Source organism: Cynocephalus volans, chromosome 9 (genome assembly GCF_027409185.1).
Source record: "Cynocephalus volans isolate mCynVol1 chromosome 9, mCynVol1.pri, whole genome shotgun sequence".
NCBI classification, from domain to species: Eukaryota; Metazoa; Chordata; class Mammalia; order Dermoptera; family Cynocephalidae; genus Cynocephalus; species Cynocephalus volans.
In genome coordinates, this window is record NC_084468.1 from 92,868,692 (window position 1) to 93,012,870 (window position 144,179).

Below are 144,179 nucleotides of genomic sequence, written 5' to 3' on the forward strand. Positions count from 1 at the left end.
ATCGGTGTCAATTCCTCTTTGAATGTTTGGTAAAATTCTGCTGTGAATCCATCTGGTCCTGGGCTTTTCTTTGTTGGGAGCCTTCTGATAACAGCTTCAATCTCCTTTATTGTTATTGGTCTGTTCAAATTTTCTACGTCTTCACGGTTCAGTTTTGGGAGCTTGTGTGTGTCCAGAAATTTATCCATTTCCTCCAGATTTTCAAATTTGTTGGCGTATAGTTGTTTATAGTAGTCTCGAATGATTCCTTGTATTTCAGATGAATCAGTTGTAATATCGCCTTTTTCATTTCTAATTTTTGTTATTTGAGTCTTCTCTCTTCTTTTTTTTGTTAGCCATGCTAATGGTTTGTCAATTTTATTTATCTTTTCAAAAAACCAACTTTTTGATTCGTTGATCTTTTGAATTGTTTTTTGGTTTTCAATTTCATTCAGTTCTGCTCTGATCTTAATGATTTCTTTCCATCTGCTAACTTTAGGATTGGATTGTTCTTGTTTTTCTAGTTCTTTAAGGTGAAGTGTTAGGTTGTTCACTTGCCATCTTTCCATTCTTCTGAAGTGAGCATTTAATGCAATAAATTTTCCCCTCAATACTGCTTTTGCAGTATCCCACAGGTTTTGGTATGACGTATCATTGTTTTCATTAGTTTCAATAAACTTTTTGATTTCCTGCTTGATTTCTTCTTGGACCCATATGTCATTAAGTAGAATGCTGTTTAATTTCCATGTGTTTGTATAGTTTCCAGAGTTTTGTTTGTTATTAATTTCTAGTTTTAATCCATTGTGGTCTGAGAAGATACATGGGATAATTCCAATTTTTTTGAATTTATTGAGACTTGATTTGTGACCTAATATGTGATCTATCCTGGAGAATGATCCATGTGCTGATGAGAAGAATGAATATTCTGAGGTTGTTGGGTGGAATGTTCTGTAGATATCTGCCAATTCCAATTGGTCTAGAGTCTTGTTTAGAACTTGTGTTTCTCTACTGATTCTTTGCCTAGATGATCTGTCTAATATTGACAGTGGAGTGTTCACGTTCCCTGCTATCATGGTATTAGTGTCTATTTCCTTCTTTAGGTCTAATAGAGTTTGTTTTATAAATCTGGCTGCTCCAACATTGGGTGCGTACATATTTATGATTGTTATGTCTTCTTGATGGATCAGTCCTTTTATCATTAAGTAGTGTCCCTCATTGTCTCTTTTTATGGTTTTTAGTTTAAAGTCTATTTTGTCAGATATAAGAATAGCCACTCCAGCTCGTTTTTCTTTTCTGTTTGCATGGTAAATCTTTTTCCATCCTTTCACTCTTAGTCTGTGTGAATCTTTATGGGTGAGGTGGGTCTCTTGTAGGCAGCATATAGTTGGGTCCTGCTTTTTGATCCAGTCAGCCAGTCTGTGTCTTTTAATTGGGGAATTTAAGCCTTTAACATTAAGAGTTGTTATTGAAAGGTGTTGATTTATTCCTAGCATTTTATTGGTTGTTTGGTTGTCTTAGGTGTCTTTTGTTCCTTGCTTTCTGATTTACTGTTTGGTTTCTTTGTTTGTTGGTTCCTTAGGTTGTAGATAGTGTTTTTGTTAGCTTGTTTTCTCTTCATGAATGCCATTTTTATTGTACTAGCGGGTTTAGATTTTTCTTAGGTTTTTATGGCAGTGGTAGTTATTTTTCAGGAACCAAACCCAGTACTCCCTTGAGGATTTCTTGTAAGGGTGGTCTTGTGGTAGTGAACTCCCGCAGTTTTTGTTTGTCTGAGAAATATACTATTTGCCCCTCATTTCGGAAGGATAGCCTTGCAGGGTAGAGTATTCTTGGCTGGCAATCTTTGTCTTTTAGTATTTTGAAAATATCATCCCATTCCTTTCTAGCTTTTAGGGTTTGTGATGAAAAGTCTGATGTTAACCTGATTGGGGCTCCCTTATAGGTGATTTGACGCTTCTCTCTTGCAGCTTTTAAGATTCTCTCTTTGTCTCTGAGTTTTGCCAATTTGACTATGACATGTCTTGGAGAAGGCCTTTTTGGGTTGAATACGTTTGGAGATCGTTGAGCTTCCTGGATCTGAAGATCTGTGATTTTTCCTATACCTGGGAAGTTTTCTGCCACTATTTTGTTGAATATGTTTTCAATGGAATCTCCATTTTCCTCCCCTTCTGGAATACCCATGACTCGGATATTTGAGCGCTTGAGGTTGTCTGATATCTCTCTCAGATTTTCTTCCATGTCCTTGATTCTTTTTTCTTTCTTTTTGTCTGCTTGTGTTATTTCAAACAGCCCATCTTCAAGTTCAGAGGTTCTCTCTTCAACTTCGACAAGCCTGCTGGTTAAACTCTCCGTTGTGTTTTTTATTTCGCTGAATAACTTCTTCAGTTCAGCAAGTTCTGCTACATTTTTTTTCAGGACATTGATTTCCTTGTATATTTCCTCTTTCAGATCCTGTATACTTTTCCTCATTTCATCATGATGTCTAGCTGAGTTTTCTTGTATCTCATTCAGTTTCCTTAGAATTATCACTCGAAATTCCTTGTCAGTTATTTCAAGGGCTTCTTGTTCTATAGGATCTAGAGTATGAGATTTATTAACTTTTGGTGGTGTACTTTCTTGATTTTTTGTATTTCTGGTGTCTTTTTTTTGGTATTTATTCATTGTGGCAGGGGGTTTCATAGTCCACCGGTTTGAGACTAATGACTAACTAGGATGTTGCTGTGGTTGCCAATTTGGTATGGCTCCCACTGTGACTGCTCAGTTGGCCTCTAGTGTCTTGTGTGTGTGGTTGCCTCGGGTCTTGGGCTTCTCCGGGGATCCACCTTTCTGGTCAGCTTGTACTGTGCTGGGCTGGTGGATCACGTACCACAGGGTGTGTGATCTCTGTTGAGCTTTCACTTTCTGTACAGGACTTCTCCCCGTTCCATGTGCTCTGGCCCAGGCTGTTAGATCGTGCAGTGGCGACCCCACCGGGTGTGTGGTTTCTGTCGAGTCTCCGCCTCCCTGGCCGCACGTCTCCCCCCTCTGTGCGCACTGTGCTGGGCTGGGGCGTGTCTGCTGCACTCCTCCTCTATCAGCTGGGCCTTCAAGACCCTGCTCAGCACCGCCTCGCCCAGGAAGTCTACCAGGTTTCTGCTAGGCACAGACGACCGGTCTCTCTGGGTGCCTTTGTAGCACTGTGTAGATCTTTCTCGGGTCTTGTTCACCTTTGTATCCCCCCGGTATAAACCGAGTCTAGTGCCCGCCTGCAGCCTGCTCTCCGGCAGGTTCAAGCGGACCTGGGAACTCTCCTACCACACTATTCCCAACCAGAAATTCGTTAGGCTTTTTTCCAAACTGGTGGTCACAGAGATGGTATCTGCCTCCCAGTAACAGGAGGTTTACCGGGGCCGGAGTCCAGGGTGTGGTGGAGTGACAGTCGGCCCGCCCGTACTTCCTAGTCCTCCCAACACTGGTCGGGATGCCCCACACCCCCAGCCCCGCCAGAGAACCGCGGAGGGAGTGGGAGAGGAGGCCGGCCCGCAGGGTCCGGAAAGCCCCGCGCCAGGCCAAGCAAATGCGCTCAGTGATGGCCGAGCAGGGCAGAGCTGCCCGCACCTGGGAAAATGGAGGCAGCACCGGGGCAGTGAGTGGCCTGGTGGTGCAGGCGGGAGCCGCGTGGGCATCCACCCCCCGAACAGAGCTGTGCCAGGGATCACTCACAGTGCTGTGCCAGGTCGGGCACTCGCTCTGTCTCTGGTTTGTTGCCTTCCGTGTTCTCGGCGCTGCTGCCTCGGGCTGTTCAGTCGCGGCGCCGCTTGGGCGCTCCCAGGAATCTTCTTTTTTTTTTTTTTTTCGTGACCGGCACTCAGCCAGTGAGTGCATCGGTCAGTCCTATATAGGATCCGAACCCGCGGCGGGAGCGTCGCCGCGCTCTCAGCGCAGCACTCTACCAAGTGCGCCACGGGCTCGGCCCCCAGGAATCTTCTTTAATGCCGGCCTGAAACCTCGAATCCTGAATAGGGCAGCTGGCCGCCTTCAGTGCGGCCCCAGCCTCCGGGATCCTGGCTGCATCCACAGCAGCCCTGGCGCCGTGTTCCCTGTTTCAAGACTTGCTTTTGCAGCTAAGAATCAGTTCTTTTCCTGCTCCACACTTCAAAGCTGTTGCCTGTAAATGAGGCAGCCTCTCCTGCCGGGGGCAAAGTGGCGTTGAGCCCCCACGACCGGCCAGCAGCAGCAGTCCTCCCTTAAGAGATGGCCAGAGGAAGGTCCACAAGTTTCCTGGCTGCCTGAGGCCCAGTGGCCACCTTTTCCACCTCAGCTACTCCGCGCCAGCCGCCGCAGCCGCCGCCATCTTGAAACTCTGGAAACGATGATCAAGAGAAGCATCTTGAAGTCACCAGGATGAAGATGGTACGAAGGGAGAAAGAGGTCCCAGGAAAACCCCTGAGGAGCCCCAACATGCTATGCAAATGTTAGGCAAACAAAATTCTCTTAAAATGGTTTAAAGACAGCTACTTTGTCCATGTAGTTAAATATACTACAGGACTAAATATACGACTTGAAAAGATGCCTTGACAGCTGTGATCTAGAGAGCCTCTACTCTGTAGCATTTTAAAAGGTGCTTAAAAATGCATAATTTTTTTTTTATGTTAAAGAGACTTTTGCTCTATTCACTATTTACCCATTTACCCTTTTGAAGCCAATGAGAATTTAGGGGTTAATTTAAGAAATGCATATTTTGCCATAATTTTTCCTGGAATATATTGTTTTATTTATGAATTTACATTCAAAAGCGTGAGTCCACCTAGAAGAATTTTTTCCCAATAGTTTTTGTAGAAGGTGCAAAGCCATAAATTAATAGTAAGTACACTCTAGAGAAATATCATAATCATGCAGGAGATTTCCATGTTATATTACTTGTATTTCTTTGGACAACTCTTGCAAAATTTGTCTTTGTGAGAAAGATTAACAGACATATATGGATAAATCCTCCTTTTGGGATAGCATGGGATTAGGATCAGTTCTTTCATTAAGACATTTTCTTTCTCTCTTTGGGAAGTAAAATAATATATTGAGTTCACACTCACAATGATTTATTATCCTCTTATAAGGTTATGGAAGTTAAGAGAAGCTGCGAATTATTGAGAAAGTTTAGAAAAAGTTAGTAAAAACTGTGAATCTGATATCAGTATAATGTGAGCATATTCTTCAGAAAAAGGAGATATCAGGGAGGAATCCGATTTAAGATATTCCAGCCACTCAAAGACACTGCTAAAGTTTAGCATTTAGTGAACCTTTATAATGTCTTGCATTCCTGGTTAGGTTTTAATCTAATCCTCCAGTGCCAGTTTTTTTTTTTTTTTTTTTTTTTTTAATTTTTTTTAAAAAGATGACCGGTAAGGGATCTTAACCTTTGACTTGGTGTTGTCAGCACCACGCTCACCCAGAGAGCAACCGGCCATCCGTATATGGGATCCGAACCCGTGGCCTTGGTGTTATCAGCACCACACTCTCCCGAGTGAGCCATGGGCCGACTCTCCAGTGCCAGTTTTTAAAACGGAAAGTCAAAAAGACTTAACTTTTATGAGCACCCTGAGACCTATGCTCTTACTTTAATTTTCAGGGATCTAGGAAAAAAGGTAAGGTGATTACATGTGGAATATATAAGACAAAAATGGATCTTTTTTTTGTTGTTGTTCTGCCTTCTAATACATGCAGCTATTCTTGTCTCATTAACTACTCCCCAGTGATACAGGTGTCAGGTAATTTTAGACACTAGATGTTTCTGGACCTAATCCTTACCAGTTCACTTGTTTCCTGCCCCAACTCGGTTCATAACCCCTCACTTGACTCTACAACCACCCATAAAACATAAGCCATATGATTGTTGCAAAAGAGGTTTCTGCCTTTGTCTTATAAGAAAATGTGTTAAAGCAAGTGTAGTAGGATATGATTATTTGAGGTTTTATCAAGCATGTTTGTAATTCTCTGTTCTTATTTTTATTTACACTTCTTAACATTTCTCTCATACAGTCATAAGTATTCATCTCAGGTGAGATACATGGGGCAAAAAGCAGAAAAAAAGAAAAAAAGAAAAGGCCTTTTAAGATACCCAACCTTAAGTTTTGAATTGCAAAAGTTTAGGTGCTAAGGGACTCAGGATATATAAAATCTATAATGTTGTAAAATAAAAGGTTCTTTATCATTTAACTGAAAAACACTCCTAGGACAAGACAGGAGAACTGGGAAGAATAAACTATTTCATGCTGACAGATCCTATCAAAAGAATTCTGCTATATTCCAGGGGAAGGAGAAAGGTATCGAAAATCCTCAGACAATTTGGAATATCTCAGAGCAAAAGGATCCTATGTGACCAACTTTTCCATGCCACCCCAAGTAGAGCCTTGGAGAATGGAAATCCTGTGGATGGTGTCTGGGCAGATTTTCCTGAGTTAGCCTCACAAATATTACTGAGGTTCAGAGCTCACGGGAGCAGCAGAATATTTCCCATGTGGCAAGAATGGCCAACAGATATCTGAGTAAATCTGTGATGGAAACAAAGATGGGAATGAGCACTCCTTGACAGATGAGATGACAATATGTGTATTTGATATCACCAACGATCAGCTATATGACTTCTCAAATCCACACTTTGATATTATGAACACAAATTTACATGTAACTGCAGGGGGAGGGTGATAAAGACTGATCATTAGGTCTCCAGAATTTGGTAAAATGGAATGCAAAAGAAAAATTAATTTCAGTTATATAAAAAGTGTTAATTTATTCATTTATTTTACACTTGGATTTATGGATTGAACTTTGTATCCATTTTTTCTTCTCCCCCACTCCCCCTCAATTCTACCTGTCAGTTCAGAGAAAGGTAATAGTTACTAGGTTTTTGCCAGTAGTGTACTGGTGAATGTTTAACAATTAGATCTGCAGAAAAACAAAAAGCCCATAATTTTAATGTTTGACAATATCCATGGAATGATTTCAAGCTACCGTAATAATGTAAGATGTAGGTAGTAGATGTAGATGTAGATACAGATGCAGATGGATGTAGGTATGGACAATTGGATGGATGGGTGATGGGTGGGTGAGTAGACGCATGGATGGATAGTTGGATATAGATGTGGATACTTGAATGGATGGATGAATGAAAAGGTGGATAGATCAACATAAGGAAGGAGAAGTATTCAGATGGATGGATATTTGGGTGGCTGAATGGTTAAAGTAAGAATCACTAGACACTGTTCTTAAACAACCAGTGACCTGGTTAATTTTAAGCAACCATCACTGAACATGAAAATGGGAAGGAGATGCATAAAATCATCTCTTACAAGTTCATACCAGCTAGCTCCAACCCATCATTGGCTATTGTACATATGTACATGAAGGAAATATATTTCTTTCTCAATGATTTGCAGGTCCTAATGCAGAGTTCTGCTAGCTTCGCTGATGGGTGTAGACTACTTCTAAAGCAAAGGAAGATTTCAGTCTAGAAAGTTAGTTTCGACAAGCCCAATATTCTTGCATGTTGGTGCATCTTAGTCATACTGTGTTCCTTGTTTGGAGGATAAAATTTATTCTCCTTCATGCTTGTTGCTCAGAAACATATTCAATAATAGCATTACATCGGCAGATTGCAGGCAAAAAGGGTGAAAGAGTTTAACTCTGACAGTGTCTGTATCTGCAGTCAACATAACTGGAACATGCATAGAAATCACAAAGGTCAGGGTAAAAGTACGAAAAATGGGAGCAGCTCGAGAAGAAGATATTAATGCATATCTAGTCCATAAAATAAAAATGGTATAGTTTTATTCTAAAATTTAAAGGTCTGCGCTTACCTAGAGTTTATATTCATTAGACTGTCTAATTACAACCTATTGACAATATAATATAGTTGGGCTTTACTTTAATATGCTTCTTGCATACTTACTTTTTGCCACTTTTTTACATTTTCGATTTGTTTTATATGTATTACTTAAGTAATTATCATAACAATATATGAGACAGGATCTATTGTTACTACCCCCATGTTATAGATGAAGAAACTGATATTTAGAGAGGTCAAGTAACTTGCCCAAAGGTCATACCTTTCTTTATCTCTCTGATGAATGATAGGAACAACTCTTCAATGACAGAAACAGTGCTGTTTATACAATTTGCTTTGGAAGACAGTTTTATAGAATAAGCTCTTGTTCATCACTTGCTGGTACTGTTTGGTGATCAATAAATACTTGTTGGGTAAATAACATAGTCCATTGCATTATTTATTCTGGCATTGCCCACTGAATTATTTGAAACAATTGTAACAGTTTATTGTCTTTCTACTACTTTACTTGCTGGTTGATAAGGTTTGGATGTTGAACCCCCAAAACTCATGAGGAAATCCAATTCCCAGTGTGGCAGTGTAGGGAGCTGTTTGAGTCATGGGGCAGATCCCTAATGAATAGATTAATACCCTCCCTGGGGTGGGGGAAGTCAGTGAATTCTCACTCTGTTAGTTCCCACGAGAGCTGGTTGTTTAAAGGACCCTGGCACCTCCACTCTCTCTCTCTCTTGCTTCCTCTTGCCACTTGATCTGCTTGTACCCACTGGCTGCCTGTCGCTTTCTGCCATGAGTAGAAGCAGCCTGAGATGCAGCTGTCCCAGAATCGTAAGCCAAATAAACCTCTGTTCTTTATAAATTGCCCAGTCTCAGGTATTCTGTTACAGCAACACAAAACAGACTAATGCAATGGTCCATAGAACAGTAGCAGTTTTATCAATGTTTATGAAAATTCAACAATCGAATTGTATCTTCAGTACTTGCAGTGTAAATTTAAAATAAAACCAAACAGATAAAAACAAATTTATTAAAAAAAAATCTTTCTTTATAAGAGAATTCTATGGATTATTCATAGAAATGTGTTTTTTAATTAATATAATTTTTTGATCAGTATTACTGGATGAAAGCATGTGGCAGTATGAAGATGTTAAAACTGAATGAAGTTAGAAAAGGCAAATGGAATCTTATAGTTTGCTACTGCCAGTGTGCTTAGAAATCCCAAAATACCATATTAAAATACACATTTCATCATTATCAATTTTTCTGACTTCTGTAAAGTCACAGCATTAGCAATTCATTTTTTTCCCCTACAAAGTTGATGCCATTGGAGAAAACACTAAACATTAAGGGGTAAAGAATTAATTTTATACCTTTTATATGATTTATAAATGGAATTATGTATGGGTTAGGCAAACAGAAGGGACTTCCATGCCCAATCCATAGTGATCCATTCACGATGACTTCATGTATCATAGCAAGCTCATGGAGCCTACCACCAGCTTGATGGACACTTTGATTTTAGAATATAGTCACGGGAAGCCAGGAGTTATGCTGCCATATCCAAATTGTGTCCCCAAGTATATTACCGTGCCTCCCTTTCCTTACACACTGATGCAAAACCAGTTAGAAATTTCTCCATAGTTTCCTTCTAGTTGATCTCCTAAAATAAAGCATATTATAAGTTTATTTACTTTTAATTGAAAAATAATTGATTAAACATATTCATGGCATATGGAGTTGAATATCAATACCTATGTACAATGTATGATGAACAAATGAAGATAATTATCAAGTTTTTCACTTAAAATAATTTTCTCCAAGCTCATCCATGTTGCTGCAAATGGCAGAATTTCATTCTTTTTTTTATGGCCAAGTACTTTGCCATTGTGCCATATATACCACATTTTCCTTAGCCTGTCATCTGTCAATGGGCATTTAGGTTGATTCCATATCTTGGCTATTGCAAATAGAGCTATGGTCAACATGGGAGTGTATGTATCACTTCAACATGATGAGTTCCATTCCTTTGGGTATATATCCAGTCATGGGATTGCTGGATGGTATGGTAGTTCTATCTGTAGTTGTTTGAAGAAACTCCTTACTGTTTTTCATAATGACTATATTAATTTACAGTCCCACCAACAGTGTAGAAGGGTTCCCCTTTCTCCACATCCTTGCTAGCATTTGCTGTTCTCTGTCTTTTTTAAAAATAGCCAGTCTAACCTAGATGAGATGACATCTCAATGTGGTTTTGATTTGCACTTCCCTGATGATTATTGACGTTGAGCATTTTTTCATGTACACGTTAGACATTTGTATGTCTTCTTTTGAGAAATGTTTATTCAACTCCTTTGCCTATTTTTTAATCAGACTATTTCTTTTTAAACTGTTAAGTTGTTTGAGTTCCTTGTATATCCTGGATATTCATCCCTTGTCAAACGTATAGTTTGCAAATATTTTCTCCCATTGTGTAAGTTGTTCTTTCACTCTGTTGATTATTTCCTTTGCTGTGTAAAAGCTTTTTAGTTTGATATAATCCCATTTGTTTATTTTTTCTTTTGTTGACTGTGCATTTGGGGTCTTATTCATAAAGTCTTTGTCCAGTCCTACTTCCTGAAGTGTTTCCCCTAGGTTTTCTTCCTGGAGTTTTATAGTTTCAGGTCTTACAATTAAGTCTTTAATCTACTTTGAGTTGATTTTGGTATATGGTGAGAGGTATAGATCTAGTTTCATTCTTCTACACGTGGATACTCAGTTTCCCTAGCACCATTTACCAAAGAGGCAGTCCTTTTCCCAATGTATGTTCTTGGTGCCCCTGTCAAAGATCAGTTGGCTTTAAGTATCTGGGTTGATTTCTGAGTTCTCTGTTCCGTTCCATTGGTCCATATGTCTGTTTTTATGATAGTACCATGCTGTTTTTGTTACTATATCTTTGTACTGTAATTTGAAGTCAGGTGGTATAATGCCTCTGTATTAATCTGTTTTGGGTTGCTGTAACAGAAATACCTGAGACTGGGTGATTTATAAAGACAAGAGGTTTATTTGGCTTATGATTCTGGGACAGTTGCATCTGGCACAGGCCTCAGGTGGCTTCTACTCATGGCAGAAAAGTGGCAGGCAGCCGGTGGGTACAAGGCAAGAGGAAGCAAGAGAGAGAGAGAGAGAGAGAGAGAGAGAGATGAGGTGCCAAGTCCTATAAACAACCAGCTGTCATGGGAACTAATAGAGTGAGAACTCACTCATTATTCCCCCCACGTAGGGAGAGCACTAATCCATTCATGAGGGTTCAGGCCCCATGATTCTATCAGTTTCCAACACTGCCACATTGGGGATCAAATTTCCACATGAGTTTTGGAGGGGAAAACACATCCAAACTCCATCAGCCTCTGTTTTTTGTTTGTTTGTTTTTGTTTTGTTTTTTGCTTAGGATTGCTTGGCTATTTGGGGTCTTTTGTTGTTCCACCTGAATGTTAAGATTGTTTTTTCTATTTCTGTAAAGAATGTCATTGTCATTTATCCACTCTAATAGTTTTTTGGTAGAGGTTATAGGTTTTTCTTCTTCAGTCTCATTGCTGGTTATTATTCTTTTCAGGTTTTCTGTTTCTTCTTGGTCTAGTCTTGGAGATTTTTATGGGTCCAGAAATTTATATCCTCTAGATTTTCAAGTTTTTTGTTGTATAGTTGTTTATAATAATCTCTAATGATTCTTTTATTTCTGTGGTATGAGTTGTAGTGGCTCCTTTTTCATTTCTGATTTTTGTTATTTGGGTTTTCTCTCTTCTTAGTTAGTCTGACAAATGGTTTTTCTATTTTTTTTTTTATCTTCTCAAAAAACCAACATTTTGTTTTGTCAATATTTTTTCTATTATTCTTCTGATCTCTATTTCATTTAGTTCTGCTCTGATCTTAATCATTAATTTCCATCTACTAATTTTGGGATTGGATTTTTCTTTTTTTTCTAGTTCTTTGAGAAATAACGTTAGGTTGTTTATTTGAAGTCTTTCTGTTCTTTGATGTCAGCACTTTATCTTCCCTGTTAGTACTGCTTTTGCAATATCCCACAGGTTTTGGTAAGTTGTGCTTGTATTTTAGTTTGTTTCAAGGAATTTCTTAATTTCCTGCTTTATTCTTCTGTGAGCATGTTATTTAATTTCCTTGAATTTGTAGAGTTTCCACTTTTTCAAATAAGGAGTACATGTCTGTCAAGTCCTTTTGATCTAAAGTGCTTTTTAAATTCATTATTTCTCTGCTAATCTTTTATCTCGATGAGCTGTCCAATAATCAGAGTAGTGTGTTAAAGTCCTTAACTATTATTGTGTTGGGGTGGATCTTTTCCCTTAGATCAAATAATAATTGCTTTATATATCTGCATATTCCAGTGTTGGGTGCATATATATTTATGATTGTTATATCTTCTTGCTGCTTTGATCCTTTTATCATTGCATAATATCCTTTCTCTCTTTTTGTAGTTCTTGGTTTGAAGTCTATTTTATCTGATATAAGTATAACAGATAAGTAACTTCTGCTTGTTTTTGGTTTCCATATGTGTGGAATGTCTTTTTCTATCTCTTCACTATTAGTCTATGTCTGTCTTTGTTGGTGAAGTGAGTTTCTTGCAGGCAGCATATAGTTGGGTCTACTTTTTAAATACATTCAGCTTCTCTACATTTTTTAAGTGAGGAATTTAATCCATTTATATTCAAAGTTGTTATTGAAAGGTACTTGCTTATTCTTGCCATTTATTATTTTTTAATGGTTGTTTTATATTTCTTTTGTTCCTTCCTTTCCCTTTCGCTGTTGAGCTTTTTTTTTTTTTTTTGTAGTGATAGGATACATTTTCTTTCTCTTTCTAATTTGCATATCTCTTCTACTAGCAGTTTTTATTCTTTCTTGTGTATTTATGGTGACAAATGTTTCTCTTTTGATACCAGATGTAGGACTCTATTGAGGATTTGTTGAAGGGCCAGTCTTGTGGTGGTGAATTCCCACAGTTTTTGTTTGTCTGGGAAAGATACTATTTCTCTTTCATTTCTGAAGGAAAGCTTTGCTGGGCATAGTATTCTTGGTTGGTAGCTTTTTTCTTTTAGCACTGTGAATATGTCATTTTACTCTCTCCTGGCCTGTATGGTTTAATTTGAGAAGTCTGCTGTTAGCCTGATAGAGACTCCTTTGTAGGTGATTTAATGCTTATCTCTTGCTGTTTTTAGAATGTGTTCTCTGTCTTTGACTTTTGATAATTTGACTATAATGTGTCTCAGGGAGGTCCTTTTTGGATTGAATCTCTTTGGGGATCTTTGAGCCTCTTGGATCTGCAAGACTGTATCTCTCTCTATAGTTGGGAAATTTTCAGCTATTATTTCATTATATATGAATTCAATACCTTTTCCTTTCTCTTCTTCTTTCAGTATACCCATAGTATGGATGTTTGTATACTTATCAGAGAGATCTCATATGTTTTCTTCATTTTTAAAAATTCTCTCTTTTTTTGTCCAGCTGTGTGAATTCTAAAAGCCTGTCTTATAGTTCAGAAATTCTTTTTTCTACTTATTCTAGCCTGTTGCTATTGGTTGTATTTTTCATTTTGTTGAATGAATTTTTCATTCCAGGATTTCTGCTTGACTTTTAAAAATTATTTCCATCTCTTGGTTGAATTTCTCATCTTTTCAATTTTCTTTTTGACTTCATTGTGATTTCATCCATCATTTTGAGTTTCCTTAATATTACCATTTGGGATTTCTCTTTAGGTAATTCATCAACTGCTATTGTTTGAAGTATGGTTTTGGAGACTTGTAGTCTTCTTTTGGGGGAGTCATGTTTCCCGAGTTTTTCATGTTTCTCATATTTCAGTGTTGGTGTCTGGGCATCTAGTGGTGTATTAGCTCCTTTTAAATCTAGAACTGGCTTTTGAAGGGAGAGATTACTGTATAAATGTTCTATATTGACAGTTGGGTTGGACATTTTACGTTTTGATCTGGGTGACTCCTGCAGTGCAGCCCTTGTGTGACTTTTTCCACTGTATTCCATTTAGAGTTGTCTGTGTGTGCATCTCTGGCCTAGACAGTGGGGCCCTCAGCAGTTTCTTATTGGGGTGGGTTTCTTGTTTGGATGGTTGACCCTCTGTCAGCGAGTAAGCAGGTTTATACTGTTGCAGCAGGTCCTGGCAGCTCTGTAGAGGGCCACTGGCTCAATTGTTGAGCCTGGAGCAAGCTTTCATGAATGCCGCAGGGGTCAGTGGCTTTCTAGAGGCATGCTGAAAGGAAGCAAAGTTGCTATCCAATCAGCTGTTGGTTCAGGAGTAGGTATACACAGCTGCAGCAGGGCCTGACAGCTCTGTACGTGGCTGCCTGATCAGCTCTTGAACCTGATGCAATCCTGCACAGGTGCAGGAAAGGCCAGCAGTTCTGCAGAGGCCTGCCTTGGGGCATCAGAGGCCCTGCCCAGTCTGCTGTAGGTCTGGGAGCAGATACACACTGTCATAGCAAATCCTGGTAGTTCTGCAGAGGGCCACTGGCTCAGATGTTGAGACTGGAGCAAGCCTGCATGAATGCTAGAAGATCCTGCAGCTCTCTAGAGCTGTGTAGGGCTGTGGGGGGAGAAGAACCTCAGGGTTGGCTTTTGTTTGGACTCAGCAGGTCCACAGGGTTGTGCAGGGCTGGTGCATGCAGATGTGGGGAACAACTGCTTACTGGTGTCTTCCCCACCGAGCTGGCGGGCCTGTCTACCCCACGGGATAGGAATGTTGCATGGGCTCAGATGCCAGGGTCTTGGTCCCTCTGTCTGGTCCTGGTCTAGGCTCCAGGATGCTAGGGCTGTGATCCTGCCTGTACCCATGCAAACATATGGAGGGTCACATGGGGAAGTGGGACTACCATCAGGCTAGTTGTGTGTCATCTGGGCATTTGTGGGTCTGGTTCCTGTGGGCCATGCAATGTAGGCTGCAAATGTGGGTAGCTGCCACACAGTGGTGGCTTTTCTACTCATCAAGTCTGCCTACTTGTCTAGGAGAGATGGGGTGCTGTGTGGGTTCAGGTTTTGGCATCTCATCTGTCCTAGGCTCTGGGCAGCCTGGGCCATGTTCCTGATGGTGCCTGTGTGAGTGCAGTAGAATGCAGGCAGGACCTCCAGACAAAAGGAGTCAGACTCACTGGGTTCAGGTCAGAGCAACACTCTTGCCGTGGTCTTGGCTCCCAGATGGTGCTGTGTCTCAGGTGCTCAAGGAAGGAGGGATTTTAACCTCCTTGGTCTTCCACTATACTACTGTGCATCTACACTAACTCCTGGCTACTCTCTTGCTGGGCATGGGTCCTGAGAATACTGGGGACTCCCTTGTGGTGGGGATCACTGGTGTTTGTGGTGGCAGTGGCAACAGCTGGTGTCTTTTCCAGTCTACCTTCTCTCTGTCTGATTCTGGGCTGGTCCCTGCAGTGTGGCAGAAGCTGGATGTCCTGCTCTGCATTCTGTGGTGCAGGGCCCTTTCTCCACACTTTACAAGGATCTCATCACAGTCCTGGTGCTCTGCAGTGTATTTCCTAAGTTGTTCCAGTCAAAATATATATTTTTTTGTCTGTTGTTTTTGTCTCTTTTTATGGGGGTGGGGGACTAGCACCAGACCTCTCTAGTCAGCCATCTTGGGGGAAAAAAAGCATATTATAAATTTAAAGCTAGACTCACAATCTTAAAAACATAAAATGGAGTCAAAATGTGAATAATATCAAAACAGTTTCTAGTTATTGGATTTCTTGTTATTTCACGGTTCACTGTCTCTGACAAAACAGCACTCTCTTCCTTTCCTCTTCCACCCTTTTCCCTTTCCACCGTGCAACTGAAGATTAAGAAAGGATGTCAAGTATGATACATTATTTCAGTTTTGACCTGGAACTTTCCATGATCTTTGCCAGTAAGCTCAGTCCTGTTAACAAACCATCTTCACTCTATTTCAAATATCAGTAATAGAAGTTTTGGATTCAGCATGTTATTAACTACTGGATGCTATTTGCAGAAAACTTTATATTTGTGCTGACATGTCTTGTCATCTGGGTGAAAGCCAATGCTATCCTAATGACAAAATTGTTAGGGAAATAAACATATAAAAGACTAATTCAAACAATGGCATAAATGGCTTTTTAATTATTTTCAAATGGGAAAGAAACCATCAGGATGTTAAATGGTTGAAATGGAAGTTATTCAACACCATCAATAATTTATTTCATGGAGTGACTGATGCCAAGGTGACTGGATCGTGAAGCTTTAACCTCCTCACCCCGTCTTTCAGGGAGTCTTGTCAACACAGCATCATTCATATTGGTTTTATGACCTAACAAAATATGTGGAAAAAGGCTTTCTTAAGTCATCCTGGCAGTAAATAACAGTACAATTTTCTAATTTTATGGTAAATTCTTATTTTCCAAGTTGGTTTGAAAGGTTGACTATCCCTTCGAATTTGAATTGAGAGAGAGGAGTGCCTCAAGAAGTAGGCTCTCAAGCCACTCTTTCAGGGAAATACTCCTGTAGGAGTTATCCTCAATAAGAAAGTAGCAGCAGTTCATGAATCTACTAACGGAAGGAAGTCAGAAAGACCAAAAACAGGAATCCATACTCTTTTGTTTTCTCTACTAGTCAGATAACAGCATCTTGTGCATGTGTATGCATGATGCTTTATCATTTAAAAACCAGTTTACCTGCACACTGATAAATTAAATATTCACAATAAGTTATGTAGGCGTTAATCGTTCTAATTTCTCAGGTGAGGAAAATGAAACTCACAAAATCTGTGAGTTTTCAAGGTCACCAAATTAAAATTAGCAAAACTGGGATGCAAATTTTTGTTCTCTGATACAAAATTAAGTCTCTTTCTACTACCTTTGGGCTTCCTTAATTGCCTGTATGGTCACGTATACTAGGAGCTTAGTGGAGACATGTCGATCATTTTGGCTGTCCAGCTGATGTAGATGAATAATTACCTGATCAATTACATACCGAAATTGAGCTCAATCACAAAATAGTAAACATAAAAACTTAAGCAAAAAAATAATTATCTAGTTTTCTTGCCATAGTTACTGCCAATATTGGGATATATACTATGCTGGATATTTATTTTCTGTTAGTTTGGTGATACATGAGGTACTATGAAAAATTAGGGAGATGTATGAAGGGAAGAATGTGGTTCATTGTTCTTTCCTGGACCAAAAAGAATTTTGAAGTCTAAGGGTCTATTTAACTGAAGATGAAACTAATAAAGGCCAAGTGAATAACTTAAACCAAGATATGATTAATCCAATTATAATGATTCAATCATAATTGGAAATCCTGTCTTCTATTTCTTTCACAATATTCTATTCTCTATTCAGAGGAGTTAGTGGAAATATTTTATTTCCATAATGTTCCATTTCCTGAATTGGATGAAGATAGCCACATTTGGTATAACTTGGTATTTGGAGCTGTCAAATGTTATGTATCTGTAGGAGCTCCTTTACCTGCCGATAATCCTGCACTGACTGGGCCAATTGTCACACTAGGGCTGGGTCTGGAGCTCATAGACCCCTGAAGCCTGTTGTCCAGACTGGGACACAAACGTGTCCCACACCAGGCTGGGCTGCCAGACCTCTCACGTGTCAGGCTGGGTCGCCAGACCCTGCACACCCAGGTCTATGAGCTAGGTAGCCAGCCAAAAGGTTCTTGGAAGCCATAGGTCTGAGAGCATGGCCGTGTGAGCGGACACCCGAGGCAGACGCCAGCCAAGGTGGTGGTGCTGTCCGTGTGCACCAACTCCACCCACAAACAACTTATTGACAGAGAATGTGCCGCACCAACCCCAGCCAGACCCGAGGCGAGGGGCCCCAATTATACCATTCTATTTTCCCAACAGTATCCAAAAAAAGTTTCCATAAAAAAAAAAGAGTTCATATTCCCCTTTTAAAACTCATGTGTATACTAAGGAAAACAGAACCCCTATATTTTATTTTTTACATATATTTATCAAGATATTCCTTAATGAGAAATATTTAATATATCAGAGTTTTAAAAGCTTTTATGTTGTCTGTGCACTAAGGTTTTATCTTTCCAAACCTAATATTTTAAGTTCACAATACTAAAACATTAGATTTAAGTTGACCCTATACTTGGGCTCACCACACACTCTCTTTCCCTTTATTCTTGCTGTTGGAAAACATGGTGGTTTCTTTCCCATGTGAGTTCTTTTTTGAAAGGCCATTAAAATGAGGGAAGCTGAAAAAATTTTATAAAGTGTTCATATATTTTTTAAAAATTAAATAGCTTTATTGAAGCACAATTGACTTATTTATATTGCGCACATTTAAAGTGCACAACATGATAAATTTTGACAGCTATAAACCATAAATCCATCACTGCAGTCATACTAATGAATATGAAGATACTTCAAAAAACTTGTAGAAAAATAGAATTAAAAGATAATGCAAATCCTTTCATAAACTTTTTGAAGTACCCCCAAAAGTTTTCATGGGCCCCTTTGTATTTCCTTCCTTCTGCTCTTTTTCACCACACCTTCATCTTCTGGGATGTCTAATGTCCGTAACTACAGAACAGTTTGCATTTCTTGAAGTTGATATGAATAAAATTATAAAGCATGAAAACTCTTTTGTTTTTGCTTCACTCAATGCAATATAGATACTCATCTGTTATTTGTGCATAAATAGTTCAGTTATTAAGTGAGTTTAGCAAAGTTGCAGGATACAAGATCAGCATGTAAAGAACAATTGTATCTGTACATATCAACAGCAGACAAACATTTCTGAGTAGTACTTCACCATGTGATATACCACAATGTGTTCTTCCATTCATATGCTGATGAATATTTACATTTCTTTTAATTTTAAGCTATGAAACAACTCTCAACAAACTTTAAAGAATTCACATCATAAAATGTATGTTCTCATGTCACAGTGGAATTAAACTAGAAGTCAATAATACAAATATATCTGAAAATTTTCTATATATTTGGGAAATAAATAACAATTAACAATATGTTTGAAACAAAAATAAAAGATAAATTAGAAATTATTTTGAACTGAATAAAAATGAAAGCACACATGAAAATCTGTGGTTGTAGTTAGAGCAATATTTAGAGGATATCAAAGCCCTATAAACCTCTATTAGCAACAAAAAAGTCTCAAATCAGTGATCGCCAATTTCAACCATTAAAAACTAGAATAAAGGGAAGAAAAAGAAGGAGGAGGAGGAGGAGGAAGAGGATGAGAAGAAGAAGAAGAAATGAAACCCAAAGGATAGAGAAAAAAGGGAAACAAGAAAGAGCAGAATAAAAATCAGTGAAATAGAAAACAGAAACATATAGAAAATGATTGAAACTGAAAGCTGGTTCTTTGAGAAATCAATAACATTTATAAACTTCTAGCCAGACTAAACAGGAAAAAAAATGTGGTCACACATTACCAATATCAGGACTGAGAAAGGAAAGATCACTGGAGGTTCTACAGATATTACAGGGATAACAAAAGATTATTATAAATAAATTTATATCTATAACTTCAATTTAGATGAGATGGAAACGTTTCCTGAAACATGTAAACTAATAAAGTTGCCTAAAGAAAAAAAAAAGATAACTCGAATAATCTGATCTGTAGTAAAGAAATTGGATTTATAGCTAAAACCCTTCCCATAAAGAAAACTCGAGGCTAGATGGTTTTACTGGGTATTCTACCAAATATATAAGGAAGAACCAATTCTACACAGAATAAAAAAGAAAAACCATATGATTATCTCAATAGACACTGAAAAAGCATTTAATGAAAATCCAACATCCATTTTTAACAAAAAAAAACTTTCAGCGGACTAGGAATAACATGGAATTTTCTAAGCCTAATAATGTCCATCTATGAAAATACTAGAGCTAGCTTTCTCCCTAAGATCAGGAACACAGCGAAAACGATTGTTTTCACCACTTCTACACAACATTGTACTGGCAGTTCTAGTGTGCAAAGGCACATAAAGGACTTAGAATCAAAGGTGGGAAATGAGGAACTTGATTAGATACCAAGGGTGGGGGGATTCTTGCTAAACTGACTTAGCAGGATTCTTGCTAAACCTGGTTTGGTAAATTAAGCACAGAGCTCAAGGATGTGGCATTGTTGAAAGGAGGGCTCAGAGGAGCTTGACTAAAGATTGGCCAAGTAGAAAGTCTGTCAGTGTCAAAGACAATGAAAAAAATAAACTGTAACTAGATTTTAATGAAATAAGTAAATCTGTTTTTATGAGAGGAAGATATGATTATCTCTATATAAAATGTTACAAAATCTTTTTTAAAAAGCTGCTAGAATTAATAAGTGAGTTTAGCAAGTTGCAAACTGGCTTATTGCAAGATCAGTATGCAAATAATTGTATTTACATATAATAGCAGCAAACAATCAGAAATTGAAACTACATAAAAAGTCCCATTTACAATGGCATAAAAATATTAAAAACTTAAGGATAAATCTGAAAAAAAAGTCTAAAAACCTGTACTCTAATATCTATGAAACACTGTGGAAAAAAGTTAAAGAAGACCATAGAAAATAGGGGGATATATTATGTTCATGGATTGGAAGACTCAATATATTAACAAATCAATTTTCCCCAAATTAAAATATAGATTCAGAACAATCCCAACTAAAATTTCAGCAGGTTTTATTCTTTATTTTTGATAGTAATTAATGTGCTGATTCTAAATTTCATATGGAATGTAAACTAGGATATCCAAAAAACTTTGGAAGAGCACAGGTTCAGAGGATTTCAAAGATACGTGTAAAAAAAGAATGTGGTGTTGACATCACGATAGAAAAATAGAGCAATGGAGTGGAACAGAAAGCCTCAAAATAGACATACAATAGTTTTTCAGCAAAAGTGTAAAGGAAATTTAATAGAGACACTATAGATTTTTCAATGAATGATACTGGAATAATTATATACGCATATATTTTTTTAAAAGTTTCAATCTATATGTTGCATCGTATACAAAAATGAACTCAATTGATTATAGACCTAAATGTGATTGATTATAAAACTACTAGAAGAAAACACAGGAAAAAAAAAAAAAAAACTCTTTGTGGTCTCAGTTAGGCAATGATTTATTTTTTAGTTTTTAGTAGCTTTATTAAGACATATTTCACATATCATACAATTTGCCCATTTAAAGTGGACAATCCAATGGGTTTTACTAGGATATGTGCAACCATAACCACAGTCAATTTTAGAACATTTTTTATCACCAATAAAAGAAACCACCTGCCCTTTAGCCATCACCCCATCCCCCCACTCATAAGCAACTGCTGATCCACTTATTGTATCTATGGATTTCCATATTCTGAACATTTTACATAAATGGAATCATATAATATGTGGTATTCTGTAACAGTTTTTTTCCCACTTAGTACGGTATTTTCCAGGTTCTTGCATGTTGCAACATGTATCAGTACTTTATTTCTTTTTATAACCAAACAATATTCCACTGTGTAGACATACCATATTTTGTTAATTCATTCATCAATTCATGGAAATTTGAGTTGTTTTCACCTTTTGGCTATTATAACTAGTGCTGTTAAAAACATTTGTGTCATTTTTGTGTGGATATATGTTTTCATTTTTACTAGGTTTATATCTAGGAGTAGAATTGCTGGATAATATAGTAAATTGATGTTTATTTGTTTGAGGAAATGCTAGACTGTTTTCCAAAGTGACGGTACCACTTTACTTTCCCATAGGCAATGATTTCTTTCTTTTAAAATTAAAAAAAAATTAAATTGTAATTTTTTTAATTGTCATGTAATAATTGTACATATTTATAGGGTATAGTGTGATATTTTCATATATGTATACAATGCATGATGCTCAAATGAAGATAATTAGCATATCCATCACCACAAACATTGATCATGTCTTTGTGTTGAGAACATTCCTCTCTTCTAGCCATTTGAAAATAAACAGTAAATTAATTATAGACACCTAGCACTATTATAGAACAGTAGAACTCATTCTTCCTATCTAACTCTCTATTTTTATTCATTAACCAACCTCTCCTTATCTTTCTCTCTCCTTCCTAGCCTCTAGTAAGCACAATTCCAGCAACCACTCTCTACATTTATGAGCTCAACTTTTTTATCTTCCATATATGAGTGAGGACACGTTGTAATCATCTTTCTATGCCAGACTTATTTCACTTAACATAATGCCTTCTAGGCTTATCCATATTGCTGCACATGAGAAGATTTCAATTTTTTTTTTTTCTGGCTGAGTAATATTCCATTTTGTAAATATGCCACATTTTCTTAGATTCAACTCCGAAAGCCTTTTACATATAGAAAGTTGGACCTATTAAAAATTAAGAACTTCTGCTCTTTCAAACACACTGCTAAGAAAATTGGAAGAAAAGCTACATTGTAAGAGGATACTTGAAAATCACATATCTGATAAAAAACTTGTGTTGAAATATATAATGAACTATCAAAACTCAGCAATAAGAAAAAAAGGCTAATTTAAAAATAAACTTATGATTTGAACACACAGTTCACCAAAGACGACATATGAATGGCATATCAATATGTAAAAAGATATGAAACATTAGTAGTCATTCAGGAAGGGAAAACTAAAAATCACAGCAAGATAGCACTACACACCAACTAGAATGTTTAAAATTAAAAGGATCAATCATACAAAGTGTCTTGCTATGCTCATGCTGCCATAACAAAAATCATAGACTGGGTGACAGAAAACAGAAATTTATTCTCTTATAGTTGAAGAAGTTTCCTCTATTCTTATATTGCTGAGAGTTCTTATCACAAGCTGTGTTGGATTTTGTCACATGCTTTTTCTGGCATAAAAAGGATATTAATTGATATGGTTGTGTGATTTTTATTCTTTAGTCTGTTGACATCACAGATTACATTATTTGACTTTCAAATGTTGAGCCAATTTTGAATATTTGGAATAAATCCCACTCGGTTATGGTATGTAATTCTTTGTATACATTCTAGAGTTCAATTTGCTAATAATGTTGTGGAGGATTTTTGCATGGATATTCATGAGAGATATCGGTTTATAATTTTCTTGTAATGTCTTTATCTAATTTTAGTATTAGAGTAATGCTGGCCTCATAGATTAAATTAGGAAGTAATCTTTCTTTTTCTATCTTCTGGAAGAGATAAAACAGAATTGGTATAATTTCTTCCTTAAATATTAGATAGAATTTACCAGTAAACCCATCTAGGCTTGGTGCTTTCTGGTTTTGTATTTAATTTCAATGATTCAATTTCTTTAGTATGTAAGCCTATTCAGGTAATCTATTTCTTCTTGTGTGGTTCTTGGCAAATTATGTCTTTCAAGGAATCAGTCCATTTTATCTAGGTTTTCATATTTGTGGTCATAGAATTTATAATATTCCTTTACTATCCTTTTAATGTCTATGGGACCTCTAGGGATGTCCCCTCTTTCACTTCTGATATTACTAATTTGTGTCTTCTTTTTTTCTTCTTAGTTAGCCTGGGTAGTGTCTTATTGATTTGACTGACCTTTCAAAGAACCAGCGTTTGGTTTCTCTATCATTTTTGTTGATTTTCTCTATTAACTTCCTAGCTTCAATTTCATTGACTCCTGCTCTAATTTTTTATTAGTTCTTTCTTTTGGCTTATTTGGAATTAATTTGCTCTATTTCTAGTTTCCAAATGTGAGAACTTAGATGTTTAATTTTATATCTTATTTCTTTTCTTGTCTGTGTTAGTCCATTTTTGTGTTGCTATAACAGAATACCTGAAACTGGGTAATTTATAAGAAAAGAGGTTTATTTGGCTTATGATTTTGGGACAGCTGCATCTGGCGCAGGCCTCAGGCTTCTTCTACTCATAGGGGAAAGCAGCAGGCAGTCGGCAGGGACCAGCAGATCACATGGTGAGAGGAAGCAAGAGAGGGGGAGGTGGCAGGGTCTTTTTAAACAACTTGCTCTTGTGGGGACTAATAAAGTGAGAACTCACTCATTAACTACTACTACTTGGGAGAGCATTAATCCATTCACGAGAAATGCACCCCCATGACTGAAACAGCTCCCAACACTGCCACATTGGGGATCAGATTTCCACATGAGTTTTGGGGTGGAGAACACATTCAAACTCTATTATCATGTATGCATTTAATGCTATACATTTCTCTCTAAGCACTACTTTTGCTGCATCCCGTATATTTTGATAATTTCCATTTTCATTTTCATTTAGTTCAAACTATTTTTTACTTTCTCTTTAGAATTTTTTTGGCCTGTGGTTCCTTTAAGTGTGTTGTCTCATCTCCAAGTTTTTTTGGATTTTCCAACCATCTTTCTGATATTGATTTCTAGTTTAATTCCAGCACCATTTATTGAAGAGGCTGTCCTTTATCCAATGTATGTTCTTGGAATGTTTGTCAATTTCAGTTGGCTATAAATATGTAGTTTTATTTCTGGATTCTCTTTTCTGTTCCTTTGGTTCATATGTCTGTTTTTATGACAGTACCATGTTGTTTTGATTACTACAGTTTTGTAGTATATTTTGAAATTAGAAAGTATAATGCCTCCAGCTTTGTTCTTATTGCTTATTATTCACATAGAGTCACATAAGACACTGAACAACCAAAGCAATCAGGCTTTGGTTGTTCAGTGTCTTATGTGACTCTATGTGAATTTTAGGATTTTTTTTTCCATTTTTGTGAAGAATGTCATTGGTATTTCAAGAAAAATTGCATTAAATCTGTAAGTCACTTTGGTAGTTCAGCCATTTTCACATTATTCTTCCAACCAATGAACATGGAATGTCTTCCCATATTTTTGTGTCCTTTTTAATTTCTTTTATTAGTGTATTGTAATTTTCATTGTAAAGGTCTTTCACCTACTTGGTTAAATTTATTCCTAGGTATTTTATTTTATTTTTGGTGGATATTGTAAAAGGGATTGATTTTTTGATTTTTGTTTCAGCTAGTTTACTATTGGTGTATAGAAAGGGTACTGATTTTTGTATGTTGATATTTTGTATCCCACAACTTAACTGAATTTATCTGTTCTAAGAGGTTTTTTTTTTTTTTTTTTGGTGGAGTCTTCAGGTTTCTCTATATATGAGATCATGTCATCTGCAAAAAGGGACAATTTGACTTTTTCTTTTTCCATTTGGATGTCCTTTATTTCTTTCTCTTGCCTAATTGCTCTGGCTAAAACCTCCAAGACTATGTTAAATAGGAGTGGTGAAAGTGGACATTCTTGTTCTGTTCCTCTAAGAAGAACTTTTCCCTATTCAGTATACTGTTAGCTGTGGGTTTGTCATATATGGCTTTTTATTGTGTTGAGATATGTTCATTCTATACCTAATTTGTTTATAGTTTTTATCATGAAGGGATGTTGAATTTTATCAAATGCTTTTCTGAGTCTTTTAAATGAATATATGTTTTTTGCACTTCATTTTGTTAATGTGGTGTATCACATTTATTTATTTGCATATATTGAACTATCCTTGCATCTAAGGGATAAATCCCACTTGATCATGGTGTACACTCTTTTTTGACATGCTGTTGAATTTGGTTTTCTAACATTTTTTGGAGAATTTTTGCATCAAGGCTATTGGCCTGTAGTTTTTTTTGTGTGTATGTTTTCTTATCTGATTTTGGTATTAGAATGATGCTGGACTCACAGAATGAATGTGGCAGAATACCCTCTGCTTTGATTTTTTGGTATAGTTTGAGAAGAATTTGTAGTAATTCTTTTTTTTGAAAGTTTGGTAGAATACAGCAGTAAAGTCATCTGGTCCTGGGCTTTTTTCTGTTGGGAGATTCTTGATAACTGATTCAATCTCATACTTGTTTTCGGTCTGTTAAGGTTTGCTACTTCTTGTAGTCTCAGTTTCTGTAGGTTGTATGTATCCACAAATATATGTTTTCTCCAGGTTTTCTCATTTCTTGGAATATAGTTTTTTCATAATATTCTCTAATGATACTTTGTATTTCTATGGTATCAGTTGTCATACTCAGTTTTTCATTTCTGATTTTCTTTTTTTAGGTCATCTTTTTTTTTTTCCCTAGTTAGTGTAGCTAATGATTTGTCACTTTTGATTTCTTGCTTAATTTCTTCTGTGACCCATTAGTCACATTGTTTAATTTCTGTGTATTTGTAGTTTCCAAAGATCCACTTTTTATTGATTTCTAGTTTTATTCCATTGTGGTATAAAGAATGCTTGATATGATTTAAATTTCCTTTAAATTCATTGAGACTTGATTTGTGGCCTAACGTGAGTTATCTACTGATGAATAATTCATGTGCTGCTGAGTTCTTGAATGAAATATTCTGTAGATGTTTGTCAAGACCACTTGGTCTATAGTGCAGTTTAAATCCAATGCTAGTAATATTTTCTACATTTTTGCATGCCTGACAACTTTTTTACTCAATTTAAAATGTAAATTTTACCTTCCAGATCCTGGACATTTTTGTATTTCTGTAAATATTTTGTAGTCTTATTCTGGAACACAGTAAATTTTGTCCTTTCTAGTCTTATACTTAAGTTTTATTAAGTGGGAACAGAGCAGCATTTAGTATAGGGCTAATTTTTCCTCTGTATTCAGGCAAACCATTTTGAGTACTCTACCCAATGCCTTGATAATTCTAAGGTTTTCCATCCTAATATTGAAATAGCAACTTTTGTAGTCCCTTGAGAGTACTGGGGGTTGTCCAGTCTAATCTTTTAGAACATGCATATGCTAATCAGCACACACCTGAATACTCAATTTCCAGAGTTCTGTATGTAACTCTTTCCCGCCTGGTCCTCTGCCCTGTCAACCATAGGTGTCTTGGCCTCCCTGAACTTCTAGCTCCATCTCCTCCACTCAGAGGACTGCTGTTTCCATATGAGTTTCTCCATGGCATTTCAGTCTGGAAATACTTTCTGGTAACTTGCTTGAATAATTGTATGACTCATCCGATTCTTTTCTAATCTCTCAGGGATAATGTCCAGTTTCTAAATAATTGTTGTTTTATATTTTTTCTGTTTTTTAGTTGTTTCAGGAAGAAGGATAAATTCAGTCACTGTTCCTCCAATATGGACTCCCCCCGAAAGTCTTCCTTATTTACTTTTAACAAAAGAAAAAGCAAAAATCTTTTAATCAGATCGATTAGCTTTTACCCAATTTGTGGGACATTGTAAGTGACACATTATGAGGGAGAAGTAGACTTTAGATGAAACTATAACAGTGAACCAAGAAATCAATCCTTCCAGTCCGATACCAAGAAAGAGAGCAAATAAAAAACTGTGTCATTAATTATCTGTATGTCTGAAGGCAAACAGACCATACATATTTATTTATTTATTTCTCAGTTAACACCACTTAATTAACACCAATTAATTTCCTATGAATAAATATTTTAAGGTAACCTTAAATATCCTTTTTGCTATTCTAGGCATTTGTGAGCATATTGATTGGCTCCCAGATTAGGTATAAATAAGCCTAGTATTCAAGAATTAAAAAGGAAAAATATGGGAGGACAAAACCAAACTGAATTTTGAGAAATAATTAATATTTTTAGCAAGTGTGGATCATTTTGAGACCTCATTGCCAATTTTGTTTTGAAGTCAGTTACCAATGAGATGACTCCTACATGACAACGAGTAGTTGTATTTTGAGAAGGGACTTGATTGGGGGTGGGTGGGAAGCATGTGTTTGTTAAGCAAAAGATAATGTAATAAGAAAACCTCCAAATGCCAACTTAGAGTATAATTTAAATTTTAAAAATGGAAGTTTATAATAAAAGGTTGGAGATATAAGCATTTATAAATAGAGTAAAAAAGCACACGTTTTCTTTTAAAAGTCATACTACAGGCATTTTGCTAAAAATATCACATCTGTCTTACAGAAATTACAACAGAAAAACAACAGGATTTCCCAAATCATTTCAAAATAAACACTGTACCAACCTAATGGAAAAACATCTGTGCTGTTTAGCTTATTGCACCAGTTTGTCATGACAGTTTATAGATAAGTTATGCACTTTCTTTTCTTAGATTTATTATTGGAAACTTTTACTTACAAATCTGTGGTTCAAGACAGGATATGTGTTTTGATTGATTATTCAGAAAATAAGTGATAGACCAAATGTTCAAACCATAGAAACATTGGAAGATAAAGCAATGGCTGAAAAAATAAACTCTACTTTGGAAGAACTTAGAGAAGTAGTAATGATTACACCTCTAAATCTTGCACTTGTTTACCAAAGTTGAGACAAAAATTTTAGTCAAACTAGCATGTAGAGTGGGATGAGAATTCCCTTTAAAAAGCAAATGAGTGAACAGTAGACAGCATAACAATTGAGAAAATTTGATGCTCAACCCCGCAAAATAAAAGATTTATTCCAGAAGAAGTATCTACCAGAAAAACAATTCAAGAAGGTAGAAATACATTATGATTATAAGGACAATGAGTTTAGAGTTCCTAGTGACCTGATGTAACTATTGAAAATAAACATACATCGACAAACATACATTGACAAAACTATTATAGCCGACTCCAGGATTCCTCTTAAGAGTTCTGTCTTAGCTTGAGTAGGTGTGGAAAGTGAGATCTTTAGGGTATGGGGGGTAGAGACAAGGAACAAATGCATGGGCCATCCTCATACAACAACAAACATGCATGCAAACAAATAGGAATTTAGTAATTAGAGGATGGTAGAAATGAGAGAAAGGAAAAAGTAAGAGATAACTGGGTAACATGGTGGAATACTGGAATTTATGTTGGGGAAAAGGCCTCTAGAAAATTTTAAGTATAGGAAAGTCTACTATGTATGGGTTTTTCTGCTTTTAAGAGCTGTGATGTAGACTTCTTCACCATTACTCTATTTTCACTGAAATCTGTCACACATATGCTTGTGAAAATTAAATTTTAGAAAAATGATAAAAAACAGGATCTGTGTTCTTTGTCTGAGGCTAAATGGTGAAATCCATCTCTAATAAGAAAACCATCTATAGACACCAGAACTAAACCAGAATCAGACATCACTAGGAAAAATATATATTAATGCCTCTTAAATTAGTTTATGACTCCAGATTAAGAGGGATGCAGGGATCTTTGCTTATTAGAAGGAGATTTAATCTATTTTATTTGAATTTCAAAGAGCTCCAATGCATTTCATTGAATTGAAATCCCATCTCTCCTTCTTATTAACTGTATGATCTTAGACAATTCACATACTCTGATATTCCAGTTACTTATCCATTAAAATGCAGGTGATACACTTATTACAAAAGCTTATTGCAAGAATTAAATGTTAACAAAGTGAAAGTTTATTGCACATACTAAGCGTTCAATGCATATTAGATGGAAATGGAAGTTGAACAAGGAAAAGGCTAAGAATGGTATTTGAAAAAGCAATATATCATTCTTAAAACAAATTCATGAGGACCTACTATGTCCCAGGTACTGTTCTAGAAATTGAGGAGCATAGCATTAACCAAAACAGGCAAAGTCCTTCTTTCATGGTGATTACATTACAGAAACTCAATGAGAAGAAACATTTTTGACCATCTACCACTACAGAAATGCTACGAAGTAGCATAAAACAGAGACAAAAATCAAATGAATAAAGCATAAAATATAGTTTCTTTCCCTATACTACACTTTGCATATGAATCTTAAGCAAGTTATTCTCTGTGCATCAGTTTTTCCACATGAATGTTGTTAATAATCCTTCTGAAAGTGAAAAATAAAAATAAAGTGCTCCAGTCAGAGATGACTTAAAAAGGCAAAGATCATTTTGATGTGAAGAAAATATAGGCAAAATAATATGTTGAAGAAGGAGATTTGAATGAATTGAAACACAGTAATTAGGTAAAGAGTTTGAAAATAAGATAAGAGAATTGAAAATATTTAGGTAAGGTTAAAAGGAAGTAGTAGATATACAATTGTTATTGGATTAAACTGGAAGCAGAGTTAAATGTGTGAACAGTGCAGTGGAAAATACTTATGTAAAATATTGAACATATAAGATGTTTAACATAATATTCAGGAGAATTAAAATTGTTTCTGTTTTTATTCTTTAATGTATATCCTAATATTAAACAAATAATTTTCATAACTTTTCTTCCAAATCATAGTGGGTGAAAATATACTGAAATAGTCCCAAGTGACTTTTTGATTATGGTGAAATAATTGGATCAAGGTAAACCACTTGCAGAGGACAAATGTAGAATATGGTAAACAAACAAGGCAAAACAAGCAATAGTTGAAAGGTATTACATTACAACTGAGGCAACCAAGACTTGAAGTACCGGGATTTCAGAAAGAAACAAACTGCATTGAGGTGATTTTTACACTTCTAACCACTTTTCCCTTCTGGGCTACTTGCCAATTCTTAGTGGTGAGCATGGAGAGCCACACAAAAATGTGGTATAGATTTTGTGTTTGGCTTACTGGTCTGAGGAGAAATCAACTGGAGTTTAGGGATACCAAGAAAATAAAAAATCAATGAGTAAGATCCCAAAGAAAAGAGAACTTCAGGGTAGTAACCCCCTAATTCTACATATAATCTTTTTTTGAAGAAGTTGTTGACTCTTGAAATGTACAAATTCATGAAGAAAAATGAATAAGAAAGAAGTTGGTGAGAAGCTTAAATCTAAACAGATATCAGACAGTTTTAAAAACTCTTGGAAAACAAAAAATGGAGCTTAGGGCTTGTCCAAAAGGAAAGACTATCATAAATAATGCAGGCTTTCAGTTAATACTCCTGAAATAACTAAACTCTAGGAGTAAAGACAAACAGATATAGGCACACCCCAACTAGATCAAGACAATTTGTCTTTATCTGCCCATCAAGAGAAAATCAGCACTACTCAGAACTTCTACAATGTTTCATACACCATGTGCAGTATTTAATAAAAATTTACCAGACATGCCAGGAAATAGGTTCAAATGACTAAAAACTTAAAAAAAAACACACAAAAAACAGACACTAGACGTAGAACTACATATGATCCAGAATTTGAAGTTATGAGATATAGACCTAAAAATAACTATGATTTATGCCACAGAATCATTAGAAAACTAGAATTCATAAAAATGAAGAAATCTGAGAACTGAAAAGAACAATGCCAAACTTAAGAATTTGATAATTGGACTTAATAGCATAACAGACATAGCAGAAGAGAGTATTGATGAACTGGAAAGTATATTAGCAATAAACATCCAGAAGATGTCTAACTAAATGTACCCAGCTCTCAAGTACAAAACAACAAGGGGATATTCACACATTGGGTGGTGTGTCTGGGATAAAATACTGGAAGTCAGCAAAGGATGAGGAATACCCCTGAGGTTTTGGAACTCAAGATGGCAGTATAGAAAGACAAGCGAAGCACCCAACTAAGATTGTCTCAGAGCCAGGAGAGACACCCTGCTGCAGGAAAAAGTTAGGCAAGGGGAATTCCCAATAGTCCTTGCTCTTGCCACAGATGCCTGCAATCCAAACTTCAAGGGAGCTTGGCATCCTTTGAAGGCTGTGAGCTCAGTGTGGGGAACTTCTTATAACCTAAGCAACCGCATTAATCCAGATAGGAAGTCCACGCTGAATCCCCCCATGCCCCAGTCTCAGGCTGCCACAGGACATTGCCGTTTTGGGATTGGAGTCAACACCAGAGCGCATTTTGCCCAGGGACCCAATAGCTCCAGCATTTCTACATCCCTAAGGCCCCCTCATCACACCACGACTTTGGCACCTGATCCCACACAGCATCCTGTACCTAGGAACAGGCAATCCAGTGCAGTGCAGAGGCAAAAGGAGCCACTGCTCACACTTTCTGGAGCTTGAGAGCCTACTGATCAGGGCCTTTTGCCATGACTAGCAGCCCTGCTGTCTTCAGTGGAGACCTATGCCCTCTCCTAGGGGGACTGAGTCCTACCTGTAGCTCCAGTGAGCCTGCTTTCAAATAAAAAACCTAATGCTGTACCTCAAGAGCTAGATAAGCAAGAAAAAAAATAAGAGAGAGAGAGAAGACCTAGAAAACAAAAATCAGAAGTGGAAAAGGAGACATTAAAAATGATATTGCAGAAATACAAAGAATCATTAGAAACTGTTATGAACAACTATTTACTGACAAATTGGAAAATCTGGAAGACATGGATAATTTTCTGGACACATGCTACCCACCAAGACTGAACCAAGAAGAAATAGAAAATTTGAACAGATCCATAATGAACAACAAGATAGAATCAGTAATCAGCAGTCTCCCAACAAAGAAAACCCCGGGACTGATGGCTCCATTGCTGAATTCTACCAAAGTTTTCAAGAATAATTAAAGCCAATTTTTCACAAACTACTCCAAAAAACTGAAACAGAGGGTACCCACAAAACTCATTTTATGAGGCCAGAATTGCCTTGATACCAGTCTCAGACAAGGAAACAACAACAAAAAAGACTATAGACCTATATCCCAGATGAAAATACATGCAAAAATTCTCAACAGAATACTAGCAAACTGAATTCAATAGCATATCAATAAGATTGTACATCATGGTCAAGTGGAATTTATCTCAGGGATATAAGGATTTGATACACCACAGCAACAAAATGAAGGACAAAATCCATATGCTCATCTCAATAGATGCAGAAAAAAGCACTTAATAAAATTTAACTTCCCTTCATGATAAAGACTCTCAACGAATTAGAAATCTTAAAGTATCTCAACACAATAAAAGTCATATATGAAAAATCTACAGCTAACATCATCCTGAATGGGGAAAAGTTGACAGTTTTTCCTCTAAGAACAGGAACAAGACGAGGATGCCCACTCTCGCCACTCCTGTTTAACATAGTCCTGGAAGTTCTAGCAGAGCAATTAGGCAAGAGAAAGAAATAAAAGAAGTCAAATTGGAAAGAAAGAAGTCAAATTGTCTCTGTTTTCAGATAACATGGTCTTAAACATAGAAAAACCTAAACACACCACCAAAAGACTTGAGAGCTTATAAATGAATTCAGAAAAGTTGCAGGATAGAAAATCAATATACAAAAATCAGTAGTGTTTTTATACACAAACAATAAACTGGCCGAAAAAGAAATCAAGAAAACAAGCCAATTTACAATAGCTATTAAAGAAAAATAAAATATCTAGGAGTAACTTTAACCAAGGAAGTGAAAGATCTCTACAATAAAAGCTAAAAACACTGATGAAAGAAACTAAAGATGACATAAAAAGTGGAAAGACATCCCATGATCATAGATTGGAAGAATTATTGTTGTGAAAATGTCCATACTACCTAAAACAATCCACAGATTCAATGCAATCTCTATCAGAATACCAATGAAATTCTTTACAGAAATTGAATAAACAATCCTAACATCTGTATGGAACAAAAAAAGATCCCAAATAGCAAAAGGAAAAAAATAAATCTAACATCAAAATATACTACAAAACTATAGTAACTGAAACACCATGGTACTGGTATAAAAACAGACACATTGACCAATGAAACAGAGTAGAAAATTCAGAAATAAATCTACTTGTTTACAGCCAACTGATCTTTGGATAAGGCATTGAGAACATACATTGGGAAAAATACCATCTCTTCAATAAATGGTGCTGGAAAAACATATGTAGAAGAATAAAACGACCTCTATCTCTTACTATATACAAAATCAAATAAAAATGGATTAAAGACTTGAATATAAGACCTGAAACTATAAAACTCTTAGAAAAAAACACAGGGGAAATGCTTCAGGACAAAGGAGTGGGCAAAGACATTCTGAGTAAGACCTCAAAAGCACAATAGGAAAAATAAGCAAATGGGGTTATATCAAACTAAAAAGTGAAAATAAACAAATGGGGTGAGATCAAACTATAAAGCTTCTGCACAGCAAAGGAAACAATTAACAAAGGTAAAAGACAGCCTACACAATGGGAGAAAATATTTGCAAACTATGATTCTGACAAGGGATTAATATCTAGAATATACAAGGAACTCAAACAACTCAGTAGTAAAAAGACAAATAATCCAATTTAATAAATGGGCAAAGGAGCTGAATAGACATTTCTCAAATGGCCAGCAGGTATATGAAAAAATGCTCAACATCATAAATCATCAGAGAAATGCAAATCAAAACCACAATGAGATATCATCTCACCCCAGTTAGACTGGCTATTATCAAAAGCACAGGAAATAACATTTGCTGATGAGGATACAGAGAAAAGGGAACATAAATTGTTGGTGGAATTGTAAATTGGTACAGCCATTACAGAAAATGGTATGGAGGTTTCTCAAACAACTATAGATAAAACATCCATATGACCCAGCAGTCCCACTACTGGATATATACCCAAAAGAATTAAAATCACAATGTCGAAGGGATACCTACACCTGCGTGTTTATTGCAGCTCTATTCACAATAGCCAAGATATGGGACCAACCTAAATGTCCATTAACAGATGATTGGATAAAGAAAACGTGGTATATATGCACAACAAAATACTACTCAGCCATAAAAAGGAATGAAATTTTGCCATGTGCAGCAGCATGAATGAGCTTGGAGAAAATTATGTTAAGTGAAATAAGCCAGACATAGACAGAGAAATATTGCATGTTCTCACTCACATGTGGGAGCTTAAAGTAAGTAAGTAAATAAATAAATAATAACAGTAAGAATAAGTTGAACTTTTACAAGATTAATAAACGTGGAAAGGGGAGGGGGAAGGTAGTTAGTGAGAGATTGGTTAATGGAAAAAAATATTACAGCGAGAGAGATTCTATAAGGAAATAATTTCTATTGGTGTACAGTTGAGCTAGGCATCTGTAATTAACAGTAATATACTGCATGTTACCAAATGGCTAGAAGAGAGGTAATGAAATATCCACACCACAAAGAAATGATTAAGTTTTGCAATGATGAATATGCTAATTATCCTGATTCACTCATCACACATTGTATACATGTATTGAAATATAATTCTGTACTCCATAAATTGTATGATCAATACATTTCAATTAAAAAATAATTAAAAAATAAATTTATACTATGAAAGAAAAAGAAATAAAAAGCAAAAAAAATTTTTTTAAATCCAGATGAAGATAAAAAGGGTAAAAAAAAAAAAAGAATGTAAAATATAGAAAAGAGACATATTGGGCATAATGAAAATGTTCAGCATTTATGTGATTCAACTATCAGAAGAGGAGGAAAAAAATATGGGGCAGAATCAATATTTAAAGAGATACAGGCCAATAATTTTTGAAAACTTATGAAAGACACTGTCACAAATTTTAGAATGTCTATGAGCACCAAATGGAAGAAATACAAAAAGTACCACAGAGTCACATCATGGTACAGATGCTGAAAACCAAATTCTAAAAGAAAATCTTAAAATCGGCTAGAGAAAAATGCACATATTGCTTTCAAAGGAGGAACAATAATACTTTTCAACAGAAATAATAAAAACTATAAGACAAGTTGTTTTTTTAATTGAAAAAAACCAATTGCCAACTTATATTTCTATATCTTATTACCAGATTTTTCCATTAAAAGGAATACTAAAGTGGATTATTTAGGCAAGGACAATGGATGAAAGCACAAAAATTTAGGGAGAAGAAAAGATCATGGAAAAGAGTAAATATATGTTAAGTATAAATGAACAATACTAATGAAATGATAGCGTAAGGGATGTTTAACATATACACCAAATTAAAATTCACATCGACAGGAGAGGAAAGGTAAATAAAGTGTTACAATGTTCTCAAACCACTTGACAAAGGGTGAAAAGACGGATTTAATGTAGATGTAAAAAATCAGAAATAAATGTTTAAATCACTAGGGGAACCAATAGAAAATAGAATAATGTATTTCTACAAAGAAATAAATGGGGCAAATGTGTGATAAAAATACTTGATTTATCTGTAAGACTCCATGGAAATAAAAGACAGGGAAAGAAAAACAGAGGAGAGAAATTGAAAACAAAGAGGAAAATAAATTTAAACATAAATATCTTAGTAATTACATTCAGTGTAAATGGGTTTAATATTCCAATTGAAAGATTTATAATAAAGTAAAATCAAACTGTAAGATGCTTTCAAAATTCATGTTTAAATATCAGGATGCAAAAGTTTGAAAAGAATTGAAAATATATGCCACATAAAAAAAAAAAACAGCTGTAGTTATACTAATATAAAAACTCAATAGTTACAGTAGTCATTTAACCAGGAAGAAACAATGATTCTAATGTGTATACATTTAGTAATGAAGTCTCAAAGCATAAAAAATAAATAGTGTCACAAGTAAAAGGAGGAATAGAAAAATACAGTTTTACACAAATGTTCAACCAGCCGGTCTCAGTAACTGATAGTACAAGGAAACAAATATCAGTATAGATGCAGAAGATTTGAATAACACAACTTGACCTAATTGACATAGAGCATTGACAATAGAGCATGCATACAACATTAGCAAAATACACATTCTTTCCAAGGGCACATGAAACATTTACCAAAACAAAACATGCTGGTTTATAAAAAAATGTCTCAAACAATTTCAAAGGATTGAAATTCTAAAGAGTGTTTTCACTTGCCTGATAGAATTAAGCTAGAAATAAATAAAAGGTTTAACTAGAGAACCCAGGAATGTTCGGATATTAAACAATATCCTTTTAAATTGCCACAGATTGAAAAATATCAAGGTAGTAGTGAGAAAATACCTTGGTCTAAGCAGTAATGATGAAAATATGATATATCAAAAATTGTGCAATGTAGTGGAAATTATAGGCTTAAGTGCACATAGCAGAAGTTGAAAACTACTGAAAAATCAATTATATATAAGCCTATACCTCAATAAAAAAAGAAAAAAGAAAATTAAAGATAAAGAAAATAGAAGGAAGAAAATAATAAGGATAAAATCAGAAGCTCATGAAATAGAAAACAAATACAGAGAAGGCAAGGCACACCTCAGGAGCTCTATCTAGTTGTACATGTCCCCACTTGCTTGTGTCTGCCCAAACCAGGCACCAGAGAAGTAAGTAAAGAAGGCCTGGTGAAGTCCCTGCCTCCCCCGCTACCTGATGGCATCTGCATGAGAAGCTGGAGCGAGAACTGTCCAGCTAAGCTCAGTCAATTACCAGATTCATCAGGAAAGGAAATGATTGCTATTGTTTTAAGTCACTGCTTTTCAGTGATTCGTATATAGCAATATATAATCAGAGCAGACTGGAAGTGTTAATACTGTTTAGATGTAAATTTTCCCCAAACTGATCCATAGATTCAGTGCAATCCCAGTAAAATCCCTGCAAGGTATTTTGTGAAAAATTGTTAAGGTGATTCTAAAACTTATGTGGATAAACAAAAAGTCAAGATTTTCAAGTCAAAACAATCTTTAAAATGAAGAACAAAAGTTGGAAATTCGAATTACTAGATATCAAGATTTATTTTAAAGCTATTTAAGACTGTGGTATTGGAGCAATGATAAATATATAGACCAATAGAACAGGGGGTACAGAAACAGACCTATACACACACCTGATTTAGAACCAAAGTGCTGTAGCAATGTCAGCCTTGGTCACATGCTTCTCAACATGCATTGACATATGAACAGTAAAAAAATAGAGTTTCAAACAGCTAATACAGGAAAATATCATCATGACTTTAGAGGATAGGCAAGGATTTCTTAAATACTATAGAAGACAATGAAGGAAAGTGATACGTTGAAGTTCATCAAAGTTACCAACATTTTTTCATCAAAAGACACTATTAAGAGCATAAAAAACAAGGCATGGAGTTAAGAAGATATATACTTATATTTGACAGACTCATTTCCTTTATGTAGATAAATTTTTCTACAAATCAATAGGAAAACAGACAATTTAACTTAAAAATAAGCATAAAATCTAAATAGACATCTCAGAAAAATACATATACAAAATATATATGCAAAAAGTTACTCAGCATCATTATTCATAAAGGAAATACAAATTAAAAAACACTGTGACATAACACTACAAGTCCACCAGAGTGGTGAAAATTTTTAAAATTGAATATTCCCAGTGTTGACAATAATGTGGAGCATCAAGAAATTTCATACACTGCTTTAAAAACTTGAGAAAATATGTCCTACAGCGTCTGTTCAGGTGAACTCACATGTGCTCTGTGACCCACCAAATTTACTCCTAGATGTATACTCAGTAGAAATGATTACATCTTTGCACCAACATTCAAGAAGTTTTTTAGGCAGCATGACTCAAAGTGGCCCAATACTAGGAATTACTCCATCATCCATTAAAACTAGAATTGGTAATTAAACTATGGTGTATTCATGCAGTGGAATACAATATCATGTTGAAAAACAGTGAATTTCTGGATCCGTAACAACAAAGATAAATCTCATCAATAATATTTAACACGAAAATTCAGATGTAAAATTTCTTATCTTGGTGGTGGTGGTAATGACCTGGGATGACTTCTGTTAATGTTACATATTTTGATCCGGATGTAGTTACACAGTCGTGACTGCTTTGTAAAAATTTGTATAGGTGTACATTTGAGATTTGTGTGCTTTAGAGTATGTATCTAACGCTTCAACAAAAAAATGTAAAATCTGAAAAATACAGTTCTGAGACTTGCTGAAGAAGTACTTTGGGAAGTAAATTTTACATTTTTTAAGCGGGATAGTGAAAAAATCTTTCATATCTAGTTCTTACAGGGAAGAACATTTTTGTATATTCTGTTGATATTTTTGCTACTTAAGAGACCATTTTGAGAAATCATGGAAATTTATAGTTTAGTAAATCATAAATCATATAAATAAGTCTATTTCAGTTTCATGATGGCAAAATAAATCAAATCTCATATTTGAGAAAGTCAGAGATATCTCAAGGGAAGCAGTAATTACTAAATGGTGGCTTCACAAATTAACACGTTTCCCAACATACCTCCTTTATATCCAAGAGGAAAACTATTCACCTTGGATTTCTTTTTGTCCCACTAGCATAACTGGATTGTAATTAAAGACCCATTGGTTTTCTGGTCCTTCCTAGAATAATTTCTAGAAATAAATCTGTATGTGGTAGCCAAGTACTATGATTGCAGTTACTTTAAGCATTGAGTTCCGTCCAGATAGAATTTACTAAGATTTCTTAAATTTAAATTACGAAAGGGAGGAACCAATGTCCTAGATTCAGAATCTTATAGAAAATTATAAGCTTTAAATTAAGAACAAAAATCTTTCATGCTCCTCAATCTGTGTAGTTATCAGAGTTCCAACTGTGAAACGCTGCTTTAAAAAAACTTTATCTTCCAAACTATGTAGAATAATTTTTGATGTCTGGTTTAACAGAAGTTTCTACTTACCCAGAAAAATGTTCAAAATCAAATTTCCTTTGAAAAACAATGACTTAAAATAGAAGGAAGAGAAAGAAGCCAGTCTGAAAAGGCTACATACTGTATGATTCCAATTATATGACATTCTGAACAAGGCCAAACTATACAGACAGTGCAAAGGTCAGTGGTCGCTAGTGGTCAGGGAGAGAGAAGGACGAACAGGCAGAGCACAGAGGATTTTTAGGGCAGTGAAACCGCTCTGTATCCACTACAATGTTGGATACATGTCATTATGTATTTGTACAAACCCACAGAATGTGCAACACCAAGATTGAATCCTTATGTAAACTAGGGCCTTTGGATGATAATGATGTGTCAGTGCAGGTTCATTAGTTGTAATAAATGCACCACCCTGGTATGGGATGTTGATAACAGGGGAGGTTATGCCTGTGTGGGGCCAAGGAACATGGGGGAAATCTCTGGACTTCCCACTCAGTTTTGCTATGAACCTAAAATTGCTCTAAAAAAATGAAATCTTTTTGAAAAATAGGAGGAAGAATTTTCATTGCTTCTAAAATTGGGGGGAAAAGGTGTTAGAAGTTTTATGATACTAATGGCCACTGAAGTTATTCCATTCTTGGTCAAAATAGCAGGTACAACTTATTGTAATCGGAGTAAATTTAATTTGATTCAGAGTGATTTAATTTGAATGTGGATAGTCACTTTCTTATTAGAATTTCCGCAATTTAAAATAATGATAATACCTGAGGAAGTAGTTTTAAATATGCTGACTTTGTTAATTCCTACTTTAGAATGAGCTCCTGATTAAATTCATTTAGCTTCAGAACTGTGAGTTTTCTATAATCCCCATGTTATCTCCTAACTTTTGCTTCAAAGCCACATTTTTCAGTGATCTTTAACCTGGAATTCAAGGGAAAATAACCCTCATATGAAATTTTAAATGCAAGCAGAAGTTAGAAAATGATCTTTTAGCTCACTATGATATTTTCTTTATGGATGGTAAACAAGAGGAAGACATAACTCTCTCTAATGAGCTAGTTAACTGATGGAAATTACGATATCCACTGGAGTCAACAAAAAATGTTTTAATTACTCTATAGGAATTTCTTTATGATATAAACATGAATTTTTCAAGATGCCATCATTTAAAATGCTGGTGCTATGGTCTGATTATTTCATTTCAGTTGTTAATTTTAGAAACAAATTACATAAAAATGATTTTAATATGTGCATCTTTGATTTTCAAAGATGAAGATAAAAATTATTCTTCACTCAGTAAATGTGTTTTGTAAAGTTATGTAAGTACAGTGTGGGTGTGTATGTACGGGTACATGTATATAGGGGGAGGAAATTGGAGGTAGAGAGGAACTGGATTCTTACTCTGCAACTGCTTTTTCCACAATTTGGAAGAACTCTTCACTAAACTGAAGCCTAGTGCTGCAATTTCTTCCCTGTGTGTGTGGTCTTCTAGTTTTTTTGCTAGTTATTTTGTTCTTTTTCAAGGGCTACTTCCTCTCTCTGGCTGCTTAAATTCGATCAATGTCAATTACTTAATAGTGAGAATATTTGACCGATGATGCCCAATTTTCATAGAAGTGTGACATTAGTCTGTTGACAAAAGTCTCCAGTGATATCTTATGTCTAACACAGAATTTCTTCAAATTGACATAGCAATTTTTCTGTTTCTCTTGAATGGCATTTAATTCACTTATTTTAAATTATAACTATTTGTTTACTTGTCTTATTTCTCCTTATATACTAGAAACTTCTAGAGGGAAGGATTTATACCAGAAGTGATACTAAAAATGCCAAGAAGGCAGTGTTTCTGCCTAATTCATCTTTGTACCCTCCAGTAGCTGATCCAGTGCTCAGCACATATTGATGAACACATGTCTGAATATATGTTCTCAATTCAGAGGAGACAGTGGTTCAAATGTTCATTTGTAAGTTGGTTTTTAGAAATCCAATTATTAGATTTCCAGGCTGGCTTATGAAAGTCTGATTTGCCCATTGTCTGAAATACTTCTGATTACAATGATAAGAAGTAAAAACCATACCACTGTAAAAGTAATGATGAAAGCATGGAAAAATAAAATTGAACAAGAAAATGTATTTCTTTTTAGGCAGCTGTATTTGAGAAATTTTACATCTAATCTGTGAAAAATAAAAAGTGAATGAGACTTTTGAAAATTCATTTTTTAAAAATGAGAGAGATGTTTCAGAAAGAATTTTCAATGAAGTCTTTTTATTATCTACTTAAGATAACTTTAAGTAGTAATAATATATTACCTACACTGTTTCTCTGGCCCTTTCTGCGTGAGAGTGAAATCCATCCTTATTTTAAAGGTTCTAGCATAAATACAGGACAATCTCAATACCACCCTACCTTAGGTGGGGTAGACAAAAAGAGGCTTGTCTATTTTTAAGCTCTGTGAATAGGACCCGGGCACACTTCTGGCAATTGAGAGATAAACATTTTTAGACCAGAGACACTTGAAAAATTACAACTATTTCTTTCTCATTTGGAGAAGTGAAAGATAGGCTTCCACTTTGGTATTTCTGTGGAGTTGATCTGAAAGAAAGTAGTCATTATACAAGCAGTGTTTTAAGGCAGCATATTGACACTTGGTTTGTCTATGGTATCCTTCAAAATTTCTTAAAAGAAAACCAATGATTAACAGAACCTCATCAATATTAAAGCTTTTGCTCATCAAAACTTCCCCTTACAAAAATGAGTAGACAAGTTAACAGACTAGTAGAAAATATTTAAAATATATGTATCTGAAAAATATTTGTAACCAGATTATGTAAAGAATTTACAACACTCAATGATAATAAAGACAATTCAATTAAAAATTATGCAGAGTGAAATATACATAATGTAAGGATGATGAAAATAACATTCAACCTCATTACTCATCAGGGAAATGAAAATGAAAACCTTAAGGAGATACCTCTTCACAATCACAGAATGCTAAAATTAAAGAAGTGTCAAGAATACCAAATTTTGGCAAGGATGAGAGCAACTCATATTCCCAGACATTGCTGATTAGAGTGTAAAGTGGTACAACTACTTTGTATAGCTGTTTGTTATTTATAAGTTAAATACAGTGACCAATTCCTGTAATACTGCAACTCCATTCTCAGGCATTCCTCTCTCAGGCATCCACTCACCACTCTTACACAGAGAAATGAAACATACGTCTAAGGGAGAAAGTTTTATTCTAATAGCCAAAATCTGGAAACAACAAAAACATCTATCACTAGTAGAATAGATTAAAGGAGAATAGTATATTTGTACGTTTGAATACTACTGAGCAATGAAATGAATGAAAAAAAAAATGAAAGACTAGACAAACAACATGAATAAATCTCAAAAATGTTATGCCGAGTAAAGGAATCCAGGCACAAAAGTGAACATACATTTATGTGGAGCTTGAAAATAGGCACAACTAATCTATAGTGATAGAAATCTGAACAGCAGTCACCATGAGATTGACTGAGATGGGCCTGAGGGAATGGTCTGAGGTGATGCAAATGATTTTTGTAAATCTTGTTTGAGGTGTAAGTTAATAGGTATATGTGTTTCTCAAAACTCATGGAACTATACTTATAATTTGTGCATGTCATTGTAGGTAATTGTTACCTCAATTAACAACAGCAAAAACATTTTGAACTATGGATAAAATTAAAAGCACTATTACATACCATTTAAATTATGTTTAGAAATGATATTTAATCTAAAAAGTGCAAAACATTATTTATTTATTAATGTTTATTTTCCTATCTTCAAAGAAGGCATGTAGACAGAAAGGAAACTGATTTTTTTCCTAGAAACCTATCAGCATAGATTATTTTGCAAGCTGGGAATATATGTATAAGGTTCATTTATATGTAAATTTAATTTGTCAACTCCTATTAATTAAAAAGAATCAAGTTTGCAATAGATACAGAAATATTGCACAGATGCTAATTTTTAAAAAATATTTTAGAAATTTTAGTAAATTATAACTGAGGCCAATATATAATTAAATAAGCATAGTTATGGCAAATAATACATTTAATTTAAAGAATTTTTTTCTTAAATGGTATGTATGAAAATTTTTTCTTTTTTGAGATTTTTCGAGTGGACTTTTTAAAATGTTGTTTTGTACTTTTAATGAGTTTTCTCATTATGAAAGAATTATCAATAAAAGTATTTTTGGATGTCTGTGAGCAAATTTAGGAATAATATATTTTTCTGGAGGCGAGTGGTTGAAAGTATACATCTTTCTTTGGATTAGCTGGCCAATGTTTATATATAGAGAGAGAGAGTAAGGAAAACACTGCATACATATTAGGAGGTTAGTTATTCTTTGCATAACTTTTGCCAGCTCCACAGATGTGGCTGAGTTGATGACAGTATTTCCAGGCTAAGCTTCTGGAATGCAGGTGAGAGCCAATGAAAGTGAGATCATGTTTCTGAGGTATTCTGTAGCTTATTTAGAACCCAAACTTCATGTTAATAATAAACTTTAAAATTACTTTATAGATAGGAACTTATGGGAGAGCTAAACGATTTACAAGTTTGGCAATGATTGATGTTTAGTTGTTTTTCTTTCAAGTTCCATCCAGTAAATATGCAAAGATGAGTAAGATACGATATGCTCACTTAGGACATTTGTAAGCTAGTGGGGAGACTTTGGGTAGGGGAAGAATCTATTGGCTATCCATTATATGTCAGACACTGGGAATACAAAGATGTAACAACAGCAAATGATATATTTTCTGTTTTCAAGGGCTCACATATTGAATGGAGAGGCACTTGTCTGACAGATGTAATAATAGAGTACAAAAAGTGTTATAAAAGAAATTAGCACAAGAGTGCACGTAAGCAAGAAATCTAACCTAGATTTTTGGGCATGGGTTATATGGAAATCTTAGAGAGATATAACATACAACACGAGTTCTGAAAAAAATGAAATGCATAAGAGTCCAGGAGAGAGAAAAGGGGGTAGAGATATTTTAAGCAGAGCAAAAGCATCATGGTAAAATCATGAAGACATAAAAGGAGACTAGAGTATGGTTAAGAAGTGGCAAGGAGTTTCATTGTGGCTGGAATGTAGAGTATTTGGAAGAAATGTAAAGAGATTGAGGCCAGCAGCTAGTATGGGGACATGAAAGGTATTGCATGTCCTGCTACGAAGCCTTGATTTTATCCCTTAGGAAGCATAGAGCCAGCTGAAGTCTTTAAGCAGAGGAGGGATATAATGAAATATGATTTTTAGGATGGTAGTGTGGAGAATGAACTTGAGTAGAGAAAGATTGATGCCAGGATATGCAGTTAGGAATCCATGGAGATAGTCCAAGAAAGATATGATGAGATCCTTGATGAAGATAACAACAGAAGGAATGGAGAAGAGGGAGTTGTTCTGAATTACTAATGGGTAGAATCAATGAAAGGTCATGATTAATTGGGTGTGGCTGGTAAGGGAGATGGATAAGTCAAAGATGGTTCCTTGTCAGTCCTGGGTGACTAGATGCACAGTGATACCACTAAATAAGTAAGGGAATGCTCAGATGAGAAGAAAAATAGATTTTAGTAGAGGAAATCTATTTTCAGTTTGAGGTACCATAATAGATGTTCTACAGATGGTTATTCAAAGTATTTTTAATTAACAAACTGACATAGAGATCATCCTCTAATGTTTCTTGCTCTTCCTATTGCTGCATCCTAAAGAGTGTTTTAATCATTGTCATTAAAAGGTTGCAAGGGGCCCAAGAGAAGATTGCAAAACCTCCCCAATAAGTGCGAAGTTTATGGGAAAAATGTGTAACTATCTGAACATTCAGGCAAATCACTCTTTTGCAGGCTTTTTATGATTTCCAATTCCTTATAGACTATAGACCCTTTTATTTGAACTTTTTTAAAAAAAAAAATATTTACTGTTGCTTTTCTTTCATTCCTCTCCAGGTTTTCTTATCCTTCTTTAGTTTCTGGACCTCAAATTGCATGTAGAACTCTAAGAAGTGCCTGGCCAGTGCCTAGTGGGACAATTACTTCACGGTTCTTGCATGTTACTTCTTGTTAGCATATTCCTCTATCATGATGGTTTTAAAAATAATCACAGTGAGCCACTGACTCATGTTCAGTTCGTGATTTGTGATGGCACCTCCTAGCCTCTGTGGCAAATCTATCCTTCTCCATCCTGAATTTACGTCAGGTATTTGTTCTTCTCTCCTGACTGCCTTCTGCCAAGTATTTGTTGTTATTTCAATTTGTCAAGATCATTTTGGGTTTCAATTTTGTCTTCAAAGGAGCTAGACATCCTTCTAAATTTTGTGTGTTAATCCAGTTCCAAAATGTAGTAAGTATGATTTCCAAGCTGATCCAAGTCACCAATAAACAGATTAAACAGATGGGGTGCATATGCCAGCGGCTAGAGCCAGACTTTAAGGGCAGAGCGGGTCATTCTCCTGTGGCACCTCAGGAAAGTGACTTTGCTCATTGTTTTCTTGTCACATACCAAAGAATGAGAAAAAGGAATCAGACATAGTCAAATGCTGTAAAAACAAAATAAACAGAATGCTTGTCACACTATGGTATTCAAAAACATTAGTTTCCTTCCCTTTTGTACTCTGAATAAATAAGCAAGTATTATTTAATCCCTTCTAAAAAGAAACAGGTCTTCTTATGTCATAAGTTAAAATAGCTGGAATAAATACCTGAGTTTATAGATTGTCAGAATATAATTCATCTTAATCTAGAAGTAAACTTACACTGCTGGAAAGAAGACCATGTTTCTCATTCTATAGGCAAGCCAACAATCAGGAAAATTATGATATAGATAAAGTCATAGAAATATTGTATGATCACGCATTAGAGCACGTATCCTTTCTGCTAAAAAAATCCCCCAACTATTTGAAGTATTTCTAAGTGGCCTTCAAAATCATCATTCTAAATATATATGTGTTTCTATGAGGTAGGTAAACGATCACTCACATAATTGACCATTATTAAATTCTTTGGAATTTGGATAATTTCTAATTTCCCACAATAATAAGAACAATTGTGCAATAAGCATTTTTGAAAGAGCTAGGAGGTTATGAGTCCAAAAATAAGTTATTATATTAAATAAAAGACAGATTTATTCTTTTTAACAACAAATTCACTAGTCATGCTTTCCTATACATAAGAATTAAAATATAAACTGAAATGCTTCGGATAAACATTTTGTAATTAAATACTATGTTTTTCCACAAAATCTTCTAAGAGTAGATAATAAACCATTCATTCAACAATTATTTATTGAGCACATAGTATGTCCTAGGCACTCTGCAAAGTGTCAAGGACACACATTTGAGTAAGAAATAATGATTATTTTTGAGGTGCATACAGTCTTGTGGAGGGATGTGTGTGGTACACAGAATATAAAAAGGAATAAGACAGTCTTGTGGAGGGATGTGTGTGGTGCACAGAATATAAAAAGGAATAAGACAGGCATAGTTTTTGCCTTCATGGAGCTTATTATGATATGCAGGAATATGACAAGTAAACAAATAGTTATGATATATGAGAAGGAGGAGGTGTGCAAGGCCCTGTTCTTGCTTCTGTAAGACTAGTTCTACTTTTAACTGTTTTAGAGGTAAAATATTGACATTTTGTTTGAGATTTCATTTAAAAGCCCATATGTACTTACACTGCTCTTCTGCTTAAATATAAGTTTGAGAACTAGTATATTGTACTATGTTCTCTCTTTATACTTACGTAATAGTTAAAATTGAATTTAAATATGAAAAAGCCTGAAAATATTTTTCAGTGTTGGCGGTGATCCCAATCTTGAACAGATTTGCCGATGCAGTATTTTGAGTTTTATTTCTCTCTTATTTTCACATTTGTATTTCAGTCATTCAAAGGAAGCAAAGCTTGTTAAAATTGTTGCTATATGGCTTCCACATGGTGGTAGTGCACTGACAGTTGTGCCTGGGCTAAGGTCCCAGCAACCTGATTGTAGATGTAACCTTGGCATCACCCTAAGATTTGTCTCAGTAACATCTCTTAGGCGTGGTACACACGGCAGTGCCAGTGCTTGAGTGCACTCTAAATCCTGGGCTGATTTCTCAGCTACTCTCCACACTTGAGCTCCAAAACATGAGACAACTCAATTAATTATTTTCATTATGTAACTCCACATCAAAAATATTAAGCAGTTCATTTACTGAAGTTTTCTCGTTATCTTTTACCTCATTTAAAGACCTAAATATTTAAATCCAGACTTTAAATCTAAAGTTTAAATTCCTAGTCCCTCACTCTCAGATAAATCAATAATATAGTTAATTGACTAGTTAACTCCTTAATAGATTTTGAAAACAATTTATTTCTTCTCTTCATTTAATATCATGATTTCTACCCTTTCAATTTCCCCATTTAAAGCCAGTAATTACTTTGTATTAAGGATGAAATTATTCATCTTCCTTTGTAGAAGAGATTTATTGATTTATGTCAACTTATTTTGAAACATGTACGAAATAAATCAAACAATGAATGTTCTACTCAGGGTCCTGCCTCAGTCACTGGGAGCAGCTTGCAGGCCTGGAATTATTCCTGCTGGTTGCAGTCGGGAGAGGGGTGGCTCAGAAGGGCATCTTCTTATGAATCATTATTCCAAACTCATAACACTGTCATTGATAGGAAGCTTCATAGCTTCAAAAAGCTTTCAAACTGTTAATTGGTTAGTCACATCTTCAGCCTCAAGGGCTCTGAGTAATTTAAAGCTTTGTTTTTCTTTTGTAGTTTGTGGTATTCATTATAGCACTATTTATTTTGAGCTCCTGATCTTGGTTTTATTTGGTTATGTTTCTCTTGGATGTGTTTCTAGTTATTTTTCTCTTTCCTAATTTTGCTAAGATGCCCAAGGCGCTTGGGACTAGGCAGCCTATAAATTAATATAAAAATGAACTACATTTGCATTCTTTGTCATCTGCAAGAATGCCATTTGGAATCATCTCTTGGAATATGAATCTCCCAAATACTCACCACAGTGGAATTCAGGTGCAAAGTAAACATAGCATTTCTAGTATCAGCATCCTTTTAGTTAGGAGGAAGTAGGGAATTTTTATGCCTATTATTATTGCAAACAGATTGTTCACTGTATACTATTTGAAATAAAGAGTGAGTGACAAGAATCTATATTATAATTAGCCTAGTAAATTGCACATCCGTAAGGTTGTGAAACCACAGCCAAAACAGAAATGAAACTTTCACAATGCTAAAAAGTGATTCAAGTGGCAATAGTTGGTTTTCTACTGTCAAATTCACCAAGATCTTTCTCTTGCTAGTTCTCACCTGCACAAACATCATGAGAAAATGTTTGGTGGCTGTTTGGCGAGTGAAGTGGCTACTGAAACAAAAACAAAAACAAAACACAACTCCCACTTTGACACCGCAAATGACATTTTTAGAGCTAATTAGTTGTATAGAGTTGACCAGATGGCCTCTGGATCTCTCATTTGGGCCGTAGCGAGCCCTCTGAATCCTTCCTGCCTGCACTGTGGATCTGGCTGTAGCTGCGTTTTCACATCTGCTGTGTTCACACACATGATCTATTCAACAAATAGCTTGTCCTGTGTCTGGGCCTGGATTTTAAATGTGTGTGTTAACTCAAGGAGGCCTTGTTCCAGCTGGCAATGGTGGGTGGATTGCCAAATGCAGAATTCCATTTGAACTGGGACTAACATGATCTGAAGCACATTTATGTTGGTGCAGGAAGACTGGAGTCAAAACAGATAAATTGAAAGATCGTTTCATGATGTATTATACAGGACACTGTTTTTCCAAAAAATGTTTTCTATCACACAAAGGCCAGAGATCACATAACTCCTGTTCAAGACCATTCATCAAGCAGACCTACTCTCACCAAAAAGCTAAATTGCCAAAAAATGAAGTGTCAGAAGGACTTCATCATTTGGGATTATGTATAATATTTACCATAATCCAGTGACTCTGAAGATTGCTGAGTGCCCTGCACTTCAGGCTGAGATCTTGTTTTATCAAAATCAAGCATAAGACAGAATGAATTGACTGAATTCAATCAATAGTTGTTTCGTTGCCGTCTCAGAATAGAAACTTGTTTTAGGTGATTCGGGGATAATAAAATAAAGAGGTAATTCAACCTCTGGGTACTTAGATTTAGTTGAATGAAGATATTGACAATGATATGTAGGGGTTGCAGTTAATTATGTTTACCTAATAAACTCAGGGCCATGTGGTGGTGGTGGCAGTGGTGAAACATTGGGGAGAAGGCAGACTTTTATCAGAGCCATCTCTAAGCTTAATTATAGTGTTGTGTTCTTTTTAGTACCTTCTCAAGTATTGCAATGTTACACTAAGCACTGAAAGAAGCAATCGGCAATGTTATAGAGTCTACCATAAGCAGAATTAAACAGTTTTGAAAAAAAAGAAGAAAACAGAGTCACCTTGTTATAAAGCTATCTTCTAATGAGAGCCTTGGAATAAATATATATTTAATTTTGTTTGGGAAAAAGTGCTTTTCCTTCATATCCTATTCAGTGTTTCAAATACCAATCTTTAGAGACCTGTGAAAATTTTATCTTCCCATGTTTAAATAGACATTATAGACAAAATTAATAAATATGGCTTTTCTCTGTTGAAATTATACAAGACAGAATTTAAGAGTAGGCATTAACATGCTAAGGTGACACTTTATTTTGTCACATTGACTAAATTGAGAAGTAGAAAACACAAATGTTGATAACAAAGGAATTTTCATAGTCCAACCAGGCCAAAATACAAATTCTCTCACTAAATTGCATAAATATCTTGGCCTGATCCACTTGACCGACACCATCTTAAACAGTCTCAACACTATTCCAAATCAGCAAAGTTTCCATTTATGTAAATATACTTAAGAATCCAAACACAAAATACACAAAACACTTTTTTTTTTGATAAAGAAAAAATAATTATTAGAGTTACAAAATGTTATTTGGTTTGATCATGAGGTGCTTTTTGTTTTTGTACTTGTTTTATTTTGTTTGTTTGCTTTTGGATACCAATCTAATTTTCTTCTGACTTTGGGTACTTATGTTTAAGGTTTGATTTAATTATTGGGAATTTAAACAATGGGTCTGTCTAAATATTCCCAATAAATATGTAAAGAAAACTATTAACTGTTTTCTTGTAAAAAGTTTAGTTCTTTTTACTGAGTGTTCTTACTACCAGGAAATTATCCCCAGAGACTAACAAAAATCCTGAGACCTCTTATCTCAACAGGCAAGGCATCATTTCTCATTCCCATATTACAGTTCCTACTGACTGAGAGAGATCCTATTTCAGGTTCTGGGACATTCTGCATGATTCAACCTGAGGGATTTAGGGTGAGATAAAGGGAGTCTAGTATTAATAAATCAATTCATTTGGGGCTACAGGGTTTTAGAGAACCATTTTACACAACTAGTTTTAAAAAGCATTAGAATCTCACAAATCACAACCTTCTCCCTAATTAACCCTCTGTGACTTTCACCGCGTTTTCATCTAGGGACTAAGTGACTTAGGAGACAGCTTTAGCACAGTGATAGAATGTCACTGGACTGAAACATGGAAAGCCTGGGTTCTAGCTCTAGTTCTTCAACTTAACTATTCTTGGGAAGGTCTCTGAATCTCTCTGAGACTCAATTTTGTCATATAAAACAAGAACATCACTACCTATCTGATAAGGCTATTGCATTAATTGCAAAGCATGTTTAAAATGAAGTGCTAGGCGAATGCTAAATGTAACTTGTCTTATACAATGAATAGCAAACAAAACAATATAACCTCAATTAAAATGAAAGCAATTGATAGATTCAGTTTTTTTTTTTTTTTAGCATCTATTGTATATTTTTAGTTGATATATTATAACCTACTTCCTACTTGAGTTTTGAGACTGGTATTCTTAAACCACCTCTTAAATCAAGTCTGCTGCCCAAATTTAGAAATGCTATCTTCACCTCCAGATAGTCTAATCTCTAACCCATCTTCTTATAACTAAGGATACAATGATGAAAACTGTAAAAATATGTGGCAAAGATACTCAACTTGTGTTCCACAATCCACCTACTATACTGACCTTTAAGGTTGGAGTTGTTGAAGTGGATCAGATGGAGGGAAATCTGCAAGCTTGTCCATTAGACTGAGATGTTTGTACTCAGTGGCTGTAAGCTGGTGTTCTCTAAACCAACTGAGATACTGACATGAATATTCAACAGCTACAGCTCTCTCTTTGGCTATAAAATATGGGCTAGGCATTCTAAGCCTTTAGACAGCTTGATGGTGTTTGGTGGAGTGTCATGTTGCAGAAATAAACCCTTTAGTTTATAAGCAAAGGAATGGAATTCTTCTTTTTTTGGTTTCATTTTTTTAAAAATTCAATTTATTTTAACATTTATTTGTACATATTTGTGGGGTACAGTATGCATTTCGATGCTTGTATAATACTGCTCAACGATACACTTAGGAAAGATAACATAGTTTTGTACCCATTAGTCTACCATGTTTCCTCCCCCTCCACACACGTTAGGTGTTGTGATTGACTAAATTTGACAGAGAAACAAAATAGGGAGACCCACATCTTGGGTGAAAGAAACAGCCTTCCTGTTAGTAATGTTCTCCCTGATATGAGTCTGCTACACTCTTGCTGTCATCTTTGTGAGCGTGCATTATACGCCCCCCTCCTTTAGAGTGCACCCAGGCAAAGTGATACTCAGACTCTCTGGCTTTCAAATACCTCTTTAAAAGAATGAGTTTTGGAACAGGATGATTGCACTTTCCTATCATGAACTTCCAAAATACTGTCCTACAGATGACTCATGAGCCTAAATCTCTGTCGTCCCTTCCAGGAACATCCAGGTGATATGTCTGTCATCAGATTACACCTGCTTAAGCCAACACATTTAATTGAATACACAAGTCTAACAGATATTTTTTAGGAAGATAATATTATTTTCTGTAATCCTATACTCTACTAGATGCAATCCATATAGAGAAACCACAAACATTTTGCTTCTATCATTTCAATATACAGCACAGCAATTCCATGAAAACCAGCTGCTGGCTGGGTTACAATTTATCATCTTGTTAGTCAATAACCTTAGCTTTCTCTCTTTGCATGTATGAATGAATATGGCTTGTGCATTCCTCTGGGCACATTCTAGTTTGCCAAGAAAATTAATCTGGAGGAGAAAATGTACTTGTTCTCTTCTGGAACCCTGTGGATGCTTATAAAATACTAAATGAGAATATTAAGTCTGATATTTGAGGGTCATGGTTATGCTGTGCTGAAGATATTATTCAAGCTTTCTTCCAGTTTTTGGCATCAGGAAGCTATGAAGATGAAAATTCCCTCTAAAAATCTTCCAAGTCCTGTGTTTTCTGGCTGCTCCTTTACTATTTTCGGACCTGATCTCTTAGCTACAGGGCAGGCCCTGAAAAATGCTTCACTTTATTTCTAGTCCATTACATATAGAAAACTTACAAATGTAACTTTAAAACATATTTGCAAATTAGTTTACAGCATTTTTAATGTTTCTTTCCTTTTTCCATCTCTCTTCACCAATTGTCATTAACTATTGCCTTTGCTTTTCAGCAAGTTACAGGAGGGTAAATTGACAGCGGTTATTTCTTCCTAATACCTGGTAATCTTTCTGGAGAAAAGTTGTATGGTTTATACTGCTCTTGTTTAGCATTTGCTATAGATTTTGAAAGAGAGGACTATTGTACGAATCTATGATGTACTCCCATTTCCAATGCACTGTGAAAACGTATATATGAAACATACAAAACATAAGTCACAGTTTTTCTAATATATGTTATATTTAGCAGAATCATTGGAATTTATTACACCCTTCCTATTTCCACAGAAAAGTTTTCAAGACACATTGTCAGTTTAAAAAGCAAGTCTCAGGGCCGGCCCCGTGGCGCACTCGGGAGAGTGCGGCACTGGGAGCGCAGCAGTGCTTCCACCGCGGGTTCGGATCCTATATAGGGATAGCCGGTGCACTCCCTGGCTGAGCGTGGTGCGGCCAGACACCAAAAAGACAAAAAATAAATAAATAAATAAATAAATAAATAAATAAATAAATAAAAAGCAAGTCTCATATAAATCAAGTCATTATTATTATAAGGACTAAGTGATTCAGAATTTATAAAAGTATTTGATACAAATCCTGGCACATAGAAAGTGCAATATAAATTTTGACTATCATTTTTATTATCTGCTATGGTCAGAATGTTTGTGTCCCTCCCAAATTCACATGTCAAAATCTTAACCCTCTAGGTGACGGTATTGGGAGGTAAGGCCTTTTGGAGAGAGATTTGGTCATGAGCGTGAAGCCCTCATGCGTGGGATTGATGCCCTTTTTTTTCTTTTTTGGTGGCTGGCTGGTGTAGGAATCTGAATCATTGACCTTAATGTTACAACACTGCTCTCTAACCAACTTAGCTAACTGGCCAGACCACATGATTTTTTGAGGGTGGGGGTGTGAATAGTGCCCTTTTTGTTAGGGTCATTTTTTTTTTTTAATTGGTGTCTTTTACAAAAGGGGCCCAAGAGAGCTGCCTTGTCCCTTACATCACACGAGATCACAGCGAGAAGGCATCATCTATGAATCAGGAAATGGATCCTCGCTAGACACTGCATCTGTTGGCATTTAGAACTGTGAGAAATTAATTTCTGTTGTTTACACACCACCCAGTCTATGGTCTTTTGTTACAAAAGCCCAAATGGGCTAAGACATCATCTACTATCCTATCCATAAATGCATAAAAATGGTTTGGGAGAATTACTTCTGGTGAGGGCTGTGGTATTGGGAGAAGGCTACCATTTCTACACATATTTTTATAATTAGCACATATTACCTGTTATTACTTATGAATTAAAAGAAATGAAATATGTACTATTTGATTGGAGAATATATATTTATCTTTTGGTAACAGAAACTTTCTGAAATTTTGTGCTTGGACCAGATTAGTCTCAGGTGCAGGGCAGAAAGCTTAACTTTGTCCTCACATGACAGCAGGTGAGACCAGGAGCTTGGGTGCTCCAACCAGGCCAGCTCTCCAGGGGATGCTGTGTCTTGCGGAGCTGCTGCCACTGCTGCCCCCACTCACTTTTGATATCTTGTCAGGACATTTTTGCTGTTTGTCAGGAGGACTTTGCAATTTTAATCAAAAGGTTAGGTTTATCCTCACACACATTTGGGCAAACAGAGTTCTAAAGTCTGAGAGGCCCTAAGGGTAATGATTTTCAGAACCTACGGTGAGTAGGCTCGGGACCTAGACCCATTATGGAAAAAATTTGCTGTGGAAAGAATCTTCTCAAAAGTATCAGGTTGTAGGGAAACCCTCTTTGGAACAAGGTGGGAGACAGTATCTTTGATCTGATGCCATGTGCTAATGAGCCACAGATGTGGAAACCTGAGCTTTCACTCTTTTAACTAAATTGGTAATTTAAAATTTTAATTATTTTATTATATATACACGTATATTATTACCCTTATATATTATATATCACTGGTTGAAAATGCTTCTTTTCTATTTTAGTCAAATGAAAACATAAATTAGTTGATAATAATTAGGTAATAGCTTAGCTGGACCACACATTGTCTTTACATTGCTTCTGTTAATCTGATTATGTAACATTTTTTCATTCCTTTGTATTCCTTTTTCTTGTTTTTATTGGATTCTGAAAGTGAAAAGAGTTCCATAGCCAAGCATATTTACTGGGGATGCCCAAGACATGAAATTCTTGCAGCAAGATGTTTGATAGTTTTTTTTTTCCCCAGCAGATAATGATTCACAATGTGAGTGCACTAGTTCAGAGAACTTGGTGATGATTATATCGTTTTAACCCTAAATGTGCATTATTAAACGGGTGGCCTGAGTTCTGAAGAAGCACAGATCTAATCTTATTTTCCTGCTGATATCCATAAGATAGCACAGTTGAAATGATTTCTGTGTCTTCAATGGAGGCTTTGTGTCCACAGATTAATATTTCCGTAAATGCCCTGGAAGAAGGAAAGCTTGTTTCTCAGGCATAATAACTAGGACCTGGATTACGTGATCAAAGAATGAAGATTAGAGTTGTTGACTTCAAGGAATGCAGAAGATTTTCATATCTTCTGCATTCAAAGTTGTAAGTGGCTTCAAAGACTTAGAAACAAATCATCCTTATTTCTAGAAATAATTACATAAATTTATTAAGTGCTCCAAACTGCGCCTGAACGTGGGAAATGTAATGAGTTCTGAATGAAGTAAAAATATTTTGTAGTGCAAAATGTTATGTTTTTAGCTTTCTTCACTTGGCTGACATTTATCATGTTTTAGCCAACAGGTGGCTGGACATATCAGCTGGGAAGAAATTGATCCAAATAGATAGGTAAAATAGTCTACTTTTAGCAATGAGAGTTCTCTTTTAAAATATATGACATTTCAAGGGCAAAAATCACATCATCATCTTAGTAGACACAGAAAAAGCATTTGACAAAATTCAGCATCCCTACATGATAAAGACTTTCAACAAATTAGGTATAGAAGGAAAGTATCTCAACCAATAAAGGTCATATATGACAAACTTACTGCTAATATCATGTTGAATGGTAAAAAGCTGAAAGCTTTTCCTTTAAAAACAGAAGCAAGACAAGGATGTTCACTCTCACCACTCTTATTTAACATAGTATTGGTTATAGTAATCAAACAAGAGAAAGAAATAAAGGGCATACAAATTGGAAAAGATGAAGTTAAACTGTTCCTGTTTGTGGATGACATGCTCCTATATATAGAAAAACCTAAAGATTCTACTAAAAAGCTCTTAGAACCAATAAATAAATTCAGTAAAGTTTCAGGATGCAAAATCAATATACAGAAGTCTGTAGTGATTTTATGCTCCAACAATGAACTAGCAGAAAAAGAAATCAAGAAAGCAAGCACATTTACAATAGCTACCAAAACAAACAAATGAAAAAAAACAAAAAAAACATGTAGGAATCAATTTAACCAAGGTGAAAGATCTCTACAACAATAGCTATGAATCACTGCTGAAAGAAATTAAAGAGGACACAAAAAGATGGAAAGACATTCCATGATAATGAATTGGAAGAATTAATGTTGTGAAAATGTCCATACAACCCAAAGTGATCTACAGGTTTAATGCAATTCCCATCAAAATACCAATGACATTCTTCATGAAAATAGGAAAAACAATCCTAACATTCATATGGAGCAAAAAAAGACCCCGAATAGCCAAAGCAATCCTGAGCAAAAAATAATAATAATGACAATAACAATAAAGCTAGAGGTATTACACTACATGACTTCAAAATATACTACAAAGATATAGTAACCAAAATAGTATGGTACTGGCATAAAAACAGACACATGACCAATGGAACAGAGCAGAGAACCCAGAAATCAATCCTCATACATAAAATCAACTGATCTCTGTGAAAGGCACCAAGAACATACACTGGGGAAAGGATAGCCTCTTCAATAAATGATGCTGGGAAAATTGGATATCTATGTACAAAATAATGAAACTAGATTATACCTCTTGCCATATACCCAGATCAGCTCAAAATGGGTTAAAGACTTGAATGTAAGAACTGAAACTGTAAAACTTTTAGATGAAAACATAGGGGAAACACTTCAGGATGTAGGACCAGGCAAAGATTTAATAAATAAAACCCCCAAAGCACAGGCCACAAAAGAAAAAAATAAACAAATGGAATTATATCAAACTAAAAAGCTTCTGCACAGCCAAAAACACAGTTAACAGAGTGAAAAGATAATCTACAGAATGGGAGAAAATATTTGCAAACTTTGCATCCAAGAAGGGATTAATATTCAGAATATACAAGGAACTCAAACAACTTAATAGATATTTTTCAAAAGAGGACACACGAATATGTCAACAGGTGCATGAAAAAATGCTCAACATCACTAATAACCAGAGAAATGCAAATCAAAACCACACAGAAATCATCTCACCTCTGTTAGAATGGCTATTATCAAAAAGACACAGAATAACAAATGCTGGTGGGGGAGTGGAGAAAGGGGAACACTTCTACACTCTTGACAGGTCTGTAAATTAGTACTACCATTATGGAAAGCAGTAGGGAGGTTTCTCAAACAACTGTAGGTAGAACCACCATATGATCCAGCAATCTCACTACTGGGTATATACCAAAAAGAAAGAAAAGCATTATGGTGAAGGGATATCTGTACTCCTACATTTACCACAGCTCTGTTTACAATAGCCAAGATATGGAACCAACCTAAATGTCCATTGATGGATGACTGGATAAGGAAAATGTGGTATATATACACCATGGAATACTAGTCAGCCATAAAAAACAATGAAATTCTGCCATTCCAGAAACTTGGATGAAGTTAGAGAAAATTATGTTAGGTGAAACAAGCCAGACACAGAAAGAGAAATACCACATGTCCTCATTCATAAGTGGGAACCAAAAAGAAATAAATAATAAATAAAATACATAAAAAAGAATGAAAGAAAGAAACAGCAATTACAGCAATAGACTGAACTTTCAGAAGGAGAGAACAGAATTGTGGTTACTAGAGGTGCAATGGGGGGATTAACGAGAAATTGGTTAATGGACACAAAAAATGCTTGTTTTACAATGATGAATATGTTAATTGCCCAGATTTGATCCTCACATATTGTACAGAGGTATTGATATTCAAATCTGTACCCCAAAAACATATAAATTCAATTACGTTTCAATAAAAATAGTATACAACATTTAAATATGTCTAATGTAGTGATGCATTTACTGGGCCTCCACAGATACTAATCATAAATTCTGATTAAAAGGATTTTTATCTCATTTTAAAGTGCTTCTGTATTTTCACTGAGGCCTTCATGATGAGTCCTAAGTCTCTTTCTGTTTTTGACTGCATGTAAGCCATTCAGACATTATTTGGGATTGTGAATCAACAAAACCGAATAAACAATTCCAAAGTTTCTATGAAGGTTATGTGGAACACAAAGGGTTGGTCTTTGTCAATATCAGCTGAATCTTTATGACTGTCTCAGAATTTATTTACTCATTTGTGAACTTAGGGAAAATATGCACTTTAGAGGCAATTCCCGGCTTTTAAGGTAAGCACCAAGTTTGATAATGGAAAACTGTTTTTCCTTTAAGTTGATTTACTTTGCGTGTTTATTAGATTCTTAATTTTTTTGTTGGATCACATAAAATGTAGCATACTGTCAAGAACTCAAAAGGATGTGTTTTCTGTCGATTCACAGCTAGGGCAGATGTGGTTGAAATGTGAGCTCCTTCATTTGACCTTCATATAACCCTGGCCTGGGAGGACAGCATGTCTCTAGGGGGGAAGATAATTTAATTTCCATTCATATCAAGTCCTCCATTTCTTCTGTGTGGAGGCTGCAGAGAAGTGTCAAATTCTGCAGAATCAGGTGTTCTGTGTTGGAGATGTGGAATATATTCTCCAGGGGTTAGAGTTGAGACCACCAAGTAGACTTCATTTTAAAGCCTTAGGGGAACCCTGAGATCATAGATTGTGAAGATGGAAAATATTTCTTTACCCTGTAAACTATTCATCTTCCATTTCACTTTTAATATGTGTGTTCATGATAGCATCAACAAAAGAGGTTCCAAAGGCCACACTTAGAACATCTAAGTTTATTATTTTATACTTTTCCAGCTGAAAACAATGGTTGAAAATTCCAGTGTGTCAAACAGTGGAGTTTAAATTTCTAATGTATTCCCTGTGTTTTTCATCCCCAAAGAATTGTAGCCTACCATTCACAAAGGTTAAATGTAGGAAACTCTGCAATATCTACAAGATAAGGCTAATTCCACTTGGCTACTTGAATTTCCTTCTTTTTCCACGTATCTCTGGCTGATGGAATAGTTTATTATTCCATAGTACAGCAGTGAAAATTTCTAGCAAGACCAAAGTTAATGGCCTAACATGATTTAATGCTTCTGTGATTCTGAAATTATAGTTAAATAAGTCAGTAAAGGTGATCTCATCTGCATTTCATACTGTTGGGCTCTCTGTGGAACTCCAAGGTCATTGTCCTACTGTAAGAACTTCTCTGTTCTTATAAGTGATTAATGGTAGCAAAGAAGGAAATGGTTTTAGAATGGTGTTTGGATGAGTCATGAGTGAGAGAGATACAAAGAATAACTCCAGCTGAGAGACGCTCTGTAAAGCTCCTGGCTTGGCCATGATAGACTCCCACCACAACATTCAAACAAAAACAAAAACCAAAACCCCTGTTTTTTAGAAGTCCAAAGGGTAACAGATTATTTGGTTGTGGTATCACTTGACAACAGATGTTACTCGACTATGAAAATACCTTAGGTATTTAAATAACAGTTGAAACTATTAATGATATTTTTTCATTTTGTGGATAATATTTTCATGGCATTTTGCTCAGGGTCCCAATTTCTATCTGCACTTCAGTTTGGTGTTTGCTACAATTTTTGTGTGTGGTGAGGAGCAGAGAAAATTGAGCAAAAGGGGAGGAAAAGGAGTTTATTAACCAGGATAGGCCAAATGCTGTGACAAAGAACTTCCAAATCTGAGAAGCTTAACACAAAAAGTCTATGTTTTGCTTTTGTTGAAGTTCAATGCAGGTTAGAGAATCTGAGGCTCTGCTCCACATTAGTCACTCAGAGACCTAGGCTCCTTCTGTACTGTCACTGTATACCTCTCATATGTGGCTAGAAGTTTGCTTGGTCTTTTCCATTTGCATCTGAATAGAAGAGAAGGCATAAAGAAGATACATCTGTTTTAACTTCCTTCAAACAGAAGTAAAAAAAAAAAAAAAAAGCAAAATATAGAAAATGTAATGTAGCTTTGTACTTAGGAAGAGGGAAATTACTGGGTAAGCAGATAGCCAATCTCTTTCATGGGTGACATGCATGATGGAAAATAAAGTAGGTTGGAAAGGGTCAGCTTTTTCCTGGGGGTGTGAGATGGGGAGATGGATGCTTGGGAGATAAATAAAAAATACTGTGTGTTCTATTGCCTCCCCAAACAATGGCAGTATTACAAGCTTTATCTCTGTGTTAATTTTGGCAATTTTGGGGTGGCAGATATTTTGAGCATGGTAGTCCTTTCAAATTGTTGTAAATATTTTCACTTCAGGTTCATGTAAACTCATTCCCACTTTTGTGGTCCCTGGTTAAAAGCTGATGAAGACTCTGCCATCTGTTTGGTAAATTTATCCTTTCAAATACTGTAAAGTACTGACTTCTGAGAGCAAGATCCATGGATAGAAACCAAGCCTTTCCATGCATGCTATGAGTAGATATGGTTAGAAATAAGACATTTTGGTGCCACAATCTTCTTCTGAATGTGACATATGTACAAGTTAAGCCTGAGGTTCAACTGACGCCCTTCCAGGAAAGAGCTCTTGAGAAAGACAAAGATGTTTACTAAGAACTTGAACCTAAAAATGGCAACAGTCACAAAAGAGAAGGGGCTGGATCCAGATCTGGCTCTTTCAAAGGATCCTGAAGCTAACACGAATGGAAAATATTATAAACTATTCAGATTTCACATAGAAAATATTAGCTTTCCCGTGTCTTCATAGAAGTTATCCTCTCCATGAACCTTAAGTTTAAAATCCCATGGATTTGTTCTGTCACTATTTCATGATTTTATGTACTTACAGAAAATTCTTAGCATCACCCACCTGAGTGTCACTGGAGAAGTGCTTTAATTCTTTGCTTTTTGTTTGTCATAGGTTATTGGTATTTGACTCTAGAAAGTAAGAATTTAAATGATTCATTTGTAAGGTTTTGGGGACATTAGGATATGTCTAGAGACACCAAGATATCTACTTATTTTAATTACAGTTAAATACCAGGAAAAATGTCCTGAAATTGTTTATGCTCTGGGAAAAGTCACCTTCAGTACAAGCTCTGATGATTTAGAAAACTAATCTGATTGCTATTTTTTCGTAATGAGCATGTGATTTAGCAAGCATCTGTGTGCCTTCCTGTGGTCTCTGGCACATGATTTTTGGTTTACTTCTGCTTTTTGGGACCTTTACTTTCATACATGTTGATAGTAAATCAGTATTGAATATTATGTTAAAAACATTTTTTTTTGTCTAAGTATTGCTTTTTAGCCATAGTATCCTGAGAGCCACATGTTATAATCTGATGGGAAACATATTTTCAGTGATGTGTTGCAAAAGTACAGAACTGAAGTTTTTTATAAAAGCATTAAAAAAATCAAAGCAGATTGATGGTTATATCTATAGTATAGTCATTTTTCTCTTATTAAAAATGTGTAATATTAACTTGGTGTTTGAGAAAGCAATGGAGTTAAATTTGGCCCAGGGAAAAAGCAAATATTTAAGACACCAGTTGTTATATTTTTTACAGCTATGCGTTTTCTTTGAATTTTTAATCAAGTGACAGTTACCGATCTAATTGCTACAGATCGAGATACAAACTTTAGCAGTAATAATTGTGTCTATGGCATTATTTAGTTTACCTCTGCACAGATTCTTTTTTACTTTTATTGGAATCTGTGAATAATGTCTAATGTGAAGATTATCCACCCTGTGTGTCATTTCCGAAAACAGATTTGGACCTGCTGTTGTAAAATATGTATTAGATATCTGGGAATGTGACTTCAAGAAATGGAGCTGGACGTTTAATGAGTAGCACTCTAATGTGTTTTCTTGATATACATTTAAATTATATTCCTTAATAAAAAAATGTTTATATTCACTTTATTTTCATTCTTTTTTGTTGTTGATTGTAAACAAAAAGATTTAGATTTAGGTGGAAATCTAACCAGGGGAAGTATAATAGACATTTTTTTTTTTTGTCAAAAATATGTTAACATTCTCTTTCCTTTTTTATTTGCATTCTTAAAGACGTACCTCTACATAGATTTCATCTTTTAAAAAATTATATAATAGCTGAATAAATGAAAAACATTTGTATTTAAAGTAAAAATGCAAACATTTGAAGCAAACAACAGTGAAAGTACTTACTATTTGATAAATTCCTTATATTTAGTCTATATTAAGTCCCAATTTAATTATTTAAAACGTAATATTTATAGTGACAAAATTTTCCAATAACATTAAAAATATTATCATTTAGTAAAGCTTATTCAGAAAATCCAGACACTAAAAATAACCAAAAATGTATTACAAATATTTTTGAAAAAGTGTTTAATTTTAGTCCCCAAACATTAACAATTTAGTTATAGAAATAAACAAATTTTTGTTTCTAGAATTTTCATATTTGTTTTAGCAATCCTGTAAAATTACCAAAATTTCATACCTTATGCAAAATACACCAGTATTAAATATAAAATAGAAAACTGCTTAATTGCTGGTTTGTTGCAGTGCAAGCAGGTAAACAATGCTCCTCCCACTATGGATTTAAGGCTCCAGCTCAACATGGCACAAGGGTCATATGGTATTTAAATATAATTAAATATATCTATGTGAATAGTATCTTGATGAAAATCTTTCTATCATCCTCAACCATGATATAGCAAAGTATGATATATCCAGAAGGGGAAACTATGCCAAAGACACTGGGTTATGAAAACTTTATAAACTTTATAATAACCATTCTGGTTCCTACTATTGTTGCTCAGGACAATAAAGAATGTACTGCCAAAACCCCTTTTCTAAATAGTGAAATGGAACTTTTGATTTACACAGTGTAACTTATTTGATTTCATGTGTTGTCTTTTGGTACGCCCCCTGACACTCTTCTGGCAGAGGTAACATTTCATTCCAGTTTTCCAGGCCTTCTCCATGAGGCAGATATTCTTATAAAAGCTGTGTGACTCATTCTCTTTTGTGAAAAGCACTCATCATGAAATCCTCTGAAGTGTTCATCCAAACCCTTACAATTTTACAGCCACCATCTAGAGGCCCAGAAGTGCAAGTTAATGCAATACAGTGACTTTACTGACCTCTTAACAGGCCTTGGGATGAAGTAACTGTTTCACATTATTTGGAGTACGGAAATTAATGGCCTGCTGTCTCTATGGTGGTAATTAAACTCCAACTTCCTACAGCTATCCAGAAAGACATTATATCATCTCTTGAGACTACATCACTATTTAAAGCAGGCATGCCTAAGTAAATTACTGTATTATCTAAAACTACAAGAAAAAATAACGTATTTCCTTGACCTGTGTACTTGAGGTATTTCCTTATTCTTTATTGAGTCACTCTTAATTATAAGGTGTCATTCTCTAGATCTTCTTTGAATTGCATTTGTTATATTTATATGATTCACTGGTGTCTACATGCATCATGTTTTAGAATGTAAAAGTGAATGGGCTTGCATTTAAACAGGCTGTAGACGGTAAGTGCTTTTTGGTATAGGTACCATAAGATACTAGAGCAAGTACTTGAGATATATGGAATTTCTCATTTTGGTAAAGGATGAGGGTGACATTGATGGTGGTGCTGTGAGTTTGATGTAGAGTAGGAGAAGCAATTGTCCATGGAAGAGTTGAGGTACATTTGCATGAAACTAAAGAAATAGTGTTTTGACCTGGTTCCTTGCTAGTCCTCTACCTTTAGAGAGAAGCCTTGTAAATGAGGCTCAAATTAGACTAAGTACCTTTTTTCCTGGAATTTCAACTCCTTAGAGAACTGAAGGTTCATATACCTCAACATAGCTGTTTTCCTAATTCCTTGGTAAGCTCTTACCAATTTGATTTAGGCCAGATGGATTCTTTGCTTAACCAGAGCTCTCTGAACTTTAACTGAATCAGATGCTTGCTATAATTCAGTGCTATGAAATCTTCAGATTATATGCCACAGAATCAAGAACAGTGTGATCGTCTTGCCCCAGAAATATAATTTCTCCAGTATCAAAATATAGAACTTACAAAAACAGAAATAAACTGCTGATTCTGATTTTTAAAAATATTTTTAAAATATTAAATTTGGCCTCTGGTGTGTCTGTTGAAGTGCCATTGAAATAAAATAAAGGCACATGTCTTTGCCAAGCAAGGTTTTGGCATTTTTCTTCTGAAAACATTCAAAAGCACTTGGTTCTCATATATATTCTGTTACATGCATATTTTCCATTATGTTTTGTAAAAAAGTTTAAAACTCTTAAATCATTTAATCAGTGCAGAAGTACTTCTCAGCAACCATGATGTGAATTAAGCACTCGGGTGTGCATATTGAAGAACAGACACTGTTCCTGCTTTCCAGAACCTTGTAGTTTAAAGGGCGAGATTAAAAAACAAAAGCAAATACAAAAACAGCAACAGAGCTATTATCCATCCATTTCTGTCTATCTATTTAGGTATCTATTTGTATATTTGTATCTACTATTGAAGGAACAAAAACCACAAAGAGAGGAGATATGAGAGAGAGAGAATCCACAATACATCAATTGCACAAATATATGCAGGGTTAAAAGATGGTGTTGATAGGCTGAAGCTTGGGAATGATGCGTATGAATCTATGCTGATTATAGATTTATAACTAGCTTTGGGACGTGCCTTTCTAAAAGATCAGTGATTGGTTTTTTAAGAATTTCTGCCTCCTGCAATTCTTTTGTGTATCCACAAATGATCCTGTTTAAAATGAGGCAGTTGTGACACTCTGAATGCATTCTGGTTCTGAAACAGGACCTTGAGCCTGTCTTGAGCCTCCTCCCTGGAGCCGCAACCCCACTTTGTCATACTCTTGTCATCTACTTACTCCCTAGTGAGTGATTTATTTTGAGCTTTTATTTTAATTTTCTCCTCTCACTTTAGCTTTGGATTGATAGTCCTCCTCTCTTGCCATCTGTTTTGTCTCACTGAGGCAGCTATCCAAATGTAGCATGTTACAGTGTTTCTTTATTATCTTTATAGAACAATGGGTGTACATATGTGACCATAATTCAATAAGCTTCGTGTAGGGTGCTAGGAACTTGCTGGGGAAGTGCAGTGCATCAAGGATGCTGGAAAGCAGATGATTGCGAGGCGTGGCAGAGAAAGAAAACCCAATGCACTTAGTTCTCATTTCCCAGCAAACCTCCCTAGCTGTCTAATCCTACCAACAGTGTGGGGAATTTTCCTCAATATTCGTTCTGGGTAAAGGGAGAAGCATTTCACGCTAACCATGGTGGGCACAGCCAGTAGAGATCAAAGTGCTTTCTCAGACATTTTCTTTGTGACTCCTCTGTTGGCCAGCAAAGCTGCTCTTTAGCTACCACTGTCTCATTCTTTTTTGGTGATTGAGACTTAACTTTTTTTTTTAAATGTGGCAGAGAAAAATGTCATCCTATTTTAGGCTGAACAAATATTTTAATAGCTCTTCTAAATTTTTTTTTTTTGACTGAGGAGTTAATGTCGGATACAGTTGTAACTGGCATTTACCAAGGTAATATCAAAGGCTACTACCAAAATACTTGTAAGAAGCTTGGGTCCTTGAATGACAGATAGGCCAAATGTAAGCATATGCTAGAGAAATGCCAGTCCCTCTGGTAAGTGCTGTGAATTATGACAGAAGAAGTAATCTGGCAGAGTAGCTCCTTAGCAACAGCTTTTAAAACTAAATTCCTTGTAAATATAAAGATTTGAGAGGTTTTAGATTATGTTGGGATTATAAAAAACAAGTTGTGTCATATAATACAACCTCCTATATTGAAAATTGAGCCAGCATTTATGTACAGATGGTCCTTGACTGATGATGGTTTGACTTACAATGATGCAAAAGCAATATGCATTCTGAATACCTATACAACAATTCTAATTTTCACTTTCAGTACAGTATTCAATAAATTACATGAGATATTCAACACTTTATTATAAAATAGGCTCTGTGTTAAACGATTTTGCCTAACTGTAGACTAATGGAAGTGTTCTGAGCATGTTTAAAGTAGACTAGGCTATGATTTCAGTAGGTTGGGTGTATTAAATGTAATTTTGACATTGCAATGGGTTCATTGAGACACAACTTCTTTGTAAGTCAAGGAACATCTGTACATATATTTTTAAAGGTTCCCAAATATTTCAAGAAATTTTTTTGATTGTGAGAAATAAGATAGTATGCAATCCTGGTAGTCATGGATTTAAAATTCTTGTTTTTCATGGGGTCCTAAAAATTCATGATGTGTAGTAATTAGTGATTTTGCTGAGGTCTTCTTTGAGTTGTGTGCTTAGACAGGCCTTATATATAGGAAAAAGACATTTGTTCAGTGAATGAGGCTAGCTGACCACCTAAATTCTTCACTGTCTTACGATATTATGTTCTATCTACTCAACCTATATGAAATAACCCAAGTGAATTGAAGTGAGAACAGTGTCATAAGTTTGTGGTGTGTGTGCATGTGCACGTGTGTGTGTGTGTAAAAATGGCCCTGAAAAGAAAGCCAGTTTGCTAGTCTTCATGATGCACAAGAAGAAATATGATGAGGTTAATGAAAGTGTTTCTTCTTAACCAGAAAATAGAAAATTTTGAAAAAATTTAAAAAATGGAATGTTAAATTTGGCAGTCGCCCTAGTCTATGCTATAACTAGTGAAGCATATTTTACTTTATGGAAAAAATGATGTGGTCATATTATATTAGCGAATTTAGAGACTTTTAAAAGCCTTATAATCTATCCATTTAATTTTCAATTGAATTTGAATGTAAACTGATAACTTAGGAGACTTGGTTTAACTTTTCTGATTTTCGAATTTAATGGAAATTTCATTAACATGCTTATACCATATGCCCCATAGGACATACTCCGGGTGCAGACTCCGGGTGCATACTCCGGGTGCAGACTCTGGGCTGGTCTTATGACCTGCTTTGTCCAATGGGACATTAACAAGCATGATGCAGACAGGAGTCTGAAAAAGCTTTGTACATTGGGGCTTACCCTCTCATTGTTCTTGAGAATCCTGTGGTGGTCACCATGTGAAGAAACTAAGGTATCCAGCTGGATGATGTCAGATACATTTCCTATTTGCCACACTAGTTCCAGGAAAAACCAGCCAGCTTTAGGCAACTTAGTTGTCAGCAAATGCAGGTGTGAGCTCAGCTCAGAACAGTAAAAGAGAATTATCCAGGTTAACCCAGCCCAAAGTATTAACCCACCATATCTTGAGCTAAATAAGCAGTAGTTCTTTTAAACTATGAAGTTTTGGGGTAGTTTTTAACTAAGCAATAGATAACTGATACAGGAATAGTAAACTACATACTTTTAAAAGCAGTAATATAAATACTTTAAGGGTAAAAAACAAATATTAAAAATAAGGAAGGAGACATTAAAAATGTCTCATATGTAGTTTTTAGTGTGTCTTCTAGCTGTAGGTTCCAGGTTTCAAAAGCACATTTCAGCCTGACCACTCTAAAGAAGCAGAAGAAATGTCTGAAAGGTGTCACAAGGGATTCTGGTGAGGTTTGATATTAGTACTCTTGAATATTTTTTTAAATTTTCCCAAAATATATTTTTTCTGAATTTGAGTGAGGTCAATTTAGACCAGTTTTAGCTCCAGTAAATGGACAGTTGACAGAAGCTTGTTCGTCCCTTTACTATTTTACTACATCTTTGAGAGAAATGTGTGAGAACCTATTAAGAAGAAAGTTTGGAAGCAGGTACTGCCTATACCAATACTGGTAAGTAATAAAATCTGGTTTCTATTCATTAGTGTATAAGCTCCATAAATCCAGGGACTTTATTTTTATTTATTTGTTTTATTGCTATATTCACACGCCCCATAACATAAGTCTCAAAAGCCCAGAGCTTACGAGACTTCTGCTGAGGCACATTGGTGAGACTGGTGACCATCAGTCTACTTCATAGGTGTGCAGGCTGAGAGGTTTTTATTCCATCTCCGAGTAACAAAAGAGGAAAAAAAAGTATGCAAGGTTCCCATGAGATTTTCTGAGGTTATTAAAAGCAAACTTCTAGCCCACACCTTTTATCATTCTTCGGAAGTTTAGGCTTTCAAACAGAAATTTATGCATCACAAACACAATTGCATCTTGGCTGAATTTTTGCTGTCTAGATTCTGTATCTCAGATATGTGTGTCAACTTTTCAGTATGGGGTATTTTTTAAATAACACATTAAGAAGACCATTTATGTAACATCTACAATGAGATCCTCTAGACAGAGCCTAATATCATATAAAAGAGCCGACTTTGGACTTTGAATTTAAAAAAACTTGGGTTCTAGTCCCAGTTCTGACATTTACCAACTGCATAATTGGGAAATTCACTTACCCTCTGTAAGCTTCAGTTTTCTCGTCTATGTGATATCAACCACAGAGTAAAAGATATATTCAAAATTATCTTACACAGTATTAAGCATTGTAAAATGGCAGACATTATTATGGGTATTACAGTATGTCTTGACTGAACAAAATTTAATATTTATAATGGCCTAAAAAGTGCAAGGGCAAATGAGACTGTATCACCACACGTAAGAAAAATGAGAAGAGCATTTTATAATATAAAAGTTGTTTGCAAGGAGAGCAATACAGAAAATATATGTTCCACATGAACTCCAGTTTGGTTTATAAATTTCAACACCTCACCCAGGCAGGTAATAGTTACTGAAACTCAGGAGTATTGTTTTATTCAAATGTGCAATTGAATGAAATATGGGCAGTGTAGTTTGGAATATTATAGCACTTATGGCAATACTCGCAAATGGCCAGGATGAAATCCAAGTTGATTTAGATTATTGTATATTGTGTCAGTTTGCATTCTTTGGCTAAGTTAAGTGAAAAAAAAAGAAAAAGCATTTATGGGAAGCATATGGAGTAGTCAATAGAATCTAAAGAAGAGTTGAATAACCAAACCTTAGGACAAACAGCATCCAGCTCTCTACCTCCCAGTTGGGAGAGAAATGGGAAATAGTAGGAATATCATTTATTATTTTACTAAAATTATTGATTTGGTGGAAAGATAGTTCCCAAAAGGTAAATTAAGCTGCTATTACAACCAGAAAGGAAAGGTCTGCTGGGCAGGCAAAACCAAAAGATAATGGTTATACTTATCATGATTAATAAGGATGACTTTTTAAATGTTTTCTTATGAGGCCTGCATCAAAGGTTTTTAAGTCATCATGTGATATTTGATTCCAAACTTGTACAGTTGGCACTAGAGTTTACAAAGCTATTTTCTGAGGGAATGGGAACTTTGTAGGGAGATGCAGTGTCATCCCAGCTGAATCCAGATATTGCATCCACTTCACTTGAAAGCTTGTGTTCTAAAGGAAAACAAACTTAACAATGGCTTAGACAGATAAACAAGATATTTTAAGTTCAGTGTGGATTTCATAATTGGCCCAGCATTACAGCCTAGAGTAATAAACATTTTGTGTAGAGTACAAAATTACCGTGAACAAGAACACTGGAGTTGCACCTATATACGTGAACAAAAAAATATACTTTTTGCTTTTCTTTATAACAAAAGGCCTTTGAAAAATTTGACATTGTTCAGGTTTGTCCACGTATGATTGTCAGTGGTATTATTGTAGAGGGCTAAATACTAACCTCACTTAAATCTTTTTCGTGGTAAATCACCTTCAGTTTGGAATATTCATTGTCCATAAAATTTTTCATTAGCTTTTGGAGACATTGTTTTTTAAGATTTCACATTTGATTCTACATTTTATTATATGGAAATGGATAATGGAATCAACAAAACATGAACTCACAAAATCTCAGGAACTGTTGTATCATTTGATGCAAGAAAATAATTGAAGAGCGCGTGAGAAGCCACACTTTCTGAGGTCATCACCCTCTGCTTTTAGGTTATTTCTTGAACAATTCATGCAATTTGTGAGTAATTCTTAGACAAAAGCCTTAAGCAAACTAATTCCACCGTATTTTTATGCTAAAGGATTACAAAACATTAACTCTACAGCACTAGATTCCTAAAATGAGAATATTTCTGCCTAGAATATAATCAACATCTGAATCTATGTTTGTTCTTTATAATAAACAGATGCCAACTTAGAGTTGTTGAGCAAACACGTATAAAATGCTCCAAGACACATTGGACTACTTGAAAACAATGTGAACATATAGCATATAATGATTATAATTATTGCTATATATAATGACATAGTTATTATATACATTTTCTTTGTTGTTATACCATGTGTCAGGAGTGAGCCTGGTTGAGATAACATTCAGTCAACGGTACTACTTACCTGAGATACCCTTTTATAGCATCAGCTTTGCAAAAGCCATTATCACTTCGGTTGCACCCGTCCTGTTTACACATACATGACAATATCAGAAGGGTTTTTTAATTTGTGACCTCATAAAATAAATGAATTAATTGGAAATAACCAAATCCACATTAGGGATTTATGGTTATATTGTTTGCTAACAGCTCACTGTAGAATGAATATTTTAAAAATTATCCACATATCATCTTCCTCCAGTTAGAATGACTATTATCAAAAAGAGAAAATAAATACTGGCGAGGATGCAGACAAAATGGAACTCTCCTCCATTGTTGGTCAGATGTAAACTGGTATAGTTGTGGAAAACAGTATGGAGGTTCCTCAGAGAACTAAAAATTGAACTATTTTATGACCCAGCTACCCCACTACTGGGTATATACCTAAAGGAAACAAAATTAATATGTTGAAGAGACACCTGCACTCCCATGTTCATTGCAACACTATTCACAATAGCCAAGAGATGGAATCAACCTGAATGCCCATCAATGGATGAATGGTTAAAAAACAAACGAACAACAACAAAAAAAACCTGTGGTATATATACACAATGGAATACTATTCAGCTATAAACAATGAAATCCTGTCATTTGCAGTAACATGGCTAGAACTGGAGACCATTACATTAAGTGAGGTAAGGGTAAGCCAGGCACAGAAAGAAAAATACTGCATGATTTCACTCAAATGTGTAGTCTTAAAAAAAAAAAGAGGTTCTCATAGAAGTAGAGACTAGAGTATTGGTCACCAGAGGCCATTAGGGGAGGCAGGTGGGAGGTAGGGGAAGTGGTGGATTAAGGGGCACAAAGCTACTCTCTCTATTCTAAGTGAATCAAGGTACAGGATATGCATGCATTGAAACAGCACACTGCACCCCACAAATATGTACAAATAAACCTTAAAATATTTTTTAAAATCTACAAATATTTTATGTTTTCTTGGTATTAATTCAATACATTCACCCTAGACGTTGGCAATGATTTTTAATTTCTGTAGAAATTAGTGAAATCTTTGGTCAAATATGATGAAGGAATATGTCTCTGCTTAACTCTCACTTACTTCCGTGATTCCTCTTCTTTTTCTGGCTATTCAAATTTCGTACTAATTAGCCCTAAAATAGTTTCTACTCTATATAGAAGATATAAGTCCAAGTCCACAAACTTAGAGGTGAAGTGTGGCTATCTTTATTTTTCCTCAAACTGAATTGTAACAACCTTCTTTTCAAAGAGGCTGCTTTCATTTGGTAGAAGATACACAGAAATATTTCTTACGTGTGACTATGCAATTTTACCTCTGGCTTCAGCACAACATGGTTTTTACTATTTAACCATGCCATGTTTAATATTATATAGCCTCTTGGAGTCAAGAAGATATGCATCATCCCAAATTCAAAATTCATAATCCAGAACCCCCTTTAAAATAGCAGAAAATCAAGAAATCAGTAACCTGAAAATCTTTCTGCAAAACATAGTAACTGATATGTTCACCAGTCTGACTGAGCATGTGCAACAATACTGGCATGGGACATCAAGAATTTCTGGAAAATTTGAGCAGCATATATTAGTCATTCATCATTAAGCTGTGGAGGTTTTGTATTAGTATCAGCTGTGTTCCTGTTAATAGTACTTGACATTTATACACCCCAGGGCTCTTTCAGTTGTAAGTGACTGGAACCCAATTTAAACTAGCTTAACCAAAGAACAATATTTACTGGCTGAGGTAACAGGCAAGTCAAGGCTGGAATCAGGGCTCTAATGACGTTTTCATGGCTTGAGCTCTGATTCTATCTCTTGGTTCTGCTTTTCACTGCTATGTGTGCCCTGGCTTCATCTATATGGATAGGCTGTCATTGCGTAGTGGAAAGTAATCCCAGGTCTAGATGGTTAGAGCTTGTGATCCAAATAGAAGGGTCTTGCAGTAGCTGCAGCTAAAGAATCCTTTCTGATTGGCCAAGCTTAGGTCCTGGGTATATTCTAACTCTATCACTGTGATGAGAGGATGTTGTATTACGACTGGATCAAACTGGATCATGTGCCCACCCCTTTGGCAAAGGGAGGGATGAGCATATGACTGACAGCCTGTCTAGGAAAACGGGGAGGGGGAGAGGTGTTCCCTGGAAACCAAAGAAAGGGAATGGGAAATCATGTTGATTAGGTAAAACATTAAAGTTATTACTATCCATACACCAACATTGCTTTATACTCCTATAGTATCTGGAATCAAGGTCTCATTGAATGAAAAAGAAATGGTCATAGAATGAAGATGAAAACAATGAGATGAAAAATTAATAGAAATGGAGGGTAGAAATCAGACAGATTTCTGAAGGAGAGAAAGTAGCAAAGAGAAAAACAATAATTATAAACCTAGGAGAAGAAAAAATTTTGAGCTATCGTTTAATCAGATAAATCATATTTGCATCATATTTTATGTATGAGAAAATGTAGCTTCCACTTGCCATTTACTCATTGGCCCTCCACATGAGCTTATGTCTTGATTTTCTACCTGTAGTCCACCTGGTTACCTTGCCTTTTGCTCTAGTTCCCTGTAAAATTGGTACCTCACCCTGAACCTCAAGTAGGAAGCAGAGACTGTGTTTTGCCACTTTCCTTCCTGAGCCTGGATCTTGATCCCTTCTTTTTTCTCTCTCATTCTTCACTGTCCTTGTGGCCACCTTGCTATAAAAAGACAGATCTTATTGAACTAATAATAGCTCAAATGGTTCCTGGAATATTCTTGACTCTTTTCTTACAAGAATAACTTTATGGTACCAAAGACATTTAGAACCATATTGGAGTGACCTGCCCTGGCCACCCAGTTTACTTACCAGAACCATCTCTATACCTGCTTGTTTTCTCTCCTAGAACCAGAGCTGAAAATTAGGTGGTGTTCTATTGTACAACAAACAAGATAGAACCTTCTCTGATTCTCCTTGGACTTTTCTGTGCTTTCCTGCTTCCTCCTAAAATCATCTGGGACATTAGTGAACTGGCCGGTATCTAGTATTACTTTCCTTTTTCTTTTCATACTCATTGACACCATTTGCTTTGCACCAGAATGCTTTGCAAACCAACATGGTCACAGCAGGTTATTCCAGAGCCTTTTCTTTTCTAGAGAAATAAGAGAATTATTCAGTGTCTTCCCATTTGGTAAAATTATCTCCCGACTTTAGAGGTGCAGCCCCTGATCAGTTTATTGTGCCTATTTCTGCAGGCCAAAGCAGTGTCCAGGACAATGAGCTGAGCGTGACCCCTGCTGATGGCTCTTTCTGGGAATTGCCTTGGCTTTCTTCACTCTGTCTTGATTCAGGCAGTAATACCCATGTCCTGGAATGGGAAAAACTCTTAAAGGGTGAGTTTGGATTTGTATTATGCTTTTCCAAAACATTTCTTATTTCAGAATGAGAGATTTAGAAAAAGCTTGCTGACTTTTGTCCCATTTTTACTTGTTTATGGCTTAAGAGGTATACAAAATCTCTTATTACATAAGTGATGATAAAGCTCAATGCTGGGACAATTATTCATGAATATATTACATAAATCAAATAATTATTTTTATATCACAGATTGAGTTCATTCTTCCTTATTCTGTTAATCTTTATGGATAAGTGGATAAGTCTCCTTGGTTACACATTTCATATCTAACCCCTTGTAATGGATTGAATTATGTTCCCCCAAACTCACTGAAGTTTGAACTCTGTCCCTCAAGTTTTATGTGTTAGAAACTTAGCCCCCACTGTGACTGTTAAGAGGGTGAGAAATCCTATTATGGTAATTGAGAGGTGGAGCCTTGAAGAGGTGATTGGATTGTAGGTAGTGAATGGATTGTTGTAGTAGTGAATGGATTAAAAATGGTGGTCAGGGGCGTGTGGTTCTGAGGGCTTTAAAAGAAGAGGGGAGTCTGTCTCTCTCTTTCTCTCTCTTTGCTCTCTCTGCTTCCACCATCTTGCTATGTGAGACCCCTGGGTCACTGTCACCACCACCAGATGGACTTTGGACTTCTTAGCCTCAGAAACTGTAAGTCATAAATTCATTTTCTTTATAAATCACCCAGTTCCAAGTATTTTGTTATAAGCAATGGAAATGGACTAATACAGCCCTCTGGCCACAATACTCGAGAAACTTAGCATTTTTGAGAAAAATAGTATTTTTTTCTCAAATTTTAAAATGATATTTATATGATTTATAAAGCAGATGATTTATAGTGTTACAATTGTCAGGGTTTTGAGGACTTGGGAGGAAGAGGCAGACTAGATTCACCTTTCCTCAGGAGTCCGGAAACATACCACGTACTTGACAAGACTTAAAAAAATTTTTTTCCTGTATGGCCGATTCCCACAGACTTGCGGTAATGAGCCGTGACTGGACACAGACAACACAGTCTATACTCAGCCTCATACAGGCGGCATGTAGTAGGAACGTATGACCCTTAGCTCTAACACCCCTGTTTAGTTCTTTAAGTGCACTGATTTAAAAAGAAAAAGGCTTCTACATGTGGACAGGGTTTATTTCTTCTTTCAATGCAAATAACTGGGATAATGATCTCCTTTAGAATTCTCCTTTGGGTTAGGTATGTGAAACAGGCGGGACACAGTGCATTTTCATAAAAGTCTATGTGTTACTTACATACAACTTTCAAATTGTCAAGCAAAAATTGCAACATTATTCTGCATAATAAGGATCAGATTTCTTTTCATTCTCTTCTCAAATTGTTGACCTAGAGTGGTTAAAGGAAAATGTATACGTTATAATAGGTTGATCAAATAAATCATTGAAATGAGAAGACTGGGTATTAAGTTCCCTATGGAACCTTTGCCAGGGGCATGGCCTTCAAGGATGAGACAACTTTTAGAGTTGGTCTGACAGCTTTCTCTGCAGAGTTTGTATTAATGGACTCACACACACACCCCTCATATGTTGTGTATTTATTGGGTTGCATTGCTGACAGTTATATTACATGAAGTTCAGCATAAGACTCAAGTACAGAGCTTTAAACCAGCATTTCAGAGTGAAGATTGCACATTCAATTAAACTGTCCAGTGCCACTCTTTATCCTGTAAAACACCAAAACCAAATAGAAAAGGCAATCCAATACTTACAATGTTTTCTGTTGCTTCATTCAGTGATTCTCCAGACAGCCATAAAGTGAGATGCTGTTTAGGATGCTTCTCTGGACTTGGAACCCCTAGCAGCCTATATGCAAAAAAAAAAAAAAAATTCAAATGTTATGGGGCTAAGGTCATCCCTTGTAACCAGTGAAATTCAAATTCGAGAGTACGCTTTGACTTTGACAGCTCATGTGATGGATTCCAAAGATACTCTTTTCAGATGTTATTATGCTGTTTTTGAGATAATGTCTTTTCACTTTAGTCAGATAACTGAAAATGACCAAGGAAAGGAGAGTGATGTTAGGGGAAGAGGGAGAATGCATTTGTGTGTATGATTTCATGAGAAGAGTAATTGGAGCATCACACATTTCAGAGTGATGGCCAAATTATACACACTGTGTGGAACTGCTTCTTACTTGCTCTTCCAAGAGAACCTGAAATACAGATGTTACCAGTGCATTTACAATGAAAACATTCATTCCTTGAAAATTAAATTAAAGCTGGACTGTTGAGATCCATGAAGCGCAAGTGTTTTGTGGCTCAATTTCTTTGAGCAATTCTTATAAACACTTCCTAAGCATTTTATTAGCTATGGAAATGGTTGGGGAAAACTTTAGCCACATAAAGTTTACATGCTAAGTACATTGCTGGAAAACATACAGCAAAGACAAGGAATTGGCAAAGTGTACTGACAAATACAGTGATCTTAAGGCAGAGTTCTGCCTCAAATTGCGTTCATTAACCAGTAGGAATGCTTTTAGGGCTTCTCTCGTCACTTATGAATTTTTTTTTTTTAATTTTTTTTTTTAAGTTACAGATATACAGGCAAAGTATTCCATTCACGTAGTTTCATGTTTTTACCATTTTAATCTTGGGGGTAAGGAGAAAGTTGTTTATCACTTCAGAAGATTTTCTTTTCTGCTTCCAAAGTATTGGTCAAATTAGTTAAATTTTATATATGAGATTTTTGGAAGCAAATCATATATGCAATTGTTTTTTCGCCTTTGCATTCTATAATTTCTTTTCTGTAATAGTACGTGTTTTGACCCATAAGTTCATCTGGTTTTGAACTATTTTCTTTTCCTGAGGCCCTGTGTGTATCTTTCCTCTTCTTAAGATTAATGGTGTTATCTTCTTAGGATTCAGAAGCTTCAGTTACGCAAGACAAGTGGAAATGATGCAGAATGCTTATCTTAGTGACAGTCAGCCGCTTATATTTTAAGTTTGCTTTGCATCACAAATATGCCTGTAAATGTATTCTGACTTGGATGATAGGAGACAGCTAAGGGAGTTGGAATTTTAAAAAGAAAATGCAGTTTAGGATTCTAACACATAACTCCTGGGCTTGCATGCATTTCTACAATCGAGAGATCCTAGGGAAGAAACACTCTGATACAATAGATTTTAAAGTTAGAAGAGACCTTAGAGATAAGCTCCTGCAAGCTCCTCATTTTTCAGATAAGGGGACTGAGAGTCTGAGGAGTTAAGAGTCTTACTCAAGTGTTACCTGTCACAGTTGTTTTGAGATATGATTAATCTTTTAAATGGACTTCATTTAAAATATTCAGTATTTTGTACAATTTTTTGTAATAAATGACTATTTAAGCGTTTTATTAAAGACATCCTAAAAAGAAAAAACAGTTCCAGAAATTAGAACTATAGCACTTTCAAAGTTCACATTTTTTTAAATAGTAAAATTAAACAATATGTTACATTGTAGTAGGAAGTAGAGGTGTGTTCTGAAGTTAATCTGCAATGCACAATGCCCTAAACCAGTTCTTCCAGCACAGTAACACAAACAAATCTGTAATAAATGTTATTATTCTTTCTAGACATAGGGCTTAATCTTTGTTTTAAAAAGAACATTTGTTCCCTATTAATTTTTTTGTTAGGCTTGTTATTTCAGAGATGCTCAAGTGGTGAATAATAAGGGGAGAGGGGCGAAAAAGTAAATCTTGTAGAAAGCAAATTAAGTCTCAGTAGGAGACATGATAGGGACAAATATTTTATTTTATTTTTTAAACTTAACTTTATTTTTTTCTTTATTTTTGATTATACATATTTATGGGGTATAGAGTTGACTATCAGTATTTGTGTATAGTATGTGATGGTCAAATCAATATTATTAGCATGTTCATCATTACAAATCGTAATTACTCTTTGCATCCCTTACCCAGTTACTTCCTAACCCCTCTCCTCCTCTCCCTTTCCCACCTCTAGTAACTATGGGTCTGTTCTCTCCTTCTGAAAGTTCAACATTTATTTGTAGTCTTTCTTTTCCTTTCTTTCTTTCTTTCTTTCTTTCTTTCTTTCTTTCTTTCTTTCTTTCTTTCTTTCTTTCTTAGCTCCCACTTATGAGTGAATACAAGTGGTATTTCTCTTTCTGTGCCTGGCTTATTTCACTTAACATAATTTTCTCCAAGCTTATCACTGTTGCTGCAAATGGCAGGATTTCATTCATTTTTATAGCTCAGTAGTATCCCACTGTGTATGTACACCACATTTTCCTTATGCAGTGGCCCATTGATGGACATTTAGGTTGGTTCCATATCTTGGCTACTGTAAATAGAGCAGAGATGTAAATGGGAGTGCAGGTATTTCTTCGACATGATGATTTCCATTTTGGGGGGTATATACCTAGAAGTGGGATTGCTGGATCATATGGTAGTTCTATCTGTAGTTGTTTGAGAAACCTCCATTTGTTTTCCATAATGGCTGTACTGATTTGCAGTCCCTTAAAATTGGAGATGAAGTCTCTTCATGAGCTTGTAAGAGGAAACTGTCCAGTAGCGACAAAATGAACTCCTGTTCTAACCAGAAACTCACAAATATGCATATTCACTCTTGGCATAAAGAAGAACTGAGTGAGAGAACGTTAATCACAACACAAAGCGTGTCACTAATAACTGGAGAAAAACTGGGAAAGACACACATTCTACTGATTATATGGTTCTACTCACAAAGGAGGGAAAACCAAAGCCTGAGAGATGGGTGGGGACAAAGTATAGAGCACTAAGAATTCTTGCTTTTGTTACAAGTTTACAGCTGACTGGTGATGTCCATGTTCTGAAAAAACTTAAACCTATTTTAAAAGTCTTAATTTCTGTCTCTTCAGGGCAAGAAACTTAGGTAGGGGGAGGGTTCTTTTTGGGAAACAACTAAGGTTATGATCTGCACACTTCTTGGAAGCCAATTATGTTTCCTTCTAAGTTAAAACAAAGAACAAAAAACAAAACAAAAAAATCCATAAAATCTCATATCATATAGTGAAGGCAGAATTTTAACAAATAAAAGAGATTTCCTTTATATCAGTGTGAAAGAATACTGTGGGCCATAAAATGGCTCTTGGTACAATGAAAATAATCTTAATTCTACATGTCATTTATTGTGATACCTAATGCTTCTTCATGAGAATTGTCTATCAGTGACCTTCTGATACTTCTGATATCTACATCTAGGACTCTGTTGGTTCCAAACTGAATCATTCTTCTTCTCCGCAGTAAATTAAGAAGAATAAGACATTAAAAGAGAATCCTTTGGTTTTCATGTATTTCAATGAAAATGGTTTTTTACATAGATGCCTAATCTTGTGCCCATCCACCTAAATTGGATCCTTGGGTAAAAGGATTTATAAGTTACTATTACAAATGGATGATGTGTCTAAGGTGATTTTGCAGTGAGGCAAATGTTGGATAAAGTAGCAAAGAGCAGAGTTGTGTATTTTAAATTTAATATGATAAAATTTCCTCATTTTCCTTCATATCCTTTAGGAGGGCACTCCAAGGAATGTTAAACAGCTCCTCCAAGGGTTGTTAAACACGTGATGATGAACAACTTTGCAGGTGATGCTCTTGGGTCAATGTTCTAACCAGAGGAGTGATGGGAAAACTGCATGCTGGCAGGAGAGCTAGTCCTGTTCTTACACAGGAAAAAAAAAAAGCAAATAAGTTGAAATTTCTCATTTTGGCTTACTTTCCTACCATCTCCCCCTCCTTTAAACCTCCCAGATTCCCTTTCTGGGGTATGGACACAAGCTGATTCACTTCCAAAGAAAGAAGCGATGGCTACATGTGTCTTGCAGATGGAATAAAAAGGGACTCTGGCATTTCTGGAAATAGATGATACTTCACTATTACAGAGCAAGAAAAAGGTAGAGAAGAAACATTAGAATACATCTGTTAGTGTAAGTGGCTCTAGGCCTATAAAATCATTTTTATAATTTGTATAGGTTCTCGTGAATTTTTATCCATTTTTCACAAAATCAAGGTTCATCTTTCCTACATAAAATAATCAAAACTACATACTTTTGGTTCGTATGAACATAAGTCAATATCTTTGTCTTTCACTATGTTACCATATATTCTGTTCTCTCATAGTGAAATGTGGAACTAATACAATACCAGGGTGATGGCATCAGCTAGCTTGTCGATCATTCACTTGATTATCTGTTCTTCTATGCCAGACCCATGCTAATGTAAAAGTATATAGTAGTTAATAAGGTGCCTAAGTTTTTTGCCCTCGTGGAGTTTAGTAATCTTGGATGAGTTTCATAAACTCTCTGGATATCTGTAAACAAGGGAGTTGAACCAGATGGTTTCGAATGTGCCATCAAGCCCCAAAACTGAATGCTCCTAATCTCTGCCATTAGCATGGGAGGGAGGTGGGGACCGAGGTTTCAACACTTTCCTTGCTCCCATTCCTTCCTTTCCCAAGAGCATTAGGATGGAGAAAAAGATATTTGAATAAAAACAGTAAAGGAAACATTTCTTTCTTCAGGCAGAAAAAAGTGGAAGAAATAAATGAGAGAAAAAATGAGGAAGAGATTCTAAGCCACAGGATTTTAAAAGCTGTGGTTTTATTTTGGAAAGCTTCTAAAACTGGGAACATACTTCTTGGTGCACCCCTCCTTGCTGTCTTTAACCACTTTTAATCCCATGCTCTATTTGCATAACTTTGTATTCTCTTAAACTATGATTAAAGAGTACATGAATAATCTCTAGCACTTCCTGAGCACCATGTTTCTGACAGTACTGAAGGATTTTACTTTCATTAATCCCACAACAACCTTGGAGGTAGATACTGTTGTTACCTTCATTTTCCAGAGGGTCAAAGTCAAATATCTTGTCCAAGGTCACATAGCTAGTAAGTGGGAGACCTAGAATCTGAACGCAGATGTCTTGCGTCACTAGCTCACACTGCCTCACTCACCCGTTACCTAACCAAACTGCTACTTCCATTACCTTCTGATTTTTCATTACCGTTTGTTGGAAAATGTTACTAGTGAAAGCTTCTGACATCATCTCTTTCCATCACACACTGATAAATGGCCAGTTGAGATCTTGCCTTTCTTTCCTTTTCTGCCATTATAAAAAAGAATAAGTTACATACTGATGATTTCAATTTGCTCTTGTATTAGTTTTCTAGGGTTGATGCAATAAATTACCACAACCTTGATGGCTTAAAACAACAGAAATTCATTCTCTCCCAGTTCTAGAGGCCAGAATTTCGAAATCACGTTGTTGGTAGGGTTTGTTCTTCCTGGAGGCTCGAGGGGAGAATCTGTTCCATGCCTCTCTCTCGGCTGCTGGTGGCTGTCAGGCATCCTGGGTATTCCTAGGCTCATGGATGCATCCCTTCAGTCTCTGCCTCCGTCTGTATATGGCCTGCTCCCTTACATCTCTGTGTCTTAAAACTCATCGTTCTTTTCTTATAAAAATACCAATCATTGAATTGAGGGCCCTTCTTAAATCCAGGATGATCTCATCCTGAGGTTCCTGATGTAATTCCACTTGCAAAGACCTATTTCCAAATAAGGTGACAGTCACAGGTATTAGAGATCAGGACTTGGATGTATTTTGGGGGGGACTCTATTTAACTCCCTATTGCTTCATTGGATGAAATAGTTTGTCAAGATATTCTCTTTATGTTGTAAATTAATGACCGTTTCATTCTACTAAATTCATTAATTCAACAAATATTGATTGAAAACCTCAACTGTGTTCAGGATACAGAAAACAGGACAGACTCTCTGTGCTCTTGGAGCTGATATCATGGCTAAAAGGAAAAAAGAGGGGGAAATAGGACACACAAGATAAGTAGGTAATAACAAAGCAAGACCATCAGAGAATTAAAATAATATGAAGGAAATTAAACAGGACAATAGATCCTCTTTGATTTATGAGTCTGGAGTATCTACTTAAATATCAGTCACAGATCTTGACGCTGTCGGTAACTGTATGATTTAATTTTTTAAATAAATTCTATTTTGAGTTTTATTTATGTTGCAAAAAAATTCTTTTTCTTATGATAAAGTGGTCCAAAGAAATTACAGAATTCTTTGCCATTACTCATCTAGCAGGTCAAAAATGTATTCATCCATGAAAGGAATAACTTACTAGGTTCTCTGATTTCCCTAGAGAATTGGAGAAAATTGAATTGGAAAAAAAAAATAGCTAAAGCATTAAGCCACCAAGCATCAATTTCTCCAATTCCCAAGCAGTACTGCATTGCAATATTAGTATCAAAAATGTCCTCAGGGATCTTTCTCTATAGGAACATAAAATTTTTGGAAAAAATCGAATCTGCTATAACTCCTCATATTTTACTCATCAATTACAATTGCAATTCTTTTTACAAAATATATTGTCAAATGACATGGAAGTTGTTATTCAGGAAGTAATTATTGAGCCTAAGATGACTTCTTGAAATTTAGTTTGAATTCAAATAATACTAGAGCATTAGTCTCTGTGATGCACCTGTCTAAAAATGACTTCATCCCGCATGGCTCTGTAACCACTGGTTGCAACAAAGACCTTTGATAATGTTATATAAACTACTGAGAAGTTGTTCTGGCATACTTTTTGGATTTGAGCCTGTTATATGTGCATCTTGTTGCTCCACAAATTATATTTCCTTTTGTTCAATTTCAGTAATTGGGTACCAGCAAATGGAATTATTTAACTTTAGTGTTTGAAACCTTTTACAGTGCTAGGAATAAAAAAGTCACAAATATTCCTTCTAACTTGACATACAAATTCAAATGAAGGCTTAATTTACTCTGATGAAAGATTTGGCTGTGGTTAAGACTAAAGCAGTGCTTGTTTCAGCAAATACTTCAACTCCACACCTTGCTGATTTGCTGAAGAATTCATTCTTCGCTGTCTAGGCAGGAAAGAACAAGGTTGAAATTTATCCTTTCATTAGGAGATTTGATACCCCCTTCCCCATAGGTAGTGAGGAAATACTTTTTTAGAAGTTATTTAATAATGTTATACAAAAGCTATTGCATGAATCACTATAATTTCAGTTGCTTTTAAATTTGCATTAATAAAAGAAAGTAAAAGAAATAACAAGTAAGAATGTTAAAAATAATGAAAAATAAAAAAAGGGAAGTGAAATGAACTCAACTGCATTTAACTGTCAGAGTGAGTTGTTTTCTTATATACTTAATGAGTTTTTGTTGCTATCCCTATGTCCAACGAGGAGATATGACATCTATAAAATTAAGATGTTGGCAAATTTGTCTAGGTCTTCCTCTTGCAGAACTTGTATAGCTATTTATTTGATTTACAGAAATTAGTTGAGTGCTTGCTGTGTGGTAAAACAAACATGTATGGTACCAGCGCCCAAGGAACAGGGAGTTTGGATGGTAGGCATTAAGCAAGGACATACCTGAATGAAAGAACAAATAACTTTCATACAGTGATAAGTGCTATTAATAGAGACAGAAAAAAAAGTATTTTCCCTACTATCTTATGTAGTCATTCAACACTTCCAACATTAGATGTGTGGGGCTTTGCCCCACAGCCCAACCAAGCAATTCTCTAGTGGACACCAACAGAGTATACTGCAATTTAACTCAATTCTGACACTGTCTACCTGGAGATAATATTAGATATCACAGGTTAAGGGTGCAGAAGCACAAGACTGTCTCCACTTCAGATGCCAGTCGTAAGCCCTGGGTTGTGACTTGTGCTTCTGACAAACAGGCTATAAATCGAGGTTCCCATACACCTCTGCTTGGGTTTGATTAATTTGCTTCAATGTAAAAAGTAAGGTTAGAACTGGAGAGCTTTAGCCTTGAGGTTGTATGTTACTTTTCTTACAGGAATTCCAGTAATAATTTTGTAGCTATTGATGCATAGATAAAAATCAAAACAACATTGAAGAAAACCAGTCTTCTGACTACACAGCCTTCTTCCCTCCCTTTCCTACCACGTCCAGCACTACTGTTGGCACACTGCTTCTTGCACATTCTAATTATATGCACTGTTATAATATTGGCCAACATTTATTAAGCACTTACTATATGCCAAGCATCACACATTACAAATATTTTCTCATTTAATCTTGTAGCAAGTCTATGAGGTAGGTGTTTTTTTAGCTTAATTTTCCAGATATAGACATTGAGGCACAGGGCAATTTTCCAGATGTGAATATTAAGACAAATGTCCATTTTCCTGATATGGACACTGAGGCACAGTTAAGTATCTTGCCCAAATTCACAGAATTGACACGTGTGACCACAGAGTGTAAGAGCCTAATCTTTCTAGCCTGTAACTGTTATGCTTTTTTGTGGTTCCTAAGTAGGGCATGGGGATCTCCTCTTAATTGATTAAGGAAAGAGTGTTAGCACAATGCAAAGAATGTGTCTCCAACAGCTCTATCATGTTTTATCCATCTGCGTTATGAGAAGCAGACTAGGAGAAATTCCTATAAAAAAAGTCACTAGTATTAATAAGAAGTGTTTACAAGGTGCTAACAAACCCATTTATGACTACGTGAATTGGGACTCTTTTTACTTAAATTCACTTACAAAAGGACGTGGCCTTTCTGAAAGTTGTTCCCAGTAGGAAAACCTCAGGGTGGGGTCAGTTGGTGTAGATGAAACTAAATGCACATATAATTTTAGACACAAAGGGTCTTTGGACAGGTCAGAAGATGCCTAGCTCATTGATATTTAAGTAAATACCATAATTCTTGAAATATGCCTCAAATGAACTGAATTATTATTTTTATTTCTGATCTGCAAGAAGTGATTACCCTGAAGCACTCGTGTGTGTAGATCATGCTCACCAAGGATGGTGGTTTAGCTTCTGGCAGATTAACTATGAAATCCCATCTCCCTTTAAGATTATATGCTCCTGATATAGAGTTTAAAAATGCACAACCAAAGGAAATATCACATGTTGTTTATACAACTTGAATAAGATGCCCCCCAAATTTCTGCCAATAAAGCTTGCAGCAGATGACTCTTTGTTCATGATTTAAAATAGTCACCTAGTGATCAGAAACCATTATAACACAGCGGAGTTTTCTTTTCCTAGTCCCTTGAAAAATTGAATTCTGCTGTGTCAACGTAGCTAAGTCTGCCCTAGGCTACTCTTGATGATGGAACTTCTAGAATAAACACCAAAGATGATGAAAGGTAACCTGAACTGAATTTCTCCTGAACTTGAGTGAGGTCGAGAGATCACTTTGCAAATTCTTTCCAAACTGAAAATTTATTTAAGTTGCTGCTATTACTGTGCCCCATCTAGGCATAAAGTGAGAGGAAAATTTATGCTAAAAATTACTAGTTAATAAAAGAACTTAAGAAAGATGAACGTTTGGAAGAAACTTGGCATTATCAAGGTCTATGGAAACACTGTGAGGTAATGTTACAAACAGACACAGCATTGATTTGTGTTAGTGACGCTCACTTTTGAGAACTCCATAAATAGAAACCATCCCACTATAAGGCAAATCCATAGCTTGAAATGCCCCAGGTAAATCTGAAGAAAACCAAAGAAGGGAAATTGTATAGCTGAACATTTAGGCAATGCGTCTGTAGAAGCTGGCACCAAAGGAGACGTTGGTCATTGGAATTCCCTCCCTTTATTTGTATTAAATCTATTTGAAGTTTTTGTTAAAAGAATATCAAATTTTGTTGAAGTCCCTGTCTATCACATTGCCTAATTTAGCTCTGTCTGACATATTTCTTGTTTATTAATTTATTCTTTCTTCACTTATTTGATTATAATCTAGAATATAATCCTCATAAGAGCAACACTTTCAGATTCACTCAGCCCAGTGTCCCCAGGGTCCTGGGAACCATGACTGACCCATGTAGGCCCTTAGTGGGGGGAAGGAACAAGGTCATTTCTTCTCAACACCACCCAGAACACCTAGTGCGGTGCTTTTAACACAGAAGGTCAACAAGCATTTGGGGGGCAAATAAAATGAATAGGGATTATAGCATTTCTGTCACCATCAAAATTAAGTGCATTTTGATGGTAGGAAAATAATCCCAAATCAGAAATGCATCCCAAAAGGAATCACTGGATGCTCACACTTGAATATATATAAAGGACTATATTCATTTAGACTATAAGCCACTGTGGGACAGAGAAAGGTGCTCTGCAAGCAGAAGGGAGGAGGGTAGTTATCAATAAATAATATTGACTCAGCAACTTCTTTTAATAAGAGAGATTCTGAGTGGCTACTCTATATGGGATGGCCATAGAAGGCATCTATGAAGAAATGGCATCTAGTCTGAGATCTGAAAGAGAAGAAAGAGACATTGATAAACATAGGAAGAGATTTCCTGTGGGGGAAGCAGCTGGTGCGAAGGCCAGGTGGAAATAAGCAAGGTGCATTTGAAGAAAACAAAGAGCTGCCTTGGGTTTGTTTACAATTGCACGTAGAAACCACTGGAAAGTTTTAAGAACATGAATGATGTTCAAACTCATCCAATTGTGCACATTAAATATATGCAGTTTATTGTACATCAATTAAACCTCAGTAAAATTATTTAAAAACAAGCAGCAACAAAAAAACATTTCATAAATAAATATATAAATAAAAATGAGACACTTTCAACAGGCACCTCTGGCAGCATTCTATCGCAGGGACAGTTGCTTCTTCCTCCACACTTCATTGTTTCATTTGTGATCTGCATCAGTAGTCATGAGCTATCACTTACTTTCTGGCTCAAGTTTAAAAATCCTGTTTCCCGTAGTCAGGGGTGAAGGGCAGAGGAGAAATTGGCAAGGGAGAAATTTGGTGTGATCTAGTGACTCACAAGTTCATTCCTAACTTTTATTGCCAGATAATGTTTAAACACTTCTTGCTTTTGCTTTCTCTCTGGGACCATTTATAATTTTTGTTCTAAAATACTTGCCATCCCTGCATTCAATGTCTTCTCTAACTTCTAATGGGAACATAAGATGTCAACAACATGCTATTTAGATGAAACTCTGTTATCCTTTCCTTTACTGGGGTTGCCATTTCCTATTGTCTGTCCATACAAATAGCTACACCTAAGGGGCTTTGATCTGCTTTCAGTCCAGGCCATATTGCTTTCTTCTTTTACCTCTTGTCCTAATATCAATACATTTGAATAGACTTGTCAATGACATTACTCAGTCTGGTTTGTAAGATAACCTGGTTCTTCCCAGAGTGTCTGTCTGATACAGAGTTTACTGCCTTATGACTTTTAAAGTCAAGACTTTAAAAAATTAGCTTAAGGTCTATTTGTCCAATTTCACAAATGCAAAGTACAAAATTTTGCTACTCCCTGGAGTCCTCATGCAGTTAATGATTTCATTAAAATTCTATTTCAATGGAATACTACTCAGCTATAAAAACGAATGAAATACTGCCATTTGCAACAACATGGATGGACCTTGAGAGAATTATATTAAGTGAAACAAGTCAGGCACAGAAAGAGAAATACCACATGTTCTCACTTATTGGTGGGAGCTAAAAATTAATATATAAATTCACACACACACACACACACACACACACACACAGAAAAAAAAAACCGGGGGGGGGGGGAGAAAAAAAAATTCTATTTCACCCATGTGTACAGGAGATCCCTTTCTTCTTCCAGAAGAGATGGACTTTCATACTTCTCAGTTTGCTTCTAAAATTCAGCACTTCCATGGTTTTCAAGTCATAGTTTTGGTTTATGTAATCGCTGTGATCAAACTTTCTTTATTGGAGTCAGTTGGAGATTACTGTCTCAAAGCAATTATAGCCAAATGGAGAAGTGACCTCAGAAACAAAGTGTATAAAGAAGATAATTTGTTTTATAAAGAGAAGAAAAACATTTAGGACAATGTGTGTTCTCCAGTCTCATAGTGTGTAAGTAACTCTGATGTAAGTAAACAGTAATTTTTTAAATTACACAGCTTATCCAATTGTCAGTTTTATTCAGAAATAAGCTTATGTCACACTATCTTATTTTACTATCACTAAATGGCCCAATGTTCACCCTAATGAATCCATTCTTGTTTTGCCGATGCAGCTGGGTTGGATACACAAAGAAGCTCATCTATCCAATCACTCTTCACAAAGCAAAGTCCTCTATCTCTGAGCTCTGATTTCTGCTGATTGGATTGCTGGTTTATAACAAAACACCACTAACATAAATATTCGGGCTCTTGCTTACAATCCTGGCTTCCTTTGATCCTGACTGGTCAAATGCCATGGTAACTGCCAAGAAGAAAACTAAAAAAAAAAAAAAAAAAAAAAAAAGAAAGAAATACAACTCTGACTTTCTACTTAAGCTCTGGTAATATAGTAGGGAAAAAAATGACGAGCATACCTCAAAAACCATAATCCCTGTAATGGACTGAATTGTATACTTCCAAATTCATATGTTGAAGCTCTTATCCATAATGTGACTGTACTCGGAGGTAGGATTTTTAGGAGGTAATAAAAGTTAAATGAGCTCATAAGGATGAGGTTCTAATCCAGTAGGATTTGTGATCTTAGAAGAAGAGAAAGAGAAAGATCTCCCCATCTCTCTCTGCACACATACAGTGAGGAAAAGCTATACGAGGACACAGCAAGAAGGTGGCTGTTTGCAAGTCAGGAAGAAATGCCTCACCAGAAACTGACTCTACCAGGCCTTGATCTGGGACTTGCAGCCTCCAGAACTGTAAAGAATAAATTTCTGTTATTTAAGCCACTCAGTATATGGTATTTTGTTATGGCAGACTGAGCAGACTAATACAACCACCCTTAGAAAGAACCAAGGAAAAAGAAAACATCATTTTTCTCAGAGCGATGAAAGTAGTTATGGTTAAAACTGTCCTTAAGTTTTCCAAGAAGCCCTTTCTTCCATCTCTTCTTGCAATATGTAGACTGAATTTATCCCATAAATAAGTTCATAAAATTTACCTAAATTGGTACAGTTTTTGCAGTAAGAATCTGGGACCATCTAGGGCAAACTGGGACATATTGTCACTCTACCTATAGAGAACTGTTAGACATTAAGACGTCTCTCTGCCCATGTCAAGGCCAACAAAAGAGGGCCATCCCAACTTACTGCAGGCATGACTTTGGTTGATGATATTGGATCATTGTCCATTGGTTACTCCCAGCTCTGTTTTCCGATAGATGTTTACATGTTCAGTTGTTACCTAATTTTCACTGCTTTCTTTCACAGCATAAGCAATTTTCCTGTGTAAATTTTCCTTTGATGCCAAATTGGTAATTCCAGTTCCTTTGATTAGGATAAACTTTGATTTACCCTAATCCCAGCTATAATTTAAGACAACTGTTCTGAATTTTATTATAATTTCTTCAAATATACATAATACATTAGTTTAAAGATACTATACTTAGGACATTTTATTTTTTCAGTCAATGATAAGGCAAGACACCTGGTATTCATTGTTAATAAATGAATATATTAATAAATGAATTATTTATATGTAGAATACTTTGTAGCCTTGCTTTTCTTCTTTCCCTATATTAAGTTTTAAGGAGTATGGGTAGAAGATGAGAGGAAAAAAAAAATCTTTTTTTTTTTTTGTCATTTTTGTGACCGGCCGCACCACGCTCAGCCAGTGAGCGCACAGGCCATCCTTATATAGATCTGAACCCATGGCGGGAGCGCTGCTGTGCTCCCAGTGCCACACTCTCCTGAGTGCGCCACAGGGTCGGCCCCCCAAAAAAATATCTTTTATTGAGCTCAAAGTCCTTAGCAATACCTATGTAGCTGGACTGTGATCTTTATACTCCAGTCTTGAAAGATAGGACAGTTATATGAGGTTCTTTATGACAGAAGCAGTGTTTTTAAAAAATAATTGATAGCCTCCTAATTTCCTCCTAATGAAAATTTTTCCACTTGAATGATATAATTGGAATATAGTTTTATTATTAATATATTTGTTGATTTTCTACTTCTTTTATCTTAATTGAAGCAACCTATTTTTAAAATATGTTAGAGGATACTGAGTAGAAAATTCACTGTGTCCCAGAGTTGTGGTTAAGGCCCTTCAATTGTGGACAAGAGGAGCTAAGAACTCTACTTTGAAAGCCAATATGTAACAGAAGCCAGCCATATTCCCACAGGGCTTGTTAAGAGGTGAAAAATACATACTAGCCCCTGCCAATAGTGACTAAGACGAGAGCTGGGGGAAGAAAAGGGAATCATTAACCTTTTAGGATGTATTAGTTGGGAGTGATGCTAACTGCTATAACTAACAAAACCCTGTATTTTGGTAGATTAATACAATCAAATTTTATTTTTCACTCATGCAGTTCAACAACATGGGTGTTCCTGGTTTGGATAGTTTTCCTTCAAGCGCACTCTTTCCAGTTTGTAAAGTTGCCATTATTAGCACATAACATCTAGCCTTGTCCTGAGGGTCACCTCCATTCCAGCCAGCCATAAAGCGAGAGCACAGAGGATTACACAAGGGAGGGTTTTATGGGCTGTATTAGTTTGCTAGGGTTGCCATAACAATGTACCACAGCCTGGGTGGCTTGAACAACAAAAATTTATTTTCTCACAGTTCCAGAGTCTAGAAGTCCAAGATCAAGCTATAGGTAGGGTGGTTTCTTCTAAGGACTCTCTCCTTGGCTTGCAGATGCCTGCCTTCTGACAGTGTCCTTCCATGGTCTTCCCTCTGTGCCTGCACATTCCTTGTGTCTCTTTGTGTGTCCAAACTTCTTCTTATAAGGATAGTAGTTAGACTGGACTAAGGCCCACCTTAACAGCCTCACTTTAGCTTAATCACCTTTTTAAGGGCCCTATCTCCTCATGTAATCACATTCTGGGAGACTGAGAGTTCGGGCTTCCACATGTGAATTTGATGGGATATAATTCAGCCCACAGAATGGGGCAAGCCTTGAAGAGGCGTGTAGCTCTTTCACTCAATGGAATCTTCAGCTGGAACTCAGTCTTGTGGACACACCTAAGTGCAAAGGAATCTAGGAAATGTAGCCTTCCTGTGTGCCTAAGAAGAAGAAATCGGAGAAATGGGTGTGATCAGGAATCACTCTCTTCTGTAGTCTGGTCACCAAATACTCATTTCACACTTATTTTTACTTATGGAATTTACTTGCCACAGATCCAATGTCTGTTATCTCCAGGTGATGTGCAGTCTTTTCTCAAAGGTCCAGGAGTTGCTTCTCATGGTCTGGTGACTATGAGCTAAAAATGCAAGTTGTCTGTTCACCCCCTGCTTCCATACCTAACGTATGAAAGTAAAGCAGACAGAATAACGGTGGCAAACTGTCAAAGCAAGGAAGAACGAGAGACATAGCAGTGTCTGGTAAACAGCAATGATAAACTTGTGTGGGACAGGCATTATCAGGGTCCTCTGCTTTTGAAGTTCTTGATTAGACTCTAATTTTGCTCTCTGGGAGGACCTTCCTGACCACTCCTCCGTGCAGTGTCTGCCTGCACTCTCTGGGAGATTCCTTCCCATCTCTTATCCCCCATGGCCACATCTCAAGTGGGCTTTGGGCTATGCCAGTTTTGGGTTGTTCAGATCTTATACCCTACTTACTGCTTAGGTAAATTGGAACATCCATTGTTTGAAGGCTTAAGAAGTTAGAAGCATATATGGTTTCTTCAACAATACCATCAACTCAGCGTTTTAGGAGGTTTTTGGTCTTGCTTCCAATCAGTTTCATGTGTCAATGAGCACACCTGAAGTTCTTTCCCCAGTATAGCTCTGAATCTGGCTTATTCCTTGTTGGCTTCCCACCGGGTTTCTCTTTCACCTTAAGGGAAACCATCTTAAGGCCACATAAAAAAACAATAGTTTAGGGTGGAAATGCACTATCCTTAATTCAATCTTGAAGGCAAAGCTAAATTCCTTTTCAAAAAAGTCTAACTGGGCCTATGTTACTCAAAGACTTTATCAATCTTTACTGTTTAAGGTCTAGAGAGAGCTGGCTTTTCCAAATTTTTGAGAGCCCACGTTTCTGTTCCCTTTCATTTATTCTTGCAGACTATGCAATTCTTCCCTGATCGTATTTGTCTCTTGTGAAACCTTATTGAGGGCACTAAGTAAAACCTGAGACAAACTATCACTCTCACTCTTTCCAACACTTCCCTCGGAACTATAGGTTCAGGTGCCACTGGTTTGCCTTCCAAGAAGGAGATGGTTTTGCCAAATATTTTGCCACTGCATAACACGTCTCCATCTTTCTAGCTCTAATATTATTTTTATTACTACTTGCTGCCTGATTAGACAATGCCTTTGTTTAAGGCAAAACTCCACTCTAAATACCAATTTTTGTGTTGCTTACAGTATGTTAACTACTGTAACAGGCAAACATAAAAACTTGGGTGACTTAAAAGGGTAAAAATTTATTTCTTCTTTCTTAACAGTTAATGTGGATTTAGTTTGAGGGAAAAGTGTGTCAGGCCTATGTGTTTATTTAGGGACCCAGGCTATTTGAGGCTTTGCTATCTTCTGTGGTCTTTCTGGGCATTGATATTCAACCTGAAGCTGCGGGAAGGACACAGAAAATTATTAGAGATTGTAATGGGCTGGGGCTAAAAGTAAAATTCTTCACTTCTGCTCATGGTGTAGGACTCAGTCTCATGGCAACATGTAAATGCTATCAATTCTGGGAAATATAGACTTGCTATGTAACCTACAAAAAAATTGAAAACAGATTTAGTAATCAGCTAGTTGTCTGTGCGACTGTGGAGTAAAGTACTCATGGTAAAAGGTCTTTCCTCCTTTTCTTACTTATCCTAAGTGAAGGGGGACCTAAGGGATCACTCATGAAGATTAGTGGTATCTTTAAGAAGGGATAACTGAGATCTCGCCCCTTAATAGGTGCTTTCTGAACTTTGGAACCCTCCAGAGCAAAGAGAATAGTGAGAGAGTTTTTTGGAGCAACTTTAGAGGGCCCTGGAGTATAGCATGCAGTATTATTAAGTTTTTCCACTTCCACTCTGGGAAGAATAGGGTTTATGGGCCTAAATAGAGAACACAGACTGGTATCTCCTTTCTGAGGACCGAGGACTTTCTGGGGTAGCACGGGTTGAGGGACTAGTGGCATGTAGCAGTTTGTCTCGGGGAGGAAATTAGGATGATTGCTTCCTCATCTCAGGTCTGCAAGGTTTTTGAGAGGAGGCTTCACATGGAGGAACATAGAGGTTAGTTAGTGAATGGACAACTTCTGTATATTCCATGAACAGCCACTGAGAAAAGTGACAAAATGTCCAACCCAGAGAAGTTGTTGGGAAATATATATTATTTCTGGTATATCCAAAGGCAGACATGGTTCCTCCTCTAAGGAGATCTCTTGAGCAGTGGAGGAAGCTTAGGTGAAAGTGAATATCACCCTGAAGAAACCATGCACAACATCTATGTGGAGACTCTATATCAGCCAAGTCCTCAACATGAGATGAAACAGGACTCAACTAGAATGAGAGAAGCAGCACTTCCCAGCTACCAGCAAGAGGAAAGTCACATACAAAGACAGATCATGCTTCCCTCTTCCTTATTCTTGCCCCACACTGGAGCAGCTAGAACCTTTCCCCAAACCCTATCTACTCCCTGCATCCATGGCTCTGATTCAGTCTACACAGAGGGAGGAAAAGAAAAGAATTTTGGATCAAGTTCAAGTTCAAAGCTTCATTCTTTGTTGTTGATAACAGCTTTATTAAGGTATAAATGACATACAATAAGCTTCATATATTTAAACTGTACAATTTGATACATTCTGACATACACATATGAGGAATTATCAACAAAATCAGTAACGAGCAATATACTTGCAAACATTTATTTTCTCATGTGCCTTTGTAAAACTATTTTTTTGTCTGTCTTCTTTCATTCAGCAAACTTGTTTTGAGATTTATCCATTTTTTTTGTACCAATAGTTCATTACTTATTATCACTGAGTAATATTCCATTGTTTGGATATTCTGTAATTTGGTTATCCATTCACCTGTGGATAAACAATAGGGTTGTTCTCAGGTTTTGGCTGTTCAAATAAAAATACTATAAACATTTGTGTACACACCTTTCGACAGACATATGAATTCATTTCTCTTGGGTAAATACATGTGTGAATACTGAGCGTAAGATGGATGATCATAAGGCAGGTGTATGATTAACTCATTCAGAAGTGGCCCGAGTGTTTTCCAACAGGGTGTACCATTAAATATTCTCACCAGCATTGTATGGAGATTCTCGTTCTTCCATGTTCTTGTCCACACTTGGTTAGTCTTTTTAACTATAGTCTTTCTAAAAGCACATAGTCATATTCATTGTGGATTTAATTTGCATTTCCCTAATGGCTAATAAGGTTGAGCATCTTTTCATGTGTTTATTTACCATCTGTATATATTCTTTACTGAAGTACCTGTTCAAATATTTGCCAACTTTTTATTGCATTTTTTATTATTGAGTTTTGAAATTCTTTGTATACTCTAGATACAAGTCTCTTATTAAATATAAAATTTACAAATATTTTTTCCATGTCTGTAGCTTGTCTTTTTTTTTTTTCTTTTGCTTGTCTTTTTTCATTCTTTTAATAATGTCTTTGGAAAATGGAAGTTTTAAATTTTGATATAGTCAAATTTTTCAATTTATTCTTTTGTGGATCATGCTTTTTGTGTTGTAACTAGGAAATCTTCATGTAATTTGATTACAAAGATTTTCTCCCATGTTTTCTCCTAGATTTATAGTTTTAGTTTTTACGTTTAAGTTTGTTTGAGTCAATTTTTGTACATGGCAACAGGTACAAAACAAAATTCTTTTTTTTCTTTTTGCATATGGATATTTAATATCTCCAATATAATTTGTTGAAAAGACTGTCTTTCTCCTCTGAATTACCGTTGGGCCTTTTGCAAAAATCAGTCATCCATATGTGTGTGAGACCATTGATCTATTTGTCTATAGTTACACCAATACCACATTACTTTAATTATTGTAGTTTTTTAATAAGACTCGAAGTGAAGTTTGGGTCTTCTAGGTTCTTTGCATTTCCTTTTCAACTTGTAACTTTCTACAAAAAAGACTCCTAGGATTTTGATTGGGATTACATTGAATCAACATATCATTTATTCAATCTTACGGAAATTTCTGTGTCACACTGGTATTATTTATTCCTTAAATATTTGTTAAAATTCACCAGTGAAGCCATCTGCCCTGAAGTTTTCTTTGGGGGAAGGTTTTTAAAGATAAAATCAATTTCTTTTTGGTACAGATAGAGTTGTTCAGATTTATATTTTTTCTCAGGTGAACTTAGGCAGTTTGTATCTTTCAAGGAATTTTTTCTTGCCATCTAACTGATATTTATTTTCATAAAGTTGTTCATAATATTTCCTTGTTATTCTTTTAATATCCGGAGAAGTTCTAGTTATGTTACTGCTCCCACTCCTGAGAGTGCTTTTGGCTTCTGCCTTTTTTTCCTAATCAGTCTGGCTAGAAGTTCATTATTTTATTGATATTCTCAAAGAGCTAGCTTTTGGTTTCTCTATTGATTTTCTCTATTGTTTTTTAAGATTAAGTTTTAAATGTAAAAAATAACCATAACTGACAGAAGTAATTTGAATTAGGATATTGTGAGACTTGTTATTCAGTGAGAAAGCAAGATTTGACATTTTAGAACAGTGACTGAAAAAAATGAAATCACTTCAGTTAGACCCCTAAACTGGTTACATGTGTGTAATAATAATTACCTATTAATATTATCATTAAAATATAATTTGATTAACATAAATTAATAAATTTTGGATGTCAAATAATGTAGTGCAGTTTTCCAAAGTGGGTGCCACTGAACATTACTTCCTAAAACATTAATGTATATTATGTGAAAAAGGGATTCAATTTTCAAATGATAGGAAATACTGGTTTCAACTGAGTTGGATACCTTTCTGTTTTTGTATATATCCCATATTTTAAAATATTACATTGTGTATCTTTAATCTCCAAAGGAGGAATACAGAACACAGTATTTTCCAAATTTATTTGACCACAGGACCCTTTTTTCATGGAGCATCTAGCAGGACAAGAATTTAAGAAAGCACCTTTCTGGGGAATGTCAGTAGGTGGAAAGAGCTTTAAAGTGAAACAAAGCATTAGAGCATTGCTCTGGAAGCAACTTGTCGATGGGCAAGAAACTTAAAGCTTGTGATCTGCAGTGCATCTTCCAAAAGTGGCTATTAGAAGTTTCCATTTGGGCTGGGCTGTTAGGAAAACTAAAAATAATGGCTATAAAGCACCTGAAAAAATGCCTGGCACATACTAATGATCAATTACTGGTACCAATACTACTAATAAATTACCAATGCAGTAAAGGATGCTAAAAAAGGAAAGAGGTGCTTCATTTCTCTTGCAAGTGCTGACATGAGGGCATTCTCTATAATTTGAAATTATGATTTTGGTATTCTTTTTTTAAAAAATCATAACTGACCTATCTTTATACCTGGAAGTAACACCCAATAAAGAATGTAACATAATGTTGGGGTGGGAAGAATACCACAAGTTTTAGGATATCTACCTATGTTTGATTTTTACGTGAAAGAAAGTGAGCCGAAACGCCGGGTACCGATCAAGCTTTATTAAAGGAAAAGAATCTGCCGGGCTGCACTGAAAGTGGAGGGCAGCACCAGGTGTGGGGGTGGGAGAGCTTCTATGGACTGTAGGGCACCAAGGGCTGGCTGATACAGTCAAGGAGGGGCATTATGCTAATGCAAAAACTATGTGACCAGGGTGGAGAACTGTGCCCTTGCTGAAGCAAAAGGGTTTCTGTTTTTCAGAAATCATGAGGTTTCTCGTAAAGGAAAGGGGGAGGGGTTGGGGCCATTTTGTGCTTGGCCTTGCCTGAAATGGCACCAGCTATGCTCAGAACCTATCATATTATGTGATCTTGAACAATTTCAATACTCTTAAGCTTTGGTTTGCTTATTTACAAATTGAAGAAATTGAACTTGAATTTGCATAATTTTGTACTTTTCAATACTGACATACTTATTTTTGAAAGACTCATGGCCTTTGATTTAATCTTTATTTATTGGGCATTTATTTTTTCAGTTATTTCTAATTCTTATTCTACAAAAAAAAAAAAAAGAAGAAGAAGAAAAGAAAATCAAAAAACAAACTAGCAAACAGAAAAACAACATTAGCTTAACTTAATTTAAATTCCCAAGCTCAGATCCTCACCTCCTCCTCAATACTCTACCTATCTCTACTCCAAACTTTTAGCCTTTATAACTGCAATGCAGTTACAGTTATTGTAAGATGACATTTTTGGTCATCTACCCACTGCTCACAGTTTCCCTTCTCCCTAAAAAACCTGGATTTATTCAAGTGTGTAGCACTCCCATAAGCAGCCGTGTGCCCCCAAGAGATGACCTCATCCCAGCTACAGGAGTGTAACTAGTTGTTCTCAGAGTAAGTTGATTATCCTTGAGAGTGATTGGTCTAGACATGGAAATGTCCCAATCCTAGCTAATGAACTGTGAACTGCAATCTGCTGATGCACTTTTTGGAAAATGTTCTCAATCCTAAGAGAGATTCACATCAGAGCATAGTCGATATCTTCCGTCTGGATGCTTTTCATGTTTGGCTTAAGCATGAGGTTCTGCCGCAGTCATTTATCTAACAGCCTGTGTATGAGGTCAAGGGAATGAGGGAAGAAAGGAGAAATGGCAAGAACGTGGGGCTTTGATGACATTGTTAGAACACTTAGGAAACCTGCCCTGAAACCTGAACTTTCTCTGCATTTCTATGATGTGAGATAATATACTTCCTTGGTGTTTAAATTTCCTTAAGGTTTCTGTTACTTGTGGCCAAATATACTAACTGACAAATATTTAGAATTATAAACTGAGAGTTCATAACTTTATTTTAACACTTCTGTTTTCATTCTTCTGTTAGTAAAATTCATAAGAGCTCAGCATTTCAAACAAAATGCAAATTTAAAAAGGGAATATCCATGGTAAACAATTGTGAAGGTTCAGCCCTGTGGGTGTTACTACATCTCCAGGTAGTGGAAGTGCGCTATGCTGCTGTGACCAAGTAATATTTATGACAAGAGGCAGGGAGGCCAGGAAGCACCATCTTTTAAATTAGTTCAAAGAACCATATTCTCTCACCTTAAAGATTTTTCTATTTGGTAAAATTATGTTAAAAACCCAGCTTTGACACTGGTTTTAATGTTTTTCTTCTAAACAATAACTTTTTTTTTCCTTAGTTTATTTTATTAAGACTATGAGAAAGTTAACTTTAAACCTTTGGCAAAAATTAATACTTTCATAAATCTCTTCTTACCTGCAAGAAAAACAAAAGCTTTTGGTATTTGAATATGCCCTTAGAATCAGTCAACAACTCTTATAAGATGAGTAGATTTTAGAATCCAGGACTTAGGTCTGACTTTGACTAGCTATGAGGAAAGAGTTGGGTCAAGGAGACAATTACGATGAAAAGGAATTTTATGGACACACTATATTGCAGGGAACAACAGTCTAAATTAATTTTAACAGTATTTAACATACATTGGATTGTTATTTATATGTATTAGCATAAGGTAAATTCACCATGAATCCTGTTATGGAAGAGTTAATGTCTGAAGTGCCCATAACCATTAAATGGTGATTTTACTTATTTAGGATTCCAATGGCATATTCCTCAAGGATGGAATGTTTTATGCCACCCACTGCATGTGGAGCTGAATCTCTTAGGTGCTTCAGTGATTCTCACTTAATGCCCTTTTTTAAAAAAAATATAAATGATTACTTTCTTGGTATAAACTGCATAGGCAGTGATTTGCCAGTCATTGGCAAGAACTCACTCGCCCTTCAGCAAGCCTTCCTTTTTCACGAAATGCCTTTCACTGTTATATGAATATGTTGAATGGTTGTCATTCCAAAGATGGAAATGATGTCTTGATAGTAATTCTGGACTTGTCTGTTGTCAACTTGAATACTGTAAGCTAATTCATCTAGGACAGGCTTTGGTTTTCACCCTCATCTCTAGGATAGGTGAGTCATACAGGAGGTCTAAGGCATTTCATGATTGAATCCAGGGAGGTTTGGAAATACCTTAATTACATATTTTCCATGATAAACGTAACAAGATTTTTTAAGTTAAGAATTTTTGGACTTTTAAAATATATGAGTAGCAATCCAAATGTTTCAATGCTTCTTCTGCTAGAATTTCAGTGTTTAGTTAGATGACTTTTTCTCCTCTTTTCCTTTTTTTCTTTCTATACTTAAAGGAGAGGAAATACTCCTCAGGGTCAGGGTTATAATGTCTAGGTGAGGGTCTAGATTTATTCTGTGGCTGTTTTTGACTGGGGCGAGGGGTTCTCCAAGGTTGAGTTCTTGATATGTAGAAGTTTAGATGAGCAACACCTTCTTTTGGAATACACTGTTGGCTTTCTTCCTTTTGGAGTAGCTTGAGGTTTTTTTATTTCAGAATCTCATTTGAGTATGATTTCTTTTTTGCACTCTTGACCAATTGCTTTGCAATGCTGAGAACACTTGCCTGTGTCTAATTGACTTATTTTAAGGGGTTGTGCCAGAAACCACATAGACTCTGTACGGTAATAATCACAAGTGTATTATTTTGGAACACATTGTTCTAGTGATACTTCATCTTTCTTTTTGCACAGCTCTCTCCTCCTTTGGCACTATGTCCCATCACCTTCTCAGAGCAGCAATCCATTCCAGTGTTGGCAGGCAATGATGACCCATGAGAACCACCCTGAGCCACGTGCTTGAAAAAGAGGAATTTCATGAGCTTAGAATTTGGTCTGCTGTGTTTATAGTATTAACCAGGGGCTGTTTTGCCAACTTCCCTAAAGCATATACCAGGCTTCATCTCTATAATGGATAACCACATTTGCAGGCTTGTGTTAATTCTTTTTACTTACAACTGCAGTTTAGTGAATCTACACATATTCATTCTGAGGATAATTTTTCTGCTACTGGGCAATTTAGATTTTTAAAACATCTTACATTTATAACTATTTTCTGGAAAGCATGCTATTAATCTTGTTAGTATCACTTACCATGTTTTGTATAGTTCTGACTTCCACTAGACTATGAGCTATCGGACAAAGATGTTATCTTATTGTTTTTTGATTCCTAAGCCTTAGTAAAACAGTTGGCACAGAGTAGGTGCCAATTTTACATCCATTTATTCAGTAAAAGCTGAATAAATGGACGTGGGTATAGGTTAAAAATGCATGGCAGCCTCACTCAGGGGTTGCCTTGATAGACAGTGGCAATCAAAATTTCTCCCAATAGGCAGAGCCTTGGAAAGTACACCTGGTTAGAATATAAATGAGTTATTGGGCAGAGGCAAATGGTCCATCAGGAACTTAAAAGAAGAACATTGGAAGATTGGAGATGAAGTGAAGTGTCTGGGGTAGAAGCATTTGGATAAACATAAGGGAATGGGCACAAGTTGGAAAGATCTATATTTTTATATCAGTACTTCATGCCCAGCAGGGAACATTCACTATAGAAGGTCACTGAACAACCAAATGGACAGTATGACCCAACCAGTTTTGACATTAGCCAGCCTTTGTTGTTGTCTGCCCAGTGCTGGCAGGATGGGCACATAGTGTCAGTGACAGGGATAGAGGTAACACATGGGCTTAATGTCATGAACTCTCACTTTCCAAGGCTGATCTAGCTACTGCCACTGCTGAATGTGTAACAGGCCAGCAATGTAGATAAGTACTGAGCTCCCAGTATGGCATCATTCCTCAAGGAGATATATTTGCCCCTTGTTGGCCAGCTGATTATATAATTGGGGTCTTTCTATCCTGAAAGGGCTGGTGGTTTATTTCACAAGAATAGACATACATTCTAAGGTATGCTTTTTGTTTGTTTGTTTGTTTGTTTTGTCCACAAGGTCTTAGACCGCACTGCTATCTTAAGATTTGAGTTGGACCCACTGGTGTAAGATCCCACATGGCAATGCATCAGAATAGGAGGCATATTTTCTATCAAAAGTGGCATATGGACCTATGACCATAGGTACTTCACTACCTAGAAGCTGACAGCCTGATAGATCACTAGAACAGCCTACTTCAGGCACAGCTGAAGTGTTTGCTTTGGAGGTGATAGTCTGCATGAATGACGTGCCATCCTTCACGATGCAGCATATGCATCGAATCAAAGGCCTTCTATGGCATTATGTTTCCAGAAGGATGGGAAACCAAGGAGAAAAAGTGGCTCTATGTACCATCCCTCCTAACAATCCATTGGAAGACTTGGTAATTCATATCACAAAGCTCTGTGATATGCAACCCTAGGCTCTGAAGAATTAGATATCCCAGGTTTCCAAAAGTGTACACTTTGAACATGGGACACAGCAAGGTTCCCATTGGATTTTAAGCTACACACTTTGGGCTCCTTGTATCCTAGGACTGGCATGAAACATCTTAAAAGGTGTAATTGACTAATCAGCAGGAGGAGGTGTTACACTATGAGATGGGGAGAAATATGTGTAGAACCCAAATGATCCACATGGGTGCCTCTTGGAACTCCCCTTTCCAAATAAATGTTACTGCAAATAGACAGATACATAAACTCCAGCCTGAGGAACACATGGTGACCAAGGACCCAGAATCCTTTAGTATGAGCATTTGAGTCAAGGCACCTAGCAAACCACCCAGGACAGAGGAAGTGGAATCTAAGCATGAGGGAAATTTAGCATAGATAGTGAAGGACAGAGATGATGAGTGTCACCTGTGTCCCCGTGACAGCTGTAGAAGTGAAGACTATTGTTCATCCCACTAAACTCTCTCTTCTGAGTTTTCCCTCAGGAAGCAAGGCCACTGAGACCCTGGAGGAGCTGTTCTCTAAAAGTACATGGAAGATGACATTTGAGTGGAGTAAGGACTGGACTGTGGGGGATAAGAGCTCGCACCACCCAATTTCTCTTCCCAGAAGATCTCGATGACCAAATAGGGGGAGTGAGATTAGCAGACACCCTCCAGCTGCCAGCTCCTCAGGACCTGCCTTAATTGCAGACAGCTGCTTCACTGTAGGTCCCTCTCTTTCTTGGGCAACTTGCATTCAATGACAGATTGAGACCAGTCCATAAAGGCTTTTTTCATTTCGGCTTGGTGAAGGATGACTTGAATGGGCCTTGTTTATTCCCCATGTCCCCCCAGGTTGCTTGAGGCTTTGTTAGATCTGCGTCACAGTTCAGCTTCTCCCTCTGCCCAATATTAATTCTTCCCTCTTTTTTTTCCATCTATGTAGACCCCTAATAAATCTCTCTGGTACAAAATGGGACTGAAAAAGTATAGAAAGGTTTGATTGAGGAGTCTTGCCAGTTAAGGAATTTAGTTAATTAAGGAAATTAGTCTTCATCTCCAGGCAATTGGAAACAGTTGAAGAGTTTTAAGCAGAGGAGTAACATGGTTAGATTTGCTTATTTATTTATTTTTAAATTTTATTTGAATATTTACTTGCACATATTTGTGGGCTACAGTTTGTTGTTTCAATACAATGCGTGTACTGCACAATGATTCACGTAGGGTAGATAGCATAGTTTTGTACCTGTTAGTTTCCCAGCTCTTCTCCCTCTATCCCTCTTCTCCCAGCCTCTGGTAACTAGATTTTCATTTTCAAAACCACTTTATCACAGGAGTAGTAGATAGGAGTGGGAGAAGTCTTAATGTCTTGGAAGTAAGATCAATGAAACCGTGGGCAAGGAGTTATGATGCTGCTGCAGACATTTAAGCAAGAGATGTGGTAGCTTGGACTAATAATGTGACAATGGCCATAGAATTTTTTAGGAGAAAGGACTTATTATTTGCTGGAAATGGTACAAATGAAAGAAAATCAAGAAAGACTGCCTGACCCTGGCTTGAGAAACAAGGAGGAAATTCAACAAGATTCTTCTGTAAAGAAGTTACAATGGAGTGGCTGCATTTACAGTCAATAGGACAACTGAGTCGCTGCATTTATAGTCAATAAGACAACTGAGTGGCTGCATTTATAGTCAATAGGACAATTTCTAGAAAAAAAAAAAGCCTCTGTTACTAAGATGAATACTAGTTTTACTGTATTTCTGTGACAGTGTTTTTGCTTTTCTGTGTTCTTGTTACTGATTTATCCCTGCTGAGTTGTAAACTTGTATTACGAAATTTAAGGTATAGAGATCTTGCCCGCAAAAGGACTGTGGCTGAAGATCTGCTTCCTTTCCCAGTCCTTTTTTTTTTTTTTTTTTTTTCCCATTTTTACTTCTCTGTCATACTTGCTTGAGTCTGAACATCAAAGTGCTACAATAAAGAAATACCGGTAATGAGAATAATTCCGAACTTGCCTTATCTGATTCAAAAGGGGTGACTTCTTTTTAATCTTATTAAAGACATTATATATAAATTATATAATTCTACTTCTGGCCCACTGCCTCTCAAATGAAACTTCGATTGAGTTGAAGACAAAATTACTTTAGTTAATTACATTGCCTCCTCCAAGTACTGACTGATGATCAACTGGCCACCTCTGAGTGTCAAGAATTTTTGTTTCATGATTCCTATCCTGAAACGATTTCATCATATTTGTTTCAATTCTCTTTGATTTTTTTCAAAACCTGAGGAGATTTGATAGAAAAAAGAGAAGATACTAGAGATGGTAGCCAAAGACATGAGTAGAAAACAGCTTTTGTAGGCTTTCTGGATCTTAAGCTACTTGGCAACAGACAGGGATAAGAAGCAGAGATGATTGGGTGTCATTTATTCCAGTCATGCATTTCCAAAAAATAACAGAAAAGCTGATGATTTCTTTAAATGTTAGAAGCAAAGAGTCTTTATCTTCTACAGTCTTTGAGAAAGGCTAAGTGACTCATTAAAAAACAAAATGTTCCATATAGTAGGAATAGACAGCCAATATCTTAGGTGTGTGAGGAATGAAACGATCCACACAAACCATTTTTCTAGCTTAAGCTTATCTGTGTTAAGTGCTAAAATTCATTATTTTCTTTGATGGGAATCTTTTATTTATTTATTTATTATTTTTTGGCAACTGGCCAGTACAGAGATCTGAACAGAAATCCGGTACAGAGATCTTGGTGTTATCAGCAGCACGCTCTAACCAAGTGAGTAACCAGTCAGCCCCTGGGAGTCTTGTAAAAATGTGTTAGATTTCTCTTGCTTTTTCAAGATAAGGTATTTGATATTACTTAAAAATTTTCTGTAAAGACTTAAATTTACAGAACATGTACTATCTCAGAAATGTCATTATGAATACCCACTAATATGCCATAATGTGACAAAATCATATTCTCAGTTATTATCTTGATATTTGTGTTGTTTTATACTGAATTGCTTAAGGCTGTTATATTTTATGGTTTCATGTCTCTATTATTTTTAGTTTTTCTTACTTTTTGAAACTATATATATATATATCATTATATATATAAAACGGAGTTTCCTATTGGTAAGAAACAGATTTAAAATATAGATTTGTTACATCTCTTTGGCTATTTATTTACTTGTACATTATGTATTCATTCTTTCTACTTCTTTATTTATTCACTTATTTTTCTTTTTTCTTTTTCCTTTTTAAAAAAATTTTCTGATTTTTCACATCATTACTGGTATAGGTTATGAGATAAGAGATCCAGAGTACAAAGGAACTATAAATTGTTCTTGTTGAGCTAAGGAAGGAAAGAAAAATGTAGGTAGAAATTCCCTGGCATCAGATATTATCTTGATTTATATTGTGAAACTATAAATAGGGTTAGCACTCTTATAGACATGAATTCTTACATGCTAAAAGGGTTATTTCTGTGTCATTTGTGCACACAAAAGAAGTACCTAAGTAGTAAACTGGCCTTCTTAACTCCAAGGTTTCCCTACCAAGTTTAATTCTTCAGGAGCACAGAAGGAAGCTGTTGGGGAAGGGTCCATCAAAGCAGTCAGTGATTGATGATGTTCAAGGAAATGGAGTGTATCTTGGGGTAGAACATGAGCTGGAGCTCAGGGGAGTTGGAAAATAGCAGAAATGACCTCAAACATGGTGCTTGGGGCCCAGATCATCTCAAGGCATTGCCAAAGAAGTTTTTGTAGCCTATGTTTTCTTTCTTTTTTGGGGGGTGCGGAAGGAGGGTCAGGGAGTACCTTTGGCTGTAATCTTTTATTTTCTCTAATCTGTTTCAAAAGAATTTAGAAAAGCAAACAAAAACTCAGTGGTAACAAAGATCTTATGTCCAGGGCCGGCCCATGGCTCACTCGGGAGAGTGTGGTGCTGATAACACCAAGGCTACGGGTTCGGATCCCATATAGGGATGGCCGGTTGCTCACTGAGTGAGCATGGTGCTGACAACACCAAGTCAAGGGTTAAGATCCCCTTACCGGTCATCTTTAAAAAAAAAAAAAATCTTATGTCCAAAAGCTTTGAAAAAGACTTCCCTGGAGATTGTGAAGCTGTTGGCAGCTTAGAACAATATGTTCTGAATGTATTGGTCTTGAGAATCAAATAGACTTGGATTCGAGTATCACTTTAAATTATAGTATTACCTGTAAAATGGAGATAATAATATCTACTTCTAGAATTGAGGGGATTCAACAAGATCATGTGCTTAGCATACCTGGGGTAAGCGTTTAAAGTATTTTAGCTTTTATAAACAGTGTACTAATAATAAACTTTCGTTTTGTCTTGGTTTGAACACTCAAGTTCCTTTGTAACTCCAATAGATTAATAGTCATTATAGACTGCCTCCTCTAAAAAAATTATTTTAATTTTACCTAGGCTACAGTTGTCCAGGTGCATTGTGCTTCAATTTTATCCTCCTTTTAAGAAGATAAAAAATGGTTTGAAACATCCTCTGTAGTTGGGAGGCAGGGAATTGGAAGAAAGAAATAAGATATTGAAGTTCTTTGTCTTTGCTATAGCAAGCCCTGGATTCGCAATAAATATTTTTCTTGGGAAAAATAATTCTTGGCCAGTTTTAACAATGCCAAAACAAGTCTTCTGTGTACTTCATCTCACTCTATTTAGTTCTTAAAAATAGTGCTCTTATTTGTTATAGTAATTCACATTTGTATATTTCATATGTTTATATGTATATGTATTTTCTTTACTGTCTTACAGTATGGTAAGAATAGAAGACAAAGCCCATCACCCCAAAGCATCTAACCTAAAATGTTATTTAACTCATATATAAATGCCAGGGACTATGGTAAGGTTCTGAGAATACTTTCATAAAAAGATTATATATATTATTCAGCATAGAGTAGACCTTTACAAAGATCAGACATTTGAAGTGAAATAATAAAAAGTTTCAATATCTCATCAACAGAGAAACTATTAAATAAATTACAGCACTTCTATATCTTGGAATACTGTGCACCTATTACAAAGTATGAGGAAAAGCCTTATGCACTGAGTTAGAAATATCTCTAACATATATTAAATGAAAAAAGCACCCGAGAAGTAAGTGTATGACATGACTGCATTTAGTTTAGAAGAAATCGTGATGCAATATGTATATGTGACACATATACATTTTATATATAGATTAACATCTATCTCAGAGACATAACAGAAACTGGAACAATACACATCATCCGTGACCCTGGGGGAAGGAGAAGTTGAGTGTAAGTCAAGGAGGAATTTTTTGTTTTACTCTGTCAAATTCTGCATTGATTGAATCTTTGAGAAGAATATACTCTTATTTTACTTCTACATATTTTTGAGAAAAGAATAGACAAGAAATAATTGGAGTAAGATCAAGAAAACTTACACAAATCTTTTTAAAAATTATTTTTAATTGTGTTAAAATTTGTATAACATAAATTTATCATCTTAACTGTTTTTAAGCATACAGTTCAGTAGAATTAATTACATTCACGCTGTTGTAAAACCATTAACATTATCCATATCCAGACCTCTTTTCATCTTGTAAAACTGACATTGTATACCCATTACACAATAACTCATCATTACTTCCTTCCCCCAGCCACTAGCAACCACCATTCTACTTTTATCTCCATGAATGTGACTATTCTAGGAACCTCATAATGTAGTCATACAGTATCTGTCTTTTTGTAAATGACTTATTTCATTTATCATGTTGTCCTCAAGGCTTGTTCATGTAACATGTCAGAATTTCCTTCCTTTCTAAAAAGCTGAATAGTATTCCATTGTATGAACATACCTCATTTTGTTTATCCATTATGTAAATCTTTTTTAAAGTGATATTTCAGTTGGCTTTAACACATCATAAAAATGTGAATAAGGGATGGCATTCTGTCATGAAGTTTAAAGAAGATTGAAAATCAGAAATAGGAATTTATAAATAATTTGCAAACTTACTATGATTTCATATGTGGTAGAACTAATTGTTTGGAAAAAACTTCTCTTTCTAGGTCACTAGAAAGAACTGGGAAACTAAATACATGCCCTTATAGATTGGAGAATGAATAATCTATATAAGACCAGAGAGATATGGTATAATTTCACAGTTTCAGAGTCTTATGTCAAATATTTTACCACATGTAAATTTGTAGTGTCCTTCTATTTAAGCTCCTGAAGGAACCAATTATATGTTTTTTTTTAAAGGATATTTTACAAGGAGAGTCATTAGGAAGACAGGACTTTAAACTTTGCCTAGTTTAGCCTGTATCCAGCATAACCAAAACTTTATTATATAAAAGAATGGAGGAAATTGAAAACAGAGGATTGCAAAATGCAATTACGTGTATCATCCCTGTACACATAATATTTATATTGCCAAATGCCAGTAGGAATTGGAATTCCTTTTGCATTTTATTTTGTCTAATTAATTGTGTCAGGAATCCTAAAACAATTAGGAACCAAAAAGGGAAGAGAGAGGAAAAAGAAAAAGAAAAAAAAAAAAAACTTTCCCAATGTTCTCTTTGTTAAATACTTCCAGCCTGGGTTTCTATGATCCACAAGTTTTCAAAGGACATGCTCCAGGTATTCTTCAAAAATAATTAAAATCTTTTGTTTTCTTGTTGTATCAATTTGGAACACATGTAATAGCTTACTTTCACACATCAGAATAATATATAATTTCAAACAAGAGTTGGAATAGCTTTAGCAAGGTCACTGCCAGAGTTCAGGAAGACTGAGGACCCATGTTTTTACTCTTTGTGGCACATGCCATCTCTCTTTGTTCCTTTGCCCTATTTTCCTTTTTATTCTATTCCCTCTTTCTGTTTTTCTCATTCAGCCGTGCAGTTATGTATTTTTAGGCTGTGTTTTTCACTGGCAGCAATAGTATAATTTTTTTTCTTGTTTTGGCTTAGAGTTCATTCTACTTTCAGACCCACTTATCTTTGTATCATTAATAATTGTATCTTTTTTCCATTCTCAGAGAAGTGCTGCAAGAAAAGACAGACAAAAGAGCTCACAAAAAGAAAATGGCAGCACTGCAAAATGCAAGGATAACACTGAGGTATTTTATAGAAATTTTTTTGACTGTAGGTTTTCTGCTTAAAACTGTGTGTGTGTGTGTTTTTTTTAATGTTGTTTTTTATTGTATGTTGGTCCTAAGAAAGAATATTTGATGATTGAAAAATATAGATAGATATTTAGTAAATATACAGTAAATAATGTTTTAACATCCTTATCTGTTGTCTTCTAATGAAAGGAGCCCCAAGCAGAATATGCTTCTTTAATTTCAGTAATGAGCTGATAAGCAGAAATATTTATTAAATATTCAATGAATGTATATTAAAATAAGTTGATTTGAAAATCAAAAATTATCTCTTCATAATTACAGTTAATAAACTATATATGAAATAGATGATTAGCAACATATAGAATGTGTTGTTGAATTCTACAAAAAGGAGTTCGGAGAGTTTTTCACAGCTCCATAAAGCATGTTGATATGTACACCACAACCTTTCATCCAACCTAGGGAACTGCCAGTCATCCCTGATTCCACCTTAATCTCAGCACTGCACCAGCCTCATGCCCATCAATTTTCACATTTCCTAATTCTGTGTCTCAAATTGTTTATAAAACAGCTTACTTACCTTTATTCTTAATACTACATACTAAATTTACTACATACTAAATTCTTAATACTTCCTTATTGCAGGCCTTAGTCATCTTTTGGCTGAATTACTACCATCTCCTCTAACCTCAACTTTTTGCCTGTATTTTATTCCCCATTTCTGTTCATGGTTCATGGTCCATGTTTCATTCCAAGCTTTCTAAGTGAAAATATGGCCATGCTACAGTCCTACTGAAAATCTTTTAATAGTTCCCCCATGCTTTTGCCAATGTTTTCCATATTTTTCTCATTGCACAACCTTATCAGTAAAGAAAACATACCTCCAAATAGAAAAATGAGAGGATAATAATTAGGTATAATTTATTTTTAATGTTTTGCCATTCTCAGTTAATACCTCCAGGCAAAATAAATTTAGAGTAAGGTTAACCACTAATGCTAGTGAGTATAAATCCATATTTAAAATAACATTATTATTAATATCAATTTGTTTTGTTTGACTTCATGTCAGATCTTCTTATATTATCATTATTTTTAACTTCATAATGTGGTTGATGAAACACCAGCTCTGTCATGTTCTCATTGCTATGTTTGCATTATTAGCATTACATTTAGAGGACTGTTTCCTTTTGTGGAGGTTAATTTGATTTTAAAAAGTTAACTTTGATAAAATTAGATAATTGAGCACATGAATAGCATATTATTTTGAAATACTAAAAAAGCACATATATAAACTTGTCAATGTTTGGGAACTCTCTCTTTCTTTTCTCAGGATACCTTAGTTTACATAGGGCACATTTGATCACCTCATATAGAATGAGTTAGGAAGCCAGTAAACCATATTCATTATAATTAAAGCCTATTTTTTCCCCATTAAAAAAGAGGAATAAAAATTCTAAATATTTTTTATATATCCCAGTAAGTCATTTTCACAACCAGTTTTAGAGACATGACCCATAGAATAAAATTCACTCTTCAATATAATCTTGGCTTGGGATTATAGTGTTTGCATGATCTATACTGTCCATTAACTTGCTTTTAACCTAGTGAAGTATTTCTACTTAAAGTAGGTTTTATGAAACAATATGTAGTTGGGTCTTGCTTTTGTACACTGTCTGATACATTTGTCTTTTAATTAGAGTGTTTTAGACCATTTACATTTAATGTAATTATCAATTTGGTTGGGTTTTAATCTACCATCTTGCTATTTCTTTTCTATTTATTCCATCTGTTCTTTTTTCCACTGTTTTTTGTTTGAATTACTTTAGGTTTTTTTTTTTTTTTTTAACCCCAGTATTGACTTATTTGCTTTTTTTCATAGGTTTTTTAAATCTCCTCTTTATCTTATTACAATCTACCCTCCAATATTATATCATATTTACAATAATATACTTCCATTATTTCCTCCCATTCTCTATACTCTTGTTGTCATACATTTTTATTCTATATGTCATAAGCCTTATAATACATTATTATTTTTGCCTTAGTCAACTATAATTTAAAACAAAATTAAAATGAGAAAACATGTCTTTAATATTTACCACATATTTACCATTTTTAGCACTTTTTCTTTCTTTGTTAAGATCTGAATTTCCATCTTTTATCATTTTATTTCTGCCTGAAGATTCTTTTGGAACTTTTTTTTATAGTGCAAGACCACCAGTAACAAATTATTTCAGTGTTTGCCAAAACAAGAATTTTTGTTCATTTGTCTTTTACCTTTATTTTGAAGAATATTTTATCTGCATCTGAGTTGTTTCAGTACGTTAAAGAAGTTTTTTCATTTTCATCTGGATTGAATATTTTATAATGAACAATCTGTGATCACTCTTTTTTAATTTCTGTAGGTAAAATTTATTTTGTCCTCTAAAATATTTTACTTTTTATCTGTTTTCCATAGTTTGATTATGATGTGTCTTAGTGTGTTTTCTCTGTGTGTGTGTTCATCCAGCATTGGTTGTTTATTTCTTGTTCTGTAAGATTTTAGGGTCCAACTAATATGGAAAATTTTTCAGCATTATTCTTCAAATTTTATTTGTCTTTCATCACTCCGTTCTCTCTTCCCCCTCCTAAACACATTTCTGCAACTTCTATTTATGTATGTTAGGCCTTTTAACTTAGTTCTTTAGGTCACCAAGAATCTTTTTATTTTGTTTCCAGTTTTATTTTTCTCTCTGTTATTCAGTTTTATGTGTTTTTTTTCCCTATGTTTCCCAGATCACTGATGTTTTTCCTTAAATGCCTATGCTCTTAATAATCTATTCTAGTAACACTTAATTTCAGATTTTTTTAATCTCTAAAAGTTCCTTTTAATTGTTTCACATATCTCCCATGTCTCTCTTATGTACATATTTTTCTTTAAATGCTTGAGCATATGGAACATATATTTATAATGGCTGTTTTAAAGTCCTTGTCAGTTAATTTTGTAATCTCTTTCAGTTATGAGAGTTTTTCTATTTTCTAATTTTTCTCCTGTCATGTTGGAGAAAAATCGGCATATCTTATTATTTGTCATTGAATGTGAGACATAGTGACTGTTACATTGTCGAATATCTGAATTTCTTTTTCTGGCTTATTAGCTTGCAAGTAGTAAACTCACTTGCAGATTAGCTAAAACCTTTTGATTAATTTGAAATATTTTTAAGAGAAGCCTTGGAATAGCTTATGATTAAATGATCAATGAAGAATCTCCATTTATACCAAGGTGTGTCCCTTCTGGGGTTTCTACTGAATGTTTTGAGTGACCAGTGAAAAATCTTCACTTTTGCTGGTCAGAGATCGAATATCTACTGGCCCCATAAAAGCCCTTCGAGTTGGTTGCTTATGACATCTCTGTTTTTCTTTGCTTAGTCTTACAGAATTTCACCCTGTACATGGGTGGTTTAGTATTCAGTAAAGTTTCAGAAGACCTCAATGAACATTTCTGGAGCAGTTCCCAAATGCCCCTTGGGGAGACAGAATTACTGCATATGTCATCTGAGCATGCAGTGGAATTGTACCGCAGCAGAGAAAGCCTGAAATTATAAATCTAGAAGCTTATATAGAGCAAATGGCACATTTAAATCTCCTGCCTTTGGAGAATAGAGATAGAGACCTTTGCTCTAGAACATAAACAAATCCTCTAAGGGGGTAGGAGGTGAGATTCCCTAGGTTTACAATCCCTGGAATATGAACAAATTTCTCCAGGGAAGAGGTCATTAAGTTTCTCTGGAGGTTCTATCTTTAACCCTCAAGGCTTATTTGTCACTCAATGACCCTTTATCCAGGTTACCCATAGTTTTGTTCAGAAAGCTCTTTCTTTATGGAAATATGAAAATATTCATGGAGCATCTAATGACTTTTCTTAATGGAAATATTTTCATATTCCATTTCAAGGAGCATATATGACAATCTAGTGACTGGAAGTAAATTATTCTAAATCCTTTTTTAAAAATGAGGTGGTTCCTCATTCTTTGCTTTTAATGAATTTAAAAGATATCTTAAGTTGTCAGCTGATAGGTCATTAAAACTTTTTTTCTGATAGATCACTACGTGATTTTGACATAAGACTCAGAAGCTCAGGAGAATTTCAAAGATTTGAGTGAGTAATATTACTACTACAAAAATCTTTCTGTTTTCACCTATTTATTGCATGACCATATCTTGAATGAATTGTATAAAAATAAAAAATATGAATAGAATTGATGTTGTTCCATGTTCCATTCTAGCAAAATGTAATATTACTGTATAGATACATAAACTTATTGAAAACAAATCTCACCAAGAGATTGACTTCTAACAAAATATTATTATAGTTAATAATTATTATCAAAATGTGTAATATGTATATGTTGTTTAATCAATTGTGTACTACTAATAATTTAGTGATAATCTTGTCCAGGAGAGATTTTTTAACCTTTAACTCAGCTCATTTGTTACCTCTCAGAAGACTTTCATAAGTAATTCTCTTCTTACCTTCACCTACACACCCCTTGCATGCAAATATAACAGACACACATTTTTTCATGGTAATCATGCCACTGTATTTATTTCTCAATTTACTTTCCATCTTCCTGCTCTACTCTGATCTTAGTGAGCTCAAGATTGGGCCTTTTATTTGGTATCTTTAGGACCTAGCACAGTACCTGACAGAGTATGCATACAGTAAATGTTTTGCTTGAGGGATATGTACAGAAAGAAGGGAAATTACAGCAGACTTGAAGGAGTCTGGAAGTTATGGAGGAGTCCCAGAAGAAGTGGCACTTATATTGTACTTATATTGGAACTTACAATTGAACTAGTATGATGCTCATAGATGGTGTATACATTTCAGAGAGGGGCACAAACTATTCAAGTTTCTATCTTAAAAAATAGCTTCATATGTACAAGGAAGTGAAATTATATATTTGTATGCTACCTCCATTTTTTATCTTTTCTGTGTTTGGTGGGAATATTGTGGGAGGATAGGAGCTGCAATAATGTCAAGTAAGTCACAATCTTCTCTGTTTTCACCCAGTTCTAAAGCAGGTATTGAACTGAAGCTTGTTCTTTCATCTCTTTTGTCTTCAAAAAAATGTACTATGAGTCACCTAAATTAATCTTTAAGAAAAGCACACATGGAGATTGTCTTTTAAAATAAATTGACCTTCATTGAAACCATGAGTTCAGTAGGAGACACTAAACAATTACCTAAAAAGCTCCAACAGGCTTAATAATAGCCTGACAACCACTAGCGGAACCATCAAGTTATTAAAATGGCATCACGCTCACATCTCCAATTGTAGTTTACCTATGTGTGTGATCAATTAAGCTAGATCCTCAAATTAAATCCCAGCTGTATTTATTTATTTCTCTTTAAGGGGTGGTCTTTAAAGTCCAACTGGCAAGATGGAATTTTTTTTTTAGAGACTTTAGCAACATTTGAATTAGAACAAAATTTGGTTATTTGATAATAATAATTAAAATATTCCCATAAATTTATTTATTTTAATTGTTATTTAAGCTTCATTCCATGCATGTAGGAGATGGCATATATGATCAAAGTGGTCTAAACTGTTTTTGTATGGCTTTTGATATTAGGACCCTATTATTTTAGTTCCCTGAGAGAATGGTTCCCATAGAATGAAATGCTGGGATATTATTATTGTAGTAAAAAAATACATATGGCAGCAGTAGTGCCAAGAGATAGAGGTGTATAAACTCATGGAAAAGAAAATGCTCTGTACCAGTATTAAAGATTTTTTATCAACCAGCTGGATTCTCCCTTTTTGTGAGCTTTTAGTTATGCTAAAATAAACTTAAGGAAATGGCGCTATTATTAACATTGATAGGATATAGCAACTCATATTAAAAGAGCCAAGTATGTATTTACAGATACAAATCTTATAAATAGCAAAACTTGTGCAACTCACATATTTGTTATTTATAACTAACATCAACTCAGTAAATATTTTATTCATTTATTCCACTCATTCAGTAAACACTGAGCACTTGTTAGATGCCTGGCACTTTTACATCTTCTATGTGTAGGACACTTCCTAGGCCCTTTTAGATAGGAGTACAAATATGAGATATATTTCCTTTATTAGGGGAGCTTCCAGTATAGAGCACATATAGAAATAGTATGCAAGAACTAAATTAAAAAGTAGAGTAAGATTTGTGTCATAAGAATTATACTCCTATCTCTTATTGGTATTATAGGAGAACTTTCATCTTGTTTGGATAATCAGACAAGGCATAACCATTTATTGCTGAGCTGTATGCCCTCATTTGACTGTGGGCAACAATTTCATGTTAATGTTAACCTTCATCAAATGACTGAGGTAGTGTGGATCAAATTGCTCCACTATAAAGTTACTGAAATCACTATGCACAGCTCACAATTAAGGACTGGGAAGTTATGTTCCCCCTCCTAAGGGTGGAGTATCCACATAAGTTTTTTGGGATTTTTCTGTATGGTAAATTTCTCTTATCCCCCAAACATTTATTTATTCAATCATTTAATTATATAAGCATGGAGTCATGAATATTTATTTTATATTTTGGGTAATAATACCGTATTACTTTATGCTGCTCAAATTAATCCAGCTTTGGCCCTTGGAATCTATTTGTTTTGTCTACTGTGACTGTTTGACATACCTCATTCAATATAATTTTTTTTAAACCCTTACTTTCTGGCTCTACAATATATTCTAGGCTTTTCTTCTATATTTCCTGTCCCATTCCTAGAATCAGCCATTTCCCCAAGAAACCCTGGTTTCTTTTACTGGAGAATGGTATTAGAAACCAAGATCTAGATTCTCGGCATGTTCTTGCTTCTGGGGTATCATTTCTTTTAGGTCCTCTTATCTGGCAGGGCAAAAAAAAGTGCGTGCATATTAACCAGTCTATATACGCATACATATAAATATTTCTATATGTAATCATCTGCGCCTATATTATGCTAAGCATAAGTTCTTATTGATGCCTCCAGTTCTAGTCCATTATCAGAAGGATTATTCAAGCCTCTTTCCCTTGCTTATCTGTAAATTACTACTCCAGCAGGGAGAAACCTGGCCATCACCACTGACCATCCATTGACTTAATTGTTTAATTCTGGGTCACATATATAATAGTATCAGAATTGTTAACCCATACCCACGTGGAGAACAGCAACTAGAATACAGTGCTTATATGCAGTTTGTTTTACCTTAAGTTTTATCAATTTCACACTCCCAAAGTCACCTAGGTACATGCTTTTCCTTCAACTTCTGTCAATGAGTTCCTCCCCTCCCCTACACATTTACATTTACAATACAGTTGATTTTCTTTTCACAACTGGCATTCCTTCCTGGGATCCCATGCGTTCTTAAAATATTTTTTTATTTGCATACATTGAGGTTGATGTTTTGTGCTATAGAGTTCTGTTGGTTTTGATAAATGTGGGTTGTTATGTATCCACCATGATAGTATCATACAAAATAGTTTCACCAACACCAATAAGAACATTTAAATAAAGTTATCGTGGTTTTGGTTACAGAAAATTATTAAGTAGCCATCTTTATGTACTTCATTTAAAGTTCGATAAGTCTGGAAGAGAGAAATCATGGCAAGATACAGAAAAAATGTCAGGTAGAAAGAACTCCTAGACTCATCCAGAATATAGGTCTGAATTCACAAAATAAATAATTTGCATTCCCAAAACTGTGTTTACAACTCTTCGTGGAAAACTTCATTTTTCCTGGTATGTTATAAACTCTGGGGACTTTTTTTTTTTTAATTTTTATTTATTTATTTATTTGTTTGTTTGTTTTTAAATTTTATTTTGTCGGTATACAATGTGGTTGATTATTGTGGCCCATCACCAAAACCTCCCTCCCTCGTTCCTCTCCTCCCTCCCACTCAACAATATCCTTTCTGTTTGCTTGTTGTATCAACTTCAAGGAACTGTAGTTGTTATGTCTTCTTCCCCACCCCCCGGTTTTTGTGTGTGTGTGTGTGTGTGTGTGTGTGTGTGTGTGTGTGTGTGAATTTATTTATTAATTTTTAGCTCCCACCAATAAGTGAGAACATGTGGTATTTCTCTTTCTGTGCCTGACTTGTTTCACTTAATATAATTCTCTCAAGGTCCATCCATGTTGTTGCAAATGGCAGTATTTCATTCGTTTTTATAGCTGAGTAGTATTTCATTGTGTAGATATACCACATTTTCCAACTTTTTTTTTTAACCACTCCCAAATCCAACATGCCCAAAAGGACAGGAACCAAAATGGAAACAAATGTACATCCTGTGCAAGTTCAAGTTGTTTCTTAATCTTGTAAAGTCACACCTAGATGGTGCAATACAAATGTTCTACAGTGCTTAGCAAATTTTTTCTTATTTTAGAAAACAATGGACTAAATATGTCTATTGCAACTTTTCTTTATAACAATATATTTCAACAAATGAAGAAAATAATGGAGATCTCACACTGAGATCCAGTCACTATGCTTTATATATCTTCACTGATTTAATAATGATAATAACCGATTTCATATTCCTAACAACCATATGATTTGGATACTATTTCTATTTTTATGTTATAGATAGGGAAACTGAGGCACAGCGGGATTAAGTGACTTGCTCAAAGTCACACATATTTATTTACTCAAATAAGTAGTGGGCATGACTACTGGAAACTCCGGTGATTCTCATCTTTAACGAGAGAAATTGTACCCTGGAAATATCTTCAAGACTAAGAAATGTCTCATCTTTGGTCTCAAGTATGATGATAGGAAAGAATATTTGGGGCAAGCATAGTGGCTCCACTGGAATATTGACAATGCCCTTCTTTGTGTGCCAGATGTGACTATAGTCTGGAGAAGATTGAACAACATCTGTCAGACAAAACTTTAAGAGAGAGGAACCGGAGCATGGATGTATACTAATAACCTGATATCCGGATTCCCAAAGAATTATACTTCATTGCAGAGGAAAGACAAGCAGCTGGGTTTTGCATTGTACAATGTGCTTATGCTGCACTCCAAAACAACCAAAAAGACCACGGCATTAGACTGTGACAGTTCCTGAAGTTTAACTGTCTCTACTAATAAACATCAATTTTTAACAACCAATACAGATTTGTTTTTTTTTAAAAAGTGCAAGTACCAAAGAAATGTGAACATTAATGTGTGTATTGTATCAGTTTAAGTTTAATAGTCTATATGTAATCCAACCACTAAACATGGAATGTTCCTAAAATTCATTCTACAAATTGACTGAAAATTAAATGAATATGGTGAGGAGTATTAAGGAAAGTAAGAAAGCTGCAATAGATTTGATGTATTAGTCGGGTTCTCCAGAGAGACAGAGCCAATAGGATACGTATATAAATATATGAGAGGGGATTTATTAGGGGAATTGGCTCACATGATTATGAAGACTGAAGAGTCCCACAATAGGCTGTCTCCAAACCGCATGCCTGTAGTGTGCCTCATTCCAAGCCCAGATGCCTCAGAACCAGGGAAGCCAATGGTATGATTCTCAGTTCAAGGCCACAGGCCTGAAAGCTGGGGGATGGGGGGTGGGGTGGGGGTGTGTCTGTGGTGTAAGTCCTGGAACCCAAAGACTGAAAAGCCCCAAGTTTGGATGCCCAGAGTCAAGAGAGAAGAGTGTATTCCACCTTCAGTGGAAATAGAGTGAGACATTTGCCTTTTTTTCTCTCTCTCTCTTTTTTTTTTTTTTTTGGTCTTTCCAGGCCCTGGATTGGATGGTGCCCACCCATACTGAGCGTGGATCTTTCCTACCCAGTCCACTTAGGCTGACATGGTAATTTCCTCTGGAAACAGCCTCATAGATACACCCAAATATAATGCTTTACCAGGTTTCTATTCCTTAATCACTCAAGTTGACAACTAAAATTAACCATGACATTTGGTAAAAACAATGAAAACAGTTATAAAAGTAGAAGTTACTTCTATGGAGTACCAGGTAATAATGTTTAGAGAAATCTAGAAATGAGAAGATAGTTATAATAATAGTTCTGAACATATCTTTCCTGAGCGTGGCCATTCAGAAAATGGAAAATTGGATTTTACCAGTTATGAATTATCTTAGCATCCCTCTCCTTGGCCCCAATTTTATTTTTATTTTTACTTGTTATCTTCTTCTGCCCTCCCATTTCAAGGGAAGAAATGTGTAAAATAATACCATCACCCAAGAAAATTCTCTCATGGCCCCTCCTAGTCAATTCTAAAATAATGTACATTGAGTTTTTGTACCTCAAGGTCTGTTCCTATGGGCCTGCTTTGGGCATCTCCTTCTGCCAGGTAAACTCTTAATCACCTTTTTGGGTTTCAGCTCAAATATCATTTCTTTTCTGCAAATATTTCACCTTTCCTAATTTTGGGGAAGAATTCTTCCTTGTCCATGTTCTTAGCATTTTGTTGAAATTATTAGCAATTCACCTAGGAAATTGTTAGAAATGCAAATTATAACCCCCCACCAAAGACCCACTAAGTCAGAAATCATGAGGATGGGACCCAACAATGTGTGTTTTTAATAAGGTGATTGTGATGCTCACTCAAGTGTTGGGAACCACTGCCTTAGAGCACTGGGCTTTGCGATGGTGGTTTGATTTCTCTGCGCCTCAATGTCATCATCTCTCACATGAGAATATCATCAACTCCTTGTAATTAAGATGTGAGAAGTAATGTACTAGGTAAAGAGTGGATGGCAAGCAAGTATTTACGTTGTTTGTTACTAATGTGTCATTGAGGTTTTTAGGCAATTTCTCAAAACGAGTAGCTCAAGAACCCATGATAAGGGCTGAATAATTTTATAATCTTTTCTAGACACACAAAATATAAAACCATGAAAGGATAAAATTCTCAATTCTGTATAGTATAAACTTCATAGATAAATCCAACAGGCAAAATATTTAACATTGTACTAATCACATTTCACTAGAGTAAGTTGTGTGTCCCTTATAGAAAAGCCTGCATGCTTCCTAGAATAAAGACTGTGACCCCTAATATACCAGGAATCAGCATAGTGCTTAGTGCAAAGAAAATAATCTATAAATCTCTGTTGAATGACAAGCAGATAAAAAAAAAAGTAATCTATGAATTACTTGCTGATTCTTACCTTCATTTAATTTATTACAGAGATTTTAAAAATTACTGAGTGTCTCTTGGAGATTCACGGGAAATCACCCTTGCTTTGAACATTGCTACCATTTCCTTAAGTGCGAAACATGCACCCACATCATATCTCTTTTGTATTCCAACCCCTTTGTGACATCTTGGGATTTTTTACAGAGATTCATAGCAGTTATTTGCTTTAAGTTAACTGCATCTAAGGGAGCTGACATGAGGCAGCAGCCAAGTGGAAGCAGTAAGTTGATGCCTGAGATGCACATGTCACTATTTGTCTCCTTCCTGTTCTACCTTTCTAAATGTGAGATAACCCACAAAGTACTGGGAAAGTAATTCAGCATTATGAATGTTCCACCAATTTATTTGTGGGTTAATAAGAGAAGATATTTACTCCATCTAGTTTTCACTTAAACTAGTATTCCTAGTTAGTTTTGAGCTAAAATGATAATAATTTAAAGCTATATGCAGAGAGCACACTATCTGGTTTTTCTAATGAGAAGGGTTATCCACAACCCTAAGTTTGGGATGGGAATTTAGGAGTGGGATCCTTTCCCTGAGCTTTAGAATCCTCTTTACAAAAAAACCTTTTCCCATAGTATATTTGTGGTGGTCTTTCTTTGAGAGACTGACCACCTTTATAAAGACATAAACTGTAATATAAGAGAACAGAGAAGGGAACATTAACCTTATCTAGGCAGATTTGGATAAACTTTCTGGAGGAGATGGATTTTTGGTTGCCTCCTAGGTACGAAGAGTTCTTCAATTGACAGAAGAAGTGGAAATTGATATTGAGCAGAGGAAAGAGTGTGAGGAAAGTTATGGAAACAGAAAAGTGCAGGGAGTGCTTAGAGAATGGTGACTCCTGCAGTGGTGGGAGTGGGGCAGGTATGCTGGAAAGTGGTCTGCACCAGATTGAAGAAGGCCTTTTTGATAAATTTACAAACATAAACTCTATCTTCAATGAGAAGCCACCAACAGACTGACCATGTGGTTCCTGAGAATCAAAGAAAGGAGCTTTGATTTCTAACAGTTTGTAAACGAGTTCAGGCTAAACTTCTGTTCTTATGTTTCTGAGATAGCCTGTTGTAGCCCACAATAACTCTTTTTACGTAAGGTTGCTTAGGTGGGTTTCCGTTCCCTGCTAAAGCAAACAAAGAAACAAACTTGCTTTGCATAGGACACCAGGCAGATGAGATGATCCATTCACTTCTGGAACTTGTATTTCTCTGAATTTTTTGTTTAAAACATATTGATCCAGCACACTGATTCTGGCATTAGAGTGCCAGTGTTTGAATTGTGACTTGGTTCTGTGCCTTCAACTTTCTGTTTCTTGGGTTTCAATCTCTTTGTTGGAAACCTAAACTTTAACAAATCTGCTTCTAAATTAAAAACTGGTATCAGTGATGTTTTGCTAAAAATGATCTTACTGTCATGGATGTCAGAATTGGGATGCTATGAAGTTTGGCTATGTGGATTTTGAATCTACTGAAGACCTGCAAAAAGCCTTGGAACTCACTGTTTAAAAGTCTTTGGCAATGAAATTAGACTAGAGAAACCAAAAGGAAAAGACAGTAAGAAAGACTGAGATGCAAGAACACTTTTGGCCAAAAATCTCTTGTACAGTCACTCAGTATGAATTAAAAGAAGTGTTTGAGGATGCTGTGGAGATCCGATTAGTCAGCAAAGATGGGAAGAGTAAAGGAATTGCTTATACTGAATTTAAGACAGAAGCTGATGCAGAGAAAACCTTTGAAGAAAAGCAGGGAACAGAGATCGATGGGCGATCCATTTCACTCTACTACACTGGAGAGAAAGGTCAAAGTCAAGACTATAGAAGTGGAAAGAATAGCACGTGGAGTGATGAATCAAAAACTCTTGTTTTAAGCAACCTCTCCTACAGTGCAACAGAAGAAACTCTGCAGGAAGTCTTTGAGAAGGCAACTTTTATCAAAGTGCCCCAGAGCCAAAATGGCAAATCTAAAGAGTATGCATTTATAGAATTTGCTTCATCTGAAGATGTTAAAGAAGCTTCAAATTCCTGTAATAAAAGAGAAACTGAGGGCAGAGCAATCAGGCTGGAGTTGCAAGTACCTTGGGGATCAACTAATGCCAGAAGTCAGCCATCCAAAACTCTGTTTGTCAAAGGTCTGTCTGAGGATACCACCAAAGAGACATTAAAGGAGTCATTTGATGGCTCTGTTCGTGCAAGGATAGTCACTGCCCAGGAAACCAGATCCTCTAAAGGGTTTGGTTTTGTAGACTTCAACAGTGAGGAAAATGCAAAAGCTGCCAAGAAGACTGTGGAAGGTGGTGAAATTGATGGAAACAAAATTACCTTGGACTGGGCCAAGCCTAAGGTGAAGGTGGCTTCGGGGGTCATGGAGGAGGCAGAGGAGGCTTTGGAGGCCAAGGTGGTAGCAGAGAATGTTGAAGTGGATTTGGTGGCAGAGGCCGGGGAGGTTTGGGAGGGTATAGGAGCTTCCGCAGAGGCAGAGGAGGAGGAGGAGACCACAAACCACAAGGAAAGAAGACAAAGTCTGAACAGTTCTGTCTCTGTCTTTCCCTCTTCCGTTTGAAAGAAAGGACTGGGGTTTTTACTGTGTTACCTGTTCAATGACAGAGCCTTCTGAGGACATTCCAAGACAGTATGCAGTCTGGTGGTCTCCTTGGAAATCCATATAGACAACATTTCAAGGGTGGTCCCTGTTGGTTTTGACTGGATATTCATACGAACTTTTTAAAAAGATGAGTGTGATAGAGCTAACTCTTATCTGTGAGTTTTGAATTTATATTGTTTCATCCCACATAGGAAACAATTTTTTTCCTACCAAAAAAAAAAAAAAAATTCTGATTTGACCACTTACCTTGAGTAAATCACTTAACTTCTCTGTGTCTCACTTTTCTCATTTGTAGGATGGGATAGTAATAATACTTGCTTCCTAGGGTTGTGAAAAATTAAACAAAGTATTATATGTCAAAATATTAGAAAAATGCCCAATACATAGAAGCTTTTGGAAGTGTTAGCTATTAAAATTTAAGAGTACCAAAAGAAAGATATTTGCAGGAAATATTTGATCCTGGAAAAAATTTTTGTAAAATAAGTGATTTTTATTTATTTGTTTTTAACATATAATGACCCAGATGACTATTATATTTTAGATTAAGGCATTTGGGACAAAGACATCCCCTCTCACATGAAAGAATGAAAGGTGTGTTGGAGATAAGAAGGAGGAAGTGATGAGAAGTGAGTAGGAAAGAAAGCAAGAAAGTTTTGGAGATTTTTTCTCTCCTGTGAGGGGAAAACAAACCAAATATGTAATGTTTTAAAATGTACAGATGCTAGATTATATTTTTATCATGTAATCATGCTGTCTTGAAACTAGAACAAATTGCTTTGGTTGCTTGTCTGTTTGTAAAAGAATCATAACAATATCACCTCTGAAATATCCTCAGGTGTGTTCAAAGAACATAATTTTGTAAAGATTCTAAGAATGATTCTATGTCATATGATGTGTGGAAAAGGAGAAAGAGATCTTCAGGATCCACCAACTGACCTGAAAGCACTTCTAGGCCACTGTGTATTTTAAAACTGAAGATTCCCCCTTTTTGGCATAATTTCAGCTAAAAATTTCAAGCATCTAATGTACCTACAATTATCAGTCTTTCCTAGTCTTTCCAGAAGGAAGAACAACTACTTTAATTGCTTTGTAAATAAAAAAATAATTACATTGGTATAGTTTGACTGTGTTTTTATTTTATTTTTTATTTATTTATTTATTTTTTAAATTTTATTTTGTCGATATACATTGTAGCTGATTATTGCTCCCCATCACCAAAACCTCCCTCCCTTCTCCCTTCCCCCCTCCCCCCCAACAATGTCCTTTCTGTTTGCTTGTCGTATCAACTTCAAATAATTGTGGTTGTTATATCTTCTCCCCCCCCCCCGGTTTTTGTGTGTGAGTGTGTGTGTGTGTGTGTGTGTGTGTGTGTGTGTGTGTGTGTGAATTTATATATTAATTTTTAGCTCCCAACAATAAGTGAGAACATGTAGTATTTCTCTTTCTGTGCCTGACTTGTTTCACTTAATAAAATTCTCTCAAGGTCCATCCATGTTGTTGCAAATGGCAGTATTTCATTCGTTTTTATAGCTGAGTAGTATTCCATTGTGTAGATGTACCACATTTTCCGTATCCACTCATCCGATGATGGGCATTTGGGCTGGTTCCAACTCTTGGCTATTGTAAAGAGTGCTGCGATAAACATTGGGGAACAGGTATACCTTCGACTTGATGATTTCCATTCCTCTGGGTATATTCCCAACAGTGGGATAGCTGGGTCGTATGGTAGATCTATCTGCAATTGTTTGAGGAACCTCCATACCATTTTCCATAGAGGCTGCACCATTTTGCAGTCCCACCAACAATGTATGAGAGTTCCTTTTTCTCCACAGCCTCGCCAGCATTTATTGTTCATAGTCTTTTGGATTTTAGCCATCCTAACTGGGGTTAGATGGTATCTCAATGTGGTTTTGATTTGCATTTCCCGGATGCTGAGTGATGTTGAGCATTTTTTCATATGTCTGTTGGCCATTTGTATATCTTCCTTAGAGAAATGCCTACTTAGTTCTTTTGCCCATTTTTTAATTGGGTTGCTTATTTTCTTCTTGTACAGTTGTTTGAGTTCCTTATATATTCTGGATATTAATCCTTTGTCAGATGTATATTTTGCAAATATTTTCTCCCACTCTGTTGGTTGTCTTTTAACTCTTTTAATTGTTTCTTTTGCTGTGCAGAAGCTTTTTAGTTTGATATAATCCCATTTGTTTATTTTTCCTTTGGTTGCCCGTGCTTTTGGGGTCGTATTCATGAAGTCTGTGCCCAGTCCTATTTCCTGAAGTGTTTCCCCTATGTTTTCTTTAAGAAGTTTTATTGTTTCAGGGTGTATATTTAAATCCTTAATCCATTTTGAGTTGATTTTAGTATACGGTGAGAGGGATGGATCTAGTTTCATTCTCCTGCATATGGATATCCAGTTGTCCCAGCACCATTTGCTGAAGAGGCAGTCCCTTCCCCACTGAATAGGCTTGGTGCCTTTGTCAAAGATCAGATGGCAGTAAGTGTGTGGGTTGATTTCTGGATTCTCTATTCTATTCCATTGGTCAGTGTGTCTGTTTTTATGCCAGTACCATACTGTTTTGGTTATTATAGCTTTGTAGTATAGCTTAAAGTCAGGTAGTGTTATGCCTCCAGCTTTATTTTTTTTGCTCAGCATTGTTTTGGCTATGCGTGGTCTTTTATTGTTCCATATAAATGTCTGAATAGTTTTTTCCATTTCTGAGAAAAATGTCTTTGGAATTTTGATGGGGATTGCATTGAATTTGTATATCACTTTGGGTAGTATGGACATTTTCACTATGTTGATTCTTCCAATCCAAGAGCATGGACTATCTTTCCATCTTCTTGTATCCTCTCTAATTTCTCTCAGCAGTGGTTTGTAGTTCTCATTATAGAGATTTTTCACCTCCTTGGTTAACTCAATTCCTAAGTATTTTAATTTTTTGGTGGCTATTGTAAATGGGCAGGCTTTCTTGATTTCTCGTTCTGCATGTTCACTATTGGAGAAAAGAAATGCTACTGATTTTTGTGTGTTGATTTTGTATCCTGCTACTGTGCTGAAATCATTTATCAATTCCAAGAGTTTTTTTGTAGAGGTTTTAGGCTGTTCGATATATAGGATCATGTCATCTGCAAACAGGGACAGTTTGACTTCATCTTTTCCAATCTGGATGCCCTTTATTTCCTTCTCTTCTCTGATTGCTCTGGCTAGTACTTCCAACACTATGTTGAATAGGAGTGGTGAGAGTGGGCATCCTTGTCTAGTTCCTGTTCTTAAAGGAAAAGCTTTCAGCTTTTCCCCATTCAGGATGATATTGGCAGTGGGTTTGTCATATATGGCTTTAATTATGTTGAGATACTTTCCCTCTGTACCTAACTTATAGAGGGTCTTTGTCATGAATGAGTGCTGAACTTTATCAAATGCTTTTTCAGCATCTATAGAGATGATCATATGGTCCTTGTGTTTGACTTTATTAATATGGTGTATCACATTTATTGATTTGCGTATGTTGAACCAACCTTGCATCCCTGGGATGAATCCCACTTGATCGTGATGAATAATTTTTCATATGTGTTGCTGTATTCTGTTTGCTAGTATTTTAGTGAGGATTTTTGCATCTATATTCATTAAGGATATCGGCCTGTAGTTTTCTTTTTTGGTTATATCTTTACCTGGTTTTGGTATCAGGATGATGTTTGCTTCATAGAATGAGTTTGGGAGAGTTGCGTCCGTTTCAATCTTTTGGAATAGTTTGTAAAGAATCGGTGTCAATTCCTGTTTGAATGTTTGGTAAAATTCTGCTGTGAATCCATCTGGTCCTGGGCTTTTCTTTGTTGGGAGCCTTCTGATAACAGCTTCAATCTCCTTTATTGTTATTTGTCTGTTCAAATTTTCTACGTCTTCACGGTTCAGTTTTGGGAGCTTGTGTGTGTCCAGAAATTTATCCATTTCCTCCAGATTTTCAAATTTGTTGGCGTATAGTTGTTTATAGTAGTCTCGAATGATTCCTTGTATTTCAGATGGATCAGTTGTAATATCGCCTTTTTCATTTCTAATTTTTGTTATTTGAGTCTTCTCTCTTCTTTTTTTTGTTAGCCATGCTAATGGTTTGTCAATTTTATTTATCTTTTCAAAAAACCAACTTTTTGATTCGTTGATCTTTTGAATTGTTTTTTGGTTTTCAATTTCATTCAGTTCTGCTCTGATCTTAATGATTTCTTTCTGTCTCCTAACTTTAGGTTTGGATTGTTCTTGTTTTTCTAGTTCTTTAAGGTGAAGTGTTAGGTTGTTCACTTGCCATCTTTCTATTCTTCTGAAGTGAGCATTTAATGCAATAAATTTCCCCCTCAATACTGCTTTTGCAGTATCCCACAGGTTTTGGTATGATGTATCATTGTTTTCATTAGTTTCAATAAATTTTTTGATTTCCTGCTTGATTTCTTCTTGGACCCATATGTCATTAAGTAGAATGCTGTTTAATTTCCATGTGTTTGTATAGTTTCCAGAGTTTCGTTTGTTATTAATTTCTAGTTTTAATCCATTGTGGTCTGAGAAGATACATGGGATAATTGCAATTTTTTTGAATTTATTGAGACTTGATTTGTGACCTAATATGTGATCTATCCTGGAGAATGATCCATGTGCTGATGAGAAGAATGAATATTCTGAGGTTGTTGGGTGGAATGTTCTGTAGATATCTGCCAATTCCAATTGGTCTAGAGTCTTGTTTAGATCTTGTGTTTCTCTACTGATTCTTTGCCTAGATGATCTGTCTAATATTGACAGTGGGGTGTTCAGGTCCCCTGCTATTATGGTATTAGTGTCTATTTCCTTCTTTAGGTCTAATAGAGTTTGTTTTATAAATCTGGCTGCTCCAACATTGGGTGCGTACATATTTATGATTGTTATGTCTTCTTGATGGATCAGTCCTTTTATCATTAAGTAGTGTCCCTCATTGTCTCTTTTTATGGTTTTTAGTTTAAAGTCTATTTCGTCAGATATAAGAATAGCTCCTCCAGCTCGTTTTTCTTTTCTGTTTGCATGGTAAATCTTTTTCCATCCTTTCACTCTTAGTCTGTGTGAATCTTTATGGGTGAGGTGGGTCTCTTGTAGGCAGCATATAGTTGGGTCCTGCTTTTTGATCCAGTCAGCCAGTCTGTGTCTTTTAATTGGGGAATTTAAGTCTTTTACATTAAGAGTCTTTATTGAGAGGTGTTGATTTATTCCTAGCATTTTATTGGTTGTTTGGTTGTCTTAGGTGTCTTTTGTTCCTTGCTTTCTGATTTACTGTTTGGTTTCTTTGTTTGTTGGTTCCTTAGGTTGTAGATAGTGTTTTTGTTAGCTTGTTTTCTCTTCATGAATGCCATTTTTATTGTACTAGCGGGTTTAGATTTTTCTTGGGTTTTTATGGCAGTGGTAGTTATTTTTCAGGAACCAAACCCAGTACTCCCTTGAGGATTTCTTGTAAGGGTGGTCGTGTGGTAGTGAACTCCCGCAGTTTTTGTTTGTCTGAGAAATATACTATTTGCCCCTCATTTCGGAAGGATAGCCTTGCAGGGTAGAGTATTCTTGGCTGGCAATCTTTGTCTTTCAGTATTTTGAAAATATCATCCCATTCCTTTCTAGCTTTTAGGGTTTGTGATGAAAAGTCTGATGTTAACCTGATTGGGGCTCCCTTATAGGTGATTTGACGCTTCTCTCTTGAAGCTTTTAGGATTCTCTCTTTGTCTCTGAGTTTTGCCAATTTGACTATGACATGTCTTGGAGAAGGCATTTTTGGGTTGAATACATTTGGAGATCGTTGAGCTTCCTGGATCTGAAGATCTGTGATTTTTCCTATACCTGGGAAGTTTTCTGCCACTATTTTGTTGAATATGTTTTCAATGGAATCTCCATTTTCCTCCCCTTCTGGAATACCCATGACTCGGATATTTGAGCGCTTGAGGTTGTCTGATATCTCTCTCAGATTTTCTTCCATGTCCTTGATTCTTTTTTCTTTCTTTTTGTCTGCTTGTGTTATTTCAAACAGCCCATCTTCAAGTTCAGAGGTTCTCTCTTCAACTTCGACAAGCCTGCTGGTTAAACTCTCCATTGTGTTTTTTATTTCGCTGAATAACTTCTTCAGTTCAGCAAGTTCTGCTACATTTTTTTTCAGGACATTGATTTCCTTGTACATTTCCTCTTTCAGATCCTGTATACTTTTCCTCATTTCATCATGATGTCTAGCTGAGTTTTCTTGTATCTCATTCAGTTTCCTTAGAATTATCACTCGAAATTCCTTGTCAGTTATTTCAAGGGCTTCTTGTTCTCTAGGATCTAGAGTTCGAGATTTATTAACTTTTGGTGGTGTACTTTCTTGATGTTTTGTATTTCTGGTATCTTTTTTTGATGTTTATTCATTGTGGCCGGGGGTTTCACAGTCCACCGGTTTGAGACTAATGACTAACTAGGATGTTGCTGTGGTTGCCAATTTGGTATGGCTCCCTCCGTGACTGCTCAGTTGGCCTCTAGTGCCTTGTGTGTGTGGTTGCCTCGGGTCTTGGGCTTCTCCGGGGAGCCACCTTTCTGGTTAGCTTGGACTCTGCTGGGCTGGTGGATCACGTACCACAGGGTGTGTGATCTCTGTTGAGCTTTCAGTTCCTGTGCAGGACTTCTCCCTGTTCAGTGTGCTCTGGCCCAGGCTGTTAGATCGTGCAGTGGCGACCGCACCGGGTGTGTGGTTTCTGTTGAGTCTCCGACTCCCTGGCCGCACGTCTCCCCCCTCTGTGTGCACTGTGCTGGGCTGGGGCGTGTCTTCTGCACCCCTCGTCTATCAGCTGGGCCTTCAAGACCCTGCTCGGCACCGCCTCGCCCAGGAAGTCTACCAGGTTTCTGCTAGGCACAGACGACCGGTCTCTCTGGGTGCCTTTGTAGCACTGTGTAGATCTTTCTCGGGTCTTGTTCACCTTTGTATCCCCCCGGTATAAACCGAGTCTAGCGCCCGCCTGCAGCCTGCTCTCCGGCAGGTTCAAGTGGACCTGGGAACTCTCCTACCACACTATTCCCAACCAGAAATTCGTTAGGCTTTTTTCCAAACTGGTGGCCGCAGAGATGGTATCTGCCTCCCAGTAACAGGAAGTTTACCGGGGGCCGGAGTCCAGGGTGTGGTGGAGTGACAGTCGGCCTGCCCATACTTCCTTGCCCTCCCAACACTGGCCGGGGACTCCCCACGCCACCAGTCCCACCAGAGAACCGCGGAGGGAGTGGGAGAGGAGGCCGGGCCCGCAGGCTCCGGAAAGCCCCGCGCCTGGCCAAGCAAGTGGGAGGGCTCAGTGATGGCCGATCAGGGCGGAGCTGCCCGCACCTGGGAAAATGGAGGCAGCACCGGGGCGGTGAGTGGCCTGGTGGTGCAGGCGGGAGCTGGGTGGGCATCCGCCCCCCGAACAGAACTGGGCCAAGGGTCACTCACAGGGTTGTGCCAGGTCGGGTGCTCGCTCTCTGTCTCTGGTTTGTCGCCTTCCGTGTTCTTGGCCGCTGCCGCCTCGGGCTGTTCAGTCGCGGCGCGGCTTGGGCGCTCCCAGGAATCTTCTTTAATGCCGGCCTGAAACCTCGAATCCTGAGTAGGGCAGCTGGCCGCCTTCAGCGCGGCCCCGGCCTCTAGGATCCTGGCTGCCTCCACAGCAGCCCTGGCGCTGTGTTCCCTGTTTCGAGACTCGCTTTTGCAGCTAAGAAACAGTTCTTTTCCTGCTCCACACTTCAAAGCTGTTGCCTGTAAATGAGGCAGCCTCTCCTGCCGGGGGCAAAGTGGCGTTCAGCCCCCACGACCGGCCAGCAGCTGCAGTCCTCCCTTAAGAGATGGCGAGAGGAAGGTCCACAAGTTTCCTGGCTGCCTGAGGTCCAGTGGCCACCTTTTCCACCTCAGCTACTCCACGCCACCCGCAGCAGCCACCGCCATCTTGAAACTAAACCTTGACTGTGTTTTTATATGAATTCTTCTGTTCTAGTTTTTCAGTTTTTTCCTACACTTGACAAACTGCCTTAGAATCTCATCCCCACCTCCACCCCCATCAGTGCAACCACAATTTCTGATTTCTTTTTTTTATTATTACAGTGGTTTTTGACAGCCATAGGTCATGGAGTTCTGAGACATCCTATATCAATTATTAATATTTGAGTTTGATTTGAGGTATCTTTGCATGTGAATGGAGACTAATTTTCCTGTCATCAGTACAGATGTTTTTCTTGTCTGCTAAAGTGAACTGTTGCTTCATTATTGCTGCTGTGCTTTTTGTTATTATTTTATTTCTTTAAATGATAGATCACTCACAGGTGGTTAAGACAAAATTGTGAGGTGATGGGCAAATAAGGAGGCAAATATCTAACTTATGTAATGTATTCCCACTCCTAGAGGGTGGAAAAGCACATAATGTAACACCCTAATATTTATGGAAAGGCTGAGCAAATGTTAAACAAAACCTATAAAAAAAATCTGTATACTTAAGGATGACTTGCATCAGTAGATAATTTGAGAATAAAATAAATAATTCTGCTTCTCATTTATTATGATGTAATTTATACCATATCCATGCATAATTTTTGTTCTCCTCAAATGGGTACATGCATATTGAGTTTGAATGAAATTAAGAGGAAAGAGTATATGTTGCTTTGCCTCCCACAGATTTGTCACCCCTTTTCCCCTGGGTGATGGAGCTGCCAGAGATTACTCAAAGCCCATCTCTTTTGAGTAGTGAGAAGCCCCAGAAAGGGGTTAATATCCCAGGACCCTCAAGTGTGAGGCATCCTTCCATTTGGGAAATTAACCACGAATTGGGGTTCTCTTCCTGCATTTATTCTCCAGACCAGCAAGTTATAGGAAGAGACATAGATACAGTTTAACAAGTTTTACAATAGAAGCTGGTAACATTCAGTAAAAACAAGTCAGATGACATTCTATTAGACAATTAAGTGATCCACTAACAAAGGCTTGATTCTAGCAAGCATTCCTTCTCCCTCCAGCAGCTTCTCAGTAACTTTACATATCAATCAGTAACCTGTCCGTCTTTGAGCCGGCAACCTTGCTGTGTTACAATTCTTGCAACAGATACTCAATAACCTGGGGAAAATTTCCTGTCTTTTGCAAGGTCAATATTTGAAACTACAAGGGTTTGGAAAACCAGGCCCTGTGAAGTACATTTGCTTTATGAATCCTCTACAAGTATATGTTTGGGTTACTGTAACCTTTTCAAGTAATTTATTGCCAGTGTTAAAAAAAAATTGGAGACATTATTCTGAAGAGCAGGGTCTGAATCTATTTCTTTTGATTATGACTCTTGTAAGATCTTTGATATTACGAATCCTTTCTTGCCTTTATACCACTAGCAGAACACACAGTGCTTGCCACATTATACTCTTAATACATATAAAATAAATGAATTAATGAATATGATGAATAAACTTGAAAATAGGGAAAATGTTTGGCTATTTTTAGGATGTTTGGATGTAAAATTTTATAATTTACTTTCTTTGAGAACTCTTGGGTATGTCAACCAAGTATACTCAGAAAAAGCATATTATTTGGTGTAAGAACTGAGTGACTTAGAATAATATCTGGTGATAATTTATATTCCAAAAACATTATTTGGTGTTTCCTTTTATTATAGGCTGCAACTTCACTGAATTCACTTGTTAGTACTAGCAGTTATTTTGGTGGAGTCTTTAGCAGTTTCTATGTATACAATCATGTCATCTACAAACAGGAATAGTTTGACTTCCTCCTTTCCAATTTGGATGCCATTTATTTCTCTCTCATGTCTTATTGCTCTGGCTAGAACTTCTAGTACGAGAAGTTGAGTAAGAGTGGGGAAAGTGGGCCAGAGTGGGGGAAGATTGTTCCAGATCTTAGAGGGAAACCCTTCAACTTTTGTTCATTTGGTATGATAATAGCTGTGGGTTTGTCATATATTGCCTTTATTGTGTTGAGGTACATTCTTTCTATATCTGATTTGTTGAGCATTTTTATCATGAAGCGATGTTGGTTTTGTCAAATGTTTTTTCTTGCATCTATTGAAATGATCATATGGTTTTATCCTTTATTCTATTGATGTGATATATTACATTTATTGATTTGCATGTATTGAACCATCCTTACATCCCTGAAATAAATCCCACTTGATCATGATGAATGATCCTTTTAATGTATCATTGTATTTGGTTTGCTAGTATTTTGTAAAGAGTTTTCTCACCTATTAAATATCAGCAATATTGGTCTGTAGTTTTCTTTTTCTGTTGTTGTGTCTTTTTCTGGTTTTGATATGAGGGTAATACTGACACTATAGAGTGAGTTTGCAAGTACTGACTCCTCTTCAAATTTTTGGAAGAATTTAAGAAGAATTTGTATTAGTTCTTTGAATGTTTGGTAGAATTTGGCAGTGAAGCCATCAGGTCCTGGGCTTTTCTTTGATGGAAGACTTTTTATTACTGATTCAATTTCATCACTTGCTATTGGTCTTCTGAGATTCTCTATTTCTTCATAATTTAATATTGGTATGTTTTATCAACCCAGGAATTTATCCATCTCTTCTAGGTTGTCAAACTTTTTCATTTATAATTGTTCATAATATTCTCTTATGATCCTTCGTATTTCTGTGCTATCAGTTGTAATGTCTCCTTTTTCATCTCTGATTTTATTTATCTGAGTCTTCTCTCTCTCTTTTTTTTTTTTTAGTCTAAAGGTTTACTGATTTTGCTTATCATTTCACAACACTCTCTGTAGTATTTCTTGTAAGGCAGATCTAGTGTTGATGAATTCCCTTAGATTTTGTAATCTAGGAAAGTCTTTATTTCTCCTTCATATTTGAAGGTTAGTTTTCCTGGATAAGAATTCTTGGCTGATAATCTTTCTCCTTCAGCACTTTGAATACATCATCCCCTTCTCTCCTCGCTTGAAAGATTTCTACTGAGAAATCCACTGAAAGCCATATTGGGGCTTTGTTGAATGTTGTGTTTCTTTTCTCTTGCTGCTTTGATTATTTTTTCTTTTTCTTTTTTTTCTTTTAACACAAATTTATTTATTTAATTATTTTTAATTGAAACATAATTGGATATACATATTATTGGGGTGCAGAGTTGACTAAAAGTATTTGCATGCAATATGTAATGATCAAATCAGTATTATTAGCACATTCATCATTACAAATTGTAATTATTCTTTGTGTCCATTATCCTATTTCTCCCTAACCCTCCTCTTCTATCCCCTTTCCCTCTTCTAATAACCATAGTTCTGTTATCTCCTTCTAAAAGTTCAATGTTTTTGATAATTTGATTATAATGTGCTTTGGGGAATTCCTCTTTGCATTAAATTTGATTGGTGACCTCTGAGCTTCCTGTACCAGGGTGCTGCCGTCTTTCTCCATACTTGGGAAATTTTCAGCCATTATTTCCTTAAATATGATTTCTATGTCTTTTCCTCTCTCATCTTCTTCTGGTACTTTAGTTAAATATAGGTTATTTCACTTGATGTTGTCTCATAATTCATGCAGGCATGTTCTATTTGTTCTTATTCTTTTTTCATTTGTTCCTCCAAATGGGTAATTTTGTATATTCTGTTTTCAAACTCACTAATTCTTTTCTCTGTTTGATCAAATTTGTTGTTGGAGCATTCTATTGAGTTTTATAGTTCAGATAACATTTTTTATTTCTAGAATTTCCATTTGTTTTCTTTTTTTAAAACTGATTATATTTCTTTGTTCAGTTTCTCATTCTGCTCCTGGATTGTTTTCAAATATCATTTAATTTTCTGTCTGTATTTTATTATGACTCTCTGAACTTCTTTAAGAATATTATTCTGAATTCTTTGCCATATATTTCACATATCTGACATTCTCGTGGGTATATTGCTAGAGCTTTCTCTTGGTGATGTCCTATTTTTCTCTTTCTTGGTCTCTTTACATGGATGCCTGCACATTTGAGGGGATAGTCACCTCTTCCAGCTTTTGCAGGTGTTCTTTGGTGGTGTTAGACCTAACTGCTCCATATCAGAACTTTATCTCTGGCCTGTATTTTTTTTTTTTTTTTTCATTCTTTGAAGGATTTATAGCAACCACCCATACTTAAACACTACACCAGAGCTAACTTGCTGTCCTACCATATATTCCCAGGCAGGGGGAGACTTATTGTATGGGGACCAGAACTTGAATGATGTACTTGAGCTAAACTGCTGCCTTGCCATTATTTTACAGTCTGGAGAAGACTTATTGTGCAGACCAGAATTTAACTATTGGCCTTTTAGTCACTTCCAGTCATGGGAAAACTCCAAAGGGGGAACTGGGCTATGTGGAAAATCTGGCCTGGAACTGAATCTTTCCTGTGGATGGTGTTCACTACAGCACTGTGGTGCTGGCCTGTCTCCACCATGTGGCACCCATGCTGATTTGGACAGAGATCAGCTGTAATCCCATGCCTCAGTGCACCCCTGGTGGATGATCCCCACCCCTTGCATTCCAAATATTTTCCATGGACCATACCCTGGATGAGTTCCCTGTAAAGATTCACAGACCACTGTGTAAATCAAACACTCACCTCTTACTCTCCCCTTGCCTCTAAGGCCATAGGTCCAGTGGCCTTCCGTGTGTATGATGATATGCTGGCCTGGGAAGGGAGGAAACAGAGTGCTCTGAAGTGATCCTTTCCTCCCATTGGTTGTGGCCCCTTCCACTAATACAAGTACAGGGGAAGTTTGTGAGCACCTACACCAGATTGGGGGATGACATTGGAGTGTTCTGAAGTAATCTTTTCCCAGTTGTTGCGACATTTTTCTCCCCTGCAGGCTCCAGGTAGCTTCACAAACAATGCTGCGCAGCTTTTCACACTCCAGGAAGCTTCTCTGTGCACTGTGCCACGGAAGAAGCTGGGAGAGAAGCTGGGGCTATGTGGAATGGTCCTTTCTCCTGCCTGCCATGGTTTTCCACACCTTGGCAAGCTCAGCGAGCCTCTCTGCCTCTCCCCTCAAGTTCTGGTGATTTCACTATGGCAATTTTATGCTTTAATCATTGCTAGTTGCTGTCTTGGGGGATAAAGGGAACATTGCTGGGAATCATCTACTCTGCCATTTTAGTCAATTTATCTTACTCTTAATACTAGTAATTTGTGTCTTTTCCCTTTTTCTTTGTCAGTCTAGCTAGAGGTTTTTAAGTTTTTTTAATATTTGCAAAAAAAATAGTTTTTATTTTTATTGATTTTTCTCTACTGTTCTTCTGAGTTTTTTAAAAAATTCATTTCTCTTCTTGTCTGATTATTTCTGTCTGTCTGCATATTTTGAGTTTAATTTGCTCATCTTTTTCTTGAAGTGGAAGTTTAGATTTAGTTCTTTCTACTTTGGTAATGTAAGCATTTAAAGTAAAATTTCCTCCTAAGAACTATCTTTGCTACATGTCACAAATTTCATTATGTTGTATTTTTTATTTTGATCACTTCAAATATTTTATGTATTTTTTTCCTCTTTGACCCATGGGTTATTTAAAAGTTTATTGTTTAACATCCACATATTTGAGGAATTTAAAATATCTTTTTGTTATTGATTTCTATTTTAATTTTGCTTTGATCGGAGATATAAATTATGTGATTTTAATCCTTTTAAATTTATTGAGTCTTGTTTCATTATCCATACAGTCAATTTTGGTGAGTGTTCCATGTACCATCGAAAATAATAAGTATTATGTTGTTGGTGGGTGAAATGTTCTATAAATGTCAATTGGGTCTAGTTGTTTGGAAATATTGTTAAATTTTTTTTTATTCTTAATAACTTTCTTTTTTATAATCTATAACTATATTTGTGAATATATCCATTTCCTTTTCAGTTCTGTCAGTTTTTGCTACATGTATTTTGAAGCTCTTTAATTGAAGATCTACACATTCAGGATTCTATTTTTTTTTTTTGATATAGTGACTCTATAATCATTATGAAATATCTTCCTTATCCTTGGCAATATTTCTTATATTAAGGTTTATTTTGTCTGATGTTTTATATATATAACCACTCCCACCTTATAGTGTTTGCATGAGATTTCTTATTTGATCCTCTTACTTTCAAGCGGTCTTTCTATTTATTTACAAAGTGAATTTCTTCTATACAGCATATAATTTGGTCTTGCTTCTTTTATTCAGTCTAACAATTCTTCCTTTTAATTGGAATATAGACCATTTTTATGTAATGTAATTACTGATATGGATGGGCTTAAATTCACCACTTTGCTGTTTGTTTTTTGTTTGTCTTATCTGCTCCTTCTTTCTTTTTAATTAATTATCTTTCTCATTTCTATTTTTTTTGGCTAAACCTCTGTTTTATTTATTTATTTTTTTTAGATGTTATCTAGGTTTACAACGTGCATCTTTAGAATATTGCCTATATTATGATATGACTGACTTACAAGAATCTTGCAACATTCTATTTCCAATCCCTGCACTCTCCCTGCCCACCCACCATGTTACATGCTTTTGGTTTCATGTTTCAGTTTCATACATTTTACTTCTACATATTTTTTTTAAAATCCCATAATATTTTATTGTTATTTTTGCTTTAAATAGTTTATCATCAATTAAAACTTTTAAAAATGAGAAAAGTCTTATATGGTTAACCATATATTTTCCATTTGCAGTATTTATCATTTCTTTGTCTATGTCCATGTTTCCATCTGGCTTCATTTTCCTTCTGCATAGAATTCCTTTAATATTTCTAGTAGTGCGGTGCGGTGCGGGTCTACTGGCAACAAACTATCTCAGATATTGTTTGTGGAAAAAGCATTTATTTCACCTTTATTTTTGACAAGGTTTTATTTTTTATTTTTTATTTATTTTTTGCTAAATATGCTATTCTAGGTTGAAAGTTTTTTTTTTCCTTTAAATATTTTAAAGATGTAGTTCTTCTATCTCGAAAAGTTGCTGACAAAAATTCTTTGGTTATTCTTATCTTCGTTTGTATGTAATGTATGGTTTTTTCATAAGTGCTCTTAAGCTCTTGTGACTTTTTCTTTATGAATGGTTTCTAGTAATTTGATTATGATACATCTTGTTTGGGTTTTCTTTATGTTTACATTTTTGTTCTGTTTTCTTTCCTTTTTCTTTTTAGTTTCTTGGATCTTTAAGTTAGTTCTCATCAAATTTGAAAACATTTTGACTATACATATTTCTTCAAATATTTTTGTAATCAACCCTTCTCTTTTTGGGGGGGAATTATGGGGGAACTCTGACTACATATACTATACTGTTTAATATTGTATGACAGGTCACTGTGTCTGTTCTATTTTTTACTGTTTTTTTCTCTCTGTGCTTCTCTTTTGATGTTTTCTGTTGCTCTAACTTCAAGTTCATAAAACTTTTTTCCTGCAGTGTCTAATCTGCTTTAAAACTCATCCAATAAAACCGTCATTTCAGATTGCACTTTTTACTTCCAGAATTTCCATTTTGTTCTTTTTTTTTATATCTTTTGTTTCTCTCATTGCTATTCTATGCTTTTCTTTAAATCCTTGAGTGTGCAGAGCATATTTATAATAGCTTTGTTAAGTTCTAGTCTGATAATTTTGTAATTTCTGAGTCTTTTTTTATTGCCTGAAGTTTCTTCTGCTTTATGTGTCATATTTGTCTGCTTCTTGGCATATTTAGAACTTTTTGTTGGACACTAGACATTATTAATGTTACCACATTGAATGTGCAGATCTTCTTCTCTTTCTCTAAAGAGTGTTTGACTTTGCTCTGGCAGGCAGTTAAGCTATTTGCAAATTAGCTCGATCATTTTAAGTCTTGTTTTTAAACTTTATTAAACATTTTTATTTTTTATTAAACTTTATTGAATGTTCGACTGTACTGTTAATGCTTGATCTTCCTTGAGTCTCTACTAATTTCCCAGTGTGATCAAAAAAGACCCTCCATTCTGGAAGATTCTAGCTCAATTCTGTTATCACTCTGAGCTCTGGGAGTCATATAATTTTTCACTGGGTCTTTGTGCAGTGTTGTAAAGTTTAACTCCAGGTATGCACAGGGTAGTATTTAGCAAAGCCTCAGTGGGACCCCTATGCAGATTTATGTGGCTCTTTTTCTGTGTGTTGCTCCCCTTTATCTGCAAGTCTTTTCTGCAACTTCCAGTTGCCTCTGCCTCCCTCTCTCAATGACAATCTCTGTCTCATCAATTCATTGAAACTTCTGTGGATTGTTTTGTTTCCCCCTATTTGTACTGTGATCTAAAATGTGTCATCAGACAAAAAGTTGAAATGATTTTAGGGTCACCTTGTTTGTTTTTGTTCTTTTACAAATCTCAGTCTTGCACTGTTTTCTAATGTCTGGTAATAGGCTTTTTGTTTTTTGTTTTTTCATGTATTTTGTTTATTTTTATGGTAAGTTTACAGCTGGAGTGTAAGTCTTGGGTCTATTTATCCATCATGGCCTGATGTGCATTTCCTTCCTGTTAAATTTAACTGGAAAAACAATTAACACATTTTGGTATTTTTTTTTTCCTTCAAATAGACTCTATTGTAGTTATTTATTATAAAATAGTTTTTTCGTAAGAATCAAAGTTATATATTAGACCTTTTCTCCAGAATGGGGATAGCAATTTAGATTTTACCCTTTTTGGTTACAATTACATTTCAATTTTATATCTCCAAATCATTTGAATTGGAATTTTAAGTATTCTAGATTCCTCAGTTACTCATTTTCAATCATTTGGTTACTTCTTTAGGTAGCCAGTTTTGTCATTTCTAAAAATTTTAGCAGTTGAGTGCTGAGAGAGTGGTATCATTTCCTCCCCTTTCCTCACCCCCCAGTTCTTCTCTAAGCAAGGAAAGTGGTAACTCTTCAACTGCTTTCAAGTACAGTTTGTGAAACATCTCTACTGCAAATCTTCTTAAGCCATGGTAAAGCTCTCCCTGTCTAAGAAAAGTTGTAAATGTTTATGAGTACTGCCTGAGAAATTATTTTCAATACTTGAGAAGAGGTAATTTTGCATAAGTGTCTATGGTTTGGATTTTTCTTACTAGCATTTCTGGAGCAGGAAATTTTAAGTCTGAATTGTCAGCAAGTTCATATTGATACCCCACTGTGTGTTGGGTAAATGTCATTTTAAGATATGTTGCATTTCCTCTTTTGTCAAGTATTCCAGGAAAGCATCTGGCACTCATTGATGAGTGATTTAGACTGGGAATGAGGTCCTTGGATTCTCCGACATGAGTGCATGTTAAGTCTGGTGGGTCTCAGAAGATCAGGAAGAAGTACCATATGTGTTGCTGTTTCTTATCTACAAAAAGGTGAATCCAGAAGAACAATAACCACATTGTTGACTGAAATGTCCTATAACAAACCAGTAAGAATTTGAGTTAGTTTCATAAGAATCAAAATTTTGGCTTTTTCTGGAAAAGTTCATCCTACAGAGAACTCAATATTTTGGTGGTACTGGAAATGAAGATAACAGTTAACATGGTTGATTATTTTTAGAAGATATTTGTAAACAATACAGCAAATTTTTAATTAGTTTAATTCCAACTCATTAAACTTTCTCAAACTCTTTTATATGTTTCTTAAATCTTTGTTGTCAGAACTGCAGTACAGTGGTCTAGATTTATGATAGGACTTCATAAAAATCTAGATAAATCACTTTTAGTGGCTTCATATTGTCCTACTACCTTTTTACTTCCTTAAAGAACTCCAGAATATTTGTTAGTAGAAAATAGTTTCTGCAGAGTGCCAATTGCCTTTCCCCCACAAGGTTTTGCTTGCTTAAATGTTCAAAAGTCATATATGTCTTAATTTCTATAGTACTATGTTCCTTGGCATGGAAATGAGGCTTCTTGAACTTTTCAGAGTCACATTCTGAGTCATTTTTGTAAATGACAGATCAAAAATGTTACTTGCAAATGGACATCAGTTCTACAGTTTTATGCTTGAGTTGTTTCAAAACTGGACATTCTTATAATATTGGTTTTATTAATTAGGTATACTGGAGATTGTGTATTTTTTTTTTTTTTTTCAGATTGGACCAGACTTTTAATACCCAGATACTGGCACATTCCACATTGTATGAACATGACTGCAAAAACTATGGAATCAGCCAGGATTGCATCCTGGGCCAAGTTTAAAGAGGCAGAGAAGAGAAAGAATAACTTGCTTCTTTCTGTTACCCTTCACTGTGGCCGCTTGTTCAATAAATTGGTTTCATTGTCATCCTTCCTCCTGGGAGGGTTCAGGTGGGCCTTGATTTAAGAAAACCTAATATAACCCATTTCCAACCCCTTCTGCCCCCCCTCCCCATATGTGAGTGGTGATTCTCTCTGGGTGTGCATGATGAGCAAGCTGTGCTGGGAGATTCTGATTTAATTAACAGCAGCAGCAAGAATCTTTTGATTCTCAAGAACTCGTGTTTGTCTGCAATTGGACCTCATAGGCAAATGTGTCAGTTTCTGGTATCTTTCTCAGGTATTTTGCTCCATTTCACTTTCTACCTCTACGAAATGACTACAAGTATCTTACAGTATCTGACCTTTTGTGACTGGTTTATTTCACAGTGTCTCAGCATAATGTCTTCAAGGTTCATCCCTGTTTTGGCATGTGTTAGAATTTCCTTCTTTTTAATGGCTGAATAACATTCCATCATTCCTTTGTATTGATATGCCACATTTTGTTTATCCATCCGTCTGTTGATGGATGCTTGGGTTGCTTGCACCTCTTGGCTACTGTAAATAATGCTGCTGTGAACATGGGAGTGCAGGTATCTGTTCAAGATCCTGCTTTATTTTTTTTCTTTGGTTTCTTAAAATTGTAGTAAAATGCACATAATGTAAAATTTATCACTATTAAACTTAGTATCTTCTACCTTTACCCCTTTGATGTAAGGGTTGGAAATTTTGTGGAAGGAATACTTGCAAAGGATAAAAAGTTGGGCCAGACTAGATACCTTTAATTTTTTTGGTTATAACAAGTGATATATATGTTTTACATCAGCACTCAATACATGAACATATGCATGCACACAAAACTGAAACATGACTTTATTTGACTATTACTAATCCTTGCTCTATGTGATACATTCGGATATTTTCTCTTCTATTTTATTAAAAAATGAGGGTCTGTGTAAATTGAGTTCATGACCCATAAAATGTTGCTGCCAGCACCTTAAAAAATACCTAGACAGCATTTAAGTTTCTTTATAATTCTGAAATTCTGTAAGTCTGTGATAAAGAATTTTTTTTTTTACTTTGGCTAAGTTTTTTTAGTTTGGTAAAGTCCACATACCATAAAATTTACCATTTTAGACATTTAGGTGTACAATTCAGTGGCATTTCATTCAGTCGTGATGTTGTGAAACCTTTCTCACTGGCAAGGTATCTCTATTCAATTTTTCTGGCAGTGTTTTTCTTAAAATATCTCTCATTCTTTTTCTGATTTCTTCTTTCAGATTTCTGCCAGAGTTTCCTCTTAAATTTAACTGTCCTTATTAGGGCTTAACAGAATTCCAAATAAGCTTGTTAGTACATCTTGGAAATAGAAATGAGTAACACATAGGCCTCTGGATAAATCTGTGGCTAAACAAATAAGCTGGGCATGAAGTGTAAGACTAGACACAGCATATCCATAGAGAATTCTGTGGAGAGCACTGCACTGCACTCATGCAGCCTAAGAAGAATGAAGAAATGTGTCTGAGGAAAGGAATGCTTTTTTAATTTTAATTCATTCCCCACAAATGAAGAGAATCAAGACATCTATCATTTACAATGGGTCTCTTCACAGAGAAAAACTGAACACACTTTTCTTTATAATGGTTAGTTTTCAACAACCATGTCTGATATTTGAACAAAATCTTCCAGGAACTGAAGACACTTGTTAGGAACTTGTTGGTTGTCAAAACAAAACCACATCCTGGTTTATGTGATGGTGAATGCTGGTGGATTAGGCCATCTGATGAGGGGTTGGAATGTACTGTTTTACATAATCCTCAGTAGTACCCAAAATTATGTTTTTACTTATTCTATGGCTATGTGTAAATATTGTATTAAATACTAGACATGGTATGTAGGTGCTTGATGGTTTTGATTTTCTTTTCTTTTTGGCAAATATAATCAGAAAAGTTTATTATTGTCCTTCCATCTATAGGCTGCTTACTCTGTTATGTACTATAAGTTTGGTGTTTGGTTTCCATAGCGTTCTTTTTATTGAAATGTCACACTTCATTTTAACTTGAAAACTGATGTTATGCTGTGTCAAATAAGAAAAAAATCTTAAACAAAAGAACAATAATTTTTATTCTAATAATTCTGAGAAAACCCATAGAAATAGCAACTGTTTTTGCTTTTCATTATTGGTAATTTATGACAGACTGGTGCAAACAGCCATTCCATTTCCATAATGTAATGTGACTGGATGTGTTTGAAAACAAAAATAAAGAACTCTCCATTGGAAGTACATTAACACTGCTTTTCAGTGTCTTCTGGATGCAAAGTGGTTCTTCACTTGTCTCTTCTAGATAGACTCAGTGTGTCTGGCTTATAAAACTGATATAATGTCATAAATTCAAATTGCTTTCCGGAATATTACTTCTGCAGAGGACAGACTCATTTCTGCTGCCTGCAAAAATCATTAGATGAACAATTCCTGTTTTGAAGGTTACATTTGCTACAAGCTCTTCTGGGAGGTCTAGGCCATTTTTTATAAGATAAAAACAGGATTTTGAGAGCACTTGCTAGTTGATGATGTTCCCTGCTTTAGTCTTCTTCATCTATCCAGTAATTCTGGACTGAGCATATCCCACTGTGATTTTCATGAAAATCCTTTTCAGCTGACTATGCCAGAACCTTCAGCTCATCTGCAAGTTTTTGCCAGACTGACTTCACTAAAAAAATTTTTTTTCTGATTATTATGTCAATGAATATTTGTTATGGATATTTAAAAAATCTAGAAAAGTAGGAAAAATCTGGGGAACATATCACTCATAATCTCTCTACCCAGAAGGAATAATACTAAACTTTTTCCCTAGCTCTTTCTCAGTTTGACTTTCTGATGTGCTGATTCACTGAGCCACCACTGTTGGAAATTTTGGATGTGATAAAGAAGAGCTTTCTGAAGTGTGGAAAGATCTTCCCTTATCAGGAGTTAATCAACTCAGGCCTTAGCATATTTACTTGTCAAAGCATATGCTATGTAGTATGAATTGATACGTCCATTTACTGACTAGAGAAAATAGTGCACAGTGTTGGAGTAAGAGAGTGCTCCAAAAGACCATCTCATTTCCTGGTCACCATGCAGGTTGTGCTAAAGAGAGTGAAGTATTACGGACAGGGAGAATTGTTTGAAGATTATTCTCTCTGCCTTAGTCTTACTATGCATAACAATGGAAATCAATGAAGAAGGGGCAGCAAGTCATCCTGGGCTTCTCTCATTCATTCCCATTGCTCTAGATCCCGTATACATGCTGGTATAGCTCTGCAAATAACAGTTCCAGTCATTTCTCCTGAGTTTGAGAATTGTATATCCAGCTATAGCAAAGCAAATATCTTATCTCTCCATTTCCACCTCCTCCAAAAGAGAAAAAAAAAAAGAAAGAAAGAAAGAAACAAAAACCAAATGTCTATTGTGTTCTCTTTGCATCAGTGAATCATATTACAACCTACCCTATCACCCAAACCAGAAATCTAGAAATTATCCTAGAATCTTTCTTCTCTTGCATATTCCCAAATACAAGTCATCCTCATGTCTGATATGGTATTACCTTCCAATTGTTTTGATTACTTCATCTCTTTTACCACCACTACCCCCTTTTCTATATCCTATTCATTGATGTGTTCCCAGTAGCCAGCACAGTACCTGCTACATCAGTCACCCAGGAAATGTTTTTGGACATAATTGTTTTCTTGAATGTCATGATTTAGAATGTAAGCATTGAGGGGTCTCTCATCCATTCTGATAGCACTTAAGTGGCCCAGGGATTATGATACTTCTTGTATCAGAAAGTCTCAGTCTGGGATGGTGATGTCAGAGGGCTGGCTGGAAATTGGAAGAAAGTAGGTCAATTGGTTGAAGTACTGGCCAACTTGTTGAAGTGAAGGGGTGGAGAGTTAAATAGTATCTGGCAGAGGTCATCTCCTGACAGTTTGGAAACTCTGATCTCTTGCTTTTGGAAAAATATCCTCTTCTGCCTCTAACAGGGTAAACCAGTTTATTTCATGTAAACCTACCTTGGGTCACAATTACTCTTCTTCTGTGTACTGGGAGACATTTGTAACATCAAGGAAAAGTGGTGCTTACAGAGATTCTTATCCCAAAAGAAAGTGGCTGTGCATTCCTCTCTGCTCAGTGACACTTATCTCTTGGATAAGGAAAAGTTATA

General features: G+C 35.8%; 1 pseudogene; it reads left to right on the forward strand.

Annotated features, from left to right (window-relative positions):
* Nucleotides 1-120,560: 120,560 nt before the first annotated feature.
* Nucleotides 120,561-121,841, forward strand: LOC134385759 (nucleolin-like; annotated as a pseudogene).
* Nucleotides 121,842-144,179: the final 22,338 nt, after the last annotated feature.